The 144,179-nt window shown below is 41.7% G+C and overlaps 3 protein-coding genes and 1 pseudogene across 6 annotated transcripts; 1 reads left to right on the top strand and 3 right to left on the bottom strand.

Annotated features, from left to right (window-relative positions):
• Positions 1–1,582: 1,582 nt before the first annotated feature.
• On the bottom strand, positions 1,583–24,434 carry DLST (dihydrolipoamide S-succinyltransferase). The gene is made up of 15 exons (XM_037984262.2): positions 24,314–24,434; positions 23,692–23,725; positions 20,658–20,706; positions 17,200–17,255; positions 17,004–17,078; positions 16,416–16,471; positions 14,579–14,690; positions 12,709–12,861; positions 12,272–12,348; positions 11,287–11,384; positions 6,847–6,977; positions 5,344–5,417; positions 4,973–5,056; positions 4,116–4,283; positions 1,583–3,155 (listed from the first exon to the last, which is right to left on the bottom strand). The coding sequence occupies exons 1-15, from the start codon at positions 24,374–24,376 to the stop codon at positions 3,021–3,023; spliced, it is 1,365 nt and encodes a 454-aa protein (XP_037840190.1). The 5' UTR covers positions 24,377–24,434; the 3' UTR covers positions 1,583–3,020.
• Positions 24,435–31,573: 7,139 nt separating this feature from the next.
• LOC103229337 (rRNA N(6)-adenosine-methyltransferase METTL5-like) lies at positions 31,574–32,516 on the bottom strand (annotated as a pseudogene).
• Positions 32,517–42,979: 10,463 nt separating this feature from the next.
• On the top strand, positions 42,980–51,593 carry PROX2 (prospero homeobox 2). Its single transcript, XM_007987279.3, has 5 exons — positions 42,980–44,278; positions 45,593–45,604; positions 48,212–48,313; positions 49,721–49,915; positions 51,423–51,593. Exons 1-5 carry the CDS (start codon positions 42,980–42,982, stop codon positions 51,591–51,593), a joined length of 1,779 nt encoding a protein of 592 aa, XP_007985470.2.
• A 19,224-nt stretch (positions 51,594–70,817) lies between these two features.
• Positions 70,818–143,904, bottom strand: YLPM1 (YLP motif containing 1). Of its 4 annotated transcripts, XM_007987280.3 has the most exons (21): positions 142,924–143,904; positions 128,309–128,545; positions 126,117–126,296; positions 124,376–125,367; positions 108,341–110,458; positions 105,103–105,223; positions 97,732–98,149; positions 97,527–97,619; positions 97,109–97,304; positions 95,770–95,888; positions 94,706–94,860; positions 90,602–90,664; positions 90,183–90,302; positions 89,766–89,942; positions 89,596–89,679; positions 88,557–88,640; positions 85,721–85,801; positions 82,544–82,595; positions 77,494–77,624; positions 71,555–71,737; positions 70,818–71,232 (listed from the first exon to the last, which is right to left on the bottom strand). In XM_007987280.3, the coding sequence occupies exons 1-20, from the start codon at positions 143,794–143,796 to the stop codon at positions 71,591–71,593; spliced, it is 6,441 nt and encodes a 2,146-aa protein (XP_007985471.3). In that variant the 5' UTR covers positions 143,797–143,904; the 3' UTR covers positions 70,818–71,232; positions 71,555–71,590. The 4 variants fall into 4 exon arrangements, 3 of the variants coding, with proteins under 3 accessions (XP_007985471.3, XP_007985475.2, XP_007985472.3); XR_012091005.1 differs by lacking the exon at positions 82,544–82,595; XM_007987284.3 differs by lacking the exon at positions 108,341–110,458.
• Positions 143,905–144,179: the final 275 nt, after the last annotated feature.

The following is a 144,179-nucleotide window of genomic DNA, read 5'->3' as shown; positions in this document are numbered from 1 at the left end:
TGAGAAAACTGAAGCTCAAAGAGGTTAAGCACACAACCTAGCCAGAGTTGCAAGTTAGTGTTCCTTCTGCTACTCTCCCTAAGTCAGGCTGGACCACTTCCAACCACTGCTTCATGAAACACAAGTCACTTCTGGAACTTCTGTGCTTCATCCACCCAACGCTACATGTCTGGTACCTTGTTGGGCCCTGAATTTAGAATACTGTGGGTCCCAACTTACAGTCGACCTCCTTTCAATAGAATGGGGCAAGCAATGCCTATTTTGCAGGTTTACCAGATAAATTAAAGCTTCTAACACCAAGTCCTGTTCTTCCTTTCATTCAACTTAATTTTTCTATCTACTAGAGCTCTAGTTCTACCCTCTGGGACCCACTTCCCTCCTGTGAGACCTTCACAGAGGGATGGCCTCACTGCAAGAGCGCTCAGCAGACAGGGACTGTGGAAAGGCAAGGCTGTGTTTAAGCCTGGAATCCATCACACCTGCCACCTGCAGTCTAGGTTAGCTACCAACCCTGTATACTCACCCTCACTGACCACTGCTCCTAGGAGGTCATCAACTCTCACCTGTTCATGTGTATTGACCTTGAGCATCTTGGTACACGACGTAATCAAATCCAAATGAAATGAGATGCTCCCACCCCTCCCAAATCCATCACTGAAATAATGTAAGCCCCCACAAAAAAGGCAAGTCTACTGGTGTTTTGAAAGGGCTTCATCAAGATAGTGACCCCAAATTCTCTGGAGTATGGCTTGATGGGCTCAAGGAAGCTGGGGCACTAAGAGACTATGATGCTTTTGAAAACTTAAAAAAAAATAAAATCCTAAGCCCCCCAACCATCTGTATGGACCCTCCTCTCAGTCAAGGGCATTCCAAAGTTAACCTGAAAAGCTACTTCAGGCCATGGTGGGAAGAGGGAGCCAGCCATGGCTCATTATACCCTAAAACAGGCTCCTTAAGTCTGATGAGAAGCATTTACAATCTATTTTCTCTGAAGCCTGCTGGCTGGAGGCTTCATCTGCGTAAAACCTTGGTCTCCACGACTCCTTATTGTAACCCAGACATTACTTTCTATTGATTCCAGGTCTTTAGATAGTAACTCTTTCAATAAATTGCCAATCAGAAAATCTTTGATTCTGCCTATGACAACACCCCTAGGCCTTGAGCTGTCCTCCCTCTACAGACCAAACCACTGTACATCTTACATGTATTGACTGGTGTCTTATGTCTCACTAAAATGTATTAAATGTGTAAAACTAAGTTGGAGCCAGACCACCTTGAACACATGTTCTCAGGATCTCCTAAAGGTGGTGTCACAGACCATCAGTCACTCACATTTGGCTCAGAATAAATCTCTTCAAATATTTTACAGAGGTTGACTCTTTTTGGCAACACTTTCCTGGCTGGCAGTCAGGATTCTATCTTCTGTCAAATTAGGACAAATTAGACAAATCCCTTCCACATAAGGGATTTCTGATTCCACAAGATAAGCAACGGGACCTTAAGTGGTTTTCAGTGATGTCAGTGCAACAGTGCTGGGGACCTGTACCACCTCGGTAGCCAAAAGGAACACAGATACAGGAACCCTGTTTGAGAATATTTGCCCTTTAATTTGCATTTAAAATCAGTTTCTTTAAATACTTTAGTTACAAGTTCTGAATAGTGAAGACAGAGTAGTAGATGCTGCAGGCACTCAGTATTGGCTCCCACCCCTTCCCCCCTCCCCCACCCCCAGGCCTCACTTCTTGTCTCAAGATACAAAAGGGCACTCTCTACTGGCCCCGGTGTCAAATGTCAGCAGCCTCAGGCCTGGATGCAGTTGGATACAAAGCCATGAATCCCAGTAGCTTTCATTCGCATTTAACCATGCTCCAAGGAATTCCAATGATTGTGCCCGGATCCACGGGCAACACACCTTAGAAATGACCTCATCCATTTCACTACTATGTACTAACACCCTCAGGGTGGTTTCCTACCCCAGTCCATGTCCTCCAGATCTGTGTCCTGCAGAGGAAGAGACAAGGCCCCACTATAACGCAGGAAGGAATAAGAACTGCCTCCTCAGCCCACGTGCTTATAGCAACTTAATTGAAAAGCTCAAGTCAATCTGAGTCAGTCTAGAGGAGACCTCCCTTCCCCAGTCTCTACCAGGCTCCGGCCCTTCCTCGGGACCACGCTCGGTCCCACTGCCATGATGTGCTAGAATCTGCTCTAAGTAAGAACAAGGTGCTAGAATGAGGCCCAGCAACCAGGAAAGGGTTTGGAAAGGGTTGCTACAGCCCCAGCTGTGTTTGAGATTGTGCCAAGACGAGTCTTCCTGGTGTAAGCCTATGATGGACAGCGTCAGCCCAGGCTCTCCTATGGTGATTACAACACGTGACCTCAGGGGACCTCTGCCCTCTCCTCCCACTCACACACCCAGATCCCCTGGCCTGTGCTTCCTGGAAGAGGTAGAAGAGGCATCTTGAAGTAAATGACAACGGAGAATGAAGGTGCCACTGAAGAAGAAAAGCAGCACCTCTTTGCCTGTGTTCAATCCCTCCACACAAGTGGAATCAAGGGAGAATGTGCACAGCCAGGACAGAGGCTGCTCTGAGCTTGGGAGGCACAGCATCCTCCTAAACATCTCTGCAGAACAAACTTTCAAAAGATAGGAACTTAATAACATGGTCCCCGGGGGTTTCTCTATAGTATACCAGCACTAGGGAGAAGCAAAATCATCTCTGCGGAGGGTTGATGGAAGAAAGGCAGGAATATGGATGAGCATCCATTAAGGCTCTCTCTCTCAAGCCTAAGGAATTAAGATATTCGAGGGTATGAGACAGGTGCAGAGAGAGAGACAGCCTGGCAGGAACACCAAGAAAAGACCTGTGACTGCTGGTTACATAGTGCTCTGCTTCCTTGCTTGAGGCCAACAGCATGTGCCTGCCTGTCACCAGGCTAACCCGGGACCCATGACGGGACAGGGAGAAGACTGATTTTCAGTTCCTGCATGATCAATTTATAGGGTGTGTGGGTTCCTCCTAAAGATCCAGGAGGAGGACTCTGGGATCCTCTACCGCTGCCTTGATTTTGCGGAGGAAAGTCACAGCCTCTCTGCCGTCAATCAGCCGGTGGTCATAGGTCAGTGCCACATACATCATGGGCCGCACCTCCACCTACAGAGAGGAAAGGTCAAGAGGTTTGTCCCCAGCAAGCCACAGCCAGCCTTGCTGAAGGAGGAGATTTAGCATGGCCCATAAGAAAGTTCCTATTTCCAGAGCCTTTCCTATTGATGTTGCCTCTGCATATTTACAGTATTTTCAAAGACCAGGCCTTACTCTCAGTGCAAAGCTTCCCCACTCAGAAACAAAGCTTGCCAAGAAAACTGTCCTCTCACAACTGTCTTTTATTTTTTAAAAACATACTCTGCCCTCTAATGCATCTGCTGCCTACGAGGAAAGTTTTCCCTTCAGTTCTGGCTGCCTGTACTTGCTTCTCTGGCGTTAGAATTTAAAAAAAAAAAAAAAAATTAGGCTGGGGTCTACAAATTCTGGAATTGTATGTGTAGTTGGGTGTGTGGGCATTTTCCAGGAAGATCTACGGATTTTGGTTTCACACAGGAGTCAGTAACCCAAAAGGATTCTAAACACAGGAGTTCCCAGAAAGCTTTTTGATATCAACATATCTTCTAAGGGCCAGCTCAAGCCCCTTTAATACTTAATTCTCTGAACTCCTGGGAAACTTCCAAGCTTTATCATACAACTTGCCAGCTCGTAGACTGACATGCATAAATGTCATCTGTTTCCCAGGGGCAAGGGACCACGTCTCCAACTATATCCCCCACTCCACAGAAGCAAACAAGCCTTCTCAGCTCAGTTGTTCTCAAACTTGAATATGCATCAGGATCATCTGCACTTCTTCTTTAAGTCTGGGATGGGGTCTAAGAATATGCATCTCTAACAAGGTCCCAGATGATGTTGATCCAGACCACAATTTGATAATCAGTGCCTTAGCTATTAGAAACTAAGAAATGGAACTTAGGCCTGGAATTATAGTTAATGTTTTGCAATTAGCATTGAGTTGGATTTCCCCTTCATCAAGACCTAGCCACTAGGACCTTAGAAGTGAGTTCCTACCTTGCCTCCTACAGCCACTGGCCTGTCAAAGATGCCATGCATCCCCAGGATGGCAGACTGAGGGGGGTTGATAATGGGTGTTCCAAAGAGCGAGCCAAAAACGCCTCCATTGCTAATGGTGAAGGTACCGCCATCCATATCTTCAATGGCAAGTTCATTCTTTCGGGCCTAAAAACAGATTTTGTAATTGAAATATTAAGCCAACCCAGCTTCCTTCATCTAAAGTCAGTCCATAATCCCAGCACTTTGGGAGGCTGAGGCAGGAGGACTGCTTGAGGCCAGTTCAAGGTCAACCTGGGCAACACAGTGAGACCCCACCTCTACAAAAAAACTTTATTAGCTAGGCGTGGTGGTGCACACCTGTAGTCCCAGCTACTCAGGAAGCTGGGGCAGGAGAATCACTTGAGCCCAGGAGTGCAAGGCTGCAGTAAGCTATGACTCTACCACTCTACTCCAGCCTGGGCAACACAGCGAGACCCTGCCTCTAAAAACAAAAAAGCAAAGGAAGTCCAGAAAGCTTGTATCATGAGATTGATGGCACAAGCGCCAGCCTCCGTGTGACAGTTTTCCGGTTGAGGTGTCTATGACCAGGGCTCCACCAGAGAAAAGGCACAACTTCATAGAGCTGAAGACTTCAAAGAAGATCTTTTCTAGCAGGTCTCATCTGATGAGATTTCAGTTACCAGAGCGCGGTGAACTCCACCAGATAGATAAAATACTTAGCTCTCATGGGCCACTGCTTTTCTCAGGGGCTATGCACTTGACGTTCCATGAGCACTGCTCGCTGGCGAGCCCAGCCTTCCGAAGGCTCTCTTCCCTCGCCTGCTCAGCAGCTTGTATACATCTTTCTACTTTACCTTCTCTCCCAGTTCAGTGATGGTCCGTTCAATATCTGCATAATTCATAGCTTCCACATTCCTGATGACTGGAACCACCAGACCCTGAAGAGGGTGAAGAGCTGTTTTCAGTTGCAAATTAACATTACCTTTTATAGTTACAACTCCCTTGATTCAACCAGTGGTATCCCCTCCCTAGAATACCTTCATTACTCAATGTGATTAACAGAAAGTCTTAAGATAAAAGAATGTGGCATGGTTTAAAATAAAGTTACTAACTCCTTCCTAAAAACACAGAATTAAAGAAATGATTTCTCTTGTGTGATCTCCTTCTTCACACAGATAAGGTGAGGGTCTAAGACCAGCGTTCCCCATCTCCTGCCCCAACATACCCGTGGGGTGGCCACTGCAACACTGATGTCAATATAATCCCTATACACCACCTCTTTGGTTGTATCGTCAATCACTATGAGAGAGAAAATACATGTTACACACAACTCCCCAGGCAGGCCAAGGCTAATGAGGTAATATCTGCATTAACAGAGTAAAAATCTGCAGAGCTTGATACAGTGTGGGCGGACCAACCACCATGAACACCATTGCATTATGCAAGGCAGCTGGCATTCCACTTACTCCATCCCAACCAAGCATAGTATCTCCCAAGTCCCCTGACTGAGCCTGGGCAGAGAAGCATCCATTTATTTGGCAGCCCTAAGAAGGGCTCAACACACTGGCTTACATAGGATAGGTATGCACTAAATTCTCATTAAGTAGCTCTATTCAAGCTCTGCCTTTGCAGAGAATGACTAACGTTAACAAATGTTCCAAAAAAGGGCAAATTCGGAAAGGAAAAGGGGTACAGAGATGCTACACATTCTCTGCTTCCGACTCTGAACAAGAGGAAGAGGGGAGATCCAAGAGTAAGCGGGGTGATCTGGCTTTGAAATATGCTACCTTGAGAGATGGCAAACCAGCATCTGAAAATATACACCTAGCACTAATGGGAAAATAAAGGCTGGGGAATCATTTCCACTGAAAGTCCACGTTGTATTGTTAGATAAGACATTCGGAGGAAGCATGTAACATGAAAAAGAGGCCATGAGAACTTTTGAGAGCCGCCTACATGTGTGGGCAAGCAGAAGGGGGCCACTGAAAAAGTCAGTCAGGGAGGCATAAGAAGAATGGGAAAAACAAGAAGAGGTATACATATGGGCAAAACAAAGTTGGCCTTCTACCTCCTTAGAGCACACTATTCAACAGGAAGGGACTAGGGCTTCTGCTTCTAGACCTTTAGGGCCCCTGACATTGCTGAGGATGGCAAAAGTATCACTGCCCCCTCTCCAATCTCCCAAGGAACAGAGAAGTGTGTCAACAGGAAAGCAAAGTGCTTGTTAGGTCCACACTACAATGACACAGGTGAGTAAAAAGGAAAGAAAATGAGCACCAAGTCCATGAAAGAGAGGCCAAGCCCAAGCTCCCAGTGAGGCCCATCGACCTGAGATCGAAGGTCAGCCAGGAGCCTACACCAAGTGTGGAAGTCAGGCCCCAAGGTAACAGGGCCTGTGGAGCTGGGGAAGGGGAGGAAGCCAGAACACGAGCTTCCACCTTGATAGGAGACAGCCTGGAGAACTGGGCTATCCCAGAACTGCCTGCTGCCTGAGCAGCTGCCAAGCAGTACACTGGGAAGAGAAACTGTTCTGCCCAGCTGGTGGGGAGAAAGTAATCATGATGCTGCTTCAAGGAAGTGAACCAAGAAATCCCTGGGGAAGATAACCATATTTCTACAGGTAGCAAATAAAAAGCCTTGGTCTGTTGATCCTCTGCATGTGGGAGCAGGTCTGTGCTCATACACCTACCTCCTAGGACCTCTCCGATTCTGGCCACAAGCAACTCACCTGCATTTACAACAGGCTGTTCCTGCAAGGCAAAGGCTGAGGCCTTCACAAATGCTGACATGAAGCCTAGTTTGAGGTTATGTTTCTTCAAAAAAGCCTCTTTGTGCCGAGCCCTCATCTCCTGGATGTTACTGTGAAAACATTACAAAACAAACTGACCACAAAGCCTGTATTTTGACTTTCACACAGGTTTCTCACTCCATATACACAATCAGGTGAGAGCTTTTCCCTCACTCTGGACCATTACCTTAGTTCAAGTTTTGAAATAGTCTACCTGAGGTTAACACAGTAACTCTGTTCTTTTACAAAGAAATATAAAGGAATCAGGCCCAATCTGTCTTTAAGGTGGGTTAAGCTCTTTACAGCGCTCCTTCATGGTCTAGAAGTCAGATTTCAGTGACACATCATATGAACAAGAGATCACACAGCACACCAACATCCTTCCCCTGAATAACTGAGCTATCCATCTTGAAAAAAAAAATTGTTTTAAAGTATAAACAAAATCTACAAAATAAGCAATATTCTTTTTATTTATTGTTAGATTACAAAAAAAAAAACCCCCACTAAATCTGAGTATAACTCCCATGTGATACTCCTCGTATCTCCTGATTAGCGGAGACTAAAATAAACACTTCACAGGTACATGAGGCTCCATGTGGGAAAAAGCAGTTATGACTATGCACGGAAGGGTATAACCCAGTGTTCTTTCAGACTCATGGAAAGTCATATTCATTCTTCATCTTTCCAGAGTTAGCAGTTCCATCCACTTATTCTTTCAAACAGGCACTAACACCTACTACATGTGAGGGTCAGGGCCAGGCACCAAGATACAAAGCTAATTAAGACATAGCTCTTGCCCTTAAGATTAGTTTAATGGCTGTGATTTCTTGGTATTTAGAAAAGTGGCCACCTGTGGTTTAGGCTGCTCCCCTTCAGATGAAGCAGCAAGTCTTCTGAAAAGCCTTTACAACATGAACAGCCTTTATTCTCTTGGGACTGGTTTTTTTCAAAGACACATTGCAGAGTTAGTGGGAAATGGCTTTCCCATCACTTTGCTGCAGAAACCTCAGTATTTATCGGAATGCAATAATGCAGTTCTATGATGAAAATTGAATTTAACTTTATCTCAGGGCCAAATGCTCAGTTCTCCCTTTCTCCCTCTAATGGCCTAATTAGACATTAGCATGAAAGGTAAGATGTGGTACAATTTTAACAGCCCCCTTCAAATCTTTTGTTTTTGAAAAAGGAAGTTTTTCCAAGGGGGACTGATTGGGTTTAAAATGCTTGTTTTCCTGATTCTAACCTTATTTAGTGCTAGGATTACCACCCTAAAGACATTACTGGTTCCCAAGACACAAGAGCTGCAGAAGAGGGAAAGAGATGTGATAAACATCTCTGCTCTCAAACCTGCCCAAATGTTATTGTCTGGTCATTAAGTAGTTTCTATTTCAGAGCTCTGCCCTTGGAGGCAAAGGCTGGGACAATAGGGAAAGGGAGAAGGTCTGAGAAAGGTCCCTTATGGGTTAGCTGATCAGCACAAGACCCAAAGGGCACTCGATCTAAACCAAATTAGGCTGCAGCAAGACTGCAAGCCATTGTTAAGTGACACCTTGATTAGCTGTTGAAAGGAGATCCAGCTATTATGCTTACTTTCCAATCAAAGCTGTTGGGCCAACTGCATCTTTCAGGGACACAAATATTTACATGTTTTGTCTTAAGAAATTGGGTAGAATTTCAAAGTCCAATTCAATTTGTGTACAATTTGGCCCTAATGCACTGAAACATAAGCTGCAGCCTTTGTGATTCATTAGTCAAGGTCCTTCCCCTACATCCTATGAACAAGAGAGAAATCTTTGGCTTGAATGTCATCCAGTCTCTTCAGAAAGTTTCCCAATAGAATGGATGACATCCAGTAAAACAGGTCACAGAGCCCTACTCTAAACAATACCACAGCACACTATCAAGAAAACATCCCTTCTCCCTATTTTTCAAAGCCTTTCCAAAGAAAAGCAAATTTCTCTAATGAAAAGTAGATTTGCAGACTAAACCCTCAGGACAAAAAGAAACAAAGAGATGACCTGAGACTTGATTTGCTTCCTGACTTAAATATAAACTCCTACCCTGGCATTCAAAATGTTCTGAAATAAGGATCCAACCTTCTTTACCATTCTTTGCTATACATAATCCTCACAACAGAAATGATTTTTGACAATTTCTCAAATGTGTCTTCTACTTTCCCATCTCATGGTCTACACTGTTAACATCGTCTGGAATCACCTTTCTCCACAAGGCGACAAAATGCTAGCCATTCTTGAAGACCTTTTTAAAAATTCTTTTCTGGCCAGGCATGGTGGTTCATGCCTATAATTCCAGTGGGAGACCAAGGCAGGAGGATGGCCTGACCCTAGAAGTTCAGGAGACCAGCCTGGGCAACATAGCAAGACCTTGTCTCTACAAAAACTAAAAAAATTGGCCAAGCCTGGTGGCACACGCCTGTGTTCCCAGTGGTCCCAGTCATTTGGGAGGCTGAGACAGGAGGATCACTTGAGCCTCCCAAGTAGCTGGGACTATAGGTCCACGCCACCGTACCTGATTTTTTTTTTTTTTTTTTTTTTTTGAGATAGAGTCTTATTCTGTTGCCCAGGCTGGAGTGCAGTGGCACAATCTCTGCCACTGCAACCTCCTCCTGGGTTCAAGCAATTCTCGTGCCTCAGCCTTCCCATTAGCTGGGATTATAGGCATGCACCACCATGCCTGGGTAATTTCTGTATTTTTACTAGAGGCAGAGTTTCACCATGTTGGCCAGGCTGGTCTCGAACTCCTGGCCTGGCCTCATGTGATCCAACCACCTCAGCCTCCCAAAGTGTTGGGATTATAAGTGCAAGCCACTGCACCCAGCCCTCACTTGGCTAATTTTTAAATTTTATGTAGAGACAGTCTCGCTATGTTGCCCAGGGTGGTTTCCAACTCCTAAGCTCAAGCGATCCTCCTTCCTTGTCCCCCCAAAGCTCTGGGATTACAGGCACGAGCCATGGCGCCCAGTCTATAACCCCACTGAATTCCACAGTACAGTACTCTGTACACAGTACACACTCAAAACATGTTTGTCAAATTTCTCTTCCTGACAGTGCTGATACCTGAACACATCAAAATCTTAAAGAAAACAGGTGAGTCAACAATTAGCTCACTACAGAAATGGGCATACCCAGTGAATTAGTACCTTTGGTTAACATTCTAAGGTTGTTTAAAAACACAACTTGTTTTCCATTTCACTATCAAAGCTGGGTAAAATGAAAGATAAGCCTAGCCTATCTTTGCCTTTTCATCTACCCGATTCTGAATCACTTAGGAAAACATCTAAGGAGCAACCCCTGTGTAAAAGAAGTAGGGTGTGGTGCCCAGGCTCTCGGCATGCTGTCAAGGCTTCTCCATCCCGAGTGGGAGACTTCTGCATAAACCACGTTGGCCTGGTTGTCCCATCTCTGTTTGGCAACCTGACACTAGTCAGAGTGTACAACTATGACTACTCTCATTTATCAGAAATCACAAGATTCAGGTTTAAAAGTCTAAAATGCTAAGTTGTTGGGTTTTTCTTGAGACAGGGTCTCAGTCTGTCACCGAGGCTGGGGTGCAGTGGCATGATCTCAGCTCACTGTACCCTCAACCTCCTGGGCTCAAACGATCCTCCCATCTCAGCCCCCTAAGTAGCTGGGGCTACAGGTGTGCACCACCACACTTGGCTAATTTTTGTATTTTTTGTCGAGGTGGGGTTTCACCTTGTTACCCAGCTGGTCTTGAACTCCTGGACTCAAGCAATCTGCCTGCCTCGGCCTCCCAAAGTGCCAGGATTATAGGTGTGAGCCACTACACCTAGCCAAGGCTAAGGTTAAGGTCATGGAGAAGGCAGGCATAGTATCAGGAAAGCCAATTAAAGAAGCCAGTGGGTCGCTCTGTGAAAGTTAACAATAAACAGGCCGGGTGCAGTGGCTCACGACTGTAATCCCAGCACTTTGGGAGGCCGAGGCAGGTGGATCACGAGGTTAGGAGGTCGAGACCATCCTGGCTAACATGGTGAAACCCCATCTCTACTAAAAAAAATACAAAAAATTAGCCGGGCGTGGTGGCGGGTGCCTGTAGTCCCAGCTACTCAGGAGGCTGAGGCAGGACAATGGCGTGAACCCAGACAATGGCGTGAACCTGGGAGGTGGAGCTTGCAGTGAGACGAGATCGCCCCACTGCACTCTAGCCTGGGAGACAGCGAGACTCCGTCTCAAAAAACAAAACAACAACAACAAAAACAATAAACAAAGCAAAGAAATACCTCTTCCCTGACAAGTTAGTTTTAGAATCAGCACTAGATAAGGAGAGAAGGACAGGGGCAAGTTCGAGTGTTCTCTAAGAAAAAAGAGCCTAGGGGGTAACAGGGGCTAGAGACACTACCTCATGTCAATCTCATTAAAAGTTGTCAGCATTGCACATGTATTCTGGGCCTCCTTCAGACGCTGAGCAATGCGCTGCCGCATCCTGTTCATTTTCTCCTGAAAGCAAGAGTGGAACAAGCATTGACAATCTGATCTCTGGGTCAAGCATTCCCCGCGTAGTCAGAAAGAACATGGCTTGCCACAAGTGGATGGCCAAGGGCTATAGTATCTAAGTAAAACAAGAGCTCCAGGCTTCCCTTTCCTGTAGTGGCCCTTTCTCCTCCAAGCAAAAACAGGCAAACACAGGCCAAACCTACTCACTCAGATGTGCCTGAAGCTTGACCAAGAATGAAGGCTCAGAAACGGTGATTTAAAAACCAAAACCAATTTATGAAAGAATGTAGTGTAGTGTAGTCTAGCCAACATAAGAATCATAAGAAAAAGGGTACTTTCTGTTGCTAAAGACTTGCATGACAATAGCTATTTGTGGAACGGAACCTCATAAGCAACAAACTTTTGAGGCTATCATATTTTTAGGAAGTATTCTCAGGCAGAGGAACCACACTCTTGACCATACTTCCTTGAGGTTTTATGTCTGCACCTGACAGCTATTGCTACTGAGTATTATCCCTTAGCTACAGCTAAGTATCCCGGAAGCACAGGAATAGAGCTCACTAAACCACCTCTCTAAAGTGTGTGACATCATGGGAGGAAGGGGGTGAGTTACTAAGCTACCATCCCCTACAAATATTTAACTTACCCAAGGCTTTCACTGAGCATAATATAGCAGGAAAGCCACTGAACAAGTGTTCAGAAGACCTCGGGTTCTAGTTCTATCATTTGATGGTGATGTGACTATAAAGAAGTTATATTCTAAACTCCCTTTGTCAAGGTTGAGGGAATGAGCTGCCAGCCATTCAAAGGTAGGCACCACCACACCCATACTCCACTAATCTCAACACTGCCCCCTGCCTCTTTCCTGGAAGTGGTCCGCAGAGGCTTACCCGATGTTCTGAACGCAGACCTTTGCCAGCTCCTGGCTCAGCTAGTGGTGGGGCAACAGTGGGTTTCACTGCAGACACTGAAAATGAAGAGAGGATAAAGTGGCATCAGACAAAGAAAGAAACATCTACTGAGTTTGTGCTAGTGCTTTCATATGTCCTGTTACTTAACCATCAAGATATTCTGAGGTGTATTAATATCACTCCAACTTCACAGATGAACAATCTGTTCAGATAAATTAAGTGACTAGCCTAAAGACACACAGCTAGTAACAGAAAGCTGAGATGCAAAACAGAACTTCGGATACAAAGTCTAGAATTCTTTCTACAAAGCAGTCAACCTGGCCTGTTCAGAACCATGATGAGTCTTAGAGTTTACCCTGAGGCAACATATTAGACGAGATGTTCTCCCACATGACACGTGGGAGTTGGAAGCCTACCAGGTTTGCTAGAAGGAGGTTGTGAGGGTGAGGGCACTGGTGGCATCTGAGTGGGTATGGGTGCTGCAGGGGGAGGAACTGGCACTGCTGTAGGTTCTGCCTTTGGGGCTGCAGCAGCAGGAGCTTCAGCCGGTTTGGCCTTAGCAGGAGCAGCTGAAAAACAAGAAAAGTAGATGCCACTGGCACTATCTGAAATGGAAAACAACCAAATCACAGCTACTAAGCCAAAAACTCTAGCTCCAATCAAGTAACAAATGTCTACTGGGTATCGGCAATATGCAAGGCACTGTGAGACATACACACACAATGACATAAGGCACTATTCTCTATTCCTCAGGGTCCCTGAATGTCCATCAGATAACTGGCTCAATTTAGCTCCCTCCTCGATTTCACAGGTTTCTACTGAATAAATTCAGCAAGTACTTTCAAAGCACCTACCAAGCCCAAGAAAATGTAAATTTCCAAGAGAAAAAAACAAAGTCCAGGCAATTTAAAATATTGAAATGCATACATAAACATATTTCTAATTACTGATACTCTCCATCCTCTATTCTAACATTATATATGCAAGAATACTACTAAAAAATAGGCTGGGTGCAGTTGCTCACGTCTGTAATCCCAGCACTTTGGGAGGCCAAGGCAGGCGGATCACGAGGTCAACAGATCAAAACCATCCTGGCCAACATGGTGAAACCCTGTCCCTACTAATACAAAAATTAGCTGTGCGTGGTGGCACGCACCTGTAGTCCCAGCTACTCAGCAGGCTGAGGCAAGAGAATCACTTGAACTCTGGAGGCAGAGGTTGCAGTGAGTCAAGATCAGGCCACTGCACTCCTGCCTGGGCAACAGAGCAAGACTCCATCTCAAAAAAAAAAAAAAAAAAATTCATCGAGGGCTGACTTAGGCTTAAAAAAGCGCTTCATCCAGGATGACTCATAAATCACTGAGGTGGCCAAGTAATAATCTCACAACTTAAATGAAATGTTTGTTTCTATTTTTCACCCATCTGGACATTACATCCAGGGTTAGTGCTAAGACAAACTTCTGTAACAGGAGGACTACCCTTATTTCCTAGCCTTCTATCATACATGTTTTCTACTCCGAGCTTCTGGTCTTGCCTGATTAACCTCAATCATGTGGTCGATCTGCATTATTAGTGTTAACAATGAAAAAGAAATAGACATTTGTGACTCGTTGGTCTACAAGTATGATTCTTGCTTAGGAAAAAGAAATAGACATTTTAGTGGTTATAAAATTTCACTAAGAGTCAGATAAACAGTTATTAATCTCTAATCCTATCAGATCTAGTACAAATTATTTTGTTTCTCATTTCTTCCCAAAAGAAATACCAACCCTTCCTAGAGATATGAGAGAATAGATGTGATAAGAAACAACACTGAATTCCCCATAATAGACAACGAGCATTTCCTTTGAGCATTACGTCAGCGCTCAGAAAGTTCTGAAGCATTTCAGATTTTGGATTTTCAGTTGTGGAGCATTTCAGATTTTGGATTTTCAGTTTTGGAGCATTTCATTTGGATTTTCAGTTTTGGAGCATTTCAGATTTTGAGTTTTCAGATTAGGTATGCTCAATCTGTGTATCTATAAGAAAAGGTTCAGTTTCTCAGCTCCTGCTAAGAAACACCCATGGAAAGAACAGACTATAAGGTCTATTTTTTTAAAAATAAACTTTTCTTCCAGAATTTGACATTTAAAGTTCACAGTATATATAAATTTACCCCTTATTCCCTCAACTAAGGGCAGCTGGAATGACAGAGTCTTTGACATATCAGGGAATTAGCACATTATGCTCAGTCCCAATCCCAAGAGGGAACACTGGAGACCTTGAGCACCAGGAGAACTTCTTTACCACCAGTTTTCCTGAGTGTGAAAAGCGGAGTGCCTCCTTCGACTTTTCCCCCATCAGGTACCAAAAGAGCTTCAATCACGCCATTTGCTGGTGATGGAACCTGCACAGAAGTCTGGAAGAGGAAGACAGATGGAGGAAGTCCAAATGTTTATCCAGCATTAGAAAATTAGCTGTATAGAATCTCCAATGAAGCTGGGCACGGTGGTTCATGCCTGTAGTCCCAGTACACTGGGAGGCCAAGGCAGGTGGATCACTTGAGGTCAGGAGTTCAAGACCAGCCTGGCCAACATGGTGAAACCCTATCTCTACTAAAAACTATAAAAATGTAATCCCAGCTACTTGGGGAGGCTGAGGCAGGAAAAAATCGCTTGAACCTGGCAGGTGAAGCCAATATCGCGCCATTGTACTCCAGCCTGGGTGACAGAGCGAAACGCCGTCTCAAAACAACAACAACAACAAAAACCTCCAATGAGTCACAAGAGTGGTAACACAATATATAAGGCCCTGGACACAAACACCTAAGGCCACAATTTCAGAGCAAGGCTGATGATAAGTCAACGCTATTGTGAAGATTCACTCTTTCTGTCCTTTCTCAGAAACATTCAGGCAATATTCAGTTAATAGGTTTCCAAGTGATACAGGAAAAACTGGAAACAGCTTACTTACCCTCCTCACCCCATCACCACACACTACAAGACTAAAGCTACTAAATGAAGTACATAGTACACACACAGCAAACAATTTAAAGTTAAATGCAGGTCAGGTGCGGTGGCTCACGCCTGTAATCCCAACACTTCGGGAGGCAGAGGCAGGCAGATCACCTGAGGTCAGGAGTTTGAGACCAGCCTGGCGAAACCCTGTCTCTATAAGAAGTACAAAAATTAGCCAGGTGTGGTGGCATGTGCCTATAATCCCAGCTACTAGGGAGGCTGAGGCAGGAGAATCACTTGAACCCGGGAGGTGGAGGTTGCAGTGAGCTGAAATCAGGCCACTGCACTCCAGTCTGGGCAACAGAACAAGACTCTGTCTCAGGAAAAAAAAAAAAAAAAGGAAGTTGGCCGGGCGCGGTGGCTCAAGCCTGTAATCCCAGCACTTTGGGAGGCCGAGACGGGCGGATCACGAGGTCAGGAGATCGAGACCAGCCTGGCTAACACGGTGAAACCCTGTCTCTACCAAAAAAATACAAAAAAAACTAGCCAGGCGAGGTGGCGGGCGCCTGTAGTCCCAGCTACTCAGGAGGCTGAGGCAGGAGAATGGCGTAGACCCGGGAGGCAGAGCTTGCAGTGAGCTGAGATCCGGCCACTGCACTCCAGCCTGGGCGACAGAGCAAGACTCCGTCTCAAAAAAAAAAAAAAAAAAAAAAAAAAAAAGCCGGGCGCGGTGGCTCAAGCCTGTAATCCCAGCACTTTGGGAGGCCAAGACGGGCGGATCACGAGGTCAGGAGATCGAAACCATCCTGGCTAACATGGTGAAACTCCATCTCTACTAAAAATACAAAAAACTAGCCGGGCGTGGTGGTGGCGCCTGTAGTCCCAGCTACTCTACCAGGGAGGCTGAGGCGGGAGAATGGCGGGAACCCGGGAGGCGGAGCTTGCAGTGAGCAGAGATCACCCCGCTGCACTCCAGCCTGGGAGACACAGCGAGACTCCGTCTCAAAAAAAAAAAAAAAAAAAAAAGTTAAATGTAAAAAGTTTTTTTTTTAATTGAATGAATCCAATAATTTTACAACTGAGGTTAGAGCTAGTTAAAAATTATCTCTAAACAACGGTTAAGTCCCTGTTTCATTAGGTTAACTAAGGGAAGCCCATGAAAAACTGGTAATATAAGATAAGCCTACCTTGTCAGTTTCAATCTCACAAACCACTTCATCTTCTGCAACGGTGTCTCCAACAGCTGAAAAGACAATCAAAGGCTACCTGTTAGCGGGGAGCCTCCAGTATGTTACAAGAACCCTTTCCTACAGGGCCAGCGGAAAGTACATATGTAAAGAAAAGGGCAGAGCTATAAATTCTACAACTATCCTTGGCGGAGGGGAGAATTTTAGAAAGCACTTAAACTTAAGAAGTGAGAGGAGCCAGGCACCGTGGCTCACGCCAACACTTTGTGGCAGGCCAAGGCGGGCAGATCACCTGAGGTCAGGAGTTTGAGACCAGCCTGACCAACATGGTGAAACCCCATCTCTACTAAAAATACAAAAAACTTGGCCATGCGTGGTGGTGGGCACCTGTAATCCCAGCTACTCGGGAGGCTGAGGCAAGAGAATCACTTGAACCTGGGAGGTGGAGGCTGCAGTGAGCCGAGATCATACCACTGTACTCCAGGCTGGGAACAGAGTCAGACTCTGTCTCCAAAAAAAAAAAAAAAAAAAACAAAAAAAAAACCAAAAACAAAAAGAAACACAAGAAGAGAGGAAACTAAATCTTACCTTTCTCCCACCTGACATCTCCCTCTGTGACAGATTCTGCAAATGCTGGGGTTTTGACTGTAACCAAGTCATCCTCTAGGAAAAATGCAAAAAAGAAAATCACAAGTAGTTCATTTTTCATTATTTTTCTTTAATTAAACTCAATCAATTGTTGCTCTTCCCATAAAATTCCATTCCCAAGAAGGCAGGTACTTACTGCATACAGCTGTAGTTCTGAAGAAGCGAACACTGAAGACACTGTTGTTGTTAATGCTACAAAAGAAACACACGTTAACTCCTTTAGCAGGTGAACCACTCACACTTTAGTTAAGGCCCCATGGGTCACCTTTCTCTTAAACAGTGACTCCTGACCAGGGGTGTACATCAGTGTCACTTGGGGAGGAACCTTTTCAAAGTTCACATGTCTAGGCCTCTCCCCCAGGGATTCTGACTCAGCAGGTCTGGAGCAGAGCCTAATGACCCAGGTACCTTAGACGGTGAGCTCCCCAAGTACGCCCAGGCCCCTGTGTTGCAATGCAATGCCAGCTCTCACAAAACAGACTTACATTTGGTTTTTAAAGAAAAAATAAGCACCTTGGTCCTTTGTAGACTGAAAGGACTTAGAATCTTAATTTGGTTTTTTGTTTTTTAAGAGACAGAGACTTGCTCTGTCACCCAGGCTGCAGTACAGTGGCATGATAATAGTTCACTGTAACCTCGAATTCCTGGACTTAAGGGATCCTCCCACCTCTGCCTCCCAAGTAACTAGGACTACACGCACATGCCACCCAGCTAATTTTTTAAAATTACTCTTTGTAGACTACGGACTTCATTGCCCAGATGGGTCTCCAAGATCCTGCCCAAAGCGCTGGGATTACGAGAGTGAGTCACCATGTCCAGCCAGGTCTCTTTCTTAACCAAATCCAGGATAGATACATGGCTTGCCCAGGGTACAAGCCATTGTGCAAGGTATAATGGAATTTCTGCCCTCAAGATAACAGATTCAGATCAGATAAGGCAGCAAGATTAACAAGACTAACTCGGAAGTAAAACAAGGTGTTATGCCAAAAAAAAAAACCCAAAAACAAAAAAACCACACACAAACTCCATATGGTATCTCCTACTCAGTTCTCTTGCTAGAAAGCAGCACATCAATACATTCTGGACTCATTCAAAATGAACCTCAAAGACCAAGGCATTTACTAATATGGCCTTTACAGTAATAACAGAAACTGGAGAATGAACTCACCCTGTATGCACAAAGCCATTAACAGTGGTTACCTCTGAGGGGTGAGAGATGTAGACATACACGGTATCTCTGGTTATGTGTTGCACACTTACACCATTTGGGAGAAAGATTTGGATTGATGGGGACTTTCACTTTTTACACTTCAGGACTGTTTGAATATTCTACAACAAGCATTTTTATAATAGAAAAGTAAAATAGATTTAAGTTGCCTTTAGGTATTTTTACTTTTATAACGTCAAAATAACTGTAAGGTCTATGTATAACCAAGAAAAAAATGAAGATATTTAAAAACTACAGAATACAAAATGTTCTTCATATAGTTTGTAACCATGTAAAGTACATGCCTACAGGCAAGAACTAACAGGCAACATGCAAGTGCAGAGACTGCTCTGCAAGTCATCCAGGAACCCAGAGCGGTGCCCACCACTACCAAGAGGCATTCGGGGGGCTAGAGGACAAGGATAAAAAAGTCTTCTCATGGACACCCTTTTTACTTTTTGAATTTTTAACCATGTAAATATAATAATATTAAGTAAAAACATAAAACCAAAAATTGTTTTACAATAAAAGATTTCTTAAATAAAGTGGGTACCTTATTCACAGAAAAGGCGCAACACACACAAAGATACTGGAATAGGGTGACATGATCGGGGTGATCCCACACACAGTTTACTTTTTCCTCATTATTTACTTTCAAATATTTAGTGTATTTATGGTAGAGATTCATGATTGTCCCAATTTTCATTTAATTGCAGATGAGTAATACATTTTGAATATCTAAGTAACTAGATGTTCACTGCAGGATATTATAAATAGCAAAAAGAATACTTACAATGGGATCATACCACACAGTAGAAAATGAAATCATTTTGTAACCTGCTTTTTCCCACTTTTCATAGTGTGAACATCTGAACATACTACAGTTTAGCCAATCCCTTGCTCTTTACCATTTTGAGATAAATCTGGTTATACCAGTTCTTTAGTATAGATTCCTAGAGATGGAATTGCTAGACGAAAAGGTACACACAGGCCAGGCCATGGCTCACGCCTGTAATCCCAGCACTTTGGGAGGCTGAGGAGGGCAGATCACCTGATGTCAGGAGTTAGAGACCGGCCTGGCCAACATGGTGAAACCCCGTCTCTAGTAAAAATACAAAAATTAGCCAGGTGTGGTGGCGTGCGCCTGTAATCCCAGCTACCCAGGAGGCTGAGGCAGGAGAATTGCTGGAATCCGAGAGGCAGAGGCTGCAGTGAGCCGAGATCGTGCCACTGCACTCCAGCCTGGGCGATAGAGCAAGACTCCACCTCAAAAAAAAAAAAAAAAAAGAAAAAAAGGTACACACATTCAAAGACTTATAACTATCAAATTGCCCTCCAAAATAACACAGGAATTCATATTTCTAGTACTGAGTGCAACATTTACCCAATTTTAAAAAACCAGCCAGGCACCGCAGCTCACGCCTGTATCCTCCACTTTGGGAGGCTAAAGCAAGTGGATGGATTGCTTGAGCCCAGGAGTTTTACACCAGCCCGGGTATCATGGCGAAACAATCCCACCTCTACAAAACATACAAAAATCAGCCAGGCACGGTGGCACGTGCCTGTAGTCTCAGCTACTCAGGAGGCTGAGGTGAAAGGATCTCTTGAGCCCAGGAGGCTGAGGACGCAGTGAGCCAAGATCAGGCTACTGCACTCCAGCCAAAGTGGCACAGCAAGATCCTGTCTCAAAACAAACAACAACAAAAACTCTCATTGTGATGTACAGTAAGCAGCTCATCCGCTGACCCCTTCACTTTGAGGATTCTCCCTGTAGAGAAAGCAACCTGACAGCTGTTGAACAGGTAAGTAGGGAGCATTCTCTTAGCATCACCACGGAAACATTTGGAATGCAAAGCAGCATTTAAGCAACATTCATATGCACAAGTTAATCTGAAACACACATGGGTGGCCTTTCTCCAAACTCTGCATTATGCAGCAACAGCATTCCCTCCAAACTAGTCAGTCCCAGGACTCAACCAATTTTAAGCTTTTACTGTTTCTAAAAATGAGTAACTATGCTACTGAGAGGATGCTCTTAATCTCCACAATAAATGTAACCTTGAGCCTTTCAGCTGCACTTACATCCAAATAGAGTATCTAGGAGCACCCTTCCATATCCCATAGAAAGAGGGTTCCAACTTAACTTTCATTACAATCTAAACACCTGTGGAGAGCGGGCACACTCCTAGTTCAACACTGACATGGAGCTGATGCTCAAGGAACATCACATGGGAAAAGTGAACATCGAGGTTAGTCTAAGGACTCAACATAATCACCTCAATTTCTAGGTCTGGAGGCCAGTGAAGAATTCAGATGGTCAAATTTAGAACTTTATGTCTTAATAAATAACCCGTGGCCACATGTCTGTACTCCCCAATGATACTTACACAACCTTCCTGCTGTTAGGGTAACCTGGTCCCTGGCATAAGGAGACCCCTGCAAGAAACAAAATAACTCTTAACCAACAACTCTTATCTCACAAAGGATACATGCTGGGAATGGAAAAGAGGTCTGCTCACCCCCAACCCTGAGACAGAGCAGGATCAACGGCAACAGATATAATCTTTATCATAGAGTCCCGCTTCTCAAACTTTTCCAAAGTAGCCTTAGTGGCAGAGAGCAACTGGGTATGTGAGATTGAGTGGGAATGTGTTTGGCCGGGGAGGAAAGAGAAAAAATTTGATGGCACAGCCCAAAGTGATTATATAATCTCATTTTCCTTAAAAAGTCAGAACTTTTCATTATTCCTGTATGTTTTCATAATAAAATGTCTCTTGCCAAGTCTTCAAATACAACTGAAGCCTGAGAAAGACAGGGGATGGCTTATATTGTGACTATACATAACCCAATTTGAGAAGCAAGGAGGATATTTGGTCCGGGTTTGAAAAGCCTGGGTTGGAAATCTTATCACCCGAACCCTAGTGGTAAAGATTTGGCTACTTTAGGTTCAGGGTCTCCAGCTTGTCCTAGGGCTGAGAAAATCATGTCCCTATCTTTCAGTGTATTGACTTCCCATGCCATTCTGAAGTCTTCTGCCCTGGTCACTCTCAACAAGGTGAAAGCCCCTTTCTGCCCACCAGCTGTCCTTATCATAGACAACTGCATTTCCCCAACTGATGACTAGTAACTACAGCTGCCTCTTCTGAATTCTTTCTTATGTCTTTTTTCTTTCAGATTAACAATTCTTTCTGAACCATAGGCTCAAGAGACACCAAATGAGAGCTAGCTCTCTCTTATGCCCACCTCCTCACAAACATCCCAACACAGGTAAGCCAGTCACCTCTATATCCAGCAGCCAATGACTATGCAGCGCAAATTCTAAGCGTAGTATGTTCTTAAACTAGAGTAGCTGGTGCCCCACATTGATTTTGGAAACCTGGAGTCTAATTCAGAGTTCATCCTACAGCACATTTCATTTGTACAGCGCTTTAGGGTTTATAAAAAGCTTTCCCATAATTACCTCACTTTGATTTTACAGTCTCACAACTCTCTGAAGTGGAACGATTATCTGCCATTATTCCTATTTCATATAAGCAGGGCTTCTGGAGGTTAAGTGACTAGCCCAAGATGAATCCCTGAGCCTAAATGCAAATCCCCAAGTGCAAGGTTCTTTCCATTGTCCTGCCCACCTATAAAGTGGAGAAAATGTTCACTGACATTGTTCAGGGTTCCCACTTGAAAAATACATTTGTTATTGAGAGTCCACTACAAGCTGACATTGTGCTAGGTGCCTTATGTTCTCATAACTCAGGATAAAGTCCACACACTTTACATGATCCTGTACCGTCCAGCCCACTCTATCTTTCCTGCCAGACAGGCTTCTTCCCATGTCTATCACTGGTCAAGTCCTTTCCTGTCTGAAAACCTTTGCACAAGCAATTCCCTTTGCCTGGAATACATTTTCTTGGCTCTTTTATATTCAGGTCTCAGTTAAATGTCACTTCTTCAGGGAAGCCTTTACTGACATTTCCAACCTTCCCAAGCTGGGCTACATCATTCCACCCTTTCATCACACCCTTTATTCCTCTCTCGTAGTTACCACAATTTAATTATGCCCTTGTCGGAGCATAACTGTATACCTGCTCTCTCTCTCCAGCTAGCCCATAAAATCTCGAGGCTAGAGTCCATCTGTATCCCTGTTACCCAGAACAGTGGCTAGCATATAGTAAACACTCAATAAATGATCTGTTGAGTCTATGAGTAAATGAGAGCATGGTGGGTTAAGAGTTCAGGCTGGGTCAGGTAGACCTGGCTGGATCAACAGCTGGGTGTGTGACCATGGCCAAGGCTTTTAAGCTCTCTTGTCTTGGGTTATGCATTTGTAAAATAGAAAAAATACTTTTTACTGTTTTGTGATGATTAAAAAATTCACAGAAAGCAGTCATATAAATGCTTGGCACAAAGAAAGCCCACAAGATCAACCCATTCAACAAATACTTAGGCTAGGCATATAACAGAAAATAAGCTATGGATGACACTTTTTTTTTTTTTTAACTAGTGGGATAAAATCTAAACTCCTTCAAGTCTCTATACCATCTTCTATCTCATGCCACTCTCTCCGTTAACCAAAATACTCTGGCCAAATCACCTTTTTTCCAGTTCTTAAGTTCTGCCAACCTCTTTTCTTCCTCAGGGTCTTTGTACATGCCATTCTCTTTCTCCTGGGCTTCACTGGGTTAGCTCCGTCACATCCTGCTGGCCATAACTGGTTTTTTTTTGTTTTTTTTTTTTTTTTAAGACAGAGTATCCTGTCGCCCAGGCTGGAGCGCAATGGTGCGATCTCGGTTCACTGTAAGATCCGCCCCCCCCCGCCCTCCCGGGTTCACACCATTCTCCCGCCTCAGCCTCCCGAGGAGCTGGGACTACAGGCGCCCACCACAATGCCCGGCTAATTTTTTGTATTTTTTAGTAGAGATGGGGTTTCACCGTGTAAGCCAAAATGTCTCGATCTCCTGACCTCGTGATCCGCCCGCCTCGGCCTCCCAGAGTGCTGGTACTACAGGCGTGAGCCACCGCGCCCGGCCATGGCCATAACTTTTAAGTCACCTCAGAAATTTCTGGGCTCTTCTGTCCACCCTCACATGTTTCCTTCTCAGCAGTTACAAAAATTTGCCTTTGTTCGCTTGTTCAGCAATTGACACTATCCAACTAGCCAAGAAGCTCCATGAGGGCAAGAACTGTACACTTCTGTATCCACTCCTGTATCCCTAGTGTCTAGCACAGTGCCTGACACAGTAGAAACTCAACAACTACGAGCTAAATGAATAAACGATAGCTCATGATTATGTAGCACTATGTCTCACTACTCTCTGAACCGAACTGTCTTTAGGTATTACGAGAAACACAGGCACCCCCGAGTTCCTCACATACTGCTCTGTCCAGGAGCAGAGCATTTTAGGTGACGGCAAGGGCAGAACTTACCAGGCAGGGAACGTCTCCCTAGAGGGCAGTTCCCCTGTTGAGAAAGAAGACATTATCGACGTCACCCAAGATGGAAAAAAAAAAAAAAAAAGAACACCCAGCTTTTTCTTCTAAGTACACGCTCAAAGCTGTACCCGTGGTGGTGACAGGTGAATCTCGTAACTCCGAAGGTGAATGTAACACACCGTGCTGGCAGTCCCAATCAACACGCTGGGCCTGCCAAACTATCTCAACTTCCCAACGGGACTTACTAATACCCACAGATTTTAGCAGAGCAAGAGGAGACGGGCGCCGAATCCCGCCAGAGGACTCCGCCGCGCCTCCTCCCTAACTCTGAGTCGAGTAACTGGACGGGCGCGGCTCCCCAGCTCCAGCGCGGAGGGTGGGGTACAGCAGGAAACGTTTCCCGCGGGCTGCCTGAAGAAGGCAGGGGGCCGCTGGGCTCCGCAAAACGGTCCCGAGAGCAACCACGGCCCCCGGCCGCCCAGCCCGCGCGGCCTCCGCGTCCCAGTGCCCTTGGTGCCCGGTCTGACCGGCGCGCCGCGCCCCTGCCTTCCAGGCCTCTTGTCCGCCCGCCAACAGACTCCTCACGCGTCGAGGCCCCGGCTCGGCCAGACCGTACCTTCTGGAAGGCAGAGAGCGAGCGGCTGAATGCCCGGGACACACAGCGGGACCGCGACAGCATCGCGGCAGCGGAGCCGAGGGCGGGCGGACACCGGATATAGGGCCCGGCAACAACCGGAAGTTGGGTGGGCCGCAGTACCCGCCGCCCGACGAGGGGTGTTCGGAGCGAACCACTGGCAGGGGGTGGGCGCACGGCTGCGCCCAGTTGCCGGCGCTGCAGCCCAGGAGTCCTGCTCTCTGGAGCAGGCAACCCTAAGGCGCTCTCGGGGCCCTCTGCACTGCCTGTCACCCTGAGCTGGTTCTCCTGAAGGTGTCTACGACTGTCCTGCCACCAGATTGCCCCCGGGGTCAGGCCTCCCCCTACCCTTCCACAGAACTGGCTCTGAGCTTGGCGCCCTTCTCTTTCGGGACCCAATGGCACCGCGCGGTTCCTCCTCTGTACCTTGGGAAGAGAGCGAAAGAGGGGCACGGACTTTGAATTGAAACCTTGGCAGACATGCATGCCTGATCTTACACTTGCGTGGCCTTGGGCAGATGACATTGCCCCCCACCTGCAGCCTCAGGTTCCTTAACTATTAAAAAAAACAAAAACACAAAAAAGCACTTGTTACTTCCCTGTCTTCCTAACCCCGAGTCAAAGAAACAGAATCCCAGGAATTTCTAAAGGGCTCCCATTGCCTTTTTACGAGCCGCATATCTTCACTAACTATAGCCTTACTTCTCAACAGCTTCTGATTTTCCCCCTACGCAAATTCCAGCCAAACTAATTGTTCCCCATACATCTTGCGCATTTTGGAAGTTGTTCGTTTGTCACCCTATCCCTAGAATATAAACTCCCAGCTTTTTTTTTTTTTTTTTTTTAAAGAAAACAGGTCATAGTTCACTGGAGCCTTGACACCCTGGGCTCAAGCGATCCCTCTGCCTCAGCCTCTGGAGTAGCTGGGACTACAGGTGCCACCATGCCAGGGTAACCTTCCCACTCTAAGAGTGCCATTCTTCCCGCTGACTTGAAGTAAAAGCACATAGCATGAGTATTCACCTTTAAGGCTCACTTCCTAATAAAAAAGATGTTCTTTAAACCCCTGGCTGAATTAGTAACACATAAATGTACGAATGAAAAAATTAACCACTTGGTGCCTCTTCATGATGGTTTCTTTATCAGAGTCATTTTGCCTGGCCATCAGGACCTTTATTTTTCTAATTAATTTATGTTTAAATATAAATTGACACAGGATCTCACCATGTTGCCTCAAACTCCATCAGGACCTTTACAGTGCCTTCACTCACCTGAATCCTGAAAGCACTGCCACTAGAATTCTGGAAGGATGGGCCAAAGTCCTAACTAGAAATAGAGAAAATAGCTCTGCCCTGCTGCTACTCACAATCGACTCCTCAGTAGCTTTCACCTGAATTATTTGAAAAGCTCCCTAAGCAGTTCTAAGCCTCCACGCTCGCTTTCTCTAGCCCATCATCCTTTATATCTGTGTCAAAGATCCTTCTGAGCCTGGTGCGGTGGCTCACACCTGTAATCCCAGCACTTTGGGAGGCTGAGGCAGGTGGATCACTTGAGATCAGGAGTTCGAGACCTGCCTGGCCAACATGGTGAAACCCTGTCTCTACTAAAAATGCAAAAATTAGCTGGGTGTGGTAGCAAATGCCTGTAATCCCAGCTACTCGGGAGGCTGAGGCAAGAGAATTGTACAAGGATATTGCACTGAGGATAAAGTACAAACTCCTCAACTTGACCAGGCACCTGGTAATCAGGCTTCTGATTATGTTCTGATTCTCTCCCCACATTCTCACAGATTGTGAGCTTTAGTCAAACCACACTACTGGCCATAGCCTCACAGAGCTATTTGCATGGGTTGTTCCCTCCTCCTATTTGCCTAGGGACTCCTAGTCATCCTTTGAATCTCCTTCTGAATTCCTTCCTAACCCCTCTGGCAGAGTTAACAGATAAATTTTCTATGCTTTCAAAGCCCTGTGTCTGGGTCTCTACATTGCATTGTATTATTATGGCCTGTTTACCTGTCTGTCTCCCATGCTGCATAAAGCAGTAGGTGGAAAGAGACGACTCTCTCTTTTCCTGAATCCTCCAAACACAACACCTGGGACACCAGAGTTCCTGGGACTCTGTAGGTACTCAATAAATATTTGTGAAATTACTAAATACTTCCATGTTTACTACATTGGTGGACACAGTTGAAGAATCCAAGAATAGTAGTCAGGGGCTATGGCAATTTCTTGCCCGTACTGCTGTTAATGTTTTTTTTTAGATAGCTACTCAGTTATTTCACAGTCTCTTTTTTTTTTTTTTTTTTTTTTTTTTGAGATGGAGCCTTGCTCAGCTGCCCAGGCTGGAGTGCAGTGGCGTGATCTCGTCTCGGCTCACTGCAACCTCCGCCACCCGGGTTCAAGTGATTCTCCTGCCCCAGCCTCCCGAGTAGCTGGGACTACAGGTGCATGCTATCATGCCCAGCAAATTTCTGTATTTTTAGTAGAGACAGGGTTTCACTGTGTTGGCTGGGATGGTCTCCATATCTTGACCTCATGATCCGCCCGCCTTGGCCTCCCAAAGTGCTGGGATTACAGGCTTTCACAGTCTTTAACAATTTTTGAGATTCTTGTAGAAGGTGTAGAGGCTTCAGGCCGGGCGCAGTGGCTCACGCCTGTAATCCCAGCACTTTGGGAGGCCAAGGCGGGTGGACCACGAGGTCAAAAGATCAAGACCATCCTGGCTAACACGGTGAAACCCCGTCTCTACTAAAAATACAAAAAATTAGCCGGGCATGGTGGTGGGTGCCTGTAGTCCCAGCTACTCTGGAGGCTGAGGCAGGAGAATGGCATGAACCTGGGAGGTGGAGCTTGCAGTGAGCCGAGATCGTGTCACCGCACTCCAGCCTGGACGACAGAGCGAGACTCCGTCTCAAAGAAAAAAAAAAAAAAAAAAAAAAAATAGATGTAGAGGCTTCAAGGCTTCAAGCCTGCTTATAATGTGGCAAAGCACTTCTGGAGTTTTAGTGATCACCCAAGTTAATCTTAGATATTACTTAGTATTACTTATACTTAGTATACTTAGATATTACTGTCTTAAGACACCACACGCACACACACACTCGAGCATGGTTTCATACAAAATCCCTTTCAGAGGGTAAGAGTTGAAATTGATTTCCTTAAGATTAACATATGAGCTTCCATGGACTCCAAGCTGCAACCCAATAAGCTAGTGCACTCTTCTTCATTTAGAGCCTTCCAAGACACAGCACCATCTACTAGGGCCAGAGTTTATGAATATAAATTGTGGCAGGGCTCAAAAGAGAATTTTTTTTTTTTTTTTTTTTTTTTGAGATAGAGTCTCACTCTATCGCCAGGCTGGAGTGCAGTGGCGCCATCTTGGCTCACTGCAACCTCCGCCTCCCAGGTTCAAGAGATTCTCCTGTCTCAGCCTCACGAGTAGCTGGGACTACAGGCACACACCACCACGCCTGGCTAATTTCTGTATTTTTAGTAGAGATGGGGTTTCACCATGTTGGCCAGGATGGTCTTGATTTCTTGACTTTGTGATCCCCCCACCTTGGCCTCCCAAAGTGTTGGGCTTACAGGCGTGAGCCGCCACGCCCAGCCCAAAAGTTAATTTTAAAAAACATTTTCATTATAAAACACATATTAAAAAGGATATAAAAATCTATGTGTTCAGTTTAAAAGAAAAATAATAAAAGGAATTCCCATACTTGCTGCCCAGCTGAAGAAATGGAAGAGTTCCCTGTGGCCTCCTCCATCCTCAGACCCAGTTAGCCACTACCATACTGAACTATATATTAACCATCCACTTGTTTCATTATAGCTTCAGTATGCTTATGTCCATCATCACACCCAGTTAGCCACTACTATACTGAATTATATATTAACCATCCCCTTGTTTTCATTATAGCTTCAATATGCTTATGTTCTAAACTATACATGTTTTTGCCTATGTTTTTAAATTAAGAAAAAGATGTCTCCAGCCACTGTGGCCTGATACAGAAAAAAATAAAAAATGAAAATGAAAGATGTATTTACTTTCAAATTAAATAAGAAAAAAGGTGTGTTTTTAGAAAGGATTAAGTAGCTCATTTACCTCAAATTCCCCAGTTTTCTTATGTGTGTTCGGAACCATACATTCACATCCTTACCTACGTATTTATGAATATTATTGGCCAGATAGTAGATGGAGCTATAGCCTATGCTTCCATCTTTGGGCTCCTTAAAATAGGGACTATGCCCTATATTCACTCCATATTACCTATGATACCTAGATTCCATCTATCTGTCTATCTCTTCTTTCAGTTGTAATTCAAAATAATGGACAGATGAATACACAATGAAAATCTAGACATGTTTTTGTGTGGGCATTTTTTTTGGTCTTTTTTTTTTTTTTTTTTTTTTTTGAGACAGAGTCTCACTGTGTTGGCTCACTGCAACTTCCACCTCCCAGGTTCAAGCAGTTCTCCTGCCTCAGCCTCCTGAGTAGCTGGGATCACAGGCACCCACCACCATGTCCAGCTAATTTTTGTATTTTTAGTAGAGAGGGGGTTTCACCATGTTGGTCAGGCTGGTCTCGAACCCCTGACCTCATGATGCACCCACCTTGGCCTCCCAAAGTGCTGGGATTACAGGCGTGAGCCACCACGCCTGGCCCTGGTCTATTTTTTAACTTAGTAGAAATGGAATCACAGTGCCTGTATCATTCTATAACTCACTTTTTTTTTTTGTTTTTTTTGAGACAGAGTCTCGCTCTGTTGCCCAGGCCGGAGTGCAGTGGCACGATCTCGGCTCACTGCAAGCTCTGCCTCCCGGGTTCACGCCATTCTCCTGCCTCAGCCTCCCGAGTAGCTAGGACCAAAAGCACATGACACTACACCTGGCTAATTTTTTTTCTTTTTTCTTTTTTTTTAAATATATTTTTGGTAGAGATGTGATCTCTCTAGGTTGCCCAGGTTGATCTTGAACGCTGGGCTCAAGTGATCTGCCGCCTCAGCCTCCCAAAGTGCTGGAATGACAGGCGTGAGCCACCGAGCCCAGCCTCTGTAACTTACTTCTTTCGGTCAACACCGTATTTTGAGGATTTATCCATGTTGATGACTTGAGTTGTAGTTTACTAATTTTCATTGCTGTATTTCACAATATCCCCTCCATATCCCAAGCTGAAGGAGGAGGGGATGGCAAAATTTGGGTTACATTCGGGAGTAGGTGGGTTTGGCCAGTGAGTTCTCCCAGATCTGTCAGGAATAAGTGTTTTGGCCCAGCGACAGCTTCCTCAGCAGTGTTCAGGTCTCTGAGGGAGGGAAGGACCACGTGGCCTCTGCTTCCTGCAGATCTGAGATACCATGGTTTGCTGTTGGGCTGATTCCAGTCTTCTCAGGATGCTTGAGGGACAGGGAGAAAGATGTTCATGTTGGAGCTGCCTCTCTAGGGAATTTGAAAGCAGAAGTGAGGAGCTTCCCGCTGGAGGCCAAAGCAATGAGAGAAGCTGGGTGATTCAGTCCCCAAGTTTTCAAAGGGCTCTGTGGTCCATAGGCAAGGACAGAAGAGATGGAATTTCAGGAAGGTCCTCTCTGAGCTGGCTTTTCTGGGCACCTGAGTTGGGGTGGCGATGAGAAATGGCATGGGGAGCAGCCAACCAGCTGGCCTCTATTTGCATATTCATAAGCCCCCCATGCTGGTTGGCTGCGCTAAGCAGTCCCCACTGTCCCCAGAGTCAGCGGCTGCAGCAAGACTGGGTCTGTCAGACAGTGCCTTGTGCTAAGAAGGGGCCAGAGGCTCCCCTTACCTAGCCACGGGCACCCGGCCTGCCTGGAGAGGAAGCAGGGAAACCAGAAGCACTTCCTGACCATGGCTCTGTCTGCCCAAGGCTGGTGAAGAGTGGGCTGCTCCGTCTTCTAGGGTGGTTGGCCCCACCTGGCCACAGAGCCCAAGACAAGGACCTCCCGGAGGACCTCTTCCCTGTGAGTAACATCATCCTTTCCATTTACCTTGCCAGAATACTTTTTATAAAATTGTGGAAGATTATGAAAATTGTCAAATATGCAGAGAAGTAGACAGAGTAGCATAGCAATACCCACCCCTGTATTCATCACCTAGATTTAACAATTGTTCATATGTATTTGCTTATTTTTGTTGGCTGAAATACTTTCAGGCAAATTATAGACATGGAGACATTTCACTCCCTAATTCCTCACTCCATAATACCGTGTATGCATCTCCGGAGCCCTTTCGAAGCTCTTCTTTCATTAGATTTTCACCCAAGTTCTGAATGAAGGGGTGATTATCATCTCCGTTTTATAAAAGCTGGAATGCAGAAAGTGCGACTTTAGGGCCAATCGCTGGGAGTAGAGCCCAGACCTCCTAACTCCCAGCCCAAGTGCTTGGACAGCCACATGAAAGGATCTCTGATGCCCAGGGGTGTTTTCCTAGAGAGCAAGGAGGCATTGCAGCTGCTGTGTGACCTTGGGCTTGTCACTTTACCTCTCTGGGCTCCCGGTTCCTCACCCATAAAGTAAAGGCATGTCATGAAGATCCCAGGATCCCTAACCCTAGTCTGTGACATTTCCCTTGGTATTTAGAAAAATGAGAAAAGACATTGTAAAGAGTTTTTCACAAAGCTAAACTTATTTGTATATTATGCCTTTCCCCCTTTTATTCTTTTAAAAACAAGGTGGTTAAGATTCTTTTTTTTTTTTTTTTTTTGAGATGGAGTGTTGCTCTGTCACCCAGGTTGGAGTGCAATGGCACGTCTTAGCTCACTGCAACCTCAACCTCCCGGGTTCAAGCAAGTCTCCCTGCCTCAGCCTCCTAAGGAGCTGGGATTACCGGCACGTGCCACCACGCCCAGCTAATTTTTGTACTTTTAGTAGAGACGGGGTTTCACCATGTTGGCCAGGATGGTCTCGAACTCCTGACCTCAGGTGATCCGCCTGCCTCAGCCTCCCAAAGTGCTGGGATAACAGGCGTGAGCCACCCCACCCGGCCAAGATTCTTTAAGAAATAAAAATCATGTGTCAGTGAAGGGAGATGAAAAAATTTTAAAAAGGAAATAAAAGTGATGGTAGAGAGAGTCTTTTGTATACTAACTTTTTGTGCCTTTGCCTGCAAAATAAAATGTCAGTAACTCTCAAACTGGTCCAATATCTTTCCTCTTTGTTTTATTTTTTATTTTTCGTAAACCAATTTTTTATTCATTTTAAATAAGTTTTAAACTACTTTTGTTTTGGGGGGGCTTTTAAAATGAAAACTGAATTAGGTCCACTCCAATGTCCACTGATTTATTTTTATGAAATTTGTATGGGCTGGGCACAGTGGCTCATGCCTGTAATCCCAGCACTTTGGGAGGCCGAGGCGGGTAAATTACGAGGTCAGGAGTTCGAGACCAGCCTTGCCAAGATGGTGAAACCCCGTCCCTACTACAAATACAAAAATTAGCCCGGTGCGGTAGTGGGCACCTATAATCCCAGCTACTTGGGAGGCTGAGTCAGAAGAATCGCTTGAACCCGGGAGGCGGAAGTTGCAGTGAGCCAAGATCATGCCACTGCACTGCAGCCTGGCAATAGAGCAAGACTCCATCTCAAAAAAAAAAAAAAAAAAAAAGAAGAAGAAACTTGTATGATGTTGGCAGGTCATCCTGAAGCTCTGAAATCATATCTATCTTGATTGCCCATTCTGCAGCTTTCTTTTCAACATATTCTCTGAGGATTTGTGTAAAGAATATACTGCTGTTCTTGGCATTTCCAAAGCAGTCTTTAGAAAAGTCGTATCTATCCCTTTATTATTTTTGGTCCCAAAAGGAGGATTCATAATTACTGTATCAAATGACTTGACATCCTGTTAGGTAACAGGCACACATCACATTGAACCATGTCAATATTTGTTAACTCAAATTCTTCCACATTCCTGTTAAATATTTCCAATACGTCTTCATCTCTGTCAAATCCAACACACAACCCTGCTCCTAACACTGCAGTTCCGATGCTAAGCATTCCACAACTACAGCCTAGGTCTGCAAAAACTTCATTTTCAATGTCATCGTAAGGGTTATGGATTGCATAGAGCATACATGCTGCAATGTGAAGTTTGGTGGGATACTGTTTTAGAAGTAGCTTGGCCTTTTCTAATCTATCCACTTATTGCAGGCAACTCTCTAGTTCCTCAAGCCTTAATTCCTTCATTCTGTTTTTTTTAAAATATAGACTCTCAGGGTTTGAAGGCACAGGATCTCAGAAGGCGACCGGCACCTTGGCCAGGGCCAGAAGACCTCTTCATTTAATTAATGGTTGAAATCTAAAAATATAAAAATCTGGAGACCAGCTACTGTACCAGATGCTCCTAAGCCCTTTCCAGCTCTAGAGTTTTATGGCTGTGGGGGCTCCTAAACCTGCCCTAGGAAGAAAGGAAACCAGTTTAAGGAGTGCCTATTTCCAGCACCAGAGAATGCAGGGCCCATCACATGTGATCCTCCCCACCACAATCCTAGTAGAGTGGCTGTTATCAACCCCATTTTACGACCAGAGAAACTGAAGGGAAAGAGGCAAAGTTAATTTGTGTAAGTTCACATAAGAGCTAACAATGGGCCGGACGCGGTGGCTCATGACTGTAATTCCAGCATTTTGGGAGGCCGAGGCCGGCAGATCATGAGGTCAGGAGATCGAGTCCATCCTAGCTAACATCGTGAAACCCCGCCTCTACTAAAAATACATAAAAGTAGCTGGGCGTGGTGGCACGTGCCTGTAGTCCCAGCTACTCGGGAGGCTGAGGCAGGAGAATCACTTGAACCCAGGAGGTAGAGGTTGCAGTGAGCCGAGATCACCACTGCACTCCAGCCTGGGTGACACAGCAAGACTCCATCTCAAAAGAAAAAAAAAGGCCGGGCGCGGTGGCTCACGCCTGTAATCCCAGCACTTTGGGAGGCCGAGGCGGGCGGATCATGAGGTCAGGACATCGAGACCATCCTGGCTAACACAGTGAAACCCCGTCTCTACTAAAGAATACAAAAAATTAGCCGGGTGTAGTGGCGAGCGCCTATAGTCCCAGCTGCTCGGGAGGCTGAGGCAGGAGAATGGCGTGAACCCAGGAGGTGGAAGTTGCAGTGAGCCGAGATTGTGCCACTGCACCCCAGCCTGGGTGACAGACCAAGACTCCGTCTCAAAAAAAAAAAAAAAAAGAAAGAAAAAAAAATAGGTAACAATTCCCCCCCAGGTCTAATACCTGGTAGATCATTCCATAGTGCACAGCCAGGGCTTCTGACTCCATTGTGTGTGTGTCTGTGATGGACAGGGCTGTGTGGCCTGGGCCTGTCAGTCTGACCCCCTCCTCATTTCTGTCATCAGCCAGTGCAGTGAACAGAGCTGCTCAGGGCTGGACCAGAGATGGATGGGTGACCTCCGATCTGCAGCAGAGCGGGGACAGTGCAGGGGGCCTCTCATCATAGAGAATGAAACAGGACAAGGCTGTATGTGAAAATGCCTTTGTAAAGCATACAAATGCTATGTGACTTTGAGATGTGCTACCCTAAACAAGTCTTCATCAGTAGCTAAAGTTAGCTCTGTCTGGCAAGTATTTGGATGGGAGGCTGTTCACGAGTACAGTGGATAAGGCAAAAATGTATGTATTTATAGGTGTGATTAAGTCATCATTATTATGAAATGCCAGTGGTGGGCCCTTAGATCCCATGATAAGTGTTGATGAAGGTAAAAGCAGTTGTTTCAGGATAAGGCATTTTCCTCCATCCCTTTCCAATCATGTTGGGTGGTCATCTACTAAGCACAAGGCTCGTCCAATTGGAATCCAACTGAATCTAGGAAATGAATGAACAAAATCCTGCAAAGAAAAACGTATTTTCCCATCAAAAACCAGGCAGGAATTTTATCAAGGAAATAACAATAAAACTTCTTGTATAAATCTGATTTGAGCTTCAATGACAGTGATGAGAATGAGTTAGCATCTCTTGGGCTTCACGAGGTACCTTTTACCTAAGGACTCTCCATAGCCCACCTTGCTTTATTGATTGGTTCTCCCATGACCCAGCTGAAGTGCATCAAAGGTGTTTGCTGTTCCCTAAATGTGTACACATTACAGAAGGGGAGACATGACCTGTGAGCTGCCAGTCTCACCTCAGCTGGCCCCATAGGCAGCCCTTCCCCTTTGTCCCACTTGGGCAGAAAGCTCTCCAGGGATATTCCATGGAAGGGCACAGATCCACAGGGAAAAAGGCTGCCATGTAGGAGGTGATCTGTGCAGGTGATGATGCCACAGACACTGGCTATTCCTTTTCAGCTCATGTCCAGGTGCTCTAACACAAAGCTGAAAGGAGACAACACACAGCTTCTCTCGTAGGTTCCTGTTTGTTTGTTTGTGATAGGGTCTTGCTCTGTCGCCCAGGCTGAGTGCAGTGGTGCTATCATGGCTCACTACAGCCTCAACCTCCTAGGCTCAAGAGGTCCTCCCACCTCTGCCTCCCAAGTAGCTGGAACCACAGACAGGTGCCACCACACCTGTTAATTTTTTTATTTTTTGCAGAGATGGGATCTGATATATTGCCCAGGCTGGTCTCGAACTCCTGGGCTCAGGCGATATTTGAACCTTGGCCTCCCAAAGCGCTGGGGTTACAGGCATGAGCTACCACATCTAGCTTTATGTCATCCATTATATACTTGAAATTCAAACTCACCCTCATTTTACATTTTCCAGCTATAAAATCCTATGTACCTTCACAGTTATCTTATGAGCCCTGTGTTCTATGTTTGTGTTTGTAGCTAAATTTGCTTCTCCAGTGGGGTTTTTTATTTCTGGTACCCAGGAATATGTATCTCGAAAAGACTCAATGAGAAAAAAGTGCAGTTTTTTTAGAAAAATAGACTTTACTTACTTTATGTTTTTAGAGACAGGGTCTCACTTTGTTGCCCAGGCTGGAGTGCAGTGGCTATTCACAGGCGTGATCACAGCACACTACAGCTTTGAACTCCTGGGCTCAAGCAGTCCTCCCACCTCAGCTTCCTGAGTAGCTGAGACTATAGGCAAGCACCACCACATCTGTCTAGACTTTATTTATTTATTTATTTATTTATCTATCTATTTATTTATTTGAGATGGAGTCTCGCTATGTCCCCCAGGCTGGAGTGCAGTGGCTTGATCTTGGCTCACAGCAACCTCCACCCCCCTGGTTCAAGCAATTCCCCTGCCTCAGCCTCCCAAGTAGCTGGGATTACAGGCACCCACCACCATGCCGGGCTAATTTTTTTGTATTTTTAGTAGAGACAGGGTTTCACCATGTTGGCCAGACTGGTCTCCAACTCCTGACCTCAGACAATCTGCTCCCCTTGGCCTCCCAAAGTGCTGGGATTACAGGCGTGAGCCCCCGCGCCTGGCCTAGACTTTATTTTTTAGAGTGGTTTTAGGTTCACAGCAAAATTGAATGGAAAGTACAGAGATTTTCCATATATCCCCTGCCTTCAACATGCGTAGCCTTCTCCATACATGCAAATTTTTAATTAACAAAGGCAAGATTGCCTTTTTTCATTACAAAACTGAAAACATATCCATTAAAAATATAGAAAACTCAGAAAAATAAAAATATAGAGAAAAAAATTACCTGTGATTCTATCACCCATAAACAACATTTTGATATTTCTTTCTCTATAATTTATGTGTGTGCGTGTGTGTGTGCGCATGTGTGTGTGTGTATATATATATATATATATATATATTTTTTTTTTTTTTTTTTTTTTTTGAGGCAGACTTTCACTCTGTTGCCCACGCTAGAGTGCAGTGGCACAATCAGAGCTCACTGCAGCCTCAGCTTCTTGGTCTCAGTGATCCTCCTGCCTCAGCCTCCCTAGTAGCTGAGACTACAGGCACAAACCACCACACGCAGCTGATTTTTTTTTGGAGAGACAGGGTTTCACCATGTTGCCTGGGCTACTCTCAAACTCCTGAGCTCAAGCTCTCATCTTAGCCTCCCAAAGTGCTAGGATTATAGGCATGAGCCAACACACCTGGCCTCATATTTTTCTTTGTATTTTTAATATCTAATTTTCTCTTACACCCCCCACTCCAGTTTTATAAAATAATGTTACATAAACTTTACTTAAACACTATTTTTCAAAATGGTTGCATAATATGGCATCATTTAGATTATACCATACTTTAACCAGTGCCTACTCTTATTAATAACACTTGGATGGCCATCTTTGACATAAGTTTATGAGTCTAGCCATCATTTTCTTGGCTTAACTTCATAGACATAGGCTCACTGATTCAAATGGTATAAACATTTTTAAGTTGCCTAATATATAATCCATGAATGTTTCCAAAAAATATATGAAAACTAAGCAAGATTACTGAGAATCAAAGAAATACACATAATGAGGTAACATTGTCACCTATTATAATGGCAAAGATTTAAAAGACAATGCCCAGTGTTGATAAAGATAAGGAGATTTATGTCCTTTTATAGACACATTGGTAGGAGCACAAATTGGCTATTTAAAAGTATGTATATACAAGTAACACATGAATATATTCTTATAAAAATTCAATTAATATAGAAATATACAGAGTAAAAGTTGAGGCTGGGCATGGTGGCTCACACTTGTAATCCCAGCACTTTGGGAGGCCAAGGTGGGCGGATCACCTAAGGTCGGGAGTTCGAGACCAGCCTGACCACCATGCAGAAACCCCGTCTCTACTAAAAATCCAAAATTAGCTGGGTGTGGTGGTACATGCCTGTAATCCCAGCTACTTGGGAGGCTAAGGCAGGAGAATCGCTTGAACCCGGGAGGCAGAGGTTGCAGTGAGCCAAGATCGTGCCATTGCACTCCAGCCTGGGCAACAAAAGCAAAACTCCATCTCAAAAAAAAAAAAAAAAAAAAAAGTTGAAGGTTCTCCTTCAGTCCCTCCTCTCTACCCCCATTCAGCTGGTACATTTCTGGAGGACAGTTAGAAAAGAAGTAGAACAGTTTAACATAGTCTTAGCCTTTGATGCGATATTTTCACTTCTAGAAGTGTAGTCCCCAAAGACATATGTAGGAGTGTTAATCCCAATATTATTCATAACAATAGCTACTACTTATCAGCAATAACTAAGTGCCAGGAACTGTTCTAAAAATATAACTTTAGTTAACTTATTGGATCCAGACATGAATCCCACAATAGCCATAGATATTATGGTTATGCCCATTTTACTGATGAGAAAACTGAGGTACAGAGAGGTCACAAAGCTAGCTAAGTGGCTCTAGGGATTCAAGTCTAGGCCGTCTGACTTGTGGGTCTATGTTCTCCATCTTCGTACTATCTTGTCTATGCTTCTATAATAGTGAAAATATAAGAAGGAATCTATCAAAAGGGAACTTGTTAACTAAATTAGGGTACATCCATACAATGGAATATTACAGCTTTCACAATGTTGCTGTAGATTGATATTCATCCACATGAAAGATTAAAAATGGAGGCATAAAACTATATTTCTATAATACCATTTTTGGTTTTTTCTATATATGTATGTAATTACAAGAAATTATAAACTTCTCTGTACGTGGAGAAAAGAGTTTGGCAAAAATGATGAACACCAAAATTTTAACTGATTTTCTCTGGGAGCAGCATTAGAGTGTCTTTTCCTCTTAATACATTTCTATATTTGGGAAGTAAAATGATCCTACACTGCTTTCATCATCTAAGAGGTGCAATAAAGCTATTTTTAAAGGATTGTGACAATTGCTACTTCCATCAGTGAACATGAGAGTGCTACTAGCTAATTTTCAAACAGAAAGCATCACTGCTTCATGCAGACTTACCCAGATAAAGGGCTGTGGGCAGCACGCCGGCCTCAGCACAGAGGTTTCCTGTTTCTCAGCAGCCCAGAGGCAGAGTTTCCATGATTGCATGGGCGTAAACATCTCTGGGCACCCAACTACAGTGGAGTCTGGCTGGATTTCCAGTTTCTGGCCTCAAGATATTTCTGTTCATTGTTGCTTCATTAAACACACTGGTCCCATCTGTTACCCTAGTAGATCTGTCTTCTGGAGCACACAGACTACATGGAACCTCAGAAACAATACCTTGAATAACCCAGAAGGGAGATTCAGCAATGGTAGTGGTTCTATGCTCTTCTAATCAATGACTCTATCTACTGTCTGTCTTTCTGTCTGCATTGATTTTGTTCCATGCACAAGTCTCCATGCTAGGTGCTGGATAGATCTGAAATAAAGTATTGTCTATTGAGGAGACAAAGATCAGTATAAATGAAGTATTTATGGACAATTGATTCAATGAAGTTAGCAAACATCTGTTTGGTGACATCTGGCAGTCAGGCACTACTTGGGGACGCAAAGAAGGAGCTCACAGTCTAAAGGGGAAGATGCATTGATCACTTCAGAGAGGAAGTGATATTTCAGTTGGATTTTGAAGGAAGAGTAAGAGTTTGTCAGTGGAAAAGTGGGAGAAGGGCTGGTCGGGCCGAGAGAATGTAAACACAAAGACACGGAGGCTGGAAGGAGCTTGGCCTGTTCTGTGAACGCAAAGTCCGTGACAGCTGGACACAGGCAAGTGTTGAGGGTAGCGGCTCAAAAGGAGTTAGATCAAGACCATGTTTGTGAAGAGCTGAGACACCTGAACCTTCTAGTCCATAGGAAGCTAGCAAAGACTGATTCCATAGAGGGGCATAAACAGAGCTACATTTTAGAGGATTAATACCAGTGACAATGTCATTGAAAAAAGGGAAACAATCAAAAGAAAACTTCCACCAATTCCCATCGCATTTATCCACCTGCCTGCACTGGTGTACATCCACTGTTCCTCCTCTTGCTGCATGGATGAACCGAGCGTTCCTCTGTCTAAAGTCAATCTCTCCGTGTGTGCACTAGATCTCTTCCCCTCCTTCCTACTCAAGCACATAGCTCCAGAAATTCTCCCCCTCTTGCCTACATTAACATATTTCATCTTTCTGCAGCATCATTGTCATTAGCCTACAAATATGCTGTTATTCTGCCTGTCTTGAAAAACTCTCTCTTGACCCTATTTTCTCTTCCAGCACTGTTCCATTTCTGTCCTCTTTACAAAACTCCTTGAAAGAGTTGTCAAATTCAGTGTCACCTACACCTCTTCTTGTCCTCTCCCTTAAATCCACTTCAGTCAGGCTTTTTCTCCCTGTACTCCACCAAAACTGTTGATCAAGATTCCCAGTGACTCCACATTACTAATTCAAATGGTCAATTTACGATCCCTTTGTGACTTGGCCTCTCCCTCCTCCTAGAAACACTTCACTTGGTTCCCAGGACCTTGCACACGCCTAGGTTTCTGCCTCTCTGACTGTTCCTTCTCAGTTGCCTTTGTTGATTCCAGCTCGTGCCCCGAGCCTCTTCATGTCCCTGTGTCTCAGGATTTGGACCTTGGCCCTCCTCCCTTCTCTGTCAACGTTCACTCCCTTTGTGACCTCATCCAGCCACATGCTGACCACTCTCAATTTTTTTTTTTTTTTTGAGACGGAGTCTTGCTCTATCGCCCAGGCTGGAGTGCAGTGGTGCCATCTCGGCTCACTGCAAGCTCTGGCTCCTGGGTTCACACCATTCTCCTGCCTCATCCTCCCGAGTAGCTGGGACTACAGGCGCCCGCCACCACGCCCGGCTAATTTTTTGTATTTTTAGTAGAGACAGAGTTTCACCATGTTAGCCATGATGGTCTTGATCTTTTGACCTTGTGATCCGCCCATCTTGGCCTCCCAAAGTGCTAAGATTATAGGCGTGAGCCACCGCACCTGGCCGACCCTCAATTTTATATTTCTAGCCCAGATCTCCCCGACTGAACCCCAGTCTTATTTCTCCAATTGTTTTCTGGTTTTCTTTTCTTTTTTTTTTTTTTTTTTTTTTTGAGATGGAATCTTGCTGTGTCACCAAGGATGGAGTGCAGTGGTGTGATCTTGGCTCACTGCAACCTCCACCTCCTGGATTCAAGCAATTCTCCTGCCTCAGCCTCCCAAGCAGCTGGGACTACAGGTGAGTGCCACCATGCCTGGCTAATTTTTGTAATTTTTTTTTTTTTGGTAGAGACAAGGTTTCACTATGTTGGCCAGGCTGGTCTTGAACTCCTGACCTTGTGATCCACCCACCTCTGCCTCCCAAAGTGCTGGGATTACAGGCATGAGCCTCCGCACCCAGCCTCCAATTGCTTTCTTGACATCTTGACATTTAGATGTCTGTCTAGTACTTATATCAAATTTAACATGTCCAGGGTATCGTTGTAGGGTCCCTGTTGGTTAAAATATCAATTCTACCAGTTTAATGATTATGATTATGATTATGACTATTTTTAGTCAGAGTCTCCCTCTGTTGCCCAGGCTGGAGTGCAGGGGCGCGATCTCGGCTCACTGCAAGCTCTGCCCCCTGGGTTTACGCCATTCTCCTGCCTCAGCCTCCCGAGTAGCTGGGACTACAGGCGCCCACCACCACGCCCGGCTAATTTTTTGTATTTTTAGTAGAGACGGGGTTTCACCGTGTTAGCCAGGATGGTCTTGATCTCCTGACCTCGTGATCTGCCCAACTCGGCCTCCCAAAGTGCTGAGATTACAGGTGTGAACCACCGTGCCCAGCTCAGTTTAATGATTATTATTAGTTAGAAAGCAAGTGACATAGTTGGAGTATAGCGTACTTTGATGCTTTGTGGGAATAAAACAGCTTTAGGCAGCCTTTCCTGAAATAGCTCCCTCCTTCTCCCCAACCGCTCTCTCCAGTTTCCAACCCTTTATTGTGCTTTCTCTTCACAGCAGGTATCACACACTGAAAATATATTTGTCTGCTTATTCTCTGCTTTCCCTACCAGACGGCCTGTTCCAGGAGGGCAGACTATACTGATCTTGCTCACTCCATGTGCCCAGAAGAAGGCCCAACACACAGCAGGTGCTCTTTAAATAGTTGTTCAATAAATAGTTGAACATTGAATGCGTAATCTGATTTTTCCGAGAGTTAGGACGGCAGTGGTTTTTTTTTTTCTTTTTCTTTTTTTTTTATTTTTAAGACAGAGTTTCACTCTGTTGCCCAGGCTAGAGTGCATACAATCTCGGCTCACTGCAACCTCTGCCTCCCAAGTTCAAGTAATTCTCCTGCCTCAACCTCCCGAGTTGCTGGGACTACAGGTGCGTGCCACCACGCCCAGATAATTTTTTGTATTTTTTTTTTTTTTTTGAGACGGAGTCTTTGCTCTGTCGCCCAGGCTGGAGTGCAGTGGCACGAACTCGGCTCACTACAAGCTCCGCCTCCCGGGTTTACGCCATTCTCCTGCCTCAGCCTCCCGAGTAGCTGGGACTACAGGCGCCCGCCACCTCGCCCGGCTAGTTTTTTGTATTTTTTAGAAGAGACGGGGTTTCACTGTGTTCGCCAGGATGGTCTCGATCTCCTGACCTTGTGATCCGCCCGTCTCGGCCTCCCAAAGTGCTGGGATTACAGGCGTGAGCCACCGCACCCGGCCAATTTTTTGTATTTTTAATAGAGATGGGGTTTCACCATGTTGGCCAGGCTGGTCTCAAACTCTTGATCTCAGGTGATCCATCCACCCTGGCCTCCCAAAGTGCTGGGATCACAGGCATGAGATACCGTGCCCGGTCAGAATTTGCTTTTTTTTTTTTTTTTTTTTTTTTTTTTTTGAGAAGGAGTCTCACTCTGACGCCCAGGCTGGAATGCAGAGCCGATCTCGACTCATGGCAATCTCCACCTCCCGGGATCAAGCGATTCTCCTGCCTCAGCCTCCCAAGTAGCTGGGATTACAGGCACCCACTGACACGCCCAGCTAATTTTGTACTTTTGGTAGAGACAGGGTTTCTCCACGTTGGTCAGGCTGGTCTCAAACTCCCGACCTCAGGTGATCCGCCCGCCTCGGCCTCCCAAAGTGCTGGGATTACGGGCGTGAGCCACCATGCCCTGCCGAATTTGCTATTTCTAAAAAGTGCCTTGGGTGATTCTGTTGCCCTTAGTCACTAGAAAAGTCACTCCGAATCAAACAAAGCTTGGTTTGACCCCAGTCTGTCACTTACTAACTGCATGACCATAGGGAAGTAGCTTCTTCTCTGATCTTGTTTCCTTCTCTGTAAACAATAGGCATGATCACATTCTCATGGAGCTGTTATGACAAATTAATTAAATTAAGCAATGGACGTAGAGTTCTTGGCATAATGCCACTTGTTCAGGTGGCTGCCACTATGATATTATTATTATTATTATTTTATTGTTATGCCCAAGCAGGAGAAGATTTTTCTCCCTGTAAGATCACTCTGAGAATCTCCTTAAAGTGGGGTTCTGAGACCAGCAGCATCAGCATTACCTGAGGGCTGGTTTAAAATGGAGAATCTCTGCGCCACCCCAGATCTACTGAATTGAAATCTGCACTTTAACAAGATCGCATTGAATGTTTGCACATTCAAATTTTAAAAGGACTGTTCAAAGTCACATGTGCTGTTTTCTTCCTGTCTCTAATTTCAGGAGTCTGCCCAGAAGGTTCATGAGCCCTGGCATCCCAGAATCTGAATCCTTCCTTAGTGACAGTGGCTGTTCACCGTTCTAAGTGCAGAGGAGGAAGCCCAGCTCATTCTGGGTGCACTTCCCGCTGAGGAAATAAGGAGGAGGAATTCCTGAAGCCCCGAACAAGTGCCTGGATGGATCCAAACTCCATCTTGCTTTCTCCTCAGCCCCAGATCTGCTCCCACCTGGCAGAAGCCTGCATGGAAGGTGAGAGAAGCTCATCTCCTCCAGAGCTGGGTGGAGGCTCCCAGTTTCCCTGGAGCCAGGTCCCCAGCTCCAGCCCTGCAGACCCCGAATGGTTTGGTGATGAGCACATCCAGGCGAAGAGGGCCAGAGTGGAAACCATCGTCCGAGGCATGTGTCTCTCCCCGAATCCTCTGGTACCAGGCAGTGCACAAGCTGGGGACAGCCCACGCTGCCCAGAGAAGGCCCGAGAGAGGAAGAGGAAGCAGAGCCTTCCCACACAGCAAGGCCTCCTGATGCCACTCCCTGCCGGGGACCAGGGCAACAGGAAGGGGGGCCCTCGTGTGAGAGAACAACTTCACCTGCTGAAGCAACAGCTAAGACATCTGCAAGAACACATCCTACAGGCTGCCAAGCCCAGGGACACAGCTCAGGGGCCAGGAGGCTGTGGCACCGGGAAAGGCCCTCTGAGTGCAAAGCAGGGGAATGGCTGTGGGCCTCGCCCCTGGGCTGTGGATGGTGACCACCAGCAGGGTTCCAGCAAGGACCTCTCTGGGGCAGAAAAACACCAAGAGTCTGAGGAGCCCAGGTTCCTTCCTTCTGGAGCACCAGATTCGCTGGAGATTCTGAGGAAAGAGCTGACCAGGGCAGTGTCCCGGGCTGTGGATTCAGTATTACAAAAGGTACTGTTGGATCCACCAGGCCGCCTGACTCATCTGGGCAGAAGTTTCCAGGGGCAGGTGCCAGAGGGTAGAAGCGAGCCCTCACCTCCTGTGGGAGAGGCCTGTGAAGATCCACTTGCTTTGGCTGCCTTGCCCAGGAGGGTCCAGCTACAAGCTGGGGTCCCAGTAGGAAAATTGTCACTGGCCAAGCCTCTAGATTCTCCTAGGTACCCTATCCCTCCAAGAATGATCCCCAAACGCTGTCAGGATCTCCCAGCAAACTGTCCCTTGACTGCACCTTCCCACATCCAGGAAAATCAGATTCTTAGCGAGCTACTGGGTTATGGATGCAACAATGGCCATTGGAGTAGCAGTCCTCCCCAGGACTCATCTTCCCAGAGGCACCCCTCCTCAGAGCCCGCCCTACGACCTTGGAGAACTACTAAACCACAACCATTGGTCCTGAGCCAGCAGCAGTGTCCCCTGCCTTTCACCTCTGCCCATCTGGAAAGTCTGCCCCTTCTTCCCTCAGTGAAGATGGAACAGGGAGGCCTGCATGCCGTCACTGAGGCACTGCCTTTCTCTTCGGTCCACATATCCTTTAATAGCAATTGAAGTTCTCAATGTTGGCTAGGTGCAGTGGCTCATGCTTATAATCCCAGTGCTTTGGGAGGCCAAGGTGGGAGGATTACTTAAGGACAGGTGTTCAAGACTAGCCTGGACAACATAGCTAGACCCCATCTCTAAAAGTAAAAAATTATCTGCACATGATGGTGCATGCATATAGTCCTATCTACTCAGGAGGCTGGGGCAGGAGGATTGCTTGAGCCCGGGAGTTCGAGGTTACAGTGAGCTATGATTGCATCACTGCACTCTAGCTGGGCAACAGAGATAAAAATAAATCAAAATATCATTGGCACTGTGCAGAGAAACAAGAAAACCGAAAGTTGAAGAGGAGGTGGTGACAGATCACTCAGGGTCTTCTTAATGTTGCTCTGGGCCTTCAGCTTAAAGTGGTGACCACATTCTGGAATTTAAGGACCTGGGAAGGTTTACTTACCTTCTTCTATGACCCATCGGGTTCTGCCACTTGACTTATTCCTTTGGGTGTAAAGGGTTTTGTTTTGAGACTCAAATAGGCTTCCTAAATACAACGAATACCCTACAGAAGAAAGAACCCCATAATTTGGTTGTCATCTGCCCATACACTCAGGAGGAGAAGGTCAAAGGAATGACCTCATCTGAGGTATGGCCTCCCCAACCCCATAACTCTACAAGCAAAAATTCTGTACTGTGTAGATAATTCATAGGGAGTATATGAGGGACCAGAAACTTCTGGGCCAGATGGAAAAGGAGTTTTCCTCGGGGATTAAACCCAGAGAGGCAGCTGGAAATGGCCAGAAGTCTTCAGTTTAAGGAACAACTTCCAAGCTGCAAGGGAGTGCCTGGAGACTAGGGGCTGGGCATATGAAGGGAGAGGAGGCTCCCCATGAGGAGGCCTGAGTGGCCCAGGTTGATCTGCAGGGGTCTGGATCTTATTGCATCATCTTTGCAACCCTTAAGCAAATGCTACTCTCTTAATATATTTCCCAGAGTAACCCTCAGGATATAAATAATTGTTGAGTTAGGAGAAAAGTACCTTGGGGAAATACTGAGATGGTTTATTTTCTGCAGGAATTCTCAGAGCCTTTAACATGAGTAAGTGGAAGCTCTAAGAGGAGAATGTATACAGCCCCAAACCCATATGACCCATAGAATAATCCATTTCTAACAAGCGTCTTGCAGAACTTGAGTTCTTGAGAATATATTTTGGATGTTGCTTTTTAAGCTAGCTGTGCTCACGTTGCTGCTTCTTGTGGGCAGCTTTGAGGCGAATCTCCAGAGGCTGATGAGTCTGTGGAGTTGCATATCCAGGTGGGAACAGTCGTGTCCTTTGCCTGGCAGCTGCTGTGCGGGCAGTGGGATGGGGTGGGACCAGCTCATTACCATGCCAGACCCTGCCTTTGTGTCCTAAATGCCACGAGCGCCCCCTGCCGGTCAAAGGTGTTGTAAACACCCCCAAGTTAACCTGGAAGTCAGCGAGCAACTGTAAAAGCAACGCTGAGAACACTTCACTTGCCACCACTCTTGAAGGCAGAGATTCCACCACAGACAGATTTTCTTTATAAGAAAGGCTAACTGTCTGGGCCTTTGATAACCACTAGTTGACTCTCCATCAAATACAGACAGCTGCAAAAACACCTCAGGCAGATGGTCCCCCAGAATTTGCTATTTGTTGAGCACTTACATGTGCCTGTTGCTGCCCCCCGCCCAAATTGGGGATTGGGCTCAGAGAGCTTCTGGAGGTTTGGGGCCTATCCTAAGAAATACCTAAGCCAGGACTGGCTGCATGGGTGAAGTATTTGACTATCTTTGGAATGACTTGGGGCCCCCTGGCCCCTCAACTCTTCCCCCATTCCTGCTGCCTATATTCCAAGACCAGAGATTTATTCCTGTGGACCATGAAAACCACCTGAGAGCAAGCTGCTTTACAGCATAAAAAGAACGTTTACGTTCACATGACATCCTGTGACACAGGTAGGGCAGATGTGAAGATCATGAGGGCAGCACTGACAGAACACTTTCTCCGTGGCAGGCATTGCTACCAGCATTTCACACATATGTGCCCACCACCACTTAGCTACAATTCTGAAACCCATAAAGCCCTATGATTTTCCCCCCACCTAAGACTGATGCAATCTTTTTTTCGGTAGCAAAACTGGGCCTGCACTGACTGGAGGCTATTTATAGATTTTATCCCACTTAGTAAGTCATACATTTTGCTGCAGAAATGTGAATGTATTGGATTATAGACTGTCTCAGCTGTGGATGTTAATGAATGTGTGGTACACACATCATATTATCTTTATAAGCTAACAAATTCTGAAACCCGAACTCCATTTGGCCCAGCATTTCAGATAAGGGGTTTAGACCTGTATTATCTCACTGTTCTCAAGCATCCATTCTAAGATTGGGTATCTGAGAAGCAGAGACAGAGAAGGGAGCTAACTCGCCCAAAGCCCCAAGACACACTAATGAGCAACCAGGATTCAAACCCGGGATCTGATGGCCAAGTACAAGCTTTAATCACTATACTGCACATCTTAGCAATGAGGCTCAGAGTAGTTAAGTGGCTGGCCCAAGGTCACACAGCTAATAGGTGGCAAAATCAGTGTCTGAAACTGGGTCTTTGGAATCCCAATCCAGGATTCTTTCCACAGCACTTGTGGATCTGTAGGAAGGATAAGTAGGGCTGATGGGGTAGCATGGAGGGGTCTTCTGTGCAGCAACCAGGTGCCTGGGCCACCTATAACTAGTCAGTTGGTCTGGTTTCTTTTGGTTAAACAGATTCATCCTATGTGGAAGTCTTAATTGTCTTAAGCTACAACTCTCAGATCTGAGATCCCAAGTTACTGTGTGTAATGCTTCTCACCCAGCCTAAGGAGTGTCCCTGAAAATGCAAGGCGTTTTTGTGTAAAAATCTTTTTTTCATTTCTGTCCTGCTCCAGTGCTAGGCAGTCACATCACAATTCTCCAACTCTTGTTAAAGGGGAAGGAATCTATCTGTTCCCAGAGTAAGGTATAGTTTGGAATATAATTTCCATATATGTGTATGGATTAAGGTTGACCATTCACTCACTCACTCCTTCACACAACACATATTTATTGAGCACCTACTATGTTCCTAGAACTGGGCTAGGCACAAAGATGAAAAGATAAGGTCCTCACTCTCAAGGAGCTCACAGTCTAAACGAGGAGACAAACATGCAGTAAAAATTCCAATAAGGTCATTGCTGACACAGTTTGTACAAAGGGTCTTCATAGCCCAGGGTAAGGAAGGCCTAATTTGGCAAGGAAGGGTTTAACAGAGGCGGGAGCTTCTGAGCTGAGACCTGAAAGATGAAGGACAGTTCTGCCAGGCAAATGGAGAGTGGGTGCCGCCCAACCATTTAAGCTTCTTGAGCAAGAGCAAAATGTGAGCTGGTACTCAGCCTGCTTAGATGTTTGCTGGTTATAAAGGCAACACTACAAAGGCAATGATAAGAGTGACAGCCAGAATGGGGACCACCTAGCTTATGCTTCTCGTTTTACAGCTGAGGAAACTGAGGCAGAGGGGGAAGTAAATCTCCGCTTGGGGCTTTGAAATCGTTTATCTGGGACAGAAATGCCATCTCTTCCCATCCCACTGGGACACCACACACACACACACACACACACACCAAACTGTATTTGACATCATCTATGGTACATAACTTTTCCACATCGAGATGGTTTTCACATCCTGCGACTTAACTGTGCACATATGGCATTCAGCTTATTTGACCAGAGTTTCCAGAGATGGAAAAATGGAGGAAATACACAATTCCAATCAGAAAAACAAAACGAAATCAAATAGAAACCACAGGAACAAGGAATTCACTAGTTAATTGATAAACTGGCATTTTAAAGTGTTCATTTTCCTTGACACTGAGATAAATCCAGGAAGGTCTAAACCCTGGTCACTTGAAGAAGGCCAAACTAATGTTTTTCTTCGCACGATATCCCAGCTCCAACCTCCTGAAGGCTTATTTTCCTGATGTTCAGGTAAAGTCACTCAACTAAATTGCAGCTTCTGCAGAACTCCCACATGACAGTGTTTCGCCTGGTGTGAGGCAAGTCCTACGTCATCATATGTGCTCTTCAAGCTCCCCTTAGTGTTGTTGATGGAATCAGTGCAATGTCCAGTTCTGGGCTGAGACTCTACCCAAATAATCATGAATAACTTCAGGCTAGAAAGGTTGGCTGTCTAAATTCTTAAGCTACTGACCTGTAGATAATTCTCCCAAACAGAAACACATGGGAAGGAAAAGTAGAGGGAAAGAGAAACACTAGTTAGTGGCCTTTTTGGCTAGTTTTCTGCCTTGGCTGGGGACACTATGAAAAAGAAAAAATAGGCTGGGTGCAGTGGCTCACGCCTGTAATCCCAACACTTTGGGAGGCCGAGGTGGGCAGATGACCTGAGGTCAGGAGTTTGAGACCAGCCTGACCAACATGGTGAAACCTCGTCTCTACTGAAAATACAAAAACTAGCTGGCGTGGTGGTGGGTGCCTGTAATCCCAGCTACTCGGAGGCTGAGGCAGGAGAAGGAGAAGCATTTGAACCCGGGAGGCGGAGGTTGCAGTGAACAGAGATCACGCCACTGCACTCCAGTCTGGGCGACAGAGCGAGCCTCCATCTCAAAAAAACACACAAAAACAAAAAATCATATATATATGTGTGTGTGTGTGTGAGAGAGTGTCAGACACTGTCAAATTTATGTTCAAGTTGCTATAGTTCAAAACTGAGTGAAAGTACATACAGATGAAGTGTGACAATAAGGAAAATCAAACTAATTGTTGGGACCAGACCTCTCCTTTTCCAATAAAAGGTTCCTGAGGGCCTCCTTTACCTTGGGTGTTGGCTTAGGGGCTGTTAATACTTTCGGCCTATATCATTCAAGCTTTTCTTTCCCTCATATTCAGTTGGTTGGTTGATCCCTGAAGCAACCTCTGATTTTGATTTCAATTCATTCCACAATTCAAAGTTGCTAATAAACTGCTCCCTGACCTATACCTTGCCCTTCCCTTGGCCCTTTATCCAGGCAGAAGGCCCCAGGCCTGCCATGCAATCCACCTGGGTGCGGCAAAATCTGGCACCACACTGGTCTTGACCCCTAAGTCCCACTTAAACACCACATAAAGCTTTTCATGGGTAAAACAACCCTCATGAATCTAGCATATCAAAAAAAAAAATTTGTTATAACGGGTACTGAAGCCAATTTAGATTTTTCTGAGTATAACTGAATAGGCTTGGAAAACAGCGGTGGCTTCGCTTGTTTTTTTAAAGGAAGCCCCTGTTAATGCTGGTTAAAGCCATGTACATGAACCCCTATACTGAGCTGGAAGCAGACGGTTCTAATTCTGAGCACCTCGTGGCAAATGTCTGACTGGATGCACCTCTTGTTTGTACAGTTCAACCGCTGCATTACCTCCCAGATGATCAAGTGGTTCAGCAACTTTCGTGAGTTTTATTACATCCAAATGGAAAAATCTGCCCGGCAAGCAATTTCAGATGGTGTCACAAATCCCAAAATGCTGGTGGTTTTCCGCAATTCAGAACTTTTTCGAGCTCTCAATATGCACTATAACAAGGGAAATGACTTTGAGGTAAGACCATGTACTGGGGTCCCATGAGGTCTGATGAGCGTCTTCCCTACATGATTTGAGTTTTAGGAAAGATCCCCCTTCTGTGTCTCCTTAAGTTACTGACAGCCAGGGCAGCCTGGGCCAATCTCTGTATCATCCACAAAGATCACAGCCTCAATATCTTCACTCGGGCAACAGGTGGAAGCAGCAAACTGAGTCTACAGCCAGTCTTCATTCCGAAGCTTAGGGAAAGGTCTGCCAGGTGTTACACCATCTTAGACTGAATACCCTGTCGTTATCAAGTTACATCACTTACTGACCTTTTTGCCTTAGTGCCAGAAGGCTCAGGACAGAATGCTGAGCTCAGTTGTGACACCTAGTCTTGGTCTAGGTTTTTTCAACAATTTCTATGCTTTTCATGATTTGGTTCTTATCTGTATTTTCCCTTGAAAGTGTATCTGTGGGCCTTCTATGGAAGGCCCCTCAAATCACCTCAAATCCTTTCTGGAAATAACAATAAACAACACTCAAGCTCAGTCCCTCGGGGATCCCTATGAAGGCACACTGGTGGCACCTCAGAGGTAAAGCATCAGTGAAGGGTGAGCCTAGGTGTCAGTGGTGCACATTCCTAATCGAGAGACGCATGTTGCCTCATGCACAGCCGACAGCTCTGTTAGGCTGGCATCTGATTCTGCAGGTGCTGGGTATATCTGGTCACAGATTACACTTCCATCTTCTTGCTTTCTCCCTTGACTGTGATCACCAAGAGCGGTTTATTGATACCTCCAAGAAATACAAGAACTGTGGTCATCCACTGGTTGACTGGTCAGTCAGAATACGTTTGGAAAGCTAAGGCCACCTGTAGGGAAAATTGTCCATGTCTCCCTTTCTGAGGCTCAAGGGGTCAGGGCCAGTATGGGACAGGCAGCACTGCCGCATCTTTCCACACAGGGTGCTTATTTGGCCTGCAGTGGCAGCAAGCCCCACGCCAAGCTGGGTCTGGAGCTTGGCGGTGCGGCAACCGATCATTCATGGTGCCAGTCTGCGTTAGGATTCTAGAACAGCACCCCTGTCAACCGGCTCTGAAAGCAGGAGTGTAAGCTCTTCAGAGCCAGCCCTAAAAGGCAGTGGAATGAGGTATGACAGTCAGAAGCTTGGGGGCACTCCTTCCACAGTTAGTACTAGGGAAAAGAATACCAAAGTCTCTTTGAGCCACAGATTTACTTTCAGTAAGATTTTCTGACCTACTTAGTAAAAAGTCACCCATTAGCGGGATCAGCTTCTCCTACAAAGGAAGTGTCCTTAATTCACCTTCTCCCAGGACTTTCTCATTGGAGCTGTCATATCAAGGTTTGTGTCTGATGAGGGAGCAGAGGATTCCTAGGGTTGCAGAATCAGGGGCCGGTAGAGCAGGGATGCTCCTAGCCCACTTCCCAAGAAATAGGCAGCATCCGCTAGTGAGGGCTCTGGCACCAGTGCTCCCCAACCTCACGTCTTTTCTTTCTTGTGGGTCTCTTTGGAAATGCAGGTTCCAGATTGCTTCTTGGAAATCGCCAGCTTGACGTTACAGGAGTTCTTCAGGGCTGTCTCCGCAGGGAGAGACTCAGATCCTTCCTGGAAGAAACCCATTTATAAAATTATTTCGAAACTGGACAGTGACATCCCAGAGATATTCAAATCTTCCAGCTATCCCCAGTAGCTGTTTCGGGGTTAAGATCTCACAGTGTGAGGAGTGACTGGCTAGGGTTTCCTGGGTTTGTCTTAAATGGCAATATAGCTGTAGTCATATAAAAAGGGCACAAGGAAATCTCCTCTACCAAAATAGGTACTATTACTATTTTGATCATTTATTTCCCTTTCCAGAATCATCAGAAATTGAACTTTAACTATAAAATGGACTAACTGTATTGGTAGTATATTGTAAAAGGAACACAAGTTTTCAATCAGAAGACTTGAAGCTCAACTCCATTGTTTCCAGGTGTTGTGACCCTGGGAACTTCCTGGTATCTCTGCATCTGTAAAATGAGGCTGTTAAGGATTAAAGGACAGTATGTCCTATGCAATGTTCTTCACACACAAATGTTAGTTTTTTGAACCCCTCTTTCAGATAAGGTTATCTTATTAGGGGTTTTTACAAATTGCTGTTTTTAGTCTCCTACTTATAAAACGCGATCTATTTGCTAGATACTTTCACATACTTTATCTTTAAGCTTTTCACCCTGAAAAGTAGTTATCATCATCATTTTTAAAAATGACCAAACAGAAGCTTTAGAACTGCAAGGTAACTCGCCAAAGCCTATGAGGCCAGGGCATCTGGGTTGATAGGGACAGTCAGGAGCCTGGAGGAACCAAGACTTTCTGATGCCCGACTGCATGCTGGACCCATCTCCTGCAGCTAACTCAGGATCTCAGGCAGGACCCCACCCCTAGTAAGCATCCAGCGCTGACAGGGCACCATCGCCGGACAACTCTTGCCCATCACTTAGGAGCACTTCACCGCCCAAGATTTCTGCTGATCATTTCAGCAAACTCAAGACAAACTTTCTGCAGGACTTGAGTGTTGCTGTTTATTCACATTTGTCTGCTGGAAGAGTTTATCAGCTGGATAATGCAAATAGTCTCCAGTTGACCACTGCAATTGGTGCCCCAACCTCATATATGCAGAAGCTGAACTTCAGACTGTGAAAGGTAGAAAGGGCCTTAGAAGATCATCTGGCCCACGCTGCTTAAATTAGGAAGGAAGAACTGTGGTCCAGACAGGAGGCTTGCACAGGCTGTGCACAGCCTTGCAGATGATAAATGGCATAACTGGGACAAATGCAGCATCACACAGAAATGGAAATTCTCCCACTCCGTAACAAAATTACAGTCCATGGCTGACCTTCCACTGATGAAGGAATTCATGAAATCAACATTTACCCCACTGCTGGCCCAACACAAATTGTGACCCACTCTTGAGCATACAGGCAAGACACGTACAAAGCTGAGTAACTGCATCTGTCTTCTAAGCTAGTCAGGATCAAGTCTTTGTAAGCACTGCCAAAGGTACGCGGGGTTGGGTGGGGTAATACATAGCTTGGGCTTTGTAGTCCTGATAAGGGGTGTCTGTGAGTTCATGAGCTTCTTTCCTGTCTATATAAAACAAGTTTCATATTTGGCTACTCAAATTCCATGATTTTTCTGTTGGGGCGCTGCTGGAGCAGATGAGATAAAATCCCTAAACTATTACTAGAACTATCAGCATAAAAAGGTATGAAAGATGAATTTTCCTTCGAATTTTCTCTTCAAACAGCTGAAAGGAAAAACAAAACAGACTTAGCCCAAACCCATCTTTACAGGCTAAAGGTTATTAAGTGCCCTCCAATACATCCAACTGCACTCAGAAGATCTTTGCCCTATTTTCACAAAAATGAAGGAATCTGCCAAACCTAAGTTTTAAACACAGGCAAGCATGGAGTGCTCTGAGCACGGGCAATCAATTTTCTGTGTCTGGAGACAGTAGAAGAACCCTCTATCCAGAGTGACATTACATACCTAAGTTAGGCACACAGGGGAAACAAGTTCACATGATTGTCCAATTGAGAGCAGCCCTTCTTCTGTCCCAAACCTGAAATTCATTAGTGTGTGTTTAAAGGCTGAGCCAAGTCACCTCCAGGGCAGTGAACCTTGTCTCAGGGACCAATTAGATGAAATGTACAAGCTCAAATTGAAAACATTTGTGTATTGCACTCTTTCCAGGAAGTGTTCTCTAACCACTGAGCTAAACACAGAAGAATGTATAAATATATATGCTCTGCCAACAGAAGAATTCTATTATAATTTTCTGTTTCTACCAAGTGTGTATCCCTCTCTGTTGGAAACACATGGAGTGTAAGCTGAGTGGGTTATTATTTTCTTTTAGCAATCACACTTTGCCAAAGATCTGGTCATTCTTTCCATTAAGGTATATGAGTGCACTATTTTATTTTTTTGAGACAGGGTCTCACTCTGCCACTCAGGCTGGAGCACAGTGCCACGATCACAGTAGCCTCGATCTCCCAGGTTCAAGTGATCCTCCCACCTCTGCCTCTCGAGTAGATAGGACTACAGGCACATGTCACCATGTCCAGCTTATTTTTTAAAATTTTTCTGTAGAGATGGGGGTCTCACTATGTTACCCAGGCTGGTCTTGAACTGCTGGACTCAAGCAATTCTCCCACCTCAGCCTCCCAAAGTGCCAGAATTATAGGCATGAGCCACCATGCCCAGCTTTGGGTGCTACTCTCTCCTAGATTAGACATGTTCAAATACTGCATAATTGTCCAATTTTTCAATGGTGGACTACAGGGTCTGCACTGTGGTTCATGATGATGGCACTACTGAGGAGTCAATGCCCAATTATCAATTAAAAGCAGGCAGTTGATTGGTATTCCATGGAGGAAAATGTTCATAGGAACCTTTATTTCAAACACGGTTTCATATAGTATACAAATCCCAAACCAGACTCAAAAGGTGAGAGGCTGAAGGCATCTCCTAGACATGTAAGGCGTACCTAAACAATTTATTTTCCATCAGAGAATGAGCAAAGCATAAACAGCAAACAGATAGCACAGCACTCTTTAATAAAGCTCTAACACCCAGCCCTCTTACATAGGTCCACTTTTAAAAGATTGTCTTTGCTCTCAATGACAAAATATAGAATCCTCAGAAAAAAATAATTTAAAATTGCACTTCCCTAACCTAATTTTACAAGTGTCTTGAAAATATATCTTTGGCTGCACACGGTAGCTCATGCCTGTAATCCGAGCACTTTGGAAGGCTGAGGTGGGAGGATCGCTTGAGCCCAGGGGTTTGAGACCAGCCTGGGCATGTGGTGAGGCCCCGTCTCTACCAAAAAAGAAAATACAAAAATTAGCCAGCATCATGGCATGTGCCTGTAGTCCCAGCTACTTGGGAGGCTAAGGTGAGGATCATTTTAGCCTGGGAGGTTGAGGTTGCAGTGAGCCGGCAATCATGCTACTGCACAGCCCTGGGCAACAGAGTGAGACCTTGCCTTAAAAAAAAAAAGAAAAAAAGAAAAGAAAAGAAAGAAAGAAAAAGAAAAGATAAAAATTATTTCTTTTAAAAGTCCTAAAGGCCGGACGTGGTGGCTCACGCCTGTAATCCCAGCACTTTGGGAGGCCAAGGCAGGTAGATCAACTAAGGTTGGGAGTTCAAGATTAGCCTGACCAACACGGAGAAACACTGTCTCTCCAATTTTGTATTTTTTGTAAAAATACAAAATTAGCCAGGAGTGGTGGTGCGTGCCTGTAATCCCAGCTACTTCGGAGGCTGAGACAGGAGAATCGCTTGAGCCCAGGAGGCAGAGGTTGCAGTAAGCCGAGATCGCGTCATTGCACTCCAGCCTGGGCAACAAGAGTGAAACTCTATGTCAAAAAAAGAAAAAAGTCCTTACAAAATTAGCCAAAATTTTGGTAACCAGTTTTCTGAAGTCCTAGATAGTCTAGATTTTCGTAATAACTGATTCTAGTCCTTTTATTTACAGTTTTGATCCTTTGCTCTGTAAAGCAGATCATAGTTTGATAATACATACAATCAAAACAGAAATTTAAAAAATCCTTTGATGTTTTTACACAAACTGTTAAGTATTGCACAGATTTCACATAAAGCAAGATCATCAGACAAGATAATGAAACAGTGACAGGCACGAAAGAGATACTGAATACTTTAGCTAGAACAATATAGCTCTATCAGGCTGAGGATTTTATACATTTGAATTTGAGTTCTGTGTAAGTCTTAACTGCTTCAGGGATTAAAGCTTTGGGGTGGCAGGAAATGAACTTGTGACAATATGGCAAATATAATGCATTTCATGAAAGTATTGTATACAATATTCGTGGTCAGATTTACCACAAATATACACATATACACCTGTAAGGTATAAGTTCAGATGATCTACTTGAGAGTATTAATAATACATGCTGTACCTCTGAGGTAGATCATGGTATCTACATTTACAAAGAGTTACTAAGCACTCACCTGTGGAAGAAGATGATTCATGAAAAAGTATTTTTCAGGATTAGACAATTCCTACACAAAGAAAAAGCTTTTTTTTTTTTTTTTTTTTTTTTTTTGAGATGGAGTCTTGCTCTGTCACCCAGGCTGGAGTGCGGTGACGCGATCTCGGCTCACTGCAGCCTTTACCTTCCGGGTTCAAGCGATTCTTGTGCCTCAGTATCCCGAGTAGCTGGGATTACAGGTGCATGCCACCATGCCTGGCTAATATTTGTATTTTTAGTAGAGACGGGGTCTTGCCATGTTAGCAGGCTGGTCTTGAACTCCTGACCTCAGGTGATCTGCCCGCCTTTGCCTCCTAAAGTGCCGAGATTACAGGCGTAAGCCACCGCACCTGGCCCTCTTTGCAATAACCTAAGAAGTATATATAACCAACTGCCTAAGAGTTGAATGCTCAGTCCTATTAAAAAACAAAACAAAACAAAACAAAACAAAAAAACGCAAAACAGATGCTAGCCTCCAGAGGAAGGGAGTGTTTGATGACCTGCTGAAGGCAGGTGGACAATGAACACAGTAAAGGAATAACCCAAAACGTCGCCAGTTTGACATGTCCATCTGCTCACTAGGGGTCTGCTTTTCTTTCACTAAGAGTTTTTCAGGGTGATTTCATTTCTCACCATCTCACCCCTTCATGCTCAGAAACTCTTGTTTTGCCATTTCCAATTCTCCAGTCACACCTCAAACAAATGTCAGTTCCTTTTCTTCCCTTAGGAAAACCTTTCTCTTTCCCCTACTTACTGATTTCTGTGGCTCTGACTTCCATGCCCTCAGTAACTGCTTCTGGACTGGAGCTTCAGCTGTCAGCAAGAATGTTGTTCCTCCCTTTACCTTTTCCCCACTTTATCATCAGGTATCTGACCTGACGCTGCTTCCCCCACCCCATTTGCTTTCCACCTCACCTAATACCTTTCCCAAGTCGAGTAGTTTGTTAGGTGCACGGGCTTTGGAGTGTCTTTTCATCCTGGCTCAACCACCTATCAGCTACAGATCTCTAAATTATTTATTCTTCTTGGCCTCAGCTTGGTCATCTGTAAAACAGAGATAATAATATAGCACCTACCTCATAATACTGTTCTAAGGTTCAGGTAAAACAATACATGTGAAATGCTCAACACACTTCTAGAGCATAGTATGTGCTCAGTAAATGTTAGCTGTATTACTGCTCAGCAATCATAAATTGTTAGTAAAGTCATGAATTTGTACTGCTTCACAGTGAAAAAGAATTCTTAGCTTAAGAACATCACTGACGTGTAACACTGACGCAACCATAAAACTTAGCTTTAAACTATGTTAATATAGTTTGAGAAGAAAACCCAGCTAAAAAGCTTTGTGCTATGAAGTTTATATGCATTTCCTCATTTACTTTTTAACTACAACCCCATGTTGACATGTTTACTTGACAAATGGCATGACGACTATTGCTGTTTCTTGGTTGGTTGCTCAGACACTGACCTGCTTTTTCCTTACACAGGGGGATACACTGCATTTTTTTTTTTTTTTTTACGGAGTCTTGCTCTGTGGCCCAGGCTGGAGTGCAGTGGTGCAATCTTGGCTCACTGCAAGCTCTGCCTCCCAGGTTCAAGTGATTCTCCTGCCTCAGCTTCCTGAGTAGCTGGGACTATAGGCGCACGCCACCACGCCTGGCTAATTTTTGTATTTTTAGTAGAGACGGGGTTTCACCATATTGGTCAGGCTGGTCTTGAACTCCTGACCTTGCGATCCACCCACCTCTGCCTCCCAAAGTGCTGGGATTACAAGAGTGAGCCACTGTACCTGGCCTACACTGCAGACATCCTCTTAATTAAAAGCTCAGTGGCTAATGTGGTATTTCTAAAATTATGCAACTTGCCATCTCTAACCACTGCTTCTTGGGGCTGTATCTATGTCCACTGAGTAGACTAGTCTTGGCTTGAATATTTTCTTAACTTCTGTACAGTTATTCAAAACATCTCTGTAGTTGTTCCACTTGTTAAAAGAAGCTGGTTCATTGCTTTCTTGAGTTGGTGAAGGGTGGGGAGGGAAACATAACTGGAATCCTGGTTTCCCCCCACCCTTAACAGTTAAATCTATATTCAGGATTATTTTTTCAAAAAGATTTTTTTTTTTTTTGGGATACAGGATCTTGCTCTGTCACCCAGGCTGGAGTGCAGTGGCAAAATGTTGGGTCACTGAGCTCCTCCACCACCTCCTGAGCTCAAGGGATCCTCCCACCTCAACCTCCTGAGTAGCGGAGACTACAGGCATGCACCACCACGCCTGGCTATTTTTTGTAGACATGGGGTCTCACCATGTTGCCCAGTTTGGCGTGGAACTCCTGGGCTCAAGAGATCCACCCACCTCAGCCTCCCAGCGCTGGGATTACAGGTGTGCGGCACCACACCCAACCTGCTTTTTTTGAATGAAAGTAATCCAGCCTCCTTTCTGGTTCTTTTCATTTATAGTCATTAATGTTGATTATCTTCTCCTCTGCTCTTTCATGAGTGTGGGATGGTGATTATCAGAATATTTAAGGCTCTAAATGTCTTCTGGCTAGTCTGTTTCTACATTGTCTTTTTCAAATCAAGCTTTATGAGACAATGGGATTGTGAATGAAGTTTTGCCGACTTCTACTGTATTAAATTTCTAACAAAAAACCACAATTACATTAGGCAAAATGCATTTTTGATAAATACCCCAAAGTTGCTTTTGCTCAAGATTCCTATCTTGGCATTTAGATACTTCTTTTCACACATACTATTACTTCATTAGAGCTGAGCTTGCTGACTCTGAACCAATCAGAACAAACCCCAGAAACTCTTGTTTCCTATAGAATTCTTGCCAAAAATGGTGCCCCAAAAAAGAATTTCTAAGGTAGGCAGTGGGATGTGGGTACAAGAACAGAACACAAATGCAAACTGTTTTGTTGATTGTAATTTATCAGCAAGTCCTGGGAACAGAAAGTTTAATAACACTGGACTTTCCTAAATACTTTAATTTTGACATACTAGTTGCAAAGACAATTTAAATCCTCATGCCATGTGAATGGTAGACATGATTATGTATCCTTATGCTGTGGAGACAGTAATCACCTAAAAAATGTGAGGCAGGGTTTGACAGGTTGACTCAATGCTTAGAAAATGCTATTTAAAGTGACTGTTTCTATTTCTTCATTACAAAGCCATGCCTATTCAATTCAAACACATCAGGGCATTTCTCTGGGAGGCCAATAGTCTTCTTACTGTTTTAGGACTAAAACGATACAATGACTATTTACTGAGTAGGTCTCAAATGTTCTGAAGTGTGGCAGAAAAAGAACTTCCTAGCATTCAATTTGTACCAACATTAAGATCAGTAACAGATTCTGACGCTCTGGGGTGTATATTTCTCATTTTACTCCCTTCAAATAAAGCAAGTAACCATGCTTTAACTACTCAAAAGCATAGTTACTGAGAAAAGCACCAATATTGATGACCTCATGAAAAAAAAAAGACTAAAAAGCCACTTCATGTTGCAAAAGCTATGCTACTTACCCCCTCAAAGAGGTAGTCCCCAACAATATAAAGTCCTGAATTTAAGTCATGATGGGACTACAAGCAAAGTGACTCATTCTATACTCATTCTCTTAACAGTTCTTCACATTCCCACATGGAGTTCTGAATCTTGATTATGGTGGCAGTGATTACATGAAGCTACATGAGATAAAACTGCACAGAACCAAACACAAATACATGAAGCTACATTAGATAAAACTGCACAGAACAAAACACACACACACGAGTGCTTGTAAAACTGGTAAAATCCGAATAAGCTCTGTGGAGTGTATCAACATCAACTTCTTGACTTTTAAAAGTTTTGACACACACTTCTCATTGTATAAAATGTTATCATCGGGGATGGCTGGTTGAAGAATACACTAGGACTTCTCTGCACATTTTTTCTGCAACTTCCTATGAATCTGTAACTATTTCAAAACAAAAAAAATTTTTTTTAATGAGAAATCAGAATCTTTGGGGAAAAGTTCTACTGAAGGAGTGATGTACTCTAAAGAAGACCCAAAAAAGTCCACACCACCATAGAGTGTATTTATAAAGACACTTACGCCACAAATAGAGATTAATTATCTTAGGTATCAAAGCAGATTAATTTAGAGAGATACAATCTAGCTTACTGAAAATAGCAATTCTCATTTTGTTGAGGTTTGTTCCATTTTGTCTGTGATAACTGGAACTACAAAGTAGTTCTGCTCTCCTTAAAATCAGAAAGGACAAGCCACAGAAAAATAATTTGTTCTGCCCGCCCACTGCACTTCTCTTCTCCCATCTACAACCTCCTCCACACACCAGATTTCTCCTCTAAGCTTTCAAGTTTAAATAACACTGGACTACAACTCATGTCTGTCTATCAAGAGGAAACTTCACAACAGAAAACGCCTAGGCTTGTTTTCAGGCCCACGGGCAAACATATGTTTTAGATTAAAAGGCATTTTAAATCTTGGCTTTATGAGCTCCCAAGAAGCCAAACTGTCCCTATGCCTAAGCTGTTCCCTTGGCTATCAAGCACCTTTGGAAGCCGCATTAACTCTTTCAGGCTAGGTGGATTTTCTCTTGCACATTTAAAGAGTTTTATTAACAAGTATCCTTCCAACAACTGTATCTTTCACACCTGCAAAGTTAACCAACAGACCAGGGCCTTCAAAAATTTTGCTTAATGAACCTATCATCAGCTACAGATGAAATAAAATTTAAAATCCCCTTTACCCCACCGGTTCTCAAAGTTGGCTGCATATTAGAATGACGTGGTGGCCTTTTAAAAAATTACCAAGGCCTGGGTCCCACTCCTAGATTCTGATTTAATTGCTATGATGTGTAGCCTGAGCTTTGGGAGTTTTAAAATCTCCCCAGGTCAAAACCACCACATGAGTGCACAACTCTTCACACTTTTCATATTTCATCATTCTTCCAAAAATGCATACATAGAGAAAGGAGTTATCATCTATTCGAGTCTTTTGGAATCTACACAATTATTCCACCAGAACCTTATCAATCCAGGAGTTAATGCCAGCCTTCCCTCTGGCCCTGAAAATCAACACTGGGAATGCTGCCTTTCAGGTCTAGTAGAGGCCCTGTCAATGCACTCAGTTTCATATCTAGTGAAAACAGAAGGCTCAGGTGAGAAACAGAAAATCCTCAAAGTATGTCCTTTTTAATCAAAGCTTTAATACCCAAACAAACTACATCCTATTAAGAAAAGTGGGTGTTCCAGATTTCATTTTTTTTTTTTTTGAAAGGGGCACAGAGCCAAAAACTGTATTTTCCAGGATCATTCAAACTTGTATGAAAAGAAGAGGTATGATGTAACAAAATATTTTCACAGCACCTCTGGAACCAAGTTGTCATAATTCCAAAGGCAGCAGAGAATGACTTGGAAAAAAGAACTTCATGATTAAAGATTAGTTTCTCAATTGACATTTTACCTTCCCCAAGACTGAAAGAGCATCTATTCCAAAAGCGTATTGGTTATGAACTATCGCTACTGCTTAGAACCTATTTCGTTTATCCATATCAATTCCAAATCTAGATTCAAAAGGCAGAATTCAAATGAGGGCAGCATATAAAGCTGGAATTTTAAAATAACGAGAAAACAAATTTTTTTGAAACCCCCAATGTTAAATTAAGACTGTTTCTAAAACACACATGTAGATAATTATTAGGAGAACATAAAAGGAGAAACGGTTTCTCTGTAGCCCAGTAATTCAATTCTTCTGTATTTTCCCTAGGGAAATTTTGAAAATAAGCCTGAAAAACGCATTTATAAGGATGTTCAATGCAACAGTGGTATGACAGTGAAAAACTCACAAAGGAAAAAGTAATCCATTATACACATATCACGGAATATATACAAACATGTACGCATGTATATATATTTACCTATATATATATTTACATATATATATACGCACACACACCTGCATATGTGTGTGTATCCAAGACACAGTGGGTCTGCAGAACAGTATGTAAAGAATATCAGTCATGTAAAAAACAGTAAAACTATATTTTTATAGGCAAGTACATATGTATACAATACACACAAAAAGGTTTGAAAAAGCCACACTCCAAAATGATAACAGTAATTACCTCTAAGATTCAAGGTATTTGTGCTTACAGGGAAGAGGGGAGTGTTGAGCTTTATCTGTAATATTTCATTTTTTAATAATGAAAATGAATTCACATCTTCTGGCTAGAATAAATGAATCAGAAAAAGATGATGCCCAGAAATACTTTAAGAAATTAAACATAATTATACCCACCTTAACTGTGACAGGTGCCAACAAAGCTTTAGTGACACACATCCTCTTTCCTCAGTGGAAATAGTAGAAAGCAGTGGAGGGTTTAGAGCAGAAAATTCTGATCAAATTTGCATCCAGGTATGGCCATTCAGCTGTTCCACTTAACCAAAGGGAATTCTCACTGTCTTCTTTTCCTGGGATAGGTATGTGCCCACTATTTAACTGTATACACCCAAGGTGCTTACCTGCAACTTGAGAAACGGAAGCACTGGAAGGATGTCACTCAAAAGGGGTAGCAGGGAGACAATATGCATGCTTCCATGTGAAAGCCAGCAATGCACAAAAATCAACCCACTGCAAATTCAGCATCAGCATATTACATATGTATTGCCACTTGGCTCAATGAAGACAGAAACGCTTTTCCAAAATACTAGTAAAAAGGTGCTGCTCAAAATATTTATATGTAATACAACCTGATGTTTCCTTTCCTATAAATATCTTCTTTGCCATAACTGTCTTTCAGACTTGTCATCATCCTTTAATGTCAGAAAAGTCCCAAAATGACAGCCGATTGGTAACATGTGGCTTCCAGATGTGATGTTTCTACTGTGACTATTTCACATAAAAACCCAGACTTCCACTTCATCTTCATCTAGTAACACTGGGTCTACCTTTCTTCATTCCAACCACTGGCTGGAGAACTGTCCACTGAGACAGGACAAGCACTCTGCACCATCCCAGCCTCCACCATACCCTATTGCTTCCTGAATCCTGAGGCTGAGAGGGTCAAGTACCCTGTTTTATTCTGCTTCTGCTGTTGTTTTTCTCACAGTAAAGAAAAAATAATACTGTACTAACGTCTCTACCAAAGGCGGGAAAACTGAGTGCCAGAAGTTCTGAGAATGAGAAAGAGTATTTTTCCATAAGACTGAAGACTATTTCTACATGTCTAATCTGCAAACAAACTATGTTTCTGTTGAAAGAATACAACTATATTATGAAATTACTGGCCAATTCTCTCATTTACAGTGTCTTCCTGTCTTTTGAAGGCATTTGAATTTGCTATGCCTTAAATATGGATATGCCACCAGCTGGAAGATACAGAGGTAGGGAAAAAGCAAACACAAGAATTGGTTTTATAAATTATACATATATGAACCTACATTAATTTTATACTTAAAATTCACCAGGTCATCAACTCTAAATATACTTCTTGAGTAGCAACTATATGTAACAGATACTGCATATTACGTGTTACAAGGATGGAAGATGAGTAAAACGTAGTTCTCACCTTCTAGGAGCTTGCATGTAAGTGGGTAGGGATTGGGGAGAAAGATATATATATATGTTACTCTACTAGAAAGGCAAATTAAGGCCGGGCGCGGTGGCTCAAGCCTGTAATCCCAGCACTTTGGGAGGCCGAGGCGGGCGGATCACAAGGTCAGGAGATCGAGACCATCCTGGCTAACACGGTGAAACCCCGTCTCTACTAAAAATACAAAAAAACTAACCGGGCGAGGTGGCGGGCGCCTGTAGTCCCAGCTATTCGGGAGGCTGAGGCAGGAGAATGGCGTAAACCCAGGAGGCGGAGCTTGCAGTGAGCCGAGATCGCGCCACTGCACTCCAGCCTGGGGGACAGAGCAAGACTCCGTCTCAAAAAAAAAAAAAAAAAAAAAAAGGAAAGGCAAATTAAGAGAAGACGGTAGGACACGCACAAACAACGCCTGAGAGCTGGGAGGGAACAAGATGAGGAACAGATTCAGGGAGGCAGTACCATGTGAGCTGGGCCTTGGGATAGTTTTCCCCACCACCAATCTTTTTTTTGATATGGAGTCTTGCTCTGTCACTCAAGTTGGAGTGCAGTGGCACAATCTTGGGTCACTGCCTCCTGGGTTCAAGTGATTCTCCTGGCTCGGCCTCCCAAGTAGCTGAAAATTTTTATAGCTTTAGTAGAGATGGGGTTTCACCATGTTGTTCAGGCTGGTCTCAAACTCCTGACCTCAAGTGATCCACCTACCTCGGCCTCCCAAAGTGCTGGGATTAAAAGCATGAGTCACCATGTTTGGCTTTTTTTTTTTTGAGATGAGGTCTCACCCTGTCACCCAGGCTGGAGAGCAGTATCAGCTCACTGCAGCTGAGATTTTTGTTGCCCAGGCTAGTCTCAAATTCCTGGGCTCAAGCAATCTGCCTGCCTCAGCCTCCCAAAGCGCTAGGATTACAAGTGTGAGCCACCGTGCCCAGCTGATAATGATAATATCTGAAGGATGAGAAAGCAAGGCAGAAACAAAAGAAACCCTGGGGAATAAGTCACACAGTGTAGCTGCAGTGTAGTGCACATGAAGTAAGGACAGGGCAAAAGGAAGCTGGAGAAGTAACTGGAATCATGTTACTGATAGACTTTAACGCCAAGTTGATGAATTTGTTCTTAAAAAGATGAGGAATGGGGCACTACCAAGTGAAGCAAGTAAGATGCTCATCACTGGAGTGAAAGCAAATGGACTAGTTACATAAGAAATTACAAATTAAACAAAATAATTAATACTTCTGTAAGCTCTTTGCATAACAATACACAATTTTCTCTACTTTGTGGAGAAAACTCCACTGCTCTTACACAATCATTGAATCCAATAGTCTTTGTTAATTTTCAAGCTTCTATTATTCATGAGAATTACCCAACTAAGCAGTAAGCGTTTCAGAGGGATCCTAGGTATGTAGCTACCTTATACTTATGAGAGTTTAAGGAAGTTGGTTCAGAAGTAATCACATCGTTCCTGATAGTCATATCAGAATGTATTTCCAGGTCCACAGAGTTTAGTAAATACACACATGGGCACTTGCACACGACACACACAATAAAGGAGAACTCACTATCCTAGAATTTATGAAGGTCTTCATAAAGGAGGTATTGTGGTTAAGAACAAAGAAAGTACCAGGTTATGGACCAGGAAACCCAAATTCTAGTCTTGTTTTGCCACTGAGTAACGGTGAGACTTTGAGTAAGTCACTTCCCTTCTTTCAGTCTCAGAAACTTCATCTGTAAAACAAGGATCTCACCAGAACAAACTCTAAGGTCTAACCACTTCTCTAAATATCAAAAGTTTCAAGCTGGCAGCCCACAAGTCAGATGTGGCAGGCAGGCTGTGCGGGCCAAAGCACTCACAAACAAAAAGAACCTCATGCTGAAACATTGGAAGATCTCACATAAAAATACAGATTTTTCACGTTTTCTTGAAAACCCAGGGAATGTGGCAATATGAGACCTACACCCCCACATGGCCACAATCTGCTATGGCTGAGCAGGTGCTGCCCCCAACTGACCTGACCTATCTAGTTGTCTAGTTTATCAGTCTCCACCCTCCGCCTTGCTCATTTGTTACCTGCCTGAGTCTGTGACCCTTGCCATACACATAGGAAACATTCCCTGTATTTACTCACTCTACAGCTATATGAGCCATGCACTGAGCCAGATGCTGTAAAAGAAATAAGCATCAGACATATCTACTTGAGAAATACAAACTCACTGTCAGAAATAACAGATTTGAGAGTGGAATTTCAAGTTATGGCAGAAGATATTATTTCAATTTTTCAAATATGGTAAGAGAGGGATCTGCAGCCTAGATCAGTATTTTCAGGAAAAGGAGTACGAATATTTGGTAAAAAGTTCAAGCTTCTTAAGTAGAAGACACAAAGTCAAGCCTTTCCCTATAAACAATTAAGTCCACAGGCTCTTTGTAGATCACAAATGCAAGGCACTGCCGGCAGGCAGAGGGCTGTTGATGAATGCAGAAGCTCAGCCCTGTAAGGATGCTCCTTTATTATTTCAAACGTGAAAGCAACAGACCTGAAAACTGAGATCTGATCAGTCACTGAGGTGCATGTGCATATAAATATCCAGGTTCTGAGAACAGTGACCTAAGGTATTAACCCTCAGTCATGTGTGGACCAGGGGATCAGCAGAGTCTCTGGCCATTCTGGTTCTCTAAGACACATCATGGTTCTTTGCTCTGTCAGACTCCTATCATGCAGGATTTTCCAGGAAACAAGATGTGTCTTCTTCATCTCATTACTGTCATACTGTCTTGATAGTAGTTCACCATTGTGCTGTGCTGGTCCTTAAGCGCTTGTCATTCTTTGAGTATGTCTATGAAATGATGCCATTGGTATTTTCCTTCATTGCTAGAAATCAGGCAAGTACAGGAAGCCGCAGAACGATTGAGTATATATGAAATTCATAATTTATAACAGCAAACGAAAGCATGAATACCCATTAATAGAGACCTTGTAAGTTAAATGATAGTAAAGACATAAAATATTCTGCAGCTGCAAAAGAGAATGAGCTGGAAAGTTACTCAGTAATAAAAAGGAATAAGCTATTGACACACATAACAACTTAAATGAATCTCAAGAACATTACGCTGAGTGAAAAAAACCAAAATGCCAATCCCAAAAGGTTACATACTATATGACTTCATATTTATAACATTCTTTAAATGACAAGATTATAAAAATGGAGAACAGATTAGTGGCTGCCAAGGGTTAGAGATGGTGGGGTTGGGGGAATAGGAGAAAGGTGGAGGGTGGTTACACCAACCTACATATATGAAAGAATTGTATACAAATATACCCATACCATATATTCCATGCCATGAAAAGAACAGAGATGCAGTTGAAACAATTTCTGAAAATTTTCAGTAAACCTCTTTATATTATGAAGGTACCTTTGGAAAACTAAAGAGGGAGGTGGGGAGGGGAGAGAAAATGGGAATATTTTATGTATGATCTGAATGAACTCTAAAACATACTGGTAAAGGAAAAATAAGATAGTGTGTGTACAAAAACTGGGTAAAAACATTAATACTTAATGCTTATCCACACAATTTTTCTCAATTAACACTGGTTGCCTCTACAGATGGAGTCATGGGAGGCTGAGGGTTGACATGGATGGGACGCCTGAACCTCCTGAATTTTATACCTTTATTCACAAAATTACTTTCTTCTTCAATATGTGAAAATCAAGGCAAATCAACGATTCTGTGCCCTCACCTTTGTTCATACCTGTGGTCTGGCAACTACTTTCTGTTACTACTCAACCCCCTGTAAGTACTAAATTACCTTTTGCACCCAAGCCTCTCAAGCCTCCATACTAGTTCTGAAAATCAATGTCACTGGTTACCTGAAAATGCTTCTGAGTAATTACTCTTTCAACACACTGCACTATTACATATGACATAGCTCAGTTTATGATAGCTGACTATAAAACATGACAACTATCTTCAAGCCAGCTGGATATTTTGAATTTCAAAAAGAACATGTGAGAACAAATCAAAAAGTAACGATGATGACGACTACTGATTTTTGAGCTTTTACTATGTGCTCAGTACTGTGCCAAGTAGCTTACATACATTATCTCAATGTTTAATCGGTGTGTTGTGTTATTTTCATTTTATAGACAGGAAACTGAAGCTCAGATAGGTTAAATATTTCATCCGGGCATGGTGGCTCACACTTATAATCCCAGCACTTTGGGAGGCTGAGGTGGGCAATCACTTGCGCCCAGGAGTTCCAGACCAGCCTGGGAAACATGGCAAAAACCCGTGTCTTTAAAAAAAAAAAAAAAAAAAAAAAAAGGCTGGGTGTGGTGGTGCATACTTCTAGTCCCAGCTACCTGGGAGGCTGAGATGGGAGAATCACCTGAGCCTGGGAAGTTGAAGCTGCAGTGAGCTATATCTAGCATCACTGCACTCCAGCCTGAGTAACAGAGTGAGACCTTGTCTCAAAAAAAAAAAAAAAAAAAAAAAAAAAAAAAAAAAAAAAAAAAGTTGCTTAAGGTCATACAGCTTCTAAGGGAAGAACCTGAACTTGTACTAGGGTCTGTCAATACTAAAAATGAGAAATCATTTTCCTTCTATAGCTTAGTAAAACTTACCTCAGCTGAGAATCTGTTGCTTTTACAATCCTAGTAATTAAGCCAGGCTCTAGATACCTATTATCAAAATATCTGCAACTTGCAGTTAGCAGGATACAATACTTAACACAAAAACTGAGGGGGCTCCAAAATAAGAAAGCCGAAGTTGAGAATCTTAGTCAATCCAATAAAAAATTTAATAGTTGATCTCTAGATGAGATGGCACCTACTTTGGTTTGCTCAATGATCAAAACTTTTTCACAAGGAAAATACATCCAACCAGAAAATTTAAGATTTTATCTTTGTCAATAAACTTCTGGATTGAACACTGATATCTGAATCAAACTCAAACTTCTAGAAAATTATATGAATCAGCTGTCAATAGACTACTTGTGTATTATTATTAATGGCTTCTGATTTCTGTAATCAGTCCCTGAATATTTCAAATACAGCACTTAACACTAAATATTCTCAAACAGAAAAATTTCTGAGTCTCATCTACTGAATTCCTCACACAGGAAGTTTACAAGTAAAGGTGGATCACTTAAGCAAGAGATTTCACTTTTAGTTTAAAATGTCTGAAATCATCTTTACAGAGCTGACCAAAAAAAAAAAAAAAAAAAAAAAAAGCTGAAATACCCACCAAGGTATCAGAAACCTTCCCGAACATAAGATTATTTTAAGTAACATGACACCACAAAAGATTTAAAATAAAACTCATATGACTAAAATCAGCAACTTTCTAAGAGAAGAAAAACAATGTTAATAAAATTAAAACTAAATGCTAGCAAATAATGGAATCCAAGATTGGTCCTCTGCATTTCCAGGGCACCTCTTAACAAACTTAAAATATTTGTATTATCAAGGCAGTTTCTACCCACAGCAAATTTCTTCTTCAAGGTACCTTGGACTTCCTATTCTATTCTGCTTCTAGTAGTAATGTAAGTGCAAGAATTTTGTTAAGCCCCACATTGGACTAGCAAAATCAATTATCAACTGGCTGTCTCCATTACTCTTTTTGGTGCCAAATCTTTTTTCATTAATCCCCTTGCAAGAAGGTTGTTATACCCATTTTCTAAAGTAGGAGCACTCTATGTTCATTCTCTAAGGTCATGTAATCGATATCTTCTGAAAACTGGCAGAGGTCCTTTCTGACTCTGTTAACTCTTCCGCAGCTCCCCACCCTGCCCTGGTATAACAGAACAGACATAAAGCCATGGCTGTAAGGTGAAAACACATACACGCAAAATTACCCATGATTCTAAGTGATTCACGGGTAATCACCACTCATTTCACTGGCATTCTGACTACTGTCAGTTAGAACGTCACAGGGTTAAGGACAACTGAAATAAAGCATCCTACAGAAGAACATATCGGCCTCCATTTCGTCTGAACTAGAGGACACATTCTAGAAGTTTTGTTTTTGATGAGAATAGGCATTGGGTGGCTTTAGAAAGTAGTAAATGAGTCTCTGTACAAATAATAATTCTATTTGGCTATTTTGCGACATATCTTCACTCAACATAAAAAAGGCGGTTGAGAAAGGTCAGTACACAGAAATATATTGTAGGCCAATAAGCAATCAAAATAGCTTATTAAATACTGCAAACAGCGGAAGTTATTTAATGTAGCAATTTATACATTCAATATTGACTTTTAATGAACTTAAAGTCTCTTCTGCTTAAAAATTCAGATTTTCAGGGAAGATAAAAGTACAGAAAGTTGTTAGAATTTCCATTAAATTGGGGTATTCAGTACTATAATATCAATTTGTTGAACCCAAAGAGATACTGTTCAAATGCTACTAAGTATTAGCTCTATTCATACAGTCTTTAATGTAGGTCATAAAACTAAAGGCTTTTCATCTGTGGCCTGAAAGAGAATATTTCAAAATATTGAAGTATTCAGTGAACACATGTACAAATTGCTGAGTTGGATTACAAAATGATGCCTGAGGAAGAGGGCTCATCTTCTTTCACGCTAACAGATGACTTTTTTCTTTGCAGGATGTTTAAAGAGAATAATATTTGGGTGTTATCTCTGTATGTTTCTGGGTTCCACCTGGTATTAACCGTAAGAGAGGAAATTCTGTGCAGAAGGCCATGCTTTCCAGTAGTGAACAATCTGGCAAGAACTTGAAAACCTGACAGGCTTAAAGGTTACATGCCAGAGTGCTCTGCGTCTTTATTACTCTTTCCCTGTAATCTTCATTTAAAAATCTACAATTCAAGTTCAAAGTAAGGCAACAAGCTTGAGTTCCATGGAATACATCAGTTCTGTCTACCAGGATTCAAAGCCAGATCAGGAAAAAATAAAAACCTAACAGAGTATAAAGGGAGAAAGTGAAAAAAGGAAGAAAGGAAAGAAGAGAGGGAAGAATAGAGAGGATAAAAAAAAATTTTTGAATAAAGCATCATGTTACAGAATGGATATGCTCCAGGGAACTGATGAATATTTGAACTTAAGGTTCATCAGTCTTCAAGACACAAAGATAGAGAAATAAATCAGCTATAAAACAAAGATGAGTGTTTTGAACATCATTTGAACCTTGTGTTTTACAACATGTGCTACGGAATCACTGAGCCACATAATATTCAATTAAAAAGAGGTTTTGGGATGTTCAGCTAGCATTTAATTAGGACATACCATATTTAAAAAGCAATAAAAATAAAATTAAGAAAACAAGAGAAAAGGGCCCATGCTGTATAGCCCATGAATCTCATCGGCTTTATCATGAAAGTTTATTGTTTTTAATCCTAGTACAATCAGCTACCAGTTACATACAGTAAAAAACAGAAACAGCCACAAAGCAATGATGATAGAGATAGTCTGTGACAATGTACAGTGGAGGAAATATTCTCTGTTGGAATCCTCCAGCGGACCCCCACCTGGCTTCAGCAGTTAAGCTATCACTCCCTCCCTCCCCAAAACAGTTAAAAGAAAAATTAACGTCTTGCTTGGGTACAGCAAGATTCTAATACCTCTTGGTGACATTGGAGAACTTTAAAAAAACTAAAGCAGTAGAAACAAAACAATAACTGAAACGTGGAAGCAAGGTGACACACAAAGAAGCTCCGTGAGGCCTTGGCTTCAGATCACCTCAAAGCGAACCACCTGGAAAGAAAAGAAAAGGCTGTCACACCTGGAAAGAACAGGCAAAAGATTCAGTAACCCTTAATATAACATCACTCCTTCCCAAATCTATCGAATTCAAGTTTTTCTCAAGGTTTTTATTTTTATAAGTGAGTCAGGTTGTAGAAAATGGCTTCCTTTTCTAATAATATTGTAAATGTTAACAACTAGCACATACTTACTCTTTCAGAACTATAAAATAACACAAGAAGAGAGCATTTTTAGCAAAGCATGCTGTCTTCTTTATCTCAAACCCTTTGAAGCAACCACACAGTAGGCTATTTATATGACTGTGTACTCTTACCTTAGAGGAATAATGACTCCGTTCAAAAACTAAGTCTCATATATATTTGGTTCGATTGAGGGCTTTTTCAGCCAGGTGACCACTTTCATCTGTGATCTTCTCCCAATCAGTCTGTCCGACCACAAAACCTATGGCCCTTTTCCTATCTGCATCCTTCTTCTCTTCCAGGTCTGCCCATCTGACCTAAAAAGAACACAGCATTAGGCTGAGCTTTAGGAAAAATAAATATGCAAAGAGCCCCCTCCCTCTCTGGACAGTCTAAGGGGTAGAATGACTCATCTGAAACCGCAAGCTTAAAAAATTAAAAACTAACTCAGGAAAATTGGGAAAAGTCATATATTTTAAGTCACAGAGAAAACTCTCTGGCCAATCCAAGTCCTAACCATTCCAGCTCCTCAACAGTTCAGCTCAATCCTGTCCTCTCTTTCTCCTCTGCCATTCCTTTTTATTTAATAATTCACTGACTTCATTTTTTTTTTCACCTGAAAGCAAAGCACTAATCTCTGCCTAGTCTTCCTGTCTGTACTCACCCCCTCCAGATTCATGCTGCCAGAGTGATCTTCCTAAAACACACAGTTGTGACTCATTTGCTTTAACTCCTTCCCCTACCTACCAGGTAAAGTCCAAGAACTCAGGTCCCTCTTGATCTGGCCCCAACTACTTTCCTGCAACATCTCTGGCCAGTGCCTATGGCATTTTATACAAACAATACAGACTTCCTTCTAGCACTCAGAGCGCATTGCACCATTTCTTGTCTCTGTAACTCTGCATATAAGTACTAGTCATTCTTCCTGAAATGTCTTTTCCCTAACCTTATCCACTTGGCATGAGTCCAGTCATCCCTCCCTGACTTACCCCTTTTTCCTTTGCCAATCAAATAATCACTGCTTCCCACAGTTAACTTCTAGATTTTGATATGTCTGCTTTTGAACTTCCACACTTACTATAATTATCCACTTACAGATCTGTCTTCCCTAACAGACTATCAACACCCTAGATCAGTAACTGAATTTTATTTATCTCTACACAGAAATATTTCTTGAAATTTAATCTTAGAGAAAACAGTAAGCTGGTATTACCACTTTCATTCATGAGATAGAGAGACCAAGAAACAGACTCAGCTGATATCCATGGCAAGATTACAACTACAAATACATGGATCAGGGATATTTCCTATTGGTATTCTGATTTTTAAAATATATATATTCTTACATATGATTTTAAAAAATTTTTGTAATTTTTTTTTTTTTTTTTAGAGTCAGAGTCTCACTATGTTGCCCAGGCTGGTCTCAAACAATCCTCCTGCCTTGGCCTCCCAAAGTGCTATGATTATAAGCATGAGCCACCATGCCCAGCCACATATTATGTTAATATGTTTTTAAAAGTATATGGAGATATACATACTCTGTAAAAGTTCAGATTCTTAAAAAGAAACTATGAATCTGTTGCTTGCACTACATGGTACCAAAGTCCGCAGATAATGTATTTTAAACATGGCTTGTGATTTATTATCTGTGACAAGGAGAGGGAACCAGAGCATGGAAACACCAGCTCTTCACACTGGACCTGGAAATGCATTATTGCTCTAATGTACACTAATTACTATTTGCATGACTGGCAATGAAATAACTAGGCTTCTAACAGTATCACCTGGTCAAAGTGAGGAGTCACAGTAATAGCAGTGGGAAGAAACTGATAACACCTGACTTTCCAGGAAGCAGGTTTTTAGTATACAGAAAACCTATGGCTCAATGTCTTTCATGGGCCTTCGTAAGAAGCCTAATAAATAATGTGGGCTTCCATATAGAAAAATCTTTGGGCATTCTGCCCATCAACGCTGAAGTACCTATTTTGATTAATTCATATATACAGCCAGGCACAGTGGCTTACACCTGTAATTCCAGCACTTTGGGAGGCCGAGGCCGGCAGATCCCTTCAGCCCAGGTGTTCGAGACCAGCATGGGTAACATGGCAAAACCGTGTCTCTACTAAAAATACAAAAATTAGCTGGGCATGGTGGTGTGGTGGGTGTCTGAAGTCCTAGCTACTAACGAGGATGAGGTGGGAGAATTGCTTGAGCCTGGGAGGCAGAAGTGACAGTGAGCCGAGATCACACCACTGCACTCCAGCCTGGGTGACAGAGAGACCCTACCTCAAAAATAAATAAATAAATAAATAAAATTCATATATACTCTCTTAGCTCCACCTAGGATCAAGGATATAAATTTTAGCGAAACATCATTACGAACTAAGTTTTGGGCATTTATGTGAAAACACACTAGTGTGCTGAGGATGCCATGGGAATGGATTTAAATTTGCTGTGGGCTGGTTACTTTTTCTTTGTTCAGTGGCCACAGTTTGCCCCTTACATGGTAGGATTAGAAGAAAAAGTGTGTAGTTGTTTTTGAAATGAGTAGTATGTTTGCGAATAAATGCCCAAGATTTTAACATTGGAATTCGGCCAGGCACAGTGGCTCACGCCTGTAATCCCAGCACTTTGGGAGGCTGAGGCAGACAGATCACCTGAGGTCAGGAGTTTGAGACCAGCCCGGCCAACATGGCGAAACCCCAACTCTACTAAAAATACAAACAAAATTAGCCAGGTGTGGTGGTGGGCACCTGTAATCCCAGCTACTCACGAGGCTGAGGCATGAGAATGGCTTGAACTGGGAGGCAGAGGTTGCAGTGAGCCAAAATCACGCCACTGCACTCCAGCCTGGCAACAGAGTGAGACCCCGTCTCAAAAAAAAAAACAAAAAACAAAAAAAACCAACAACAAATGAAGTTGGAATTAAAATATTTTGGAAACTACTGTATGTTGTTGATACCTCTAATTTATACTGATGCTATAGTAAAATTATTTATTTACATGTTGAATTCCTCCACTGGATGTCAGCTCCTTAAGAGGACTCATTCATAGACTTCATACAAAGACATTCAACATATGGAATGAATAAATGATTACCGAACCAGTAAAAATATAAGAAGCAGAATAATGACTTTCAGCTTGAAATGGCTTCTTAAATGTCAATGTCCCTTTTAATTTTCCTAGAGGTACTTTTGCGACTTACAACATTTTTGCTGTTGTTTTTTCCTGTAAAAATAAAACTGTTATAATACAGAAAAATCTCGACTAGCACTCAAAGGTTTGAGGTCCTTATATTTCATCCACTGTCACTACAAATATTTCTAAAATACACAAACTCAGCAAACAAACAAGGGAAATGTTCGCCTTTCATAGTCATCAAAGAAATACAAATTAAAGTCCAAGTAAGCTACCATTTTATATCCAAGCAAGCAAACATTTTAAAAGTAAATTATATTTTAAAGTCTAGCCATTTAGGCAAAATTCTAATATAACCAACTCTACAGAACCACCTTTTCGTTATAGAGGAAGTTAATCCCAAGAACCCACCTGGTATCTGTAAAAAGCTGGATCACAGAAACAAAGAAAGCCCAGAAAAGGAATGAGTAATGTACAGCATTCTGTATTCTTTACTACCTGTAGGATCTCCTTGTGCTCTAATGTTGATTTTGGTGAGTAGTTCAAGAGTTAAAAACTATCTGAAGTCAAGATATAAGGCAGGGGAGGAGAGTTAAAGAGGAGTAACTTTAAAGAACTAGAATGTGCACCATTCAGTTCTCTTTGGTCACCTAACCTAACAAAATAAACTGCACGGCATTACATACTCCTTAGTGAAGACAGTGATAGTTACCTGAGTAAAAACAGATAAAATATTTCTCATTTTAGATTATCAATTTTTACCAGAACTACACTTTATTATTTGCAAGAAAGGGCCACTTCTGCCTCTGTTGGCTCCAGTCTTAACTTGAGTAAGAGGTATCATTATAAGTAGTTCTTTGGTGAGGCTGGGTGCAAATGGCAGTGGGCTCTCCCTTCCCCATCCCTTGAAGTTACACAAACAAGGGCAAGCTTTGGAGTATCTGCAGTATTTTAAAAAGTTTTGAAACCTGGATTCTTTGTAATAGTGCCCATTACAAAGTACACTAAGTACACTAAGGCACTGAGAAAATTCATTAAGAAACAAATACAAAGAAATGATGCATAGAGGTAAATGATGCACAACCTCATTCTTAAGTAAATAAATGAAAAATGAGATACTTTTTTCACCTATCAGATTATCAAAAGTTAAAGAGTTTGATAACAGCACTGCTGGTCAAAGTGTAGAAAAACAGGCAATTACTTGCATGTAGGTATTTAAAGAGAGACATACACACCACAACCTTCACGTCTGTACTGGCAATAAATGGAACCACTGTAAGCATCCATCAATAAAGATATTACGGTTTGGATATCTGTCCCCTTCAAATCTCGTATTACGGTTTGGATGTTTGTCCCCTTCAAATCTCATGTTGAATTGTAATCCCCAATATTGAAGGTGTTTAGGTCATGGAGGAGGATCCCTCATGAACGTCTTGGTGCCCTCCTAATGGTAATGAGCAAGTTCTCACTCTGAGTTCATATGAGATCTGGTTGTTAAAAAGAGTTGGGACCCCCTCCCCTTGGTTCCTCTCTTGCCACGCTGGCTCCTCCTTTGTCTTCCATCATAATTGAAGACTTCCTGAGGCCTCACCAGGAGCTGATGCTAGCACCAAGCTTCCTGTACAGCCTGCAGAACAATGAGCCAAAATAAACCTTTTTTCTTTAGGAATTACCCAATCTCCCATATTCCTTTATAGCTATGCAAATAGACTAATACAAAGGGACTAGTTAAATAACTGATTGTACAACCAAACAATGGCACACTAAGGAGCCCTTTAAAAAGAATGGTAGGTCTGTATATGCTTATATAGAAAGATCAAGATGGAATAGCTGAAAAAGACTTGTACAGAACAGTATATATGATTCCTTTGCTTTGTTATTTTGTTTTAAAGGATATACATATCTATCACTTTTACTGAATTCAACATTTATGTAAAGACCTATCTAATGCCCTAGCTTCATTTCTCTATTTCCTTTCATAGCAAAACTTCAAAAAGTTGCCTACATATGCTGTACTGTACTTCATCATTTCTTATTCATTCTTTAATCTGCTCCAAACTGGTTTCTGCCCCCTCATCACTGTAGACTGATGACAAACTACAATCATCAGTGACCTCCATGTTGCCACATCTAGCAGTCATTTATCTGTTCCAAACTTACTTGTCTTTTCTGCATCATTTAAAAACTGACTACACTCTTTTCTTCTTGAAACACTTAGCTCTATCTGAACTAAATTTTGGAGTCTGGCGTCCTATTGCCTTTTCCATTTATACTTTTTCCTTGGGCAAGATCATTCAGTCCCATGCTTCTAAATACCATTTCCTGAAATTTGTTAGTTCAGTCTGATCTCTCTGATGAATTTTGTACTAATCCAACAGTCATTTTGACATTTTCACTTACACTTCTAACTTAATTAGAAGAAAAATTAGAATTTCTCTCACAGAACTTAAATTTTCTCTCAGTTCCAAAAATCATGACCTGACTCCCTCAGTTTTCTCTCTCTCACTAAATGGCACCACATATATGCAGTGCTCATGGCCAGAGTACCAAGGGGTCACCCTTGATTCTATCTACCTTTGGACCGCCACACTCCATCCATTAAGAAGTTCCACAGGTTCTCTTCAATACCCTACTCTGTACTTGGCTTCTTTTGCCCCATGACAAAATGGCACAAGTGACTGGCCACTCCCAATGCCTTTAAGGTTGACAACGCACTAGCCATGTGAGGTTCTGTTCTCCAATTTTTTAAGTTACTTGTACATTTTGATGAGATAATTTATAAGGTATGACTCCTTTTTGGGAAGTGTAACATGACATAGCATAAACTAAATCATTTTAAAAATAGCATTCATGTGATTATCTGCCTGTAACTTCCTAAAACCAGATGCCTAAATGGGCCCTTCATTTGTTGGCAGTTATTGACAAAGTCTCTTACCCTCTTCTTCCCAGGCTCAGAAGCACGAGTATCATAATCATCGGGGAGCTGAAGATAATCCTCCATTCTGCTGGCAATGGCCTCCCAGTCACGTTTCCTTTTAGTACCAGTCCTCAAGCCATCCAACTTGTCTGAGGGACAAACACAGAGCCGTAGCATTAAGGAAGAGTGTGAGTTTGCACACGACACACACACAGGGGAAAAGAAGGCTGGAACACTTTCAGAGGGCATATCCACATTTTTGAGTGCAGCATCACTTGCAGATCCAAACTATCTTCTTGGCTGAGATAATATCAAGTTCTGTGCCAGAATTTCCATTGTTTGGTATTCACTCTGGTAGCCATTATGTTTATGATGTTGGTTTAAGAGCAAATATGGGTAAGGCAAGAAAAGGCACTTGACTCCTGGTCTCCTTGTCCTCCCACCCACCATAGCTCTCATGTTCTGATGGCAAATGCAAAGTTGGGTTTTTCCAGACAGTGTCTTCCATTCATTTTCTTTAACACAATATTAACACCACCCATTTCATCTGCAATCATGTTTGATACTGTGTCATATGAAAAGCAGGTAGTACCAAGAACTTAATGAGCCAAGCTAACGTTTAAGGTTTTAGATGAACAGTTTTTTTTTGTTTTTTTTTTTATTGCTGTGAGTGCATTCACCATTAATTAATGTTCATGAATAAGCTGACTATATGAGATCACCACTTTCTTTGCTCATACTATGAAGTTGACCATTCTGAGGCTAAGGGCTAGTCAGACAATTTTACCAGACCTGATAATTCTTTCTGAACCCTGAATCTGAGAGGGCTAGGCTTTCCAACAACTCAAAAACTATAATCAATTAATGAATAGGGATTGCAGATTCAGAAATTATGAGATATGAGTTTAGGTGTCTTAAAGAAGAACACACAATGAAAATGTGTTGAGTCTTTTATTGGTTATTAATAATTGATTTTGAACGCTACATGTAGGATATTATGAGTTATATACATTTTTTGCTACAATGAAGCACTAAACTTCTGAATCATCTGAAGTTATATAAACACACTAGTACTACGCAGGCCAATGAAGAAAAGCCTAAAAACTTCAGAAACACAGCATAACCACACTTCATTGAATTCCATAAAGAGTGTATATAATAAAAATCTTTTAGACACTATGTTGGAGAGAACTTGGTATGAAAAGTGCAATGAAAGCAGTGGCAGAAAGGGTGAGTTTATGTTTCAAATATAAAAGTTTTACACACAACTGTTACAAGCTTTAAAAACCAGTAAGATTTTGCATTCGTGGCAAAGTTTTTTGTTCCTAAGCCCCTTTCCCATAAAAGTGATTATCATTGAAAAATCAGTAAGGCAAACTGCAACAGTTTATAAAACTCACAAAAATTTTAATCATCTCAGTTTGGCAAAATTTTAACATGTATGGATTCAAGAGATCCAGTCGTCTAATCTCTGGAATCACATGCTGTACCAAATGGCTCTATCTACGTGTATATGACGGGCCATATTATACATGATCTTAAAGAAGTGACCCCCTGACTGCACAGGGACACAGGTTATGGTATTAGAAAACCAACAAAGTCCCACAAACAATAAAACTGTTCTCAGTTCAACAGTGTACAGTATTACCAGAAGAGAAAGAAGCTCCAACACACTTATTAAATAAACCTGAAAGGATTTCCAAACTTAATACGATCAACTTTGACATTAACATACTTCAAAGTAAAAATTTCATATTTCAATTCCAACAACAGAGCACAGCCAGGCAGCAATACAGAAGGGCAGTGTGAAAACTGCAAGAACTTTTCCTCATACACTGGGTATATATGACAGGAGTTACAGTTGCAACATGGAATTTCAGAAGAGCATGTATTTCTAGTCTGAGCACCCTTGTTGAAATGTTTAATTTGAAATTTTATTGTGCAAATATGTTTAAAGTTTCCTTCTCGGGCTGAAGAAAGGCTCACACCTCTTCCACATGGCATACTGGAAACCAAACACACAGATGGATGGCATAAGGTGAGGGGAGAGAAATCTGGGGTTGTTAATTACAGAAAGACTGGTGTTCAATCCATGCACACTAATGATTTTCAGAGATTTCAAAAGATGAAGTTTTAAGATGAAGATGAAGTTTTAAATCCAACTTGGCAGGTCACAGAATTTTACCACATATTTGAAACAGTATGTATTATAGCACAACAGAAAAATTCCTTAGATACAGCTATGTATTTTCTAAATGTAAATTGTATTTCTGAAAATCTGTTCAAAGTAAACATATAAGATTACGCACCTATACAAATAATAATTATATTCCAACTCTGAAGAGATGAATCTGTCTGACACGTAGAAAACCAATATACAACTCATGAGTAGAGACAAATGACACTGAGATGAGAAAAGCAAAAGTACTTTATATGAAGAAACCTAAATTAGGATGATAACAGTCTCAAATATTCTAGCTTCATAGTATGAGAAACTAAAATCATGTCACTGGAGTTTAAGTAGCTTCAATGCTGAATCCCAGCACCTGATGTGGCAAGTAACAACCTGCCCTTGCATTAGGATGCCTGTGTCCCAGCAGGGAAGAACCAGTCTAGTGGGACTGAAGGTGGGCCACAGGCAGCCTTCAACAACTCCATGCCAGAGGTAGCTCAGGCCTGTTGTGAACTGTTCTAAAATCACATCACTTTCAATTTAACATTCAGGCAGAGGCTGAACTGTGTACTATACTTAATGAGCATAGATCAAGAATCTGCAATAAGATCTAACCAGCTGCTTGAAAGACTATAGGTAAGTATGTTCTCACTGGCAGACTCATTTGTGAATCAAAATTCCTCTGTTTCAGATTCAACTGTTTTCGCTCAACATGTGACACCACTAAAACATAATATATTTCCACCCAGTATAATCATTTTCCAAGAGTAATTGGGGAATGTTGGTAAAGTACTCAGAAAAATAAATTGTACTTGGTAATCAAATTATATTAAATTTGTTATGATAAGGAAGGCAACATAAATAGGCTATAAGATCCGACACAAGATCCTCAGGTTTTAGAGAAGAATCTTCTCAGTTGGGTCAATGGACCAACCTCAAAGTAGTAAGCACTTTCAAGAATGCACACTCATTTGCCTTCCTCTGTGGTAGGATTAGCTCTCAATACAGTGGTGCAAGATACAAGTCCTTATATATAACATTACTGTCACTCTTGTTAAAAAATAAATAAAAACCCGACTGCAAATATGTTAAAGTTTATTTCCTAGATTTATTACCAGATCTTCAGTGCCTTTCATTGAAATGGTTTATTTTTAAAAAATCCATTTCTGGAATTCACTATCTACTATTCTGTCTTTAAAACTGAAAATTTGTATAAAATGTATTTTCTGAGAAGCAAATGGTAGATGGGCCAGAATTTTTTCCAGAAATTCCAAGAAATATCAATATTAATATATATTCTTGAATAATCATCACAACTAAATTCCCTTTTCCTTTTAAAAACAGAAAAGTAAAGGATGGACTGGTTTAAAACAGCATTACCCCAGATCATGTATTACATGAGGCCTCTAAAGATTACACGTTAAGCTAATATTTATCACTTTTACATCTCCCTTAACTACCTTTATTTATGATCTCTCTTTGCCCCAAAAGATAATCAATATTTAGAGAACCAGAAGAGAGAAAAGATCTTAGCATATTATGGGTCATTGTAATGTACAGAACTTCACAGAGAGTTAATCTAACGTCGAAATAAGCCGAACTAAAGCATTATTATTATTATTTTTAAAGTATTTTGTAATTTTTATTTTCCTACATATTTAATTGCATTTAAACACATAAGTGCTTTAAGGGTCTCTGGAAGATGACAATTAGTTATTATTACGATTTCCCACAGAGGGAAGATGACTAGAAGAATATGTCAAAAACCACATAAAATTTTCACACAACATAAACTAAAAAAAATATTTTAGACTTGACAACAGAGCACCTATACCAGTAATGTAATAATACAGTTCGCGGAACTGTCTTTTAACACAGGACCTGGTCAATACCAACTGCTAACACAAGTAGTTGGGGCAAATTAAAGGCATAGCTTATGTAATTGCATGTAAAATACACTCCTTTGATGTCAGAAACACATGTCCCAAGCAATAAAGCAGCTAAATGACTCAAACTTCCTGTATCAATTTAAGATACTTAGATGGTTCCTTTAGTTTTGGAGTATAATACCAGGAAAAGAAACATAAACTGACAGTCATACCTCATATATCAGTAAGGCTGATCTCAAAAAGTCCTTAGTACATTGTTTTAGATTTTTATTAATACATCTTAATCAACATGTTAAATGGTTCTCTTTAAACGAAGTAAAACTGAAAAACTATTTTGCAGTTTTCACCAACAAATACTAGAGGGAATCCATTGGGTATGTATGACTTTTTTGTTTGACAGATAACTTCACATTAAGCAACTTCAAATTCTGATTTAGACAATCATTTAAACTGGTTTACCTTGGAATTTGGCATTAACAATTTGAAGAAAAATTTAAACTGAATTTTATAAAGCAGGCTCCTCAAAAACCTGAATTACATATCTGCTTCTCTCTACTCAGAAACTCTGATTTATTATACAAGGAGAATAAATGCCTTTTAATTAATTTTAAACTTTATATTATTTTTATTATCTAAAGTATTCATAATCAGGTTTAACTTTGGACTGCACTTAAATATTCTTTAAAAAAGAAATCTCATCAGCACCAACATTTCTGATTAATATAAAAGAACAGATTTTATAAGTGACAATATTTTGTTGCTAAATTATCAAATATTTCTGTTGACTCTAAAAACTTTAAATAGTATTGAAAGCAGTTCTTTTAAAATACTTATGACTTTGTCACAAGATATAAAAGCTAACAAAATAGATTGGAGGATATAAGGTAGGCCAGAAATCTCTGTTCAAGTAGAAGTTTTAGGAAATTTGTTCCTCTTATAGCAGAAAAGATCTATGACCATTACCATCAGGTATCACATATAAAAACAGGAAAAAGGAAATACCCACCTAGCTTTGCCTCAGATGTGTCCATCTCCCATTTGCTTTTCGGAATGTAACCCTAAATCGTACACAGAGAGAAGCTCGAAGGGTTAGAAAGAGACACATACATGCATATCACGTTTGAACTGGAAAAGCATTAAAACTGGGAATGGATTCAGTTTCCACTCACTAGCTGTAAATACATCCTTAGGGGAAACACAATCTCACTATCTTTGAAGAAACTAAATGACCAAATTCACCAAACTGCACTGTCCACATTTCGGAGTAGTCACTTCAGAATAGTATCATGAAGGCGCTCTGAGGCAGCTACAGTTCAGGACTCACAATTGTAGTCTGAACAACAGCTGTATAGCAAATATGATAAGAATGTACAGGTAGTTACTGTGCTAATATTAATATTATTCAGAGTATCAGATAATTTGTAATACTAGCTAGGTTACCTTCTAAATATAACTGCTATTATCAACTGATAGTAGCCATAAGGTCCAAAAAGTGTTCTTCAAGATAGTTACTTTATATTTCAGTAATTTCAAGTACTCAAAAGAAAGGAAAAGAATTGGTAGCACTTAACCCAATTACCCAATTAGGAAGTTCAACTTCATTTTAAAAAGACTCAATTCATTTACCAGTTAGAGCATACAAAGGCTAATTTTACTGAATCAAATTCAGAACATTTTTATTAGTTGAAAACTAGATTATTATTTCTGATGTTTTTAAAAATTATGTTATCCTATTATATGCAAAACCAGAAATCTCCACTGGCAACTTACATCTTAATATTTCATAAAATAACTGGGTGGCTTATTTCGAACTCACTCCCAAAAGATTTTCAAATTTCCTAATGTGCCTATTGAGCTATGCAGTAATCATTTCTGTTTATTCACCTAGCAAGTATATGCTTTTACCATGTGATTGATCATGATTCCCCTTTACCTTCATTTAGACTGTTTTCCATTAGACCTAACATACAGAAATGTGAATATTGGAATCTAGTAAATAGGACAGATTCATCAATGGTGTCAGCAACTTCTTTTATGAATCAATTTATCTCTCTACTGTTGGTAATGTTCAAGTTCATGAAACAAACTGACACATAGGTAAAGTAAGTCACAAAGCATTTTGAAGATTTCATGATGATAGCTTCTGTGTAAGAGTTTACTAGAGCATAATCCTATGGTTTCATACATTTCTAGTCTATCAGCCAGAACTAATAATTCAACTTCAACTTACTAGGTAGTATTTTGGATTATAAATTATATATTTTCCAAATACATTTTTTAGAACAAACCAAGACAAAGCTATGCTGAAGTGATAGTGCTAAAAGTACTGAAGACAAGTTACATCTTAAAAATCATCTGAAAACTAAGCATCACTGGAATAATATATTTATAAATTTTATCTATTTAGGTTCACTGAAGCACTAAAGGCGGCAAACTATCATACCAATGATCCCCTACAAAGGATTATCTTTACCAACAAAACTTTGGATTTCACCCAGCTATATTAATAAGTGCAGAGTGGAAAATGCAAGGTTTACTGATAATTCCATTAAAATGGACTGAGTGGTTGGTGTGAAACTTGCTCTTAACCCTTGGTTAATATATTCTCCAAGAATCTTTTACTCTCGGAATAGACTCCAATAGTAAAAGATTTCAATTATGCATCTTTGAACGGGTTAAGAGAAGTTTTATAAACAAGTTAGGCAAACAAGTGTATTCATTCCCCACTGCTGGAATCATCCTGGTCTTCCTTTAAATTATATTATCCTCCCATTGCTTGAACTTGTAGGCCACTTGGAAATAAAGCAGATAATCCAGCAGGGTAGAATTCTAAGGCTTCCTTGCCATGACTCTGACGTAAAAATATAGTATTACAGTGTGTTTCACTTTAAAAAAGTAATAGTACATTCAGTTAAAAGTTCCCAAGTTTTGACCTACACCTAAGCAAGTCAGATGTTACGAACCATATCTTGAACTGAAATCTCCACAATAGAAAGACGGAGCTTCAGAAAGCTAAAACATTATAGACTTCTCACGTAGTCAGTTTCTAGTACACACGCTGCAAATGGCTAAAGAAGTCATTAGCCATATTCCAGAAAAGCGTGGACCTTGTAGTGAATATCCTGCCTAAATTTTAAATTATGTATGCCAAAATACAACTTAAGAAAAATAGATTTTAAAAAAACACATACTGAGACTCAAATGCCATTAACTTTAAAACTTATTTTTTAATCCACATTTGAAATCTTGGAATGTAGAGGTTGACACCATCTTTATATAAACACAGTTTTTATCAAGAGTCCTCTATATCACACACGGGTTCGATGGGACCACTCCCTGGAGATTCTGTATACTCTAGGGGGTAGGAATCAGAGTTCTCATTTTGTACATTTTCAAAGGAATATGAGGAGCAACTTTAGCAAGGGCTCAAGTATTAAATAAACCGAGTAATATTCTGGATTTAAAATGCAACACTATTCCAAGGCATTGCTAATCTCTGTACTTCAGCAAACACTGAAAAGTCAACGTAATTCTATAGGTCACATATTCTTGAATGACAGGGAAAGGCAAACGTCTCTACAGAGGTGTGATCGAAAGCATTTTACATTAGGTACACAGAAACTTTAAACTCACACTATGTAAGCCTCTAATCAGCCTAAGCAAAATCCATTGCCTACACAGTCATTTAATTTTTCCCTGTCACTTAGGATAAAATGCGGAAGAACAAATCTAGCAGCCAGTGGCAACCCTCTGCCTCCCCATTCAGTAAGTTCTTCTGCCTCAGTTGACAGAAACTAAATTTGGAGATCTTGTAGCAAAGAAGAGACAATTATGCCTATGTTGGGTAGGCTGTGCCACATATCTGCTGGAATGTAAGAATGCCCTTTCATATGTAATTATTTTCTTAAAAGGTATACTCCCCTAAAACCACCCACAAATAGATCAGTACAAGAGTAAGTTTCTTAGCACTCTGTTAAAACTTCCTTTTAACACCACAGTAGAGGGTTCTTTTGGTCTGGGGAAAAAGAAAGAGTATCCAAAAGTCTCCTTGAAGATGATTATGGAAACTTATACCGCTAAAGTGTATATCAACAGTAGTTGTCTGACCACAGATCTGAATTTAAACCTTCTTTAAGAATTTTAATAAAGAGACACTGTTCAAAGTGGTTGGTCTGTCTCCTACCAGTTCGCTTTCCTCTTCCTCTGCATCTTTCTTTTCTTCTTTCTGTTCTTCGATATTTGCATCAAAATCTTCCATCTCTACCTGTACCAACCATTAAAAAAAAAAAAAAAAAGACTGAGTTAACATTTAGCAAAATGTTGACTCCTTCATTGAGATCTGGAATGAACACAGTAGCCTAGAGCAAGACAGGCTCACTGTTACATACCAAGTAATTTTTAACACCCTAAATTTTGAAACAGAACTGATAAAAGACAGGATATTATTGCCTTTAATTTTCCTTGAATATCCATCTGTATAATTCCCTGTAAAGTTAAGTGTAAGTGCTAAGTAGATGGTTACCTATTTTGAATGCTTATGGATTACTAGAATTTTCTTTTAAAAATCTTTAACAAGCATTTTTCCAATCAGATAAAAACATGTCCATGATTCAAATTTCAAAATATAAGAAAAAGTATACTGAAAAGTGGGATGATACTGGCTTGGCCCAGAGTGGTAGCAATGCAAATAAGCAGATGAGTTAGAGAGGTCATTAAAAGGTAAAACTGACTAAACTTTCTTGACTACATGACAGGTTTGAACACCGGTATAAGGGCAGAGTAAAGTCAGGCCTGGGCACGGTGGCTCACGCCTATAATCCCAGCACTTTGGGAAGCTGGGGCAGGAGGATCGCTTGAGTCTAGGAGTTCAAGACCAGCCTGGGCAACACAGTGAGGCCCTATCTCTAAAAAAATAAAATAAAAAATTAGCTGGGCATGGTGGCATGCGCCTGTACTCTCAGCTACTCAGGAGGTTGAGGTGAGAGTATCATTTGAACCCAGGAGTTGAGGTAGCAATGAGCTATGATCATGCCACTGCACTCCAGCCAGGGTAAGAGTCAGACTCTGTCTCAACAATGATAAAAGAGTCAGGGATAACTCCCAGAGTACTGGTTTCAGCAATCAAGTGGTTAGGGTTCTAATCACTAAAACAGAGACTACTAAATGAAAAACAGGTTTGTACAAACTACATTTTGGACAGGTTGAGTTTGAGGTATACTAAGATAACATATATTTTTTGTAGAGAATTTGGAAAATAACAGTAAAAAGAATATTATAAAAATCACCTATACTCCCTCCATTCAGAAACATTACTGTTAAGATAGCCATATAATTCGGTCTAGACTTTATAACATTAATGGCACATAAGTGACAATCTAAGCTACTAGAAAGATACAGATGATCTATACAGAGGGTACAAAATAAAAACAGAGCCTAGGATGGAGCCCTAAGGGGGCCCTTTTAAAGACTGAGTAGCAAGAGAAGCCAGTGAAAGAGACTGAAAAGAGATAGACAAAAAAGTAAAAGGAAAACCAGAAGAATGTGAATTCACAAAAGCCAAGAGAAAAATATGTTTTTTAAGAAGGTGGGCATGGTCAGCTATATTACATTTGGCTGCAAAATTAATCAATAGGGGAGATAAGAACTGTTCACTGTCACGGAAATCATTAGTGAGAGGGTTGCCAGACAATGTTAGTGGCAGAAGCCAGAAAGAAATAGGTTGAGGAATGGCATGGGAATTAAAAACACATAAAAGAACAATGATGGCTGGGCATGGTGGCTCACGTCTGTAATCCCAGCACTTTGGGAGGCTGAGGTGGGGAGATTACTTGAGGCCAGGAGTTCAAGACCAGCCTGGCCAACATGGTGAAACCCTGTCTCTACTAAAAATACAAAAATTAGCCAGGCATGGTGGCGCATGCCTGTAGTTTCAGCTACTCAGGATGCTGAGGCAGGAGAATCGCCTGAACCCAGAGGCGGAGGTTGCAGTGGGCCGAGATTATGCCACTGCACTACAGTCTGGGCGACAGAGTGAGACTCCACCTCAAAAAAAGAAAAAAAAGCACAATGACAATATTGAGTATTAAGAGATCAAACAAAACAGAAACCTAAAACTGGTAAAAATAGAAAATTTCTCCTTCCATCAAATTAATAATTGATTCAGGCAAGAATTACCAATGAATGAAAATTTGCTGGGGAAAAGATGTTAAGAGTATCTCCCTACAGTTTACTTATCAAAAAGAGAAAAAGGTAGAAAAATTTGATGGATACCACCTTAACCAAGTAATCAGTGCTTAAATCACTAACAATGAGATAAATTAACACCATATGACTCCTGATGTGACACACTGAGAGGGCACAGTATCACTTATGTAGCATTCCTGCTAATGTTTAACGTGAACCTAAGCATGTGGAAACAGACAGACAAATTCAAATTAACGGGCATTCTACAAAACAAGCCTATACTCTTCATAAATTCTTTATCTTTCATGACAATGACAAGGCTGAGAAACTATATTTTATATTAAAGGATTGAATCTTGGATTTTTAAAAATTTCTATAAACCATGTTATAGGGACAACTGGTGAAATGTGAATATAAACTATATGTGAGATAATTCAAGAAATTTAATTCAGGAAATTTATATTACCTAATATAGTATTTTACTGATACTAAATTTCCTGCATTTGATAACTGCTATCAAATCAAAAGAGAATGTCCTTGTTCTTACAAGATATCTACTGATGTATTTAAAGGTGAAGGTTTACGAGATCTGCAACTTAACTCTCAAATGGTTCCACAAAAATAGTGACATCATTAACAAGAATGTTAATAAGAATATATGCATACAGAGAAAAATGTGGCAAAATATTAACTGTGATCTCAACGAAAGGCATACCAGTAGGTGTTCTTGTATTAATACTATTAATGTAACTTTTCTGTAGATTTTAAGTTTTTCAAAGTAAAAAGGTGAAAATGTAATGTCATTTTGCATTGCGTTTGAACCAAAGGATACTTACCTCTTCAATAGCAGCATCTTGCAGCAAAGAACGAATATCTAAACGCATCATGTGACGAGGTGCAGTTTCCCAGTGATCAGCCATCTATTGAAAAATTCAGATGGTCAAGTTATCTCTGGAAACTACTCAAACACCAAGCAAGCATCCAAGATAAACAACATTTAACAATATTTAAAAATACTGTTAAATATTAATTAAATATTTAATTGTTAAATATTAATTTAATATTGTAAAGTCTAACGGGCTAATTTCTTTTTTTTTGAGACAGAATCTCGGTCTGTCATCCAGGCTGGAGTGCAGTGGCGCCAACATGGCTCACTGCAGCCTTGACATGGTGGGCTCAAGTGATCTTCCCACTTCAGCCTCCCCAGTAGTTGGGACCACAGGCACATGACACCATGCCCAGCTAATTTTTGTATTTTTTTGTAGAGACAGGGTTTCGCCATGTTGCCCAGGTTGGTCTCAAACTCCCAGGCTCAAGCGATCCGCCCACCTCAGCCTCCCAAAGTGCCGGGATTACAGGCCTGAGCCACTGCGCCAGGCCATAACAGGCTAATTTCAAGAAGAGCCAGGAAAAGAAACAAAGGAAGAGAAACATTTACTAAAGCAGATCAGAAAGTTATTATGAAAAAAAAGGAGAGAAACAAGAGCTTCCAGACAAGAGTGCTGGTACAGATAATATGAGGTTTAGAGTACAGTCACACATCACTTAGCAATGAGCATACATTATGAGGAATGGGTCATTAGGCAATTTTGTCATTGTGTGAACATCACAGAGTATACTTACACAAACCTAGATGATAAAGCCTACTGCACATCTAGGTTACAAACTTGTACAGCATGTTAATGTACTGAATACTGTAGGCAACTGCAACACAATGAAGTATTTGTCTATTTAAACATATCTAAACACAGAAAAGGTACAATAAAAATACATTATTATAATCTTATGGGACCACCATATATGCAGTCCTTCCTTAACCAAAACATCATTATGTTGTGCATGATGGTACTCTATTATTCTGCTTCTTAAAATCACCTTATTTATTTCTTTAAGCTTTCTTCCATGAATATTTCTCTTGCCACAAGTCTGGTTATCTGCACTCATTTCAGCCAAATATACCTAAGCAAGAATGAATAATAATTAGGCAAAGATATATGACATTTACATGACAACACAAAGTACTTTAAAGTTCTTTAAGTTTCTACCTCAAATCCCTTGGTTTTTGCTGCACTCCAAAACTGGTCAAAGTGCCTAACTCTGTCATTGATGGCATCCAGGATGATAAAGGGAAAAAAGCCATCATCCAGAGTCTTTTTGAAAGTTTTGAACATGCTGGTGCGGTAAGTCTCCTCCATCTCAGCTTCATATTCATATTCCATTACCTAAGGTCCCCCGAAAGAGATATGGAATTAGCAAAAGCAAAGAATCATCCTAAACCTTTTCCTCAGTTAGCATTTGGATAGAGATTACTTTGTAGTCTTTCCTTCACATCCAAGTACTAAAGTATTGTGTTCAGAAAAGAGAGAGGTCCTTGCCCTTAAAAAAGCCACATTTCTCCCCAAACACATTCTCCTTTAAACACTATTAATGAATCAGAATGAGATCTGACATGAATACCATACCTTCTTTTTCACTTTCTTTCCAGAATCTGGATCTTTTTCTTCTTTTTCCACTTCAGTGATAAAGTAATCATCCAGGCTTAGAACTCTGGGTGCAGGTCCTCCAAATTCTACCTCTTTATCCTAAGAATCATATAGTCAACAAGGTTAAAATGAATTTATGGAATAAATTAGTTAATTATCACACCAAAGTTCCCTCTTGTGGCCAAATAATATACAATCTTCTGGTGGTTTCAAATCAAGCTGAGGCAAAATGTTTCTCTGAGTAGATAAAAATATATATGGGACAACATCTACCACATGGGCCAACTCTAATGGACCAAATGGAAGACAATTCTACTGGTATTATGTTGCCTGTTATTAATAAGAAGGCAAGTGACTACTAACACAAGCAGCTGATTTTTCAGCTTCCCCATACTCACTCGAATAAGTTTTGCAACATGTGTCTTTCCACTGCCTGGTAATCCTCTCATTATAACAACAATCTGAAACAGAATAGACGAAAAAAAAAATCACTCAGAGAAAAGTTTCTGCAATGAGATAATAGTTAACAATGACCTACCATTTTCCACGATAGACTATACAGTAGGCCATGAAACAAATCTTAATAAATTTGAAAGGATAGAAATAATACAAAGTATGTTTTTGGACCACAGTGGAATGAAATTGGAAATTAATAGTAAGAAAATGTTAGAGAAACTCACAAATATGTGAAAATTAAACAACATACTCCTAAATAACCAATGAATCAAAGAAGAAATGAAGAGGAACCAGAAATTAAGAGAAGCCAGAAACCAGGAGGAGCCAAAAACCAGAAGGAACCAGAAAATACTCTGAGATGAATGAAAACAACACAACATACCAAAGCTTACAGGATACAGCTAAAGCAGTGCTTAAAAGGAAATTGATAGCTATAAATGCCTATAGTAAGAAAGAAGATAGGTCTCAAATCAATAACTTAACCATCCACTTTAAGACACTTGAAAAAGAAGAGCAAACTAAAGAAACAGAGGAAAGAAACAATAAAGATTAAAGCAGAAGTTAATGAAATAGAAAACAGAAAAACAAAAGAAAAAATCAATAAAACCAAACAGTGGCAGTGGTTCTTTAAAAAGACCGACTTTGGGAAGACCCGGTGGCTCATGTCTGTAATCCCAGCACTTTGGGAGGACGAGGCGGGTGGATCATGAGCTCAGGAGATGGAGACTATCCTGGTTAATGTGGTGAAACCCCGTCTCTACTAAAAATACAAAAAATTAGCCAGGTGTGGTGACGGACACCTGTAGTCCCAGCTACTCAGGAAGCTGAAGCAGGAGAATGGCATGAACCCAGGAGGTGGAGCTTGCAGTGAGTCGAGATTGCGCCACTGCACTCCAAAAAAAGTCGGTCTTCTTTTTTTTTTTTTTTTGAGATGGAGTCTTGCTCTGTCACTAAGGCTGGAGTGCAGTGGCACAATCTTGGCTCTTTGCAACCTCTGCCTCCCAGGTTTGCGCGATTCTAATGCCTCAGCCTCCCAAGCAGCTGGGATTACAGGTGCCTGCCACCACATCCAGCTAATTTTTGTGTTTTTAGTAGAGATGGAGTTTCACCATGTTGTGCAGGCTGGTCTTGAACTCCTGGTCTCAAGTGATCCACCCACCTCAGCCTTCCAAAGTGCTGGAATGACAGGCATGAGCCACCACGCCTGGCTAAGACCAACAAAATTTTTGAACTCTTACCTAAACTAAATACAAAAAAAAGAAGATTCAAATTACCAGAATCAGAAATGAAAGCTGGGCTCAGCAGCATGTGCCTATAATCCCAGTTCCTCAGGAGGCTGAGGTAGGAGGATCACTTGAGCCCAGGAGTGCAACCCCAGCCTGGGCAACAGTGAGACTCTGCCTCAAGTAAAAAAGAAATGAAAGAGGGGACATTACTACCAATCTTATAGAAATAAAAAAAGATTACAAAGGCATACTATGAACAATTGTATGCTAACAAATTAAGTAATTTAGGTGAAACAGACAAATTCCTGGAAAGACATAGACTACTAAAATTTACTCAAGAACAAATAAACAATCTGAATAGACCTATAACAAGTGAAGAATCTAAGACAGTAATTTTAAAAAACTACACACAAACAAAAGCACAAGCCTGGATGACTTCATCACTGAATTCACCAAACATTTAAATACCAACTCTTCACAAAGTCTTCAAAAACATAGAATATGAAGGAATAATTTCTAACTTACTTTATGAGGCCAGCATTACACCAAACCACATACAGACAAGAAAACTACAATATCTCCTATGAATATGGATACAAAAATCCTCAACAACATATTAGCAAGCTGAATCCAGCAACACACAAAATTTATTACACACCATGACCAAGTGGGATTTATCCCAGGAATGCAAGTTAACATATGAAATCAATTAATGTAACACATCATATCAACAGACTAAAAACCAAAATCACATGATCATCTCAACTGACACAAAAAAAGCATTCAACAAATCCAACATCCTCTCATGATAAAAACATTCCACAAACTAGGAATAGAAGGGAACTTTCTCAACCTAATAAAGCACATCTACAAAAAAATTCCACAGTAATGGTGAAAGATTGTATGTTTTCTCTCTAAGATCAGAAACAGGACAAGAATGTCTACTCTTGCCATGTCTATTCAACACTGCACTGGAGGTTCTAGCCAGGGCAATTAGGCAATAAATAAAAGGCATTCAATTGAGAAAGAAAGAAGTAAAAGTATATTTGCAGATGCCATGATCTTATACGTAGAAAACCTTAATAATCCATTAAAAATCTATTAAAAGTAATAAATGAATTCAGTGGTATTGCAGGATACAAGATGAATAAACAAGAATAAACCATATTTCCATATATTTGCAATAAACAATCCCAAAATGAAATTAAGCCATCAATAATAACTTTACGACAAGGTACTATGTTCACTATTTGGGTGACAGGCTCTTTTTTTTTTTTTTTTGAGAAGGAGTCTTGCTCTGTTGCCCGGGCTGGAGTGCAATGGCCGGATCTCAGCTCACTGCAACCTCTGCCTCCCGGGTTTATGCCATTCTCCTGCCTCAGCCTCCTAAGTGACTGGGACTACAGGCGCCCGCCACCTCGCCCGGCTAGTTTTTTTTTGTATTTTTAGTAGAGACAGGGTTTCACCGTGTTAGCCAGGTTGGTCTCGATCTCCTGACCTCGTGATCCGCCCGTCTCGGCCTCCCAAAGTGCTGGGATTACAGGCTTGAGCCACCGTGCCCGGCCAGGGTGACAGGCTCTTTAGAAACCCAAACTCCACGCCAGGCACGGTGGCTCAAGCCTGTAATCCCAGCACTTTGGGAGGCCGAGATGGGCAGATCACGAGGTCAGGAGATCAAGACCATCCTGGCTAACATGGTGAAACCCCGTCTCTACTAAAAAATACAAAAAACTAGCCGGGTGAGGTGCCGGGCACCTGTAGTCCCAGCCACTCGGGAGGGTGAGGCAGGAGAATGGCGTGAACCCGGGAGGCAGAGCTTGCAGTGAGCTGAGATCTGGCCACTGCACTCCAGCCTGGGCAACAGAGCAAGACTTCGTCTCAAAAAAAAAAAAAAGAACCCCAAACTCCAGCATTACACAAAATACCCGTGTAATGAACCTGCACATGTATCCTGAATCCATAATTTAAAAATAAATAAATGTGAATGTATTAAACAATCCAATCAAAAGGCAGAGATTGTCAGACTATATTTAAAAACATGATCCATTGTGTCCTAGAGTCAGAAATAGGAATCTGAATTTCGAGAGTGATTAGGGAGTTACCCTTGCAGGGATGGTGAAGAAATGTCAGAAATAAAGGGAACCTGAATGGAAAAAAAAAAAAAAAAAAAAAAAAAAAAAGATCTAACCACAGGCATACTACAGGAGACACACTTTACATTAAAAGACACAAACATAATGAAAGTAAGGAAATGGTAAAAGATTTATCACGCAAAGAGTAACCACAGGAAAGGTCAAGTAGCTATATATTAATAGTAGGCAAAAAGACTTTAAAACAGGAATCTATTAATTCTGTATATATGGAATGGGAATATCTGGCTGAAATCTCCAGTGCCAGTTAATTCAAATGGGAGTCAGTCTAACTATTCTGTAATACAGGACAAATTTAAAAGAATGTACACATTTGGAGGTCACTAGGAAATTAAGCCTAAGCTAATCAAGTCTCCTAATTCTCCCTTTCTATTCCACATACCATAAAACCAAATCCACTTTTCCTCTCTTCAACGTGCAATTAATTGAGGTCTCATGAATATGTTTTAAAATTCAACATGTTTTTTGTCAAGTACTTTAGTGATAAATTCTTGAAGATTCTATAGTGTAGGCCATTTATGAGATTATATGGTGATTTAGAGATAGTAAAATGCCTTGAACCTGATATTATTACTACGTTGCAGAAAAGTAAAGAAATTCTTTTCAGGATATTAACAAGATCTCTTATCTTCTGGTTTGCATGAAGCTGAATCAACTTCATAGGACTCACTCTCTCAGGTCTGCTCTCCCGGCCCGGTGGTTTCAAAATATCATCCACATTCTTTGATTCAGGCTTCTTCTCGACCCGTGGAGCTGGAGGTGGCTGGTGGCTCAGTGAAGGAGCTGGCAGAGGCATTCGCTCCTCAGGATAAGTCCTACGTTCTCCTGGGATTCCAGCAGTTGAACAAAATTACTATTTGTATAGTAATTATTTTGAAATTCAACTCTCCCCACACATCTCCTAAGGTAATATAATTCAAACCAAGTCCAATGATTTTAGGGCTTTTTTTAACTTTTAACTTTAATTAGAGAAAATTTAAGGTAATGTAAAATCTACTGAAGTCAAGAAAATGAGAAGATTTAAGTATGATTTCAGGCAAACAGAATGTTCTGCAAAACACTGAATTCATCCTTGTTTTGGTGTTAAATGTAGGAAAGTTAAGCAACAGGACGTGGAAGAATAATAAATGCTTTGCTGGACAGTCCTAAGTTCTGTAACTTCTGCTTTATGGTTTTTAAGAATAAGAGTTATACCATCTTAGGAGAGCGTGTTCCTATAAATAGGTATGAGTTTCTAGTTTAAGTATAAATCATAGCAGTGAAAAGCTAAAAGCAACCTAAATACTTAACAATAAGGGTCTTGGTCTTATATTTTATCCACTCAATGGAATGTCACAGGGCCATTAATAAAATAGGTTTACATATCATGATATGTAAAATATTTGATTTTACATATAAAAAATGTGTATGGTGCAATATCAATCAGAACAATCATGATAAATTGTATTATTATACTTCGATTACAACTTCAAAAATATGTCCGTAAAGAATGAGAGGAAATCTACAAAATTATAAGAGCTATAGTATTGTAGGTAGTGAGATTATTAGTAATTTTGTTTCTACTTTGTTTTAAAAATAAACGTTTTATTTCATTAATTACATTGCTATTTTTTATGACAATGCCACTAGCTCTAAGAAATCTGTGAATACATTTTACTCTAAAAGCTTAAATCCAGAGCATCTCCCATACTTTACATTCTCAACATCCTTGTAGTTAATAAGGCATCACTCTACCTCCAAACATGGATGGTCCTTCATAGACTGGTCGGTCAGACTTCCGGTCATAGGATGGTCTATCAAAACCCCCTCTTCTGGAAGAGGAATGGTCTTTTTTGTCTCGATATGACTGAGCTCTAGAAGGTATAATAGGAAGTGCTTCAGCAAATAAAAAATATTTGGAGGTCTCTGCTTTATAATGCAACAGCATTATCTGCCCAATTTTCTCTATAGGCAGGTACTTCACATAGTCAACATTTACTTTTTTTTTGAGATGGGGGTGTTACTTTGTCAACCAGGCTGAAATGTAGTGGCATGATCTCGGCTCACTGCAGCCTTGATCTCCAGTGTTCAAGCAATCCTCCAATCTCAGCCTCCTGAATAGCTGGGACTATGGGCACACACAACCACACCCGGCCAACTTTTGTTATTTTTTGTAGAGATGGGGTTTTGCCATGTTGGCCAGGCTGGTCTCGAACTCCTGAGCTCAAGAGATCCACCTGCCTTGGCCTTCCAAAGTGCTAGGATTACATGCATGAGCCACTGCACCCGGCCAATATTTACATTTTGACTTCGCTTTTTCATTTAGATTTACTGTATATACATACATCTAAAAAGTTCATGGGAAAGCTGGACATGATGGCTCACGCCTATAATCTCAGCACTTTGGAAGGCCAAGGCAGGTGGATCACTTGAGCTCAGGAGTTTGAGACCAGCCTGGGCAACATGGTGAAACCACATCTTCACCAAAAATACAAAAAAAAAAAAAAAATCAGCCAGGCATGGTGGCACATGCCTGTGGCCCCAGGTACTCAGGAGACTGAGGTGGGAAGATCACTTGAGCCCAGGAGGTGGAGGCTACAGTGAGCTGAGACTGCGCCACTGCATTCCAGCCTGGGTGACAGACTGAGAGAGACCCCGTCTCCATACAAAATAGTAATTAATAAATAAATAAATAAATAAATAAATAAATAAATAGTTCATGGGCTTGTCCCCATTTTCCCTTCTCCTTGGCTGGCTGCCAGAATGCCCTTAGGTATAATAATAACAATAATAAATAAAAAGCTCATGAACTGCAAAAATAAACTGCTTGCCCACTGAGTATGACTGCACCTTTATTGACAATACCATTTCCATTCCTTTCTGGCTATCTCCAACTCCCATTTAATTCTCTGGAATTCAAGCTACCAAGTCAAGGACCTACTTTCCTGAAAACTGGTCCAGAATTGTTCTTCCCCCTCCAAATTACATATACACATGCATGAGAAAAATATGTTACTTATTAAATTTTTCTTAAACTTTTACTGTTAAGTATATAGTAATTTGCACATCTATCAAAGATTGTTTTATAGCATACCTATCATCTCGGGGTCGGCGTTCTCTGTCAAATCGATCCCGGTCATAGTCAATAACACCACGATCCCGGTCTCGATCTCTATGTGTCTCACGATCCCTTTTAAAATCTCGATGATCTGTTATGACATTACTTTGACGATCAAAATAAGGCTCACGATCTCTTTCTCTATCATAACGATCACGTTGGCCTGCATGCTCTATAAAAACAATTAGTACAACATAACTATATCCCTTTTATGAAATAAAAGCAGAAAAGTAAAAATTTAACTTCAAAGCTGGTATAAATTTTTGCCCTAAATTCAACTTAAGAATCTTTTAGCTATATTAAATGAAGGCTCAGATAATCTCATCAAAAGGAAAATAATGTGGTAATTAGGCCTTAAAATGTTTAAAAATACTGACCTCTCCAGGAATCCTACCTGTCTCAAAAGTTGGTCTTTCAGGTAGTGGATCTGGGCGCAGAGTTATTCTTTCTCCATAAGGTATCTGTTCAACTTTATTAGTGGATATATCTGGTAAACAAAATCAGAGATAAAGCACTGTAAGAGTGAAGCTTGAGAAAGCTAAAGCTGAAGCTAACAATTCCTGTAGAATCACAAATACAAGTTCACTATCACTACTCACCTCGGCCATGGCCATAATCAACAGTCTGTTGCACTGGTGGTGGCTTGGACATTGGTGGCATACCCATAGGCACTGGGCCAGGAGGGGGAATGGAAGAGTGAACAGGTGGGGGTGGTAATACTGGAGCAGATGGAATTGCTGCAGTTTCTGACTTAAATTCTGAATTCAGTCCTTGTTCATCATTTGTATCCCAGAGCCCATAGAAAGAATCTTCATCCCATCGTTCCTGTTCTACAGCTGATGTTTGTGGCTTTATCACTGGAGGAGGAGGAGGTAGAGGGGGAGGAGGTGGAGGTGGTGGTATTGGGACAGGCGGCCTGGTCACAGGAACAGATGATCTTGCTGGTGGAGCAGAGGGTCTTACAATTGAACCTGGTGGTTTGCCCATAGGAGGGGGAGGTCTATAGGACCCTGGAGGCTAGAGAATAGAATAAACAGCTTAGCGAACAAGCATACCACTATGTTTTTACAGATTAGTGGAAATTAAAATCTGGTTCTCAATTTATAGGAAAAAAGTTAACACCTTGGACTCATTCAAAGTTTCATGCTTCAAAACATACCATCAAAAAAAAAAAAAAAAAAAATGAGGACAAGCCACAGAAAGGGAGAAAACATAGGCAAATCTTATATTTGATAAAGAACTTGAATTCAGAATATACAAAACACTTAAACTCAGTAAGCCAAATCATTTAAAAAAAAAAAAAAACTATGGCCAAAAGATGTGAATAGATATTTCTCCAAAGAAAATATATAAATGCCCAATGAGCACATGAAAAGATGCTCAACATCATTAGTCACTAGGGAAACGCAAATTAAAATCCCAATGAGATACCATTTTCATACGCACTGGAATGGCTATAATTAATGAGAGAGACAAAAACAAATGATGGCAAGGATATAGGAAAGAAAAACCCTTTTAGACTGCTAGTGGGAATAAATGGCGCCACTATAGAAAACGGTTTGCCAATTTCTCTCAAGAAGCCAAACTTTTTTTTTTTTTTTTTTGAGATGGAATTTTGCTCTTATTGCCCAGGCTGGAGTGCAATGGTGCAATCTTGGCTCACTGCAACTTCTGCCTCCCAGGTTCAAGCGATTCTCCTGCCTCAGCCTCCTGAGTAACTGAGAGGGCCTGTAGGTACCCGCTACCAGTCCAGCTAATTTTTTGTATTTTTAGTAGAGACGGGGTTTCACTATGTTGGCCAGGCTGGTCTCGAACTCCTGACCTCAGGCAATCCACCCACTTCAGCTTCCCAAAATGCTGGGATTACAGGCATGAGCCACCGCACCCGGCCAAACATAAATTTATCACATGGCTCAGCAATTTCATTTCTAGGTATCTATCCAAGAAAAATAAAAACATATGTCCATCCAAAGACTTGCACACAAATATTCATAGCCATACTATTCAACAACCCTGATGTCCATCAACTGGTGAATGGTTAAACAAAATGTGGTATATTCATGCAACAGGTTACAAATAAAAAGAAATTTAAAAAGCAGTAAAAAGAAATGAAGTACTGAGTCATGTTACAACATGGATAAACTTTGAAAAGAAGATAGACACGAAAGACTACATATTATATAATTCATTTACATGAAATGCCCAGAAAGGCAAATCTATATAGACAGAAAGTGCTGGGACTAGGGTGGGAATGAGGATTAACTAACTGTAAACTGGTGCAGTGATCTTACAGAGGTAATGAAAATGTTTTAAAATTTCCATACTTCAAATTAGGGTGGTAGCCACACAAGATTCATATGTCCCAGGTCAATACCAAAACTACAGAATTTCTGTAGGTGGTGTCCCACCAGTAATTTAAAATTAAAAAAAATAGGCTGGGCACGGTGGCTCAAGCCTGTAATCCCAGCACTTTGGGCGGCCGAGACAGGCAGATCACGAGGTCAGGAGATCAAGACCATCCTGGATAACACAGTGAAACCCCGTCTCTACTAAAAAATACAAAAAACTAGCCGGGTGAGGTGGTGGGCACCTGTAGTCCTAGCTACTCGGGAGGCTGAGGCAGAAGAATGGCGTAAACCCAGGAGGCGGAGCTTGCAGTGAGCTGAGATCCGGCCACTGCACTCCAGCCTGGGTGACACAGCGTGACTCCGTCTCAAAAAAAAAAAAAAAAAAAAAAAACCTCCATGAATTATTCTGATTTATACCCCTTGGTTAAGAACTATCTTCCTACTCTCAGTGTGCAGGAAGGAGAGAAATGAATAAATAAGAACTATCTTCCTACTGTAGAGACCTATCTCCTCCACAAAAACAGTAAATTTTCAGTGAGAGAAATCCTAGATAGCCTCCACACTTCTGTTCCTTTCAGTTATCTGGTTGATAATAGTAGTCTGTGGTAAAGCTGAGATGAACAGAGAACATGAGTTCTATGAAACAACAAAATAAACTAAATGAACATCTAGTAATCTAAGGAGTGCCACTGTTGTGTGCCCTGCTTACATTTGTTTTCCCAAAGCATCACCAGGTGCCATCAGAAATGTCTATGACAGAGATGGCGGGACTTCTTAGCAGACAGGTCCTAACCACTCAATACTGAAACCCAGTTGCCACATACATTTCATTTTTATTCTTTCTTTGGTAAAGATGGGGTCTTGCTATGTTGCCCAGGCTGGTCTTGAACTCCAGACCTCAAGTAATCTTGCCTCAGCCTCCCAAAGCGCTGGGATTACAGGTGTGAGCCACCATGCCTAGTCTCTATTTTAATCTTCGTAAGCGTGATTCAAACACTTATTTCCCATTTCTTAGTTCACTGCGTCTGGCTGGTTTGGTTTGTTTTGTTTTGTTTTTTGTTTTTTTGTTTTGGTTTGGTTTTTTACTTCTCTGTTATTCTAGGATGTTTTCTCTTTATTGACAGCTATTTTAGACCCTAGAGAACTCACAATGTACATTATTTATATATTTGCCCATATATAGGCAGTACTTTAAAAATAAACCTTCTGAAAAATAAAATGGAGTTGACTAATATGGAAGGAACATTACTGACTGGAGGTAACTACTGGCTACAGTTAAATACAAATGGCTATTACCTAAAGGTAAACTTTTAATTAAAGTATGGCATGGTAAACTTTAAGAAAACGCCAATATAGGATGAAGCTATTCTGTCTGGGCACATCTATCAAGACAAGTTTTAAATATCTTAAGATCTCATAGAAGTATACTTATAAATTTTTTTAAAAGTGCTTTCTCCATTCTATATAGTGAGAGTAAAAGATACATTTTTTAAAAGTATTGTTGATATGAGAAAGGGTTAATATTTATATTATATTAAGGATAATGAGTTAATTAAAAAAAAAAAAACCTGACTCAGATAAATGGGTGAAGGACACAAATAGAATTTCTGTAAGAGGAAAGTATAATTAACAAATATGGGAAAATATTCATGTTCACTAGTAATCAAAAATGCTGTATTAAAATTATTAAATATACCAAAAATATGAAGTAGCTAATGCTTATGACACTATAGTATAGATGTTACGCAACTATTTTTTTTTCATTTATTTATATCGTTTTTGAGACAGAGTCTCACTCTTGTTGCCCAGGCTGGAGTACAGTGGCGCTATCTGCAACCTCCGCCTCTCAGGTTCAAGCAATTCTCCTGCCTCAGTCTCCCTAGTAGCTGGGATTACAGGCGCGCACCACCATGCCTGGCTAATTTTTGTATTCTTAGTAGAGACAAGGTTTCACCATGTTGGTCAAGCTGATCTTGAACTCCTGACCTCAGGTGATGCACCTAAGACAGAGTCTCCCAGGTTCAAGTGATTCTCCTGCCTCAGTCTCATGAGTAACTAGGATTATAGGCACATGCCTCCAAGCCTGGCTAATTTTTGTATTTTTAGTAGAGACAGGGTTTCACCATGTTGGCCAGGCTGCTCTCGAACTCCAGACCTCATGTGATCCACCTGCCTCAGTTTCCCAAAAGTGCTGGCATTGCAGGCATGACCCACTGCGCGTGGCCATTATACAACTATTATAGACAGCTGTTTGGCTATGTGACAGGAATCATTTAAAAAGTATGCTTATTCTGGGCCAGGTGCGGTGGCTCATGCCTGTAATCCTAGCACTTTGGGAGGCTGAGGCAGGTGGATCACCTGAGGTCAGGAGTTTGAAACATGCCTAGCCAACATGGTGAAACCCTGCCTCTATTAAAAATAAAAAAAATTTAGCCAGGCGTGGTGGCAGGCACCTGTAATCCCAGCTACTCAAGAGGCTGAGGCAGGAGAATCACTTGAACCTGGGAGGTAGATATGAAGTGAGCTGAGATTGCGCCACTGTACTCCAGCCTGGGTGACAGACTACACTCGGTTTAAAAAAAAAAAAAAAAAAGTATGCTTATTCTTTGACCGAAGTATACCACTTTGGGACTTTAAAACCACTGTTGGCTGGGTGCAGGGGCTCATACCTGTAATCCCAGCACTTTGGGAGGCCAAGGCGTGAGGATCACTTAAGTCCAGAAGTTCGAGACCAGCCTGGGCAACAATGCGAGACACTGTCCCTACTAACAAATTTTTTTTGTTAATTAGCCAGGCGTAGTGGTGTGTGCCTATAGTCCCAGTTACTCAGGAAGCTGAGGTGGGAGAGTCACTTGAGCCCAGGAGTTTGAGGCTCCAGTGAGCTATGACTGTACCACTGTATTCCAGCCTCCCAGGCAACAGAGCAAAAAAAAAAAAAAAAAAAAAAAAAAAAAAAAGAGACAAAACAAAAACATAAAACTTACTCCTAAGAAGTTATCTGCTGGGTGCAGTGGCTCATGCCTGTAATCCCAGTACTTTCGGAGGCCGAGGCAAGTGGATTACCTGAGGTCAGGAGTTCAAGACCAGCCTGGCCAATTGGTAAAACCCTGTCTCTACTAAAATTACAAAAAATTTAGCCGGGCGTGGTGGCAGGCGCCAGTAATCCCAGCTACTTGGAAGCCAGGGCAGGAGAATCGCTTGAACCCAGGAGGCGGAGGTTTCAGTGAGCTGAAATCATGCCACTGCACTCCAGCCTAGGCAACAGAGTGAGGCTCCATCTCAAAAAAAAAAGAAAAAAAGAAAAAAAGAAAAGGAGTTATCTAAAATAAGAACCCAATAGGGTAATATTAAGAGAACAGTGGAAGATCAGAAACAAATTCAAACAGAAATTGAATTAATTCAATAAATTATTATAAATCAAAAAATAATATAGCATATAACAATATGGAAAGATGATTATGATTTGTTAAGCAAATAAAGCAGAAATGTGTATGTACAATCTGGTGTTTCTACTATTTACTAAGACATGCAAAGATGAAAGATATAGTTCTTATCTTATGGACTCAAGTTAGAAGGAAAGACAGACAAGAAAACAGACAATCAAAATGCAACATGATAAAGATGACAATAGAGACTAGTACAAGATGTTACAGGGTATGTATGAGGGTAACTGCCTTACATAGGTGGAAGAGAAGATACTAGAGCTGAGTTCTAAAAGATAAACAAGCATTAGTCAGTTGCAGGAGGGGATGGGAAGGCAAAGAAAAGACTCTAGGCTTAGAGAACAACATGCATACGCAAAGGAATGAAGAAGTAAAAGAATCTAGCATAGCCACAAAATTGTTAACTAGCTCTATGTGGAGGGAAAATGAAGCATCAGAGAGTGGAGTAGCAAGCAATGGTCAGCAGAGGTCAGGCCAGCTTAGGAAGAACAAGAAAGTCATGCAAGAGATTCTAAATTTCATCCTGAAGGCATGGGAGAACACTGAAGAGTTTTAAAGCTAGGTAGCCACATGGTGAGATTTGTTTTAAAATGTCCATCTGGCCATAAATCACATCAATGCTGCCTGGGTGTAGGGGTAGTCCCAGCTACAAAAGGGCATGAACTTTTTAGGGTGATGACAACTTTTTTTTTTTTTTTTTGAGATGGAGTTTTGCTCATCGCCCAGGCTGGAGTGCAATGGCACGATGTCGGCTCACTGCAACCTCCATCTCCCGAGTTCAAGTGATTCTCCTGTCTTGGCCTCCCGAGTAGATGGGATTACAGGCATGCACCACCACACCCAGCTAATTTTGTATTTTTAGTACAGCCAGGGTTTCTCCATGTTGAGCAGGCTGGTTTCAAACTCCCGACCTCAGGTGATCCACCTGCCTTGGCCTCCCAAAGTGCTGGGATTACAGGTGTGAGCCACGGCACTTGGCTGAGAATTTTTTTTATCTTTTGGTATACATCTGTCAAAAACTCGAACTATAGGCTTAAAATGGGTATAATTATACTTGAGAATTTGATTCAAAGGAGGTAAAATCAATCAGCAGAATGGTTATGGCAGGGTAGGACATGGGCAAGATGGAGGGCTTATTTTCAGGTTTCAAGTTAGCATGACTAGGTGATAATGAGAAAAAAGACAATTTAATGGGGTATAATGAGCCCCATTTTGAACATGCTGCATTTGACAGGAGTCACATTCACAGACAGAAACCCTGCTGACAGGTAGATGCATACAAAGATCAAGAGATCCAGTCTGGGGACTCAACAACACTATGGTGGTCGCTGATATCAACAACTATGTCTTACTGTTAAGTATTAGACCAGGATGGAAGGGAACACTGAGAAATGAAAAGTGTTAATTTGATGAAATGGTTCAGTCGAGGTTCAGTAGAGCTCTTTTCTCCATTATGCTGTCATAAAACTACTTGCAAGATAACATTTAAAACATTTGAAAACCCATTACTGGTTTAAAGGTAAAATAACAAAAACAAAAGGAGTTCTGGCATGCTCTTGGGAAAAAAAAAGGAGAACTTAATTACTCAAGTCTTTAACATAAACACCCCTTTTCATACTGGCTGACACAGTTCTGAATGTACTGGGCGATGGTATTTCCCCATCTGAAGGACTAGTAGCCTGAAGAGGTAGGAAGCATCAGGAGGCCCACATCCAGCTCTGCCTAGATGGAAAACAGGACCTTTTTTTTTTTTTTTTTTTTGGTAGAGATGGGGGTCTCACCATCTTGCGCAGGCTGGTGTCAAACTCCTGGGCTCAAGCAATCCTCTCGCCTTAGCCTCCCAAAGTGCTAGAATTACAGGTGTAAGCCACTATGTCCAGCCAACAGGACTATTTTAACATAAAAAATTATTAGGAAAATTCTACCATTTTGTGAACAGAAGCTATGTAGTTCAGGTGTACTTGGTATGCTTATCAAAATCTGGGGAAAAGGAGCATCTCTGCCACACTTTTGAACATGCTTTTAAGGTGTTCAAAGTTCAATTACCATAAACTTTTAAGTTTCCAAAAGTTACATTTTATAGAGGAAACTTATATTTATTCAATTTTTTAAAAAAATCAAACATAGAAACATACAAAGTAGAAACCATTTCATTTCCTGAGCACACATTCTCCCATACCGGATACATTCCAGGTCTTGAAGATGTATTCTGCAATCTTGATTCCTGAGGTGGTAGATGGTCAGCCATCTGTGGCTCAGACCCAAAGTCTTTCATCTTTTGAAGCTGTTCTTTCTGTTCCCTGCAAACAAATAAAATTGACATAGTCCATAAAGCATGCTTATTCCATTCCTAAGTGACTACAATTAATATTTAATTAAAAAGAAGAGACCTAAAAAACCTTGTCCTAAAATTCTCTGCAGTGGCCATACACTGGGCAGCTCTGGGATTACCCTCTTTTGCTTTTATGTGGCTAACTCATCAGTCATTCAAGACATATAAATAATTAATTATAAATTATTGAAGATACTCGAGAACAGATTCCACAACTTGCCTCAGTAGTTTTCTACTATCTCATCTACTAGTTGTTTTGTTTTTCTTTAATCCAACCAAAAGCTCTCTTGCTTTTTATTTATTTATTTTTTTGAGACGAGTCTCGCTCTGTCGCCTGGGCTGGAGTGCAAAGGCACGATCGCGGCTCACTGCAAGCTCCGCCTCCCGGGTTCAAGTGATTCTCCTGCCTCAGCCTCCCGAGTAGCTGGGACTACAGGCACGCATCACCGCGCCTGGCTAATTTTTTACATATTTTTAGTAGAGACGGGGTTTTACCATATTGGCCAGGCTGGTCTCAAACTCCTGGCCTCGTGACCCGCCTGCCTCAGCCTCCCAAAGTGCTGGGATTACAGGTGTGAGCCACCACGCCCGGCTTATTTTTTTCAACTCTTTTTTTTTTTTTTTTTTTTTTTTGAGACGGAGTCTCGCTCTGTCGCCCAGGCTGGAGTGCAGTGGCCGGATCTCTGCTCACTGCAAGCTCCGCCTCCCGGGTTCACGCCATTCTCCTGCCTCAGCCTCCCGAGTAGCTGGGACTACAGGCGCCCGCCACCGCGCCCAGCTAGTTTTTTGTATTTTTTTAGTAGAGACGGGGTTTCACTGGGTTAGCCAGGATGGTCTCGATCTCCTGACCTCGTGATCCGCTTTAGACCAGAGGTTGCAAAATGGTGGCCCATGGGCCAAATATGGCCTAAAAATGTTTTTAAAAGGTGGCTTTCACATCAGTTTTTAAAATTTGAATTAGCTGTCATATTTACAAAGCAAAATATTTCATATATAAATTCAAATCTTAAAGAGATATGGTAACACTAGGCCTACATTCCCACATGCCAACAATCAGCCGAGTGCAGCAGAAGCTGCCCATGTTAGATGAAATAACCTGTCACAATCTTCACCATACTCTACAGAGTTATACTTGGCCCACTTTCACTCATTTTTGTTATCTGATTCTTGAGGACATTTTAATTTATGGCCCCTGCTGTAGATGGTGAGAACAATTGTCAGTCTATACCTTTAAAAACAACATTTCATATTCCTGAAGATAATTACGTAACCCTTCAGTTTTTTCTTTAAATTTCTGATGAAAATACTTTTACTTCACAATGTCCACCTTAAACATGGGTAAAATTCACTACAACTTTTTAAGACCTTTTATAATTTTCTCCCTACATTAAAGTAAGTGACCCAAATGAGGGTTCACAAACAAGGGACCACAAAGTAAGGGTCAAGTATGTAAGATTATTTACTGCTCACATAAATCCCATCATCACATCCCTTACGATACTCCTTATGACTTTACACTGACACAATATAAACTACTTGTATTTGGCTATGACCACATTATCCATCACTCCCTATATATTGTTTAATTATGTTCATGTTGCCTAGAAAGCTTTAAAAAAAGGATGACGCAGCAGCAGCACCTTTTGTCCAGCATTGCCATGCAAAGCAATAATGAATTAAAAAGAAATTTCAAAAGGAAAAAGAAACTTTGGCAGCTTAACACCACCAATCAGCTTGGTATGCTCCATAACACAGATTTTAGAGTTTTAGACAGATTGAGTTCAAAGGCCGGGTTTGCCACTTACTAGCTAAGTGAACTTAACCTCTTTGAACTTCAGGGTCATTTGTGAAGTGGGGATAATACTACCTTATCTTTGCAGGCCTTTGAGATAGACAGACTGACATAATATATACACTCAATTATTAGCAAGTGCCCAGTTACAAGGTAGGTGTTAAATTAAAATTAAAGGTATCTATAACTTAAAAGTGAATAGTGTAGTAGCTAAATATTCTATAGCATGCTTTCCACATTTTCTTCATGAGTAATCTGGAAAAAATAAACCTCTCAGCTATAGACCACACAAACCTGCCGTACCTAGTCTTTCATCATTACCTTTTTCACCATATTTTTCTTTCCTAGTTCTAAAGTTTAAGTTATAATTTATTGGTAAGATCCACAACTGTAAACCAGAATTTAAAAATGGAAGAAATATAATACACTGGAATCTATCAAAACCTAATCATTAATTGACTTTCTCAAAAAAATTCCTTTAAAAAAGCTTGCAATCTGTCACTGACTTCTAAATTCCTATCCCAAGATACAGCTGGTTTAAGGATTAAATGAGTTATTATATACAACACACTTAGTACAGTTCCTGGCCCAGAGTAAGCATGCAGTAAATGTTAGCTTTTGTTATTAATGTTACTACAGGAAAAGAGGAAAATTATGTAGATACCTATACATAGTTGATTGTAAGTCAAGAAATCCTATTTTCCATTTCACAAAGAAAACATTTGGTTATGTAGAAACAAGTAACATCCTCAAGGAGAAATATCTGCTTTTAGTTATAATGAAAGATAAAACATCCCCAAAAGAAAGCATCAATAGTTAAACAAATCTGAGGATGCTCCTAAGCAAGCCATTTTTAGCTTCAACAAAGAAAAATACAGCACTTTCCAAAGTTATACCAATGATTAGTGAATAGAAAGTCTATTAGATCTAATACCAAAGAACAAACTGCTTACTGGAAAAAATGAAGGTTACACATGAACCCTGTGAAATCCAGAGCATTGAAAAGTTGAAGTTTGACACTTGAAACATGCACAGGCATGGCATGCCAGCAACACATCTACAAAGGCCAAGACAGCAGTCAATTTTCACATCTTAGGGCATAAGTTTATCATTAACACAATTCCTAAATACCCATCCTAACCCTAAAACAGCACTGAATGACCAGAAATATAAATTAAAAGTATGTGATAAGAACTTGAAGTAAAATGATTCCATTCAAATACATATCACTTTAAAAAGAGCAGTCTGAACATGGTTTTTATTAAAAGAAATGATCTGAAGGAGTCAACTTACCGAAGCATTTTCAGTTCTTGTGCAGCTTTCAAAATGATTTCATGCTGCCTCTGACTGAGAACCATTACCCCTCCAAGGCCTTGATCAGAGTCTAAGCTTGCATCGGACCCCATCATTTCTGAGGAATGATGTGAGGAGGACATATGTTCCGCCATGGGGGAATGTCTATCCACATCAGATGGGTACCATCTGTCTGACAACCGTTCTCTTTCCCAGTCCATTCTGTCAGGAACATAATCTCGCTTTTCCCGCCATGTATCTCCTCTTTCTGGATACTCTCGAATCCTCAACTCACCCCTATCACGGAAATCTCGATCATACCCATGGTCTCGATTTCTTTCTTCTCTCCATCTATCATCCCGATATCTATCCAAAGGTGGAAGAGGTGGGAGGGGCGGTAAAGGTGGAAGAGATGGAATATCTCGTTCACGAAACTGTGATTCTTGTTCATCCAGTGGTCTCCCATAATCTCTGTCCCACTCATTATCCAAATTTCTATCATACATATCCATGGGTCTTCCAATCCGATCCACATCCCTGTCCATGTCCCTGTCCATTTCCCTATTGTAGTCCTCATCCATATCCTGGTCTCTCTCCCAATCATCCCACCAAGGGCCTCGCCTATCTCCATCATGAGACCGAGATGGTGGTGCTGAGAACCTGTCCTCTCTGTTATAGAGCTCTAGTGTATCATCTTGATAGTCACGTTCACATTCTCTCCAGTATCTCTCTCTATCCCAGTCATCGAGTCTTTCTCGTTCCACTGGAGCATTTCTACCATCTAATGGAAACTCTTCATGCCCTCGCTCTTCTCCATGGTTCCATGGAGCCCTAGGAGGCTCATCTCGGTGATATGGATACATTTTTTCCCCACCATCTCCTGGTTCTGGTCTGAATGGACCTCTATCACGACCAAACTCTGATCTTCCCAGTCCCCTTTCTCGACTGCCAGGCCCTCGAGGTGGTCCTCTCTCCCTGCTCCCAGCTCTTCGGGGTGGTACTCTCTCTCTACTCCCAGCCCTTCGAAGAGGTCCTCTCTCCTGACTGCCAGCCCTCCGAGGTGGTCCCCTTTCTCGACTGCCAGCTCCACCCCTGTCCTGGCTCCCTTGCAGACCACCTGGCACTTTCTCCCGACTGCTTCCAGGTCTCACCAACCCTCTGTCCCGGCTACCTTCTCCTCTGTTCATCTTCTCTCTACTGTCTTCTCTTCTACCCATCATCTTATCCCGAAAGTCTTCTTGCTTGACCAATCCTGGGCCTCGACTGATTGCCTGGCCGCGACCTCTGTTTACTAGACCTTTATCCCGTGTGTCTTCCATTCTGCTTTGCCCAGGACCTCTGTAAGATGAGCTACTGCCTCTATTGCCTTCTAATCTATTATCTCTATTATCTGGCCGAGGCAGGCCTTTATCTTGGTTGTTTTCTGAATGGGGTAGACCAATACCCATAGGTTTAAAATCATTATCTGCTGTTAATGATGATGTTGCTACTGCTGCTGCTCCCTCCATCCCCCCTGTTTTTGAAGGAAAAGCAGATTGAGCAGGTACAGGCTTATTTGCAAGGGGTACAGGCTGAGTAACAGCTTGGGCTTTGTCGATTTGAGTCTCCATATTTTGAGCATTCTGGTCCCAATTAGAAGGCTCTATAGGCCCTTCCGAGACTTCGCTTTTAGGTGGCTCCTGCTGAGAGTCGCTTAGATTCTCATTTGACTGAGCCGCCTTGACATCCTTTACATCTGCAGCAATGGAAAATGCAGCTGATTGCATTTTAAAATTCTTCTGCTGGTTACTACTGGTGTCTGCTAATGGTTCTTTGTTTCCTGAAAGAGGTTCTGCTTGTGACTTAGGTTGCTGCTGATGTTGCTGTCCAAAAGTTGGTTTGGGGCCTTTCCATTGTGGTCCACTCTGTCGAGGACTTAGGGATGTACTGGGGGTAATATAAAATTGAGATGCTGGCCCCCGGGGAATCATTCCCCATTTGCTTTTAGTGCCCTCTGCTGGGTGACCTTCATATCTGGGTCTTGGCCCATCGGGGCGATTTCCTTCAAAACGAGGCCCTTTGGGTCTCGGTCCTTCACACCTTGACCCTAAATCCTCAAATCTTCGAGGACCATCAAATCTACAAGTAAAACAAAAGATATTACTCAAGACAGTAAAGCAGAAAAAAAAATTCTCCATGTAAGAATATTTAAGGCACTCTTGCCTTAGAATTTGTTTACAACAATGACTCTTTTCAGTCATTAAATAAATCCTGAGTCACCAATATCTTTGAACCAGTGTGTTAAGGTGGCAGTGCTCAGAAGGTCTTAGGACAGGTGTTGGAAATCATGTCAGTATTATCTAATTTACTTCAACACATCTCCTGCAGCAAGTCACTGATATACTGAACAGTTAAAAAGCAATTACAGGCCAGGCACAGTGGTTCACACTTGTAATCCCAGCACTTTGGGAGGCAGAGACGGCCAGATCACCTGAGATCAGGAGTTCGAGACTAGCCTGGCCAACATGGTGAAACCCTGTCTCTACTTAAAACAAAAAACAAAAAACAAAAAACAAAAATTTAGCCAGGTATGGTGGCAGGTGCCTGTAATCCCAGCTACTTCGGAGGCTGAGGCAGAAGAATCACTTGAACCTAGTAGGCAGAGGTTGCAGTGAGCTGAGATCACACTATTGCACTCTAGCCTGGGTGACAAGAGCGAGACTCCGTCTTAAAAAAAAAAAAAAAAAAAAAGCAATTATAAATACTGTGCCTTAGGAGACAGGAAAGGCTACTCATTTTAAAGAGAAAAAAATTAACAAATTCCATAACTGAGCACTTCTGGAATTAAATTGTAACTAAAAACTAAATATGAAAAGACAAACAAGAAAATACAGGATGATTATATTGTTAGAGCTGGCACTAACATTTCAATCAAAAAAAGTTAAAAAAAAAAAAAAGGAAAAAGAAACAGCAACCCTATCTTAAGAGTAGGCTCTGACATTTTAAAAAGTCTGCACAGTTATTTTTGCTATGAACCCACTTTCTTATCCAGTAAAGAGATAACACATCCCCTATCTGTCAGGCATTACATTACATCCAAGAGATACAAGAATAAAATGTCATCTGTGCCCTCAAAGAGTTTACAACCAAATATAAAGATAATCTAAGTGTAAATAAATATCAAGAGGTGTAATGTCTCAAGTCTATGTGTATACAATAAGGACAACAGAATTGGAGAGGCTTATGTTGAGTCTTGAAAGACAAATTCTCTGAACTAAAGCTGACAGAATGAGCTGGAGATGATGAAAGTATGTGGCAAGGGCACCTTAAGCTAAGGAAACACGAAATACTTCCACTAGGGGACACAACAAATGATTCCACTAACCTGAAGTTGAGACCCCAACTTTATTCGGAAGTTTCAAATCAAGAGGCAATGGAGAGAGAGTTACTATATTCACTGGGGATGACTAATCCTAACTTTCAAGGGAAATTTGGGTTACTACCACACAATACAGGTGAAGTGGAGTATGTCCGAAATGCAAGAGATCCTCTAGGACATCTCTTAGTATTTCCCATGTACTGAGATTCAAGTCTATGGAAAATTGCAAAGGGTATTGTAGAACTGCAAATAGCAGAACTAATTCAGAAAGAATCTGCTAATAGCCCATACCTTTCAAGAATGAAAGCCTGGGTCACCCCATCAGATAAGGAATCAGGACTGGCTGAGGTACTTACTTAGAGCAAAGGGAATATGGAATGAGTAGTGGAAGAACATATATACCAGCTATGACCACATGACCATTGCAGAAATACAGACTACAATAGTTACAAGTATTTCTTCCTTGATATATATGTGTTTAAATATGTATGTGTGTCTGTGTGTGTGTGTGTGTGTATGTGTGTGTGTGTATTAACCAAATATTTTTTGGTTCATTTGTTTTCTTTCTTATTATCTAACATGTGTTAATAGTTAACTTTATTATTTCAGTATTTAAGTTACAGAACATGAAAGAGGGAATGTAAGTCAGGTAGGAGAAGGATGAACTAATATTATCCTAAAGACAAAGAAAAAGACTTTTTGTGCTCTTCTGGGGAAAGAGTTAAAATGTTTTTAGTTGTCCAGGAATAAATGCCTCATGTTAGGTGTGAAAATCTCCCTGTGACCCAATTTAATCAGAAACATATGGGAAAGGCGGCCACGCACACTGGCTCATGATGTAATCCTAGCACTTTGGGAAGCGGAGGCGAGTGGATCACTTGAGGTCAGGAGTTTGAGACCAGCCTGGCCAATATGGTGAAACCCTGTCTCTACTAATAGAAAACTTAAGCTGGGCATGGTGGTGTGCGCCTATAATCCCAGCTACTCAGGAGGCAGAGGCAGGAGAATCACTTGAACCCAAGAGGTGGAGAATTCAGTGAGCTGAGGTGGTGCCACTGCACTCCAGACTGGGTGACAGAGTGAGACTTCATCTCAAAAAAAAAAAAAAAAAAAAAAAAAGAGAGAGAGAGAGGGACAGAGAGAAAGGGAATTTTGGGAAATGTAGTTCAGCCTAGCCAAGTTGACCTTTTACAAACCCATTGCAAGGAACTTAAAAATACACAAACCCATAATAAACAGAGAGAGGGGGTAATCAGAAGATGAGAATCTTGTCTGTAAACTCTGAAAGACAAAGAACAAATATGAGCGGTAACTTACAGAGGAGGAAGAAGTCACAGTTTAGAGTACTGATGGCAGAAGGGGATAAAATCAAAAGGAGGTGGGCTTGCCCAGAGAACATCGAAGAGGGTCAGGATTCTCAGACACTAGGGGGTGCTAGGGAAGGAAGGGAAGGAAAGGAGTAAAACTTGGGGCTAAAAATATGTAAATCTATATTCAGAACCATCAACCAGCCTTTCCTTAGGCTGAATGTCTCTTAAATCCTTGAATTTGAGAGTCCCCTAGGAGTAATGACAGTTCCTTACCCTATTCACATAAAGCAGAAACGTGACAGGTAACAAGCCCCTCCCATACACACAGAGCTCCCAGTTTGTCAGTGTCTTCCATGCTTAAACATAAATAGACAGCCAAGAATTGCTAGATATCTGAGGAACACGTCCAAAATGAAAGAAAAACTAAAGATAAATAGGATCTGAATTTGGAGAAAATAGAATGCAAAAAGCAGAAAAGAACTTTCAACTCAAATTGTTATCCTCAGAGAGATTCTTAAAGAGACTGAATCTATAAATCAAGAACAATGTGCTATTTATAAAAAAGATCAACACCAAAAGAACCACAGAAAAAAATTTTCCAATTCTCAAAATAAAAGATACAATGAAAGGATTAGAAGTTAAAGTATCTCAGGAAATATAACAAAATGTAAGATAAAAGACACAAAGATAATCCAACAGATCCAAAATCCTGCTAATGAAGAGTTCCAGAAACAGAAAATGAGAGAAAAAAAATTAATGAATAAATAGCACAAACAAATATCCCAGAGTTAAGAGATTCCAATCTCTAGATAGAAAGAGTCCAGCATACTGACTACTACTCAGTACAATTAATAATAAAACTAAATAAGAAAACAAAAAACACTGAAATTTCAGAATACCAGAGATTTTTTAAGTTTGGGAGAGAGCAGGTCACCAAAACAGGAAAAGAATCAGAACGGCATAACACCTACACAAGGTGACAGAACAAAATAGAACAATGATCCTAAAACCTTGAGGAATAATTATCTCCAACATCAAATTCTATATTCAAATTAGCAAGCAAGTGTGAGATTAGAATAAAGACATTGTCAGATACAGGATGACTAAGAAAATTTACCCCTCACCCACACTTCCTTAGCAAGTTACCTGAGCATGCCCTCCAGGAAATAGAGGGACTGAATGGTAACAGGAAGCCATGAGATTCGATAAATAGCGAATCACATTCTGGAGGATCGTCAAGGGGAATGTTGTAGTTAACACCCATATGGCAGAGTGTCGAGGAAGAACAAAAACTTTATTTTTCAGGACAGTTAAATAAATATATAATATCTAAAATGTGTAAGTGTGTAAGTCGTGAAAAGAGCAGCATAATTATTTAGTGCTATGAAGATGGTGACCAAAAGAAACAGCTAAATAACTAAAAGAGGATGCCACTGGAAAAAACATTTGGGGGGCATGGGGATGGGGCAGTGGGTGGCCATTTGGCCCAGTTTTTTTTAAACCATGCATATGAATCACTTTGATAAAAATGTAAACTGTTATCTCTTTAAAGGGCACAGAGAGAGGATTAGCCCTCATCAGAAGGGCTGGTTCTCCTGAGACTACAAGATGATGAGCATGGTAAGTACAGCTAAGGGTTAGAAGTGAGATGTTTTACTGAGCTTGATAGGTAGACTTGATTTCCTGTGAGGCAGGAAGCTAAATTATAAATATAATGCAAAATAAAAATGTTTGCTAACATCGAGAAAGCAGCACTAGAGTAGATGGTCTATGTGAAGTAGTGAAGCTTTGGCAGAGCTATAATGGGCAAAGGTGAAAGAAGGTGACCAGGAACTTGTCAAAGTATATACATCACAATGCTAAGTAAGGATGGAGAGTATATATTTACAGAAGGAAAAAAAGTATGCCACTTTAGGGCTTATGAAGGTTTGGTTCCTTTCTTGGAATTATACTTATTAATTCAAAGTGCTTCAATAATATATCGGATCAAAGTTGTATAAAGTCATTTGCTATGTATTAAATGCAGCAATTATTTGTTCACGTAAGTGATAAGACTATCTTCCACAATGTACAAGAGTCCATGAGAGACCTTATCAACATGTTATCTAGTATTCTAATCAAATTCTAAGTATGAGCAAAGTCCCTCCTAACAAAATTGTGAATGCCTTGAGAATTTTATCCATGACTGACATTTTGGAAGAAGCAACTTTTATTGAACACCTACTGATTGTCAGGTAATGTGCTGGTGCTAAAAAGACAGTCATGCCTAACCTCAAGGAGTTCACCGTCCACAGGAGGAGTGAGATAATTAACTCGACAATTAGAACAGAATTTGATAAATATGGAACATGTTTGTCTTGCTATCCAAAGTATTCTCAATGTCTGACTGCATTAAAGAATCCCGATCTATAATTACTGAAGTGTTGCTCCAGGGCAGGAAAAATAGGAATAAATAAAGCAAAGAATGGCAAGAAGGGAATTCCAGACAAAGAAAAGAGCATGTGTAAAAGCCAGAGGAAAGGGCAAAGGAACTAGGAGGCATTAAAAGGTGTGCAGATAAGAGGACATGGCAAAAGAGTTGAAAGGGTAGGGTGCTTTGTTTTCAGACCAAATTGCTGACCAACAGCCAAGGCCTATCATTTTATTTTCATTCTGGGGGCCAGAAAATATTGAAACCATCTGAAATACAATTTCAACACTACATATAAACGGCAAATATGTATCACTATTTGATTTTTTTTTTTTTTTTTTTTTTTTTTTGCCCTTTTCTGAGACAGGGTCTCACTCTGTCACCCAGGCTGGAATGCAGTGGTGTGATCACAGCTCACTGCAGCCTAGACTTTCTGGGTTCCAGCGATCCTCCCACCTCAGTCCTCCAAGTATCTGGGACCACAGGTGCCTGCTACCATGCCTGGTTAATTTTTTATGTCACTAGGGTTGGCTAATTTTTGTATTTTTGGTAGAGATGCAGATTCACCAAATTGCTCAGGCTGGTCTCAAATTCCTGAGCTCAAGCAATCCACCTGCCTCAGCATCCCAAAGTGCTAGGATTACAGGCATGAGCCACTGCACCTGGCTATTACTGGACTTTCAAATTTTCAAAGTTCAAAGATGTAACAAAATAACAGACTCAAAACCATTTTCATTTATAAAACTAGAGACCTTTTAAGCATTTTTAACAAATATATCAAGAGATACTCATATTAAAAATCTGTATGAAAATAAGCCACCTTTAAATCAATATAATGAAATACTATGATCCTTTTGACATATAAAAGCATATATTTAAAATATAGTAGAAACATTACATAAATTCACTAAATACAATCACATAAAAACGCATGCATTGTACATTGGTCAGATGAAAAGAAAAATAAGCAAATATTTGTTTTAAGTATTTAAAAAGTGTTTATTTGTAAAGTGTGTTATACACTCCCTTTAAAAACCCCTAAAACTAGGTATAAATACCTTAGAAATATAAAAATTTCAAAATTTGATATAAAACTCCAAAATGTAAAAGCCTAAGAGGTATGATGCAGTTATACAAATACTTTTAAAGAAGGTATTTTGTGTATTCTACTATTTGCAGAAACATACTAAAATTAACAAACCATGGGAATTACAAGATATGAAATTCTGGAATTAAAATTCCTTCCTGTTTTGTTTTCATGTGAAATAGCACCTGTTTTCTAAATATGTATAACCAAGGTCCTAAAATTAAAATTCCCAAAGATAAGTAATCACTATAAACAGGAACAATCATAACAAATGGAAATATAAAGAAAACCTATAGCACTCACAGTCCCTTACTAATCCTAGTAAGATAGCTATAGAATGGAAGAAGTCCACAATTCCAATCCTAAAGCCAGTCGAAACGTAGCTGTGACTGATCAGAAGCCTTGATATTATAAAGATTTCAATTCTTCCTCCAAATGGTCAATGGATTCTATGCAATGCTCATCAGAATTCCAGCAGGTTTCTGAAAACTGACAAGCTGATTCTAATAAGAATAATCAAGACAATCTAGAACAGGGGTCAGCAAACTATGGTCTATGTTCCAAACACAGTTAAAAGTGATCTTTTTTACATTCTTGAAGGTTTAAAAAAAAAAAAAAGGCTGTACATGGTGGCTCATGCCTGTAATCCCAACACTTTGGAAGGCCAAGGCGGGCAGATGGCCTGAGCTCAGGAGTTCAAGACCAGCCTGCACAACATAGGGAGATCCACTTCTACAAAAAATAAAGTAGCCAAGCAGGGTGGGACATGCCTGCAGTTCCAGGTACACAGGAGGCTGATGTGGGAGGAATGCTTGAGCCCAGGAGGTCAAAGTTGTAATGAGTTATGATCCTGCTGCTGCATTCCAGCCTGGGCGACAGAGTAAAGACCCTGTCTCCATAAATTTTTTTTTTTAATGTGAAAAAAAAAGGAAAAAGAAAACAAAGAAAGAAAAATATTTAACAGAGACCAAATGTGACCCACAAGGTCTACAAATATTTACCATCTGGCCCTTTATAGAAAGCTTGCCAGGCCGGGCACAATGGCTCACGCCTGTAATCCCAGCACCTTGGGAGGCCAAGGCAGGCGGATCACCTGAGGTCAGGAGTTCAAGACCAGCCTGGCCAAAATGGTGAAACTCCATCTCTACTAAAAATACAAAAATTAGCCAAGCATGGTGGTGCATGCCTGTAATCCCAGCTACTTGGGAGGCTGAGACAGGAGAATCGCTTGAACCTAGGAGGCAGTGGTTGCAGTGAGCGCCACTGTACTCCAGCCTGCGTAACAAAACCAGACTCCATCTCAAGAAAAAGAAAAAAAAAAAAAGAGAAAGAAAGCTTGCCAATCCCTCATCTAGAAGCACAGAATTGGAGGACCTACACTAACAGATAAATTTATTGTAAAGCTACAGTAATTAAAACAATATGACACTAATGCAAAGACAGACAAATAGACCACAGGAATGGAGAGTCCAGAAACAAACACATTTAAACATTGGATTTATGATGAAGTCACTGCAAAGTAGTAGGGATGACTTCTTCAGTAAATGGTGTTCGGGTGAACTGGATAGTTATTTGGAAAATAATAAACATTGATCCCTACCTCACACTATATAAAATCAGTTCTATATAGAGTACTGATTTAAAAATAAAAGGTTAAAGAAATAAAAGACAGAAGAAAAAGTAAATAATAGTTATAGCCTTGGGACTACTTTTCTTTTTTTTGAGTCAGGATCTCACTCTATTGCCTAGGCTGGAGTGCAGTGCACAGTTCACTGCTGCCTTGACCTCCCAGGCTCAAGCAATCCTCCCACCTCAGCCTCCCACATAACTGGGACCACAGGTACATGCCACCAAGTCAGGCTAATTTTTTACTTTTTGTAGAGACAGGGTCTCACTATGTTGCCCAAGCTGGTCTCAAATTCCTAAACTCAAGCAATCCTCCTGCCTCAGTCCCCCAAAGGGCTGGAATTATAGGTGTGGGCCACCATGACCAGCTGACAATATGTTTCTAAGAACAGAAAGAAAATGTGGTGCAGTAATCCACTTAGTTATTAAACAGGATGAACCTTATCTTATCACATATTTTGTGGCAAGAACCTGGACCATCTCAATTTGCTAAGAGTATACGTGACAGAATTATTTCATCTTTTAAGATGTTTGTGTGCCCAAATTTAATGGATGAGAAGAGTTTGTCTTTAACATTTTTTCGCTATCCCTTTATTTTATTTTGTTTTTATTTTTGAGACAGACGCTCACTCCGTCATCCAGGCTGGAGTATAGTGGCGCAGTTCTGCAACCTCTGCCTCCCAGCTTAAGCAATTCTTATGCCTCAACCTCCTGAGTAGCTGGGATTACAGGCGTGAGCAACCACGCTCAGCTAATTTTTGTATTTTTACTAGAGACAGGGTTTTGCCATGTTGGCCTGGCTGGTCTCAAACTCCTGACCTCAAGTGATCCCCTCGCCTAGGCCTCCCAAAGTGCTGAGATTACAGATGTGAGCCACCATGTCTGGCCCTTTTATTCTTAAATTCTGTAAATTATTTGTAAAATTACTTTAAACTTTAAAATAAAAAGGGTCCATTGGACCTAAAAGGTAAATGGTAAAGATTACTTTTCTCGTATACTGAAATCAAACTGTTATACTGCAGAGTTTACTTTTTTTTTGAGACGAAGTCTCACTGTCGCTCCGTCACTCTGTCACCCAGGCTGCAGTGTAGTGACTTGATCTCAGTTCACTGCAACTTCCACCTCTGTATTCATGTGATTCTTGTGCCTCAGCCTCCCGAGTGGCTGGGATTACAAGCGCACACCACCATGCCTGGCTAATTTTTGTATTTTTAGTAGAGGTGGAATTTCACCATGTTGGCCATGCTGGTCTCAGACTCCTGACCTCAAGTGATCTGACCGTGTCCGCCTCCCAAAGTGCTGGGATTACAGGCGTGAGCCACCGCGCCCGGTCTGCAGCATTTACACTCATTAAGAAAATAAAAAGTCCTGCAGTGAGAAATTTCTAATACATATAATGGACAAAGAACTGTCGTGTAGAATATATAAGAACTCCTACAAAATCAGTAAGACATAAAACCCAGTCAAAAAATGGGAAAAAGACTTGAATCAGCATTTCATAAAAGAGGAAATCCAAATGAACAATAATCAAATGAAAAAAGTGAAACCTCATTAGTCATCAGGGAAATGTAAATTAAATCCATTATCATGATACCACTAAACATCCACTAGGATTGCTAAATCCTAAAAGTTTAACAATACCAAGTGTTGATAAGGATGCAAAAAAACTGAAACACTGCTGGTGAGAGTATAAACTGAAACAACCACTTTGGAAAAATGTTTAACAATACCCATTAACGCAGAACATGTATATACTCTATAATCAGGCAATTCCAATCCTTAATAGATATCCAAACAAAATTAAACATACACAAACACATACATCTAAAGGGACATATACAGCATCAAAAGACACACAGCAGCACTTTTCATAATAACCAAAAAATTCCAATGACCATTAATATTAAAATGGAGAAACATATTGTGGTATATTCATACAATTAACTATTGTACAGGAACGGGAATAAACTACTACTACACACAACGTGGATGACTCTCACAATAATACAATGTCAAGTGAAAGATGCCAGACTCACGAGTATGTACGGTATTATTTCACGCATAGAAAGTTCAAAATAGGCAAAACTAATCTATGGCTCAGTATAACAGTTATCTTTGGGGTATTACAAAATAACTGGGGGGGATGAGGGAGATTTCTTGGGCATTAGTGATTCCTACTTCTTGATCTAGTAGTGATACCACGTGTGTCTTTTTTTTTTTTTTTGAGATGGAATCTCACTCTGTCTCCCAGGCTGGAGTGCAGTGGCATGATCTCAGGCAACCTGCGCCTCCCAGGTTCAAGCAATTCTCCTGCCTCAGCCTCCCAAGTAGCTGGGAATACAGGCACGTGTCACCACACTGGCTAATTTTTGTATTTTTTAGTAGAGATGGGGTTTCACCATATTGGCCAGGCTGGTCTCGAACTCCTAACCTCATGATCCGCCCACCTCGACCTCCCAAAGTGCTAGGATTACAGGCGTGAGCCATCACACCTGGCCAATGTGTGTCTTTATTTTGTGAAAATTCACTAAGCTGAACACTTAAAATTGCGTGCTTCTCTGTTACCTTTCAATAAGTTTTATTATATGTGAAAAATAAAAGGTCCTGGAAAACCAACATCCACTGATATGACAGTTTGCTGGAGCAACAGTAGTCTTCTGGAAGACTGAGTGAATCCAATGATACACACAGTGTCAAAACAGCTCCCCTAGATGCTCAACAACGTGACATGCTATTTACATGTCATGCAGTTTTGTTATGTGACTTTTTAGAAATCTCGTTTTTAGAAAGCAGCCTAAATCTGGATTTTGCAAAAGCTCAAAGCCATTTACAGTACTTTATTTGTAACAGCATGTTATCAGTAAATTTGTTTAGCTGTGTTCTGAACTCTTGCTTCTCTACTTAGCTTTGATTATTTAAAAAAAAAAAAAGTGGCTTACCATATCAGTTATATGTTGATAGCAAAATCTGAATTAGGAATAAAGAAAGTTCACAGGTTTCCTTAATAGTATAGATTATTCTTACCTCAGTCTTGTTCACTGACTAACCAGCTTCCCACTGATTTTTTACCTAGTTAGACTGGAGAAAAATAACTATGCCTGGGTAACAGCCCCAAACTATACTCTATAAGGGCTAAGTGAGCAAAAGAAGCAGAGGGGTGACTGAATTGGCAATGACATAAACTAGTGTGGGGAAAGGTTTTCAAAACAAGGTGGATAATGTGAGCAAGATCCAGTTCAAGGATTAAAAAGTCATCCTTATCAAAGCTGCAGATGAAAATGTTGAAGAGCGATATCACATCCCTAAAACAATATAATCATTCACCAAGATTTCAGCAGACTGAAATGATGGTACAAACCTAACTAGAAAAAAATCTAAAAAGAAAGGTAAAGTCTTAGAAAAAGAAACAAGAAAAACAAAAACAAAAAACCGACCACACAAGTTCGGGATAAGAGAGACTTGGCTTAATGAAAGCTAATGTGAAAAAGACCTGGGAAGCTAGATTGATGTTCAGCTCAACAAGAGTCAACACTGTGAGAGTGCTGAAAAAAAAACAAACAAAAAAGCAATTTGTTAAGCTATACAATATAAGCACATTATTTATAATGAAGTTGGTACTAGGCCCATGGTCCTCTGCATCTGAAGTAAGTGTTCATTCTGAAGGAGGCTAACAAACCAAAGGCCCTTCAAAGGACAGTGAGCAGTACAGCAGGAGGAGGTTAGAACCAACGTTAAGATGAAAAGAATCTGAGTTGTGATTGGCAGAGCAAACTGGGTAAGGCAGGGTGAGGGAGACATGAGGGTAACAGTTTTTAAATAACCGTAGTGACACACTGTAGAAGAGGGATAGGATAATTCATTCTGTGTTGCTCCAGAGGCAAATCCAGAATCAACAGATAAAAGTTAAAGAATCACATTTAGGTTCAATGTGAAAAGCAAACTTTCTAGAATCAATGACTTATATGGCAGTGTTCCTTATCACAATGCCAATGTCAAGCATACAACTGCTCATCACAGAAAGTACAATGGACTTAAAGTGGATCAGAAGTCCTTGGATTCTAATCCCAACTCGACCATTTACTAGCTGTGTTATATGAGGCAATGTATTTACAACCTCTTTGAACCTCAGCTTTTCTTATGTATTTATTTACCTCCTGATATTACTAAGAGGAATAAATAAGATACGTGCAAGACCCATTTGTAACAAACTGAAATGGAATACAAATGCGCGTTGCCGTAGACGGATATAATATTAGATAATTGCTAATATCCTCCCAGCACTGAGATTATTAACTTCAGAAGTTATTTTCTTCTGAAGGAAGAAAAAACTTAAAATAGGTCCTAAATTCACACAGCCAAGATTTAGTAGGTAAAGAGAGAAAATATTAACATGACAGAAATCAAGGGAGAAGGAAATGTATGTTTCATGAGGTATTAAGAATGTACTTCTCTGACAGCAAATTAGTCACCAGATCTAAAAGGCAATGCTCATTCCCAGAGATAAGTACGAATTCAAATCAAGATGATAGACGTGCCAAATAAGCACTGACAGTATAGGCTTGGATCACAGCAGTAAACAGTGCTTAAATAGTGCTTTTGCTTTGGGGATCCCCTAGACTCAACTGTACCTGTAATGGGGTTCTACTCACTCAGCTAAATAATCCTGACTGAGCAAGTTACCCAATCCTCTTAGTGCCAGTTTGTTAATGGTAAGTACAGAATAATCTGCGTACTTCACAGGTTGTTGAGAAAACTCCCATGAGATAATAATGTGTGTAAAGTCTCCAGCAAGGCTTCTTGGTACACAGAGGAATTCATGTTAATTGCCCCTTTCTCTTAACTTTGATTATGGAGTTTTTTGTGCCACACTGCTTTCAGAATTATAAACTTGGGGAATAAAAGATATTTTGTTTTCAAATGTTAAAATGAGGTTGAAAAAAAAATGATGATGTAGATCCATTGAGATGGAAATCTAAGCAATATGCAGATTGGTGGAAAAATAAGTTACAAGATAATCTACTCAGTATGATCCCATTTTTGTAACATATATTTTTAAAATGATTCTCTCCAGATGGTAGAATTAGGTGACTTTCACTTTTTCTACACTTTTCTGTAATGTTTGAATTTTGCATAAGGAGTATGCATTTCTACTACAATTCCCAACTGAGAAAAAAACTGATTAAAGTATTTTTCTGGCTGAGTGTGGTGGCTCACCCCTGTAACCCAGCACTTTGGGAGGCCAAGGCAGGCAGGGAGGCGAAGGCAGGAGGATCACTTGAGCCCAGGAGTTTGAGACCAGCCTGGTCAACATAGGAAGAACCCCATCTCTATGAAGCATTTTTTAAAAATTGGCCAGATATGGTGGTGCATGCCTCTGGTCTCAGCCACCTAGGAGGCTGAGGTGGGAGGACTGCTTGAACCCAGGAGGTCGAGGCTGCACTGAGCCATAATTGCATCACTGCACACCAGCCTGGGTGAAAAAGTGAGACCCTGCCTCAAAAAATAATAATTTCCATAGAAAAGTTATCATTTAGGTCAACTTGGGGAGAAAAATCTATTTTTACAAACTTGGAAAAAATGAACTTAAGAGTTTTTAAAAGGTAAAGAGAAAAAACTTACACACCAGCAATTTGTTTTCTTTCTAAATATGTGGTTCTGGCAAAACAGAAGTATCTCCTTAACTGGGGAAAAAACAAAGGATGTAAGCTCCATGGGGGCCGGAATTTTATGTGTTCTGTTATATTCACTGCTCTAAGTACAAGACCAGGAACTTAAATATTTGCTGAATGGATAAAAGTCCTACTTACCTTATGCTAAATTTAATTGCCTCAAGCCAGTAGAATATTGGCTTATTCATCTTTATCTCTAACAACTAACAAATTATCTAACAAACAGTAATTGCTAATTCAATTATTTGTCAAATGAACGAAAAAGCAAAAAAAGATAAAGTTTAATATTATTTTTAAAGCTAGTAAGTCAATACAAAATGATAAGCATTACTCCACAATACTACATTCATTCTGGACTGTAATCTCTACAGACAGGACAAAAGCAGAGACATCAAAGAAATGGGGGCATGTTACCTTTTCTAGATTACATACATGATGTCTAACAAGCAGACAGTATAAGTAGAAAGAGTATAAAAATTGTATAAATGAAGCTTTTTATACCATCGAGAACCAAATAGCCTAAATCAATAACATAGCCAAACCAAAAAAAAAAAGAGAGAAAAAAGCAGACCTACCTTGGGCCTCTTGGACTTTCCAAGTAACTACTTCTAGGAGGATCTGGAAGCAGGCCACCTGATCTCACTGGCATGTCCTTCACTGCAGTGATAGGCTGAGATGGAGCAGCAGAAGACTCCCCAAGTCCTTGATCGGATGAGAATGAACTGTATGGCAAAGCAGACTTGCTCAAAGGAGCTTTTGAATTCACTTGTTCTGATGGACCAGCTGATTGCAATGGAGGATGGTAAGTTGTGGGTGGGGCAGAACCAAAAGACACAGGAGTAGGAAGCAGTGCTGGTCTAGGTTTCTCTGGAACTTGTGAGCTCTGTGAACTGGAGGCTGGTGGAACTGGGGCTGCTGTTAACTGAGGAGGTATCCCTTGTGGAACTCCAGGGGGAGGTATTCCTGGAGGAGGTGTAGCTGAAGACAATGGCGGGAGGGGCATGACAGGTGGAGGTGCTGTTGAAGAGAGAGATGGTGGGGGAAGAACTGGTGGTGGCCCTGCAGAAGAGAGGGAAGGTGGGGGGAGAACTGGAGGTGGCCCTGCAGAAGAGAGAGAAGGAGGCATCCCTGGTGGGGGAACAGAGGTTGGTAGAGAAGGTGGCATAACAGGTGGGGGCATGCCAGGTGGTGGCACTGTAGCAGGAAGTGCAGGGGGCATCACTGGTGGTGGCAATGAAGGAGGCAACACTGGAGGGGGCATTGTAGGTAGAGGTGGAGGCATCTGAGAATATGGAACAAAAGGAGGTGGCATTGACATGTTCCCAATATACTGGTTCTTCATGTTCTGAAATGAATTGACTTTCTCCTGGAGATAACTCTGAGTGGCTTTCATATGTCCCTGCCATGTTTTCCACTGCTTCTCATACTCCTGAAGCTGATCTTTATGAGGATAGGAATGGAGTTGTTCCTCCCATAGCTGAAACTCTCGCTCCCATTCTTGGTAAAGATGTTGAAACTGTTGCTGCTGCATCTCATAATGCCGCAGCTGCATATCTACAGACATGGTCTACAAATAAAAGGATAAAAACTATTTCAAAACATTCATATTAAGAGAATTAATCACAGGTTAAAATTTTAATGAATCAAGGGCATTTGACACTTTAGGAAATTAGAACACTAAAGACTGGGAGGCTAAGAATAAGTTTGTCAAGTTCTTTGAGTGATGATCATTTCTTCTTTCTTCTTTTGGCTTAGACAACTTACCACAGAGTTGGAAAAACCAACCAAACAATAAAGCAAATACCTACCCTAGCAATAAGTATTTTTCAAGTTTTTAATATGGATAATTTTAAGAACTTGAAAAATGATCTGTATTATAGATATACAGACACAACATTATACCTCAAAGATACAAGACAAACAAGTACCTAAGTCACTGTATCTTTTATGGTATATTTCCTTAGGTTTTTTGTGATGGCTGTTTTTGGCCTTTTTGCTTATCTGTTACTGTAGTAGTTTATAGGCAAAACACAGGTTAACCTGTAGCTATATGGTTAAAATCCCCAGCTCTTAAGACCCTTAGCAATAGTAAGCTAACATCTGGCCTGGGTTGACATGATCAGGAAACTCTACTCTAACCCATCCCTCCACAGTCCCCCAGGTAATGTGGCAGATAACTACCTGGGCACCCCTTGGGAAACAATTAATTGTCAACAGTTGATATCTTTTGTTTTTCACACTTAAATCTTTCAAGAATAACAAATCATTTCAATGTCTTGGGGCAACTTCCTATTTGTGGACTACGGAAGCACTTGCCTGTATATGCGGTGGGGGCTGTATAATCTGCTGGTACTGTTGTAGAATCTGCTGTAACTGAGTGTGCTTCTGCATTATTCCCTGATACTGGAAACCGACTCGATGTTGCTGGTGCTGCTGCCAGTGTGCTGCTGCAGCCTGCAACTGCTTTAACCTGGCATCTTCTTCTGGGTCCTCAGACTAAAGATAAAAGAGGACACATCTTTATGTAAGTCATAAAACAGCAACCAAAAATATTTTATAAATGTATTACAAAGTCCAGAATCCCTACAACTCAGAAACATCTAACTGTCAAACACAGTTATCTTTAGTTCTTTTTTGGATTGAGAACAGTTATTCTATCTTTACATAAAACACATAGCTCTATGTATACTATTATGGATACTAATACAAAGGAGTTTATAAATTCCATAGTCTTCACTAGAATAATAACCTTATTATTCCTAAATATGACAACATTTTTCCTAGTAGAAAGTGGTACCAGGCCGGGCGCCACACCTCACACCTATAATCCCAGAACTTTGGGAGGCCAAGGTGGGTGGATCACTTGAAGTCAGTAGTCCAAGACCAGCCTGGCCAATATGGTAAAACTCCGTCTCAACTAAAAGTACAAAAATTAGCCAGGTGTGGTGGCGGGCACCTGTAATCTCACCTACTTGGGAGGCTGAGGCAGGAGAATCACTTGAACCTGGGAGGCGGAGGTTGCAGTGAGCCAAAATCGCACCACTGCACTCCAGCCTTGGCAACAGAGTGAGATTCCATAAGAAAGAAAAGAAAGAAAAGAAAAAAAGGAAAGAAAGAAAAGAAAGAAAATAAAAGAAAAGAAGAGAAAAGAAAGAGAAGAGAAGAAAAAAGAAAAGGGGTCCCAAGTACTTGGAAGGCTGAGGCAGGAGGATCACTTAAGCCTGGGAGGCTGAAGCTGCAGTGAGCTGAGATCACAGCACTGCACGCCAGCCTGGGCGACAGAGTGAGACCCTGTCTCAAAAAACAAAAACAAGTGATCCTTAAGTTATAGATCTTTTCACTCTATGAGAAATCCCTTTCTTTTTTTGTCACTTTTCACTGATGGACTACAATATAACCATTATGGTTTGATAAACCCTTCATATAAGGCTCTTGGGAGAACAATGACCTTTGGACCAATATAAGAACCTCCCATGTGCCAGTCACTATGCTGAGTGACAAGGAGTGACATTATCACATTTAATGCCTCAATGTGATAGCTACTATTGAATACACCCATTTTGCAGAGAAGTAAATTGAAGCACGGAATGGTTAACAGGTTTGCCCAGTCACCACCGGCAAGTAGCAGTACCTGAATTATAGCCTAGGTAGCTGGACTAAAAGCTCAAGCACTCAACTATTGCCCTATACTGTCACTATGAACATATGCTGGCATCTTCTTTTAGTGCTTAGAGGTACTCAATTCAGAAGAGTATCTAATTCTTCACTCAAACTAGGAAAAATTTCCTTTTCTAAACCTGACACAACAGGCCAGGCGCAGTGGCTCATGCCTGTAACCCCAGCACTTTGGGAGGCCAAAGCAGGCAGATCACTTGAGGTCAGGAGTTCGAAACCAGCCTGGCCAACACAGTGAAACCCCGTCTCTACTAAAAAATACAAAAATTAGCTGGTCGTTGTGGTGCGCGCCTGTCATCCCAGCTACTCAAGAGGCTGAGGCAGGAGAATTGCCCGAACCTGGGAGGCAGAAGTTGCAGTAAGCCAAGATCACACCACTACACTCCAGCCTGGTCAACAGACATCTGATTATTTCAAATGCAACTTTCTAGGTACTTTAAAAAACAGGGCCGGGCGCAGTGGCTCAGGGCCAGATGCGGTGGCTCAAGCCTGTAATCCCAGCACTTTGGGAGGCCGATCGAGACCATCCTGGCTAACACGATGAAACCCCGTCTCTACTAAAAAATACAAAAAACTAGCCGGGCGAGGTGGCGGCGCCTGTAGTCCCAGCTACTTGGGAGGCTGAGGCAGGAGAATGGCATGAACCCGGGAGGCGGAGCTTGCAGTGAGCTGAGATCCGGCCACTGCACTCCAGCCTGGGCGACAGAGTGAGACTCCGTCTAAAAAAAAAAAAAAACCAAAATATATATCCATTTATGATAAAAGTATACATAAATGAATCAGAAAAAAGCTAAATAATTTAATAAACACTAAACAATTAATTATATGGTTACCTGGGGTTCCTCAGGTGGGAGAGGAGGTGGCACTTCCTCATTTGGAGGTGGCAATGGGGGCTCCTCAGAAGAAGGAGATTCTGGAACTTGACTGGTGGCAGGTACTGTAACTTCTTCTTTTACCGGCTCTGGTGTATCCTTTGCTACCACAGGACCCTTTTTGTGTCCTGGCAAATGAACTTTTGTCCTCTGTTGCAAACTGAGCAAGTGCTGTCGATACCAATACTGCTGCTGTTCCTACAACAGAAACAATTTTTGAGAATTCTGGTTGACAATCATGTATCTCTGCAACTTGGTGCTGACAAGGAGCTATCTTTATGTCTGTGTTCATGTGTCTATATGTAAGAAAAGGCAAAGCTAGACTGAGGAAGACAAATAAGTTAACAAGACCTTAAACACAGGCTACAGAAAATTTTCAGTTCCTCCCGCAAATTTATACATTTAAATTAAGCCATAGATACTCATTCAACATGCTTTTGTACTCTTAATAAACACATGCTTTTGGAACTTGATAAATGATCAGGGTAAATCCCTTCAGTATTCACAGCTACTTATTTTTAACCTGGCTTTGGTTTGTTCAGATTTATTGACGGGGTCTTGTAATTAATGAATAGAACCGATCTTCTCTGCCTTCTCTCTTTCTCCTCCAGCGCTCCTCCCTCTTTTCTTTCTTCTTCTTTTTTTTAAGACTGCATCTCGCTCTCTCACCCAGGATGGAGTACAATGGCCTGAACATGGCTCACTGAAGCCTCAACCTCCCAGGCTGAAGCAATCCTCCCTCCTCAGCCTCCTGAGCAGCTGTGTTCATAAGCATGCACCATCACATCCAGCTAATCTTTTTATGTTTTATAGACACGAGGTCTTACAGTGTTGCCCAGGCTGGTCTCGAACTCCTGGGCTCAAACAATCCTCTCACCTCAGCCTCCCAAAGTGCTAGAATTACAGGTGTGAACCACTGCATCCAGTCTCTTCCCTATTTTAAACACCTGTAGTAGCATTAGTCTACCCATACCCAGATGTACGCACATGTAAGAGAATATGCTGTGTTTTATTTATTTATTTTTTTTGAGATGGAGTCTTGCTCTATCACCCAGGCTGGAGTGCAGTGGTGTGATCTCGTCTCACTGCAACCTCCACCTCCCAGGTTCAAGCGATTCTCCTGCCTCAGCTTCCCGAGTAGCTGGGATTACAGGCACCCGCCACCACACCTAGCTAAATTTTTATATTTTTAGTAGAGATAGGGTTTCACTATGTTGGCCAGGCTGGTCTCAAACTCCTTATCTCAGGTGATCCACCAGCCTTGGCCTCCCAAAGTGCTGGGATTACAGGTGTGAGCCACCGCACCTGGCCAATATACTGTGTCTTAAAATACTTTCTATTTATGGCTGGGCGCGGTGGCTCAAGCCTGTAATCCCAGCACTTTGGGAGGCCGAGACGGGCGGATCACAAGGTCAGGAGATCGAGACCAGCCTGACTAACACGGTGAAACCCCGTCTCTACTAAAAAAATACAAAAAACTAGCCGGGCGATGTGGTGGGCGCCTGTAGTCCCAGTTACTCAGGAGGCTGAGGCAGGAGAACGGCGTAGACCTGGGAAGCGGAGCTTGCAGTGAGCTGAGATCCGGCCACTGCACTCCAGCCTGGGTGACAGAGCAAAGACTCCGTTTCAAAAAAAAAAAAAAAACTTTCTATTTATTTAAAAAGCCTTAGTTTTAGGCTGGGCGCAGTGGCTCAAGCCTGTAATCCTAGCACTTTGGGAGGTCGAGACGGGCGGATCACGAAGTCAGGAGATGGAGACCATCCTGGCTAACACGGTGAAATCCCGTCTCTACTAAAAAATACAAAAAAACTAGCCGGGTGAGGTGGCGGGTGCCTGTAGTCCCAGCTACTTGGGAGGCTGAGGCAGGAGAATGGTGTAAACCCAGGAGGCGGAGCTTGTAGTGAGCTGAGATTTGGCCACTGCACTCCAGCCTGGGTGACAGAGCGAGACTCCGTCTCCAAAAAAAAAAAAAAAAAGTCTTAGTTTTATCTTTCATACTGTAATTTTCTGAAAGCTTATTTTGTGCTTTCATGTTTTAAAAATTACAACAATAAGCTTCGTATGGAAATAATAGAAAATACAGCCAATCCTCATTATTCTTGGATTCTGTATTTGCAAATTTGCCTACTTGCTAAAATTTTTCTTTTTCTTTTTTTGAGACAGGGTCATCTCCCTCTGTCACCCAGGCTGAGTGTAGTGGTGCAGTCTCGGCTTACTGCTACCTCTGCCTCCTGTCCTCAAATGATCCTCCCGCTTCAACCTCCCGAGTAACTGGGACCACAGGTATGTGCCACTATCTGGATAAATTTTGTATTTTTTGTAGAGACAGGTTTCACCATGTTGCCCAGGCTGGTTTCAAACTCCTGGACTCAAGTGATCTGCCTTGGCCTCCCAAAGCGCTGGGATTACAGGCAAGAGCCACCACGCCCAACCTAACATTTATTTCTAAACCCAGAATCCATACTCACTGAGCTTTCCCAGTCATTGACAAACATGTGGAGAGCAGTGAAAAACATGAGTCCCCTGATGTGTGCATTCCCAGCTGAGACGAATCGCAAGGTGATGCTCTGCCTTCTTGTTCCAGGTCTATATTATAAATAAGTGTCCTTTTCAGTCTATTTAGTGCCACATTTTTCATACTTTTGTGCTTTTTTTTGTTGATTTCACTGTTTAAAATGGCCCCCAGGCATACAGCTGAGGTGCTGTCTAGTGTCCCGAGAGCAAGAAAGCAGTCTTATGTCTCAAAGAGAAAATATCTGTGTTAGGTCAGCTTTGTTTGGGCAGGTGCTACAGTGCTGCTGGCCATGAGTACAATGTTAATAAATCAACAATATGTACTAAATAAGGTATCTTTAAACAGAATATAAGCAAGGCTATGTGTTCATCGGTTGATAAAAATATGACAAGAGACGCACAGGAACCGAACCCTGTATTTCCCCAAGGAGCAATGGTTCAGTATTCAGTAATTCAGTGTCTATGGTGACTTTAAAAATCGCAAATAAAAAAAACTGACTACACAGGTAAGTAATAACTAATTAATTAAAATCAATAAAAGAAATCTCACCACTCAGAAAAAAACTACAGGAGTGTCATTACCCTAGTATTATATAATTCCCCATGGTTACAAGGTTGCATAAGGAAAACCAAAAGTTATCATAACACTAAAATATTCACTGATGAACTGCCCTGTATACTTATATGACTAACAAAAGCATATGTTTCTACTACAATTGTATGGATGTAGTATTTTAAGAAAGTGATGTTGGAGAACACTGGAACTTATTACTGGCAGCTGAGGATCTGATAGAAGTCCTACCAGTTAACAACCAAACAGTACTTTACAGTAGAAACTATGTAAGAGAATGGCTGAATACCAAAAGTTGAAAAACAGTCCCTATAAAAATCAATAAATCCCTAAAGTATTTTTTCAACATGTCAAAAAATGAAATAGATGATTTATACTGTTGCCATACAATTTTCCCATGAAAATTATAGCAAAGAAACCCAATCTACACTTTATTCTTTGTTCATTCTAAAACTTGGCTATGATTTCATTTATAACAATTCCATCAAATATAAAATCTGCTTATTCTTATCACTTTGAGCTTTGTTTTTCCAGACTGGGTCCCAATCAAATGTTTTATGTTTTACAATAAACTTTTGGTTCCTGTGTTAAATGAATTCACTTTACTTGCCTATTTTCTAATCCAATTATCTTTGGATAACTAGGATTTCCTACACTGTTAATATTTTCTAGTATAACCCCACCCTAATTTTCCATATGCAAACAGATGCATTAAATATACATGATACATACCTTTTTCTCACCAAACATACTGATTTGTTACCTACTTTTCATTCAAAGAATATAATTTTTCTTAGGGGACAGCTGCCTTCTGCTCTTTTTATATCTTATCTGGTAGTCAAGCATAGTGCTGGAGCACACAGTAGGATGTCAATAAATGGTTATTGATCAACTGAAGCCCTTCCCTCTCAGTCACTCATTTCTTTTTTTTTTTTTTTTTTTTGAGACGGAGTCTTGCTCTGTCGCCCAGGCTGGAGTGCAGTGGCGCAAACTCGGCTCACTGCAAGCTCCGCCTCCCGGGTTCACGCCATTCTCCTGCCTCAGCCTCCCGAGTAGCTGGGACTACAGGCGCCCGCCACTGCGCCCGGCTAATTTTTTTCTATTTTTTAGTAGAGACGGGGTTTCACCATGGTCTCGATCTCCTGACCTTGTGATCCGCCCACCTCGGCCTCCCAAAGTGCTGGGATTACAGGCGTGAGCCACCGCGCCCGGCCTCAGTCACTCATTTCTATTACCTGAAACTTGCTCCAATCTATTGGGAAGAATAAATTCCATCTCATGAACTCTATCTTGATGTTTAACCCATGACTAGGTTTTCTGTTTTTAGCTATTATACATATAATCATCAGCTCCCAGGATATAATTACAGATGGTCCCTGACTTAACAATGGTTCAACTTATGATTTTTCAATTTTATGATGTTGTGAAAGCAGAAACCATACCATGAATTTTGATCTTTTCCCAGGTTCAAAATATTCAGAATGATACTCTCTTGTGATGCTGGACAGCAGCAGTGAGCCCTGGGCTCCCAGCCAGCCATGCCTCATGAGGGCAAACAACCAATCCCGGGCCAGGTGCAGTGGCTCACACCTGTAATCCCAGCACTTTGGGAGGCCGAGGTGGGCGGATCACCTAAGGTAAGGAGATCGAGACCAGCCTGACCAACGTGGTGAAACCCTGTCTCTACAAAAATACAAAAAAATAAAGGCCAAGTGCAGTGGCTCATGCCTATAATCCCAGCACTTTGGGAGCCGAGGCAGGCAGATCACGAGGTCAGGAGATCGAGACCATCCTAGGTAACACAGTGAAACCCTGTCTCTACCAAAAATCTTAAAAAATTAGCCAGGCGTGGTGGTGGGCGCCTGTAGTCCCAGCTACTTGGGAGGCTGAGGCAGGAGAATGGCATGAACCTGGGAGGTGGAGGTGCACTGAGCCAAGATCACGCCACTGCACTCCAGCCTGGGTGACAGAGCGAGACTCCATCTCAAAAAAAACAAAAAAACAAAAAAACAAAAAAATTAGCTGGGCATATGGCAGGTGCCTGTAATCCCAGCTACTTGGGAGGCTGAGATGGGAAAATTGCTTAAACCCAGGAGGTGGAGGTTGCAATAAGCCAAGATCTCACCACTGCACTGACTCCATCTCAAAGAAAACAAAACAAAACAAGAAAAAACCAATACTCTACTGTGTACTGTGTGGTCAGATGACTTTGCCTAATGTAAATTTTCTGAGCACATTTAATAGCTACACTAAACTATGGTATTCAGTAGGCTAAGTGTATTAAATGTTCAACGTACATTATCCTCAACTCACAATGGGTTTATTGAGATGTAACCCCACGTAAGTCAAAGAGTATCTGTACTTTTACTATTCAGTGTAAGAAAACAGCACATTTGGCCAGGCACAGTGGCTCATGCCTGTAATCCCAGTACTCTGGGAGGCCGAGGTGGGCAGGTCACCTGAGGTCAGGTGTTCGAGACCAGCCTGGCCAACACGGTGAAACCCTGCCTCTACTAAAAATACAAAAATTAGCCGGGTGTGGTGGCACGCACCTATAATCTCAGCTACTCCGGAGGGTGAGGCAGGAGAATCCCTTGAACCTGGGAAGCGGAGGTTGCAGTGAGCCGAGATCATGCCATTGCACTCCACCCTGGGCAACAGAGAAAGACTCTGTCTCAAAAAAAAAAAAAAGAAAGAAAGAAAGAAAGAAAAAAAACAGCACACTGACCATGAAGGTCAATAACAATGTCGCATTAAAACACTTTCTTCCATTATTTTAATACTGAAAACATCAACAGACTTATCCTTCAGTTTTAAAAAAAACAATAAATTCATTCTCTTTCAAGTAGAAGTTAAAAGTTTCCTTTTTAAAAGTTGCTTTGAAAGTATTACTAAAAGATACAAAGATGCAAACTATCTTTCACAAACTAAGCCAATGCTACAGATACAAAGACTGTACAGGATGAAAACTGTACAGATCGAGACTCTTTATCAGCTTCTTCTTTATCACCTATTCTCATGCTTCGTCTTAGATCCAGACCAGGGTTAAGAACTTGTTAAGGGCTGAAGTACTTGTTGATTCACTGTGTGTACTGTGTTCACCGTGTTGGCCAGGCTGGTCTCGAACCCCTGACCTCAGGTGACCTGCCCGCCTCAGCCTCCCAAAGTACTGGGATTACAGGCATGAGCCACTATGCCCAGCCAAGTGTGCTGTTTTCTTACATTGAATAGTAAAAGTACAGATACTTTTTGACTTACAGTGGGGTTACATCTCAATAAACCCATTGTAAGTTGAGGATAATGTAAGTACTGACAGTATGCCCTGTAGGTCAATTTCTATTTAATATGAACCCTATAAGTAGTAACCAGATCTAATTCAATCTTAGGATAGGTTTCAGCACATTTTTGAAGCTCTAGAAATAAATAATAATGGTATCACTCACAAATGTCCTTAGTGACCCTAAGAGAAATGTGATTATCTCTATTTTAGAAAGAAAAAAAATGCCTGAACTTGCTAACGACGCCAGTTCTTCTGAATGTCCCATCATATCAGATAACTCCATTTCATATGGGATGTTGTTTTATAAGTAGAGGGAAATCATAGTATAGGTCAGATTTAAAATGAGATTGAATGAAGGGATTTCAAACATAAAGAATGTAGAACTACTGGCCAGGTGCGGTGGCTCATGCCTGTAATCCCAACACTTTGGGAGGCCAAGGCAGGAGGATCACAAGGTGAGGAGTTCGAGACCAGCCTGACCAACATGGTGAAACCCCGTCTCTACTAAAAATACAAAAATTAGCTAGGCATGGTGGCACATGCCTGTAATCCCAGCTACTCGGGAGGCTGAGGCAGGAGAATCACTTGAACCCAGGAGGCAGAGGTTGCAGTGAGCAGAGATTCTCGCGCCACTACACTACAGCCTGGGTGACAGAGCGAGACTCCATCTCAAAAAAAAAAAAAAAGAATGTAGAACTATTTGTCACAAATATTGTTACTAAGAAAGATGCTGCCGAGGCAAGAATATTGCTTGAGCCTAGGAATTCAGACCAGCCTGGGCAACATGGCAAGATCCCATCTCTACGAAAAAAAACAGAAAGATGTTGATTTTAATTTACTCAGGAAGCACTTACTGACCACTTGCTTCTAGTAATGAACTAGATACTAAACGATTTTCCAAGTGGAGAAATACAAAGGAGGTGAGTGTTTGTGTGTAATGTTTTAAAGATTAATTTTGGAAGATTACCTTCCCTATCCAGGTTATCATAACTGCCGATAAGACAATGTTCTATGTCTTACATTCTAAAGCAGGGGGCAAGGAGGACACTTGGTAAAATAATGAATTGGCTTTCCATTTTAGAAATTTATTTAAAACAGGCTTAAATATTTTTGAGATTCACATTCTACTGTAATAATCTGGGTCACCAGATAAGCTTAGTCCCCATCTATTTTTTTAATGCTCATTTACTTCATCTATTCCTCCAGTTCCTTCCCTCATTCTCTCTCTCCTTCAGTCAAACTTCTTGAAAGAGTTGTCTATACTCACCATCCCCATTTCCTCACTTTCCATCACTCCTCAAATCAATGCAATATGGCTTCAGTCACTATGAAACTGCTCCTGCCAAGGTCAACAATAATCTACATGTCAGTAGGTGCAAAAGATAACTCGCAGTCTTTATCTTGCTTGACCTCTCAGCAGTACTTGACACAGCTGATGACTCCCTCCTCCTACAGTCTGTTCCTTCACTTTCATGGCACCACACTATCCACTATCTTGATTTTCCATCTATTACACTGATGCCAAAGTAATTGTGGTTTTGCCATTAAAAGTAATAGCAAAACTGCAATTACTTTTGCACCAACCTAATATGAATACCTATTTGGCCATTCTTTCATTGGTTCCCTTAGATACTGCTATTCTGTGGAGCTAGGCTTAATGTCCTTTAACCTCAGTTCTTACTCTACACACATTCCTTGAGAGGCTTCATTTATTTCTGTGTCTTCAAATACCATTTTTATGCTGATGACTTATAAATCTGTGTCTGCCAGATCTTACATCTAGACTCCAGAGCTATATCTAACTTCCAACTGGACATTTCCATTTGGAATCTATGTCTCAAGAACCCCAAACTCAGTTATGTCTGAAACTTAACTCATTTCCCCCTCACCCCCAGAAATGTTCTTCCTCTTTCTCCTTTAGATTTTTCTGTTTTAGTAAATTTGACTACCATCCACCCTGCAGCCCATCCCAGAAACCTAAGAATCATTCTTGATGCCTCCCTCTCCCTAACTACTCAACCTCAAAGTGGATTCTAGCAGTTAAATATTTCTCCACTCTTCCCACTTCTCTCCATCTCAACTAATACCATCAAAGTCCAAACCACTATTATCTCTTGCCTGGATTACTTCAATAACTATTCTCTCTAAATCACTCTTGCTCCTTTTAATTCTACTCTCCACATTGCAAGCAGAGTAAGCTTTCAAAAATGCCAATCTGCCACATTCACCTATGCAAAATCCTTCAATGGCTTCCTACTGCCCTTAGAATAAAGTCCTTACAGGCCTTCCCTGATCTAGTTCATACCTACTATCCTCACCCTGAGCTTTCGGTGAGCCTTACAGAACTTAATTCTTTGAACTCTAACTTCTGGTTAATTTCTATTCTTTTTCTTTTTTTTAATTGAGATGGAGTCCCACTCTGTCACCCAGGCTAGAGTGCAGTGGGGCAATCTTGGCTCACTGCAACCTCCGCCTCCTGGGTTCAAGTGATCCTCCCGCCTCAGCCTCCTAAGTAGCTGAGATTAAAAGCAAGCACCACCACACCCAGCTATTTTTTTGTATTTGTAGTAGAGACAGAATTTCACCATGTTGGCCAGGCTGGTCTTGAACTCCTGACCTCAAGTGAGCTGCCTGCCTCAGTCTCCCAAAGTGCTGGGATTACAGGCATGAGTCACCGCACCTGGCCTACTCATTTTTTTTTTTTTTTAGGTCTCATTCTGTTGCCCAGGCGAGAGTGCAGTGGCATGAGAATTCCTGGGCTTAAACAATTCTCCCACCTCAGCCACCCCCAAGTAGCCAGAACTACAGGCACGCAACACCATGCCTGGCTAGTTTTTTAAATTTTTTTAGAGAGGGGGTCTCACTTAATTTCCCAGGCTGGCCCTGAACTCCTCAGGTGTGGGCACCCAGTCCTCCTACTTATTCTTTAGAGTTCATTTAAATATCACTTTATAGGCCCAGCGTGGGGGCTTACACCTGTAATCCCAGCACTTTGGGAGGCTGAAGCAGGTGGAGCACGAGGTCAGGAGTTCAAGACCAGCCTGGCCAAGATGATGAAACTCCTTCTCTACTAAAAATACAAAAAAAAAAAAAAAAATGCCCGGGCACACTGGCTCACGCCTGTAACTCCAGCACTTTGGGAGGCTGAGACAGGCGGATCACCTGAGGTCAGGAGTTCGAAACCAGCCTAGCCAACATGGTGAAACTCTGTCTCTACTAAAAATACAAAACTTATTCGGGCATGGTGGCAGGGGCCTGTAACCCCAGCTACTCCTGGGATTAGCTGAGGCAGTCTAAGGCAGAAGAAATGCTTGAACCCTGGAGGCAGAGGTTGCAGTGAGCAGAAATCACGCCATTGCCCAGCCTGGGCAACAGGAGTGAGACTTCATCTCAAAAAAAAAAAAAAAAAAAGATAAAAACACAACCGGGCGTGGTAGCAGGCACCTCTAATCCCAGTTACTAGGGGGGCTGAGGCAGAGAATTGCTTGAACCTGGAAGGCAAAGGTTGCAGTGAGCCGAGATTGCACCACTGCACTCCAGCCTAAGCAACAGAGCAAGACTCCATCTCAAAAAATAAATAAAATAAAATACAAATAAAAAACAAAAAATATCACTTTACAAAGGGAACCCTCTTTAATTAGGTTAGAGCTCCCAGCTATATTCAATTATTTAAAATATATTTGTTCTCCACCTCCTATGTGCTAGATTCTATGCAAGGTACCAGGAATACAGTGGTAACTTAAAAAAAAAAACAAAAAAAAAAACCAACTGGCCTTTGCCAGTTCCTTGGGGAATAATCTAGTGCTATTTTATAATCCCATAGCACTCTGTATGTCTCCTCTTACTAAATGTCTTCTCCCTTCCCCCACAACTGAAACAAGAAGTCAATGAGGGCAGTTCCCATGTCTAACTTGTTCACCATTTCATCTCCAGTATTAAGCACAGTACTCATAGTACCTGGCACATAGTTGCTAGTAAGTACTTAAACATTAAATAAATGATACCTCTAAAAACTAATCAAAGCCAACAGCTTTAACTAAATAAATAAATCAGTGCTTTAAACACATAGAAAAATTAATTATTCAAAAAGACACATTCCGGTTGGGTGCAGTGGCTCACTCCTATAATCCCAGCACTCTGGGAGGTCAAAGCAGGTGGATCACTTGAGGTCAGGAGTTCGAGACCAGCCTGACCAACATGGTGAAACCCCGTCTCTACTAAAAATACAAAAATTAGCCAAGCATGATAGCATGCACCTGTAATCCCATACACTTGGGAGGCTAAGGCAGAATTGTTTGAACCCAGGAAGCAGTTGCAGTGAGCCAAGATTTCACCACTGCAGTCCAGCCTGGGCGACACAACAAGACTCTCTCTCAGAAACAAACAAAAAACACATTCCATTAAATCATCAATGCTTTACCCGAAAAACTAGAAAACACTTGGAAAAATATCAAGTATTTATCTTGTCCTTCCTATACCAACTGTATTTCCAGTCAAATATCTGTGGCAAAAGTTTTTCTTTATAGAACACTATATAGTAAATGTGGAAAAAATGGCAGAAAAAAAAATCACCAGGTTGCAACCTCTGTCTAATGAAGTAATATACTTAGGCAAAGACCTTCAACTGATGAACCAGCAGACTGAAACATTAGATGCAAGATTGATAGAAAGCTTTACAATGGAGGGACCAATGGCATTACTAACAGTGGGACAACCAGGCATTGGGTGTCCCATGATGGAATGCAGCACTTCCCAAAAGAAAGCTGAACTTAAATGAAGGTTCCAGAGTTAACCTCTAATTAAAAAAAAAAAAAAAAAAAAAAACATGGAAGACAGAGAACAAGTCAAATGATACCATGAAAAAGCAGACAATGCAGAATGTCAGACATTCTACAGGACAACTGACACAGATTTTTCATCAAGTTCAATGGCATGAGGTAGAAAAAGAAAATAGCAGGGACTGACCTAGGTCAGGGGTTCTCAACTGAGGGCAATTTTGTCTGCAGGGGATATTTGGCAATGTGTGGAAACATTTTTGGTTGTCAAACTGGGGGTGCCACAGGCATCTAATGGGTAGAGGTCAGGGATGCTGCTAAACATCCTACAACGCACAGGACAAGCCCCTCCACAACAAAGAATCATCCTGCCCAAAATATCCATTAGTGCCGAAGTTGAGAAACCCTGATCTATACTAAGAATCTTTTCAGTATTCTGTTTGGATTCTGATTTGAACACGCCAACAAAACATTGTTTGGGAACAGACTGTGAGGACAGAAAACAACAACAACAACAATAACATTGTTGAGTCAATTTGGGGTATTTTAACATGGATGGTATCAAAGAATTACTTTTAATTCCATTAGTATGATGAAATAATAAAGGAAATCTGAATGGATCAGGTATTAGATGATACCAAGAAACGGTTAATTTTTTTAGGTGTTAACAATGTGTTTATCTAAGAAAAGGTCTTGGCCAGGCGCAGTGGCTCACACCTGTAATCCCAGCACTTTGGGAGGCCGAGGCAGGTGGATCAGGTGGATCACGAGGTCAGGAGTTCAAGACCAGCCTGACCAACATGGTGAAACCCCGTCTCTACAAAAATTAGCCAGGCATGGTGGCATGCAATTGTAATCCCAGTTACTCAGGAGACTGAGGCAGGAGAATAGCTTGAACCCGGGAGGCGGAGGTTGCAGTGAGTCGAGATCACGCCACTGCACTCCAGCCTGGGCAACAGAGTGAGACTTATAGAGGTACTTGACTAAGAATGTAGGGATGAAATGACCTAAGAGCTAAGATTTGCTTTAAAATATTTCAGCAGCGGCCAGGTGTGGTGGTTCATGCTTGTAATCCCAGCACTTTGAGAGGTCAAGGCAGTGCACTGTTTGAGCTCAGGAGTTCAAGACCAGCCTGGGCAACATAGCAAAATCCCATCTCTACCAAAAAAAAAAAAAAAAAATTAGGCACGGTGGCATGCACCTGTAGTCCCAGCTACTTGGGATGGCTTGAGCCTGCGAGACGGAGGTTGCAGTGAACTGAGACTATGCCACTACAATCCACCCTGGGAGACAGACAGAGCAAGACCCTGTCTCAATATATATATGCAACAATAATAAAAAAAGGTCTAGGTGAAGCAAACATGGCAAAATCTTGATAGCTGTTGAATCTGAATGATGGGTATATATGGGGAATCAAACTGTTTTCTCTATTTTGTGTATTTTAAAAATATTTCACAATAAGAAATTTTGAATGACACATTCCAAAAACAAAATATGAATCAAAGAATAATAAATATGTAGAAGGACTGTCAGAGTCTGTCACTGGCATGAAGAAATACTTATCATCTAATAAACCAAGATATCCTAAGTCTAGAACATGACAACTCTCGTATTTTATTCAACAAATCTGTGGAGAGCCTAAAATTTGCAAGGCACTGTCCTAGGTGCTACAGTGATAAGATAAGCAAGATACTTCCTGCCTGCAAGGGACTTACAATCTGAAGAACAGAACCAAACCAGATGGGTGAGCACAAGCAGGGCTTCATGGAAACCTTGGTATTTGAGATATGCCTTGAAAGCAATACAACTCTAAGGGGAAACAGAAGGTTGAGGAGGTTAGGATGAATTCTAGAAAGAAGTAAGAAAGCCACAGGCTTCAAGGCTCTTCTTGATCTGGTCTATGTGCACCACAAGTCTCATTTTCCACCACTCTTTCTGCCTCTCACCAAAGAATTGCAGGCACTGAATATTCAAGACACTGAGTTCATTACAGACAAGAGTACAAGGCAGAAAAGTAATAGCACCGTTCACGGTAACTATACATACTAAGGCCTGATCTGACACAAACACTCCTCCCAAAAAAAGCCAAAATACAACTAATTTGTCTCTCTGTAAGGTCAGAAAAACAGTCTAGTAGAGTGAGAACACAAATGTCCTATTTTGGCTCAGACTAACTCTGAGGATGTTTGACAACAAAAGCACTAAAGACTTCAGAGTGGGGTGGGAAAGAGGACAAAATTCTGTCTCTATAATAGAGTAATCTGGGGAAAATAAACTGGGGAGATGGTACAAATTTGATGTAAGCCAAGAGAATCATTATTCTACTACTTTATTTCAGCATCCCAAGTGTTTTCTCCAGAAGATATGCCAAGCATCATTTCTTAAAACAATTTGCTTCTGTTCTTAATTTCTAATGCCAAACTATCGTAAAATTATAATACTGCATCCCTATCTTTTGGAAATCTTTTATAGGTAAATTTGAGCGTTTGTATTACAAGATTCTCTTTTTTCCTTAATGAATCTAAGGTAAATTAGTAATTGCTTTAGGAAATCATAACTGATTTATTCTGCTTTAGTTTGACCTTCCGTCTCTCAAGGGGGAACTCGTTTATTACTGTTACCCTGTCAATTTGTCTGTTCTGTGGGATAAGAAGGGCTGGCTCTCTCATGAAAAGGTATCACCAAACTTTTTTTTACGTTGGCCATATTCCAAGGCTGTTTGTTTGGAGTGAATGGTAATGACAATGAAATGCAGAAAATTGCTCATTATCTTAAAACAATCTTTAAATAATATGAGAAAAGGATGTCTGGGTAAACTCCTAAAATGGACCAACTGATCCCCAAAAGGGTCTAGGGTCACCTATGTATTGTATATGTACCTATAAACATAATTAGGATGCTCCTGGTAAGACAAGATTTCCATCCTTTTTCTGAAACCTCTTAATTCAGGAAGCTGACAGCGATCCCTGGCCCCTAAGTAGTATTTTTAAAAGAAGCTAACTGGTCATAAGGTTTGCAAACATTCAAGCGTCAGCCCTTGGAGAGGCCTTTTTTTCATGCTTTCTCTCAAATGGAATTTTTAGTTTAAAATACAGTTTTAAAACAAGACCCTCTGCAACAAAATCCATTTGCAACAGCAACAATTCCCATCTAAGAGGATGGTCAAAGAAACCAAGGGATATATCTTAGAGGTAACTTTTAAGCCACCCCACCACTGTATGTAATCCATACACATCTACAAACGCTGTTTTTTTAGTAATTCACATCTAGCTAATTAAAAAGCTGAGCTGTCAGCCCTCTGACTCTCGTGGAATCCTTTGGAGTGTTAGCTAGTCATTGTGTGTTGGAATTAGACTAAGCACTGGTTAAAGCCCTGAGGCCTGCTCACTCAGGGCCCTCTAGGTGAAAGATGAGGCTCAGGCAGAGGCTTTCTTACCTGTGGAGTCATCGTAGAGGGATCTGGCTCAGGGGCGGCTTGCTGCTGTTCAGCACTCTTGTTTTTGGCCCCACTCTCCAAAGGCTCTTGCTGGACAGTTGTCTTATTTCCAGAGGGGGCGGACGGTGGTGGTGGAGCTAGTAGTTGGGATTTAGAATGGCCCTGGGAGGGGCGGGAAGGAGATGCCTGAGAAGAGGGCAAGTAGGACTGGGAATGGCTCAAATAGGATTGCGAGGAAGAGGAGGAGGATGAGTAAGAAGGGGTGGGCGCCAGGTAGGACTGGGAAGGTGGGGACTGCGAAGGGGACGGCTGAGCAGGAGGCAGATAGGGCTGAGATGAGGACGGGGGGTAGTAAGAGGGTGGCGGCTGAGGTGGGGGCATGTAAGACTGAGATGGTGGCATATAAGACCCGGGCGGCACAGGGGGAGATTCAGGGGGGGATTCCAGCTCCATTGGAACCAAACCAGGAGGCCCGTCTCGTTGGTGGTGGAGCATCTGGTGTTTGTACTGCTGCTGCTTCTGATAGCTGAGGGCAGGCCCAGGTGGCGGGGGCATCGGTGGCGGTGGCGGCTGCCAGTCTCCGTAGCCGCCCCCTGGCATCACCGGCGGGGGCGGCAGGGGGGGCGGAGGAAGGTGGTGGGGCTGAAGCACGCACTGCATTTGCTTCTGGTGCATCTGCTGCAGCTGCTGGAGCTGCGCCAAGTGCTGTTCGCGGAAGCTCATGAAGCCCGAGGAGGAGGGGGCCGCGGGAGTCGTCGAGCTCGAGTACCCGGGCCCCGGCGAGGCCTCAGGAAGCGCCACTGGCGGCGGCGGTGGGACCGGCGGCGGCGGATAGTGGCTGCTCCCGCCATACCGGCCCCAGTTCGGGTACATATCGAAAAAGAAGGCGTAGGGCTCGTCCTGGCACCGTTACTAGTCGCAACCGACCTCCAGGAGCCGCGGCGGCGACGGCGACAGCCGGAACTCGCGGCGCCTACAGGCCCCGGAGCGTGTAAACGGAGCGCGCCAGTGCGCCGGCGCTCGCTAGCTGGGCCCGCGACCGGGAAGGCGGGGACGCGACTTGGGCGACTACGTCTGCGCAGTAACCACCGAGAGGAGAACAAAGGCGAGATAGAGCGGCCCTTTACTTGGAGACTCGTGGTTGCCATCTTCCTTTGGGTTCAGATAATGTAAGCGCGAGTAGAATGTTCTCATATAACTGAAAAACCATAGAGTCTCTCAGCCGAAAGGGGTGGTAGAGATCCTATCGCTCCATG

The sequence above is a fragment of the Chlorocebus sabaeus genome, chromosome 24 (genome assembly GCF_047675955.1).
Source record: "Chlorocebus sabaeus isolate Y175 chromosome 24, mChlSab1.0.hap1, whole genome shotgun sequence".
Classification (NCBI taxonomy): Eukaryota; Metazoa; Chordata; class Mammalia; order Primates; family Cercopithecidae; genus Chlorocebus; species Chlorocebus sabaeus.
Note: the sequence above shows the minus strand (reverse complement) of the source record. Positions and strands in the feature narration are given on the sequence as shown.

Coding starts and splice junctions, on each gene's coding strand:
- PROX2 (XM_007987279.3), top strand. CDS start 42,980: ATGGATCCAAACTCCATCTTGCTTTCTCCTCAGCCCCAGATCTGCTCC. Junction 48,314..49,720: donor CTTATTTTCCTGATGTTCAG/GTAAAGTCACTC, acceptor TTGTTTGTACAG/TTCAACCGCTGCATTACCTC. Junction 49,916..51,422: donor ACAAGGGAAATGACTTTGAG/GTAAGACCATGT, acceptor TTGGAAATGCAG/GTTCCAGATTGCTTCTTGGA.
- YLPM1 (XM_007987280.3), bottom strand. CDS start 143,796: ATGTACCCGAACTGGGGCCGGTATGGCGGGAGCAGCCACTATCCGCCG. Junction 105,224..108,340: donor CAAGAACTGAAAATGCTTCG/GTAAGTTGACTC, acceptor ATTTGTTTGCAG/GGAACAGAAAGAACAGCTTC. Junction 77,625..82,543: donor CACATCTGAGGCAAAGCTAG/GTGGGTATTTCC, acceptor TTTGTCCCTCAG/ACAAGTTGGATGGCTTGAGG.
- DLST (XM_037984262.2), bottom strand. CDS start 24,376: ATGCTGTCGCGGTCCCGCTGTGTGTCCCGGGCATTCAGCCGCTCGCTC. Junction 16,472..17,003: donor AGATGTCAGGTGGGAGAAAG/GTAAGATTTAGT, acceptor TTGTCTTTTCAG/CTGTTGGAGACACCGTTGCA. Junction 6,978..11,286: donor TTTAATGAGATTGACATGAG/GTAGTGTCTCTA, acceptor ATGTTTTCACAG/TAACATCCAGGAGATGAGGG.